This window comes from Saccopteryx bilineata, chromosome 1 (genome assembly GCF_036850765.1).
Source record: "Saccopteryx bilineata isolate mSacBil1 chromosome 1, mSacBil1_pri_phased_curated, whole genome shotgun sequence".
Classification (NCBI taxonomy): Eukaryota; Metazoa; Chordata; class Mammalia; order Chiroptera; family Emballonuridae; genus Saccopteryx; species Saccopteryx bilineata.
In genome coordinates, this window is record NC_089490.1 from 226,476,717 (window position 1) to 226,602,475 (window position 125,759).

Here is a 125,759-nt window from a genome sequence, read left to right on the forward strand (position 1 = left end):
ATTGGCATTGATTCAGCCTCTTTGGTGGAGGTCATCCCACCCTTGTTCTGTGCTCAGACACCCTACCTTCAGGGAAGTACCTATAAGACAATAAGTCCCTTTGACAGCACCAAGTCCTATCAACTGTAACAGACAACCCTTGAGCTCTATAGTGGGGTTCAGTTTGTAACTTCTTTAAACCATGACTTATTTTAATGAACTATTCAAGAAATATTTCAATGGGGGATAATAATACCTTCCTCATGGTATGGTTGTGAAGACTAAACAAATTCCCCTAGAATTTTGGACAGTGTCTAACACATAATATATTCCAATAAACATTAGCTATTGAGTCTTGCTCTCCTAAGATTATTGGCTTTTTCTGTCAAGATGCCTGAAGAATTTTTCTTTATCACCCAAGTTCATGTTCACTAATTTAATTAGAATATATGTATTTTGGTATTTAATATCCTGCATTTCGTTTTCTTCAAATAGAGTTTGTTCTGTTTCGTTGTATATTCAGCCCTCCCTTTCATGCAAATTAACTTGATTATACATTTAAATACATCTTCTGTCCCCTGTGTTGGGTTCTTAAGGGCCATCAGTTATATTTAATCATGGTTTTCTCTCTTCCATATCTATTTCTTTCTCTTACTCATCTACACTCACCATGATTATCTTAAGCCTTTCCTCTACATCAGTATTCAAATTTCAACAGTGTTGATTCCATTTCTTCTTATTTATAATGTACATTTTAGTTCTATAATAATGCTGTCTTATTTGTTTCCTTGAATCTGAAATCTCCCTTTCCACCTCATTTTCTGTTATCTCACCGTTTCATCTGTGAGATAGTGTTTTACTGGCTTCATGAAGAAATTGAGAGGCATTTCCTTCTGTTGCTTGAGTTGTGACTTCTCATTGGGGCTGCTGGTCATTTGCATGCTGTATTTCCCCAACTCTGTAGTATGGGTTTATTGTTGTCATGATTTTTCTTTTCATTTTGCTGCTGCTTAGGGAACTTCATCCATTGGTCTTATTTGTCCCGATAGAGTGTGGGTGACTTCTGGACTCTCTTCCTCTTGTATTTGAGATTACTTTGTTCTCTCTCAGTTTCACTGTGAGGGTTGCGGGAACTGGGAGGGCAGAGGCAGGAAAGCTCAGTGGGCAGGGTGATGGAGGTTCGCACTCTCGGGCTCTGCTCTATCTGCTGTGATTTCAGAGACGTGTCAGAATTTACTCCACAGGGTTGGGTGGCATTCACCATTCCCTGGGCCAGAGCCTTAGGCTTGCATTTTTGCCCACATTTAGTCTGTCGTTCTGAAACTCACTCTGGTCAGAATCAGCCTCCCTGTTCATTCCCTCTGGTTACCCATTTCTCCATAGCTACTTCTACCACCTCAGTGGAGGAAATGGATGCAGATACTTACATGCTTGGCTTCTCTCAGCTTTGTGGGTGTCCCTGAGAATTCGCAGGACTTTGTAGATTCTCCACTGTAGCTTCCAGAGAAGTAGAAACCCAGTTAGGAGCAGAGCCCTGCTAGGTTTCTCTGTCGACTCCAGAATCATGTTTTTTTTCTTGGTTAACATTTATTGTATTAGGTATGCCTATTTTCTTATTTGATTGCTGTTGGTGAATGTCTTTCAGTTATTTTTTACCTCTTTATCCTTTTAGCTATTTTTGAGGTTTGGCACAACAAAGCTCTGAGAACATTTCAATCTGCCCTCTTAGTCCAGAAGTCTTTTATTTGTCATGTGTTAACCTGGCTACCCCATTACAATGGAAATTACATAAGGACAAGGATCTTGTTTGGTTTATCCCAGTGTTCTCAGATCCTAAAATAGTGCTTTGTATGTAGTTGGTGCTCAATAAATATCTAGGATAAATGGATGGATGAATGAAGCAAAACAAATAAAAAACAACAACAAAAAAAACCCAGTTAGCAGGCTATCACCATAGTTTCATGCAGTGATGATGTGCGCCTGGGCAGTGGTGGCAGAAATGGAGAGGAAGAAGTGGATTTGCGACTCACGGAAAGGTGGTGTCAAACCTAGTTTGATAACTCAAGTGGGATGAGGCACCATGAATTAGAAGCAAGGTCTCTCCCTTCAGGTAAATGGAAGACTCTAGGGTTTCCAGCTTGAATAAAATGGGTGACGTCTTTAAGTTCTTCACTGAGAGAGGAAACAGCTCAAGAATAGAAAATGTTGAGCACTTTGGACTCGCTGGGTTTGGTATTGCTGAGCTGCCTTAGCCATGGGCTGATGTTCAGGAGAAAACAGGACTGGCCAGGGTCTGGAGTGTCATCAGCAAAGGTGGAGGTCCATACAACAGGGTTAGAGAATGGGGCAGAGGAGTGAACCACTTACCTACATTTAAGACGGGGGTGGGGTGGGGAGGGTCAGAGGCAACCGCCCCCCGCCCCGCAAACTAACCAAATTCCATTAAGTTCCAGGTTCCAGAAAGTATTTCTAGAAATAGAAACAAAAATGTTATGTAGATATATGTCACATTTATGCCCAATTTGACTTCCTCCAAGGTCTTCCTTCTTCCCTTTTTTGTCCTACTATCTTTTACCCACCAAGTGTTTCCACAATACCCAAAGAAAATGCAGATTTACATAATCTCAAAAAATGTGAAACCACTGCCTTTCACAGCAGGAATGGTTTGCTTCTTTTTTGCATTCACTAAAGTCCATGGTATGAGTCATCTGAGGTTCTGAAAATTCAGCAGGAACTAGGCATTTTAATACCCTAATCAGTGGGCACAGGGGGTAGGTGTAGACAAGCACCAGGCAGGAAATGCTGAGTGTCAGAGAAGGGAAGATCCCGGAAGGTTTACCTACAGTGACATCTCAGAGTCTGGAAACAATGATGTCAGCACAAGTTGTGACTATGAGGTGGAGCCAGCTCTCTTCTTAATTGGAACAGAGACCGAGGGCTGGGGACACCTCCCCTGAGCTCCCAACCTACCCCATCCCCTGCCTGCACCCACCCCTCTACCCTCTATCCTTGAACTTAATTTAAGCTGGAGTGATGACTTCCTGCTGAATCTCTGAGTCTGATCTCTGTGGGTTATGCTTGAGGTCACACTGAGCCATGTGATCCCTGGGTGTCGTCACAGGAATTGAACACTGGGAATTCAGGTTGGAATGGAGTTGCCTTGGACTCCATGGGGCTTTAGTTACTTACTGAATTGCCACATGCAGATCTGAGCCAGGAAGTCTTGCCCCATCAGGCAGGTAGGAGGTCCTGTTACAAATTTTCATCCAGTCAACTAGCTGAGACTTTACTAGTAAACTTTACTGCCAATGGTCATAAATACCAAAATTATAATCATTAATAACATAAATGGCTAATTGTTGCTAAATTAATACTAGGTTTTCTATAGCTAATAATTATTTATTATGTACTTATCACGTGCTAGGCACATGTATACACGTATACACTTGACCTCATTCAGCATAACTACCCCGAAGTGCACATTTTTGTTTTATTACTGAGGGAAGATGTTTACTCATTTGCTCCTACAGTCAAGATGCAGTGTCAATGAAATGGATGCTAAGAATACTGCCCAGTTCCCTTCGCTGGGCCCATCTCCAACGGTATGACCCTTGGCTGCTGATGCCCCACAACTGTCCTTTTCTTCCAGGGAACTACTTTGGCCAAATGGGACCTGGGCTATGGGACCTGCAGCCCATAGCCGATGACTCACTGACACATAGAGGTACAAAAAGGTGGCTGTCTTCTTGTCTCAAGATGGGACAAATTCTGGTGTAATTCTTGCTCTAGAGCTCCTCATGGGATGAGGCTGAAGAAAACAGTCTCCAGTTAAAACTACATCCTTCCTCATCCTCACCCCCTTTCTCTTTTAAGCACTTCTTACATAAATGATGTGTGCCAAACCCCTGTCTCAGGCTCTGTTTCTAGTGACAGTGGGGCAGTGGAATGAGCACAGCTGTAATTTCAGACAGACCTTTTCTAATAAGTACACTGTTGTGGCTGCATGATCTTGAGTAAGTCAATTAACCTCTCTGTGTCCTAGTTTTCTCATCAGTTTTTGAAATAATATTACTAATCCAATCTTTATTCCTTCCTTTTTTCCAGAAACTTTCGCATTAATCTCTGTGTTGGAGATAGAGACTGAAAGGCACAGTTTGGGCCTTGAGAGGTCTGTGTTTTTCTAACGGAAGAATTGGAAATCTCTCATTAGAGGTTAGTGGGACCAGCTTCAGTGTATCCAAGCAGCATTTTGAGGAAAAAAAAAAGAGAGAGAGAGAGAGACAGAATGGAATAAAAAAAAGTTATCAAGGTGCATCAGACTGAATAAAGGTAAGTTCCATGGAGACTTTATTAGAATTTATTATTCTATCTATCCTTAAAACATATCCATTTCTCTGTAGATAGCTGATGGTAGACCTGAGGATGTACTGAATAATGACATAAAATGTATTTCTTGCTGGCCATCAGCTAGAAAAGGTTTGAAATCTGCTTGTCTGTGGAAATTGGAGATAGCAGTGGTGAAGGGGCCATTTCATTTCAAAATTTATTTTGTTGTCATAGTACTTTAAGACTTTTAACAATAAGGAGTTTACACACAACTTTATGTTTGTACACATTTAAGTGACTTGATTAAAAAACCAACAACTTGTCAGACCTGAGAGGTGCTTGAGAATACTTTTCCCTTAAAGGAGGGATAATGAATTACTCTCTTAAACATTTTTTAAAAACCACTGTATTGAGGTATAACTGTCATACAGGAAGCTGATCAGATTTAATGTATACAACTTAAATTTAGAGTTAAGTATTCCTTAAATATGTGCTACTTCTTTTTGAACATTATTCAGCAAATTAAGACACTGGGTTCAATATGGATATGTATAGTTAGATTTTGATTTGTTAAATGTGTATATTTATGCACATATATGTAGAAGAAAGGACTGTAAGGCTGTATGATGAAAGTAAATGTTATCTCTGGATGTGGGATTGTTAGTGATTTTGATTTTCTCTTTGCTTTGTTTGTTTGTTTTAAAATATGTTTTTTAAAAATTATTTTTATTTAGCCTGACCAGGCGGTGGCTCAGTGGATAGAGTGTCAGACTGGGACACGGATGACCCAGGTTCGAAACCCCAAGGTCGCCTGCTTGAGCGCAGGCTCATCTGATTTGAACAAAGCTCACCAGCTTGAACTAGGGGTCACTCAGTCTGCCGTAGCCCCCTGGTCAAGGCACATATGAAAAATCAATCAATGAACAACTAAGGTGCCACAACGAAGAATTTATGCTTCTCATCTCTCTCCCTTCCTGTCTGTCTGTCCTTATCTGTTCCTCTCTCTGTCTCTGTCACCCACAATATAAATAAATAAAGATAATTGATTCTTTAAAAAATTATTTTTATTTATTTATTCATTTTAGAGAAGAGAGAGAGAGAGAGAGAAGGGGCGGCGGAGGAGGAAGCGTTAACTCCCATATGTGCCTTGACCAGGGAAGCCCAGGGTTTTGAACCAGTGACCTCAGCATTCCAGGTCGACGCTTGATCCACTGCATCACCACAGGTCAGGCTTGCTGTTTTTTAAGCTTTCAGCAATATATGTGTATATTGTAGAGTTTTCTGCAATATATTAAAAGAGAATTAAAATAAAATGAACTTTTTCTATATGCTAAACCTTTACATATTACCTCATTTAATCATCACAATTCAAAATAAATATGAAGAGATAAAAAAAAGAAGCGTTTCATTTTTTTATTAAACAAGAACATCAGAAAAGCAAATGACAAGTCAAAGAAAGTTGTTCGATTACACAAATGAATGCAAAACCAACTTTTATTTCATTGGTGAAGATGTACTATACAAAAGGCTGAAAGTACTGGAGTATCTGCACGGTCCCTGATCCCCTAATTTTTGTGAGCAGTTTACTAGGCTTTTTATGGTTAGATATGGGGAAACTGAGGATTTAAAAGATGAAGCAAATTGTCTAGTGCCACAGAGCTATGACATAAAATAACCAGGACTCGAAATCATGGAAGCCTGCACTATTTCAAATTACAACCTGCCTTCCCTAACCTATCCCCAGTTCCATTTACCCTGACCTATTGGTTTTCTCTGGGATGCATGGATGGATGGATAGATGGTTCGGGGTGCCACAAATAGCTCTTGATTGAACTATAGCACTCTTTGTTGACTTTCATTTATGGTGAGGAGTATTTGGCTCTGTATATAAAAGAGTACAATATTTCTAAATAAAGGAACACCATTTATCACACTAATTATCCATAACAATTATTTCAGCAATAACATAAATACTTCATGAATCAAGTTATTCTTTAAAATAATCTTTAATTGCTCATTGTAGGCAATGAGGAAACATGAATTGTTTATTTAATGTTTATAACGCAAGAGAGACAAAGGGACATTTTTTCCTTTGCTAGCAATGAAAGATTTATAGGTAGTCACAGCTAAAGGACTTCAGTAATATCCCTTCTAATACCTTCATTCTCCAGGCGAATTATGAAGCCCCAGTGAGGATGGTATATGTTTAGCTGGTTATTTAATAATTGTTCCATCTTTCACTACAGACAAATCTTCATTGCTCCTTAAGTGGTTCTTATCTAACTTATTAAATAATTCCATAGCTCAATTTCATTGCCTTTAAAAGGGGAATAATAATGGCACCTACCATCGGCACAGCTGTCATAATGAAATTATTAATAAGTGTAAATAGCCTATGTAAGGTGCTTAGAATAGAGACTGAAAACCAGTAAGCACTCAAGCCATTTAAATACCATTATGATTATTATGATGTAGAAGCAAGGAATTGGGAGCTTGTGCTAATCAATTCTTAGTTTAATAACTAAACAAATCTTTTTTCTTTGTTATCTCTATTTATTTAACTATGTAATGTTAACTTTGGAACAGCACTCTGGTTAGAATAAGATTTTCTTGTTTTGCCTAAATGCACACACACAGACACACACACGTATATAAATGTGTATATGTATATCTATTGCTCACAAAAATTAGGGGATATTTCAAAATTAAAATGAAGCAATAAAATATCCCCTAATTTTTGTGAGCAGTGTATGTGTATATTTATGAACTTGAGAGAGAGTATAAAACATTCAATCCATCAAATCCTGATGACTCTACCTTCAAAATGCATCCAGAATCTGCCTCCTCCTCAACAACTCGCCCCTCCCACCTGGTCCCGCCTCTGACCCTCCTGCCTGGGCCTCCTCAGAAACCTCCTAAATGCTCTCCCTACCCTCACTCTTGTCTTTCTAATGCCTCTTCTCCACCAGCAGCCAGAGGGCTCCTTCTAAAATGGGAGTCAGACAATTTCACTTCTCTGTTCAGAACCTTCTATCAGCTTCCTTCCCAGTGCTGGGTAAAACCTCTCCTATCTCTCTGACCTCATTTCCTCCAACTCGCCCTTCACTCATTCTGCCATAATCACAATGGCTGTGTCGTTCCTTGAATGCCCTGGTGTATCCCTCCCTCAGGACCTTTGCTCAAGCTGTCTCCTCTGTCATAATACTCTTCCCCAGGGAGCCCCATGACTCCCCTCCACCATACCTTCCCTGTTTAAATGTATCTTAGCAGGGAAGTCTTTCCTGATCACCTCTATAAATTTCACCTCCCTGCTCCCCCTGCCCCTTACCTTGATTGTTCTCCACATCACTTATCACCACACACACACACACCACACATACCACACACACCACACATACCACACACACCACATATACCACACACACTTGTTTGTTACTCCCTGTTTCCAAAAACCCTGTAAACTCTTCAAGGTCAGGGGCTGTGTCTGTTTTGCTCACTGCTCTATCCATACCATCTAGTATACATCTGACATATAGCTGCTCCATAATGTTTTTGAAATAAATTTTTCTTCTTCCCCTTTTATATATAATTATTTTTAATCATTTAAAGAGAGAAGGCCCATGAGGCCTGGACATAAGCTCTGGGGCTCCAGTGGACACTCTCTTTGTTTAGCTGCTCAGCCTCTGAGCCCCAGATGTCTGTTACCCAGCCTCCCTTTTGGTGGGCACAGATGCATGACTAGGCTCAGCCTCTCAGACACACTCAAAGAAGCAGGGGACTAGAGAAGCCACCTTGGTGGCAGCAGCAGTGGCCAGAGCCAGGCTCTAGGAGTAGCAGGGGCCGCAGTCTAAGCTGTGTTGACAATGCCATGCATGGCACTGAGCTACTTTGGGGCCAAGATTTGGGTTCAGAAGCCTGTATTTTTCCTGCCCATCTCCCAAGTCTGATTTTCTGGCATTTTTGGTGATTTTATAAGCTCAACAATATCCTTTATCATGAATATATCTTCTGCTTATAGAAGCAAAACAGTTTCTGTTGCTTGCCATTAAGAATCCTGATCACTCCAGGACTGTGTTCTGTGACCCCCTTAGCAAGAAGTGCCAGCACCAGTACCAGCAGGGGTAAGGGCATGCAGCGACCATGGAGACAGGAGGGACTTTTTACAAGCCTTCCTAACCTCTTATAATCTGCCTTGCATTGAGGTTAGCAACTTCCACTCTTTGCATTTCACAATTCAAAATCATTTCTTTATTTATATTTATTATTATTTTTAGCGAGAGGTAGGGTGGCAGAAAGGGAGAGAGATGAGAAGCATCAATCCTAGTTATGTCACTTTAGTTGTTCATTGATTGCTTCTCATATGGGTTTTGACCAGGGGGCTCCAGCTGAGCCAGTGACCTTGGGTTCAAGCCAGCGACCTCTGGGCTCAAGCTAGCGACCATGGGATCATGTATCTCAGTGGTTCTCAACCCCCGGGCCGTGGACCAGTACTGGTCTGTTGGCCATTTGGTACCGGTCCGCAGAGAAAGAATAAATAACTTACATTATTTCCGTTTTATTTATATTTAAGTCTGAACGATGTTTTATTTTTAAAAAAATGACTAGATTCGGCCCTGGCCGGTTGGCTCAGTGGTAGAGCGTCGGCCTGGCGTGCAGAAGTCCCGGGTTCGATTCCCGGCCAGGGCACACAGGAGAAGTGCCCATCTGCTTCTCCACCCCTCCCCCTCTCCTTCCTCTCTGTCTCTCTCTTCCCCTCCCGCAGCCGAGGCTCCATTGGAGCAAAGATGGCCCGGGCGCTGGGGATGGCTCCTTGGCCTCTGCCCCAGGCGCTGGAGTGGCTCTGGTCGCAACAGAGGGAGCCCCGGAGGGGCAGAGCATCGCCCCCTGGTGGGCAGAGCATCGCCCCCTGGTGGGCGTGTCAGGTGGATCCCGGTCGGGCGCATGCGGGAGTCTGTCTGACTGTCTCTCCCCGTTTCCAGCTTCAGAAAAATACAAAACAAACAAACAAACAAACAAACAAAAAAACTAAAAAGATGACCAGATTCCCTCTGTTACATCCGTCTAAGACTCACTCTTGACCCTTGTCTCGGTCACGTGATACATTTATTTGTCCCACCCAAAAGGCCGGTCCGTGAAAATATTTTCTGATGTTAAACTGGTCCGTGGCCCAAAAAAGGTTGGGAACCACTGATGTATCTGATCCCATGCTCAATCCAGCGGCCCAGCACTCAAGCTGGTGAGCCTGCACTTAAGCTGGTGACCTCAGGGTTTCGAACCTGCAACCTCAGCGTACCACGTTAATGCTCTATCCAGTGCATAGCAACCAAGGAACTTTGTCATATGTCGCCAAACCGATACCCCAGGCTCTTCTCCTTCACTGCTGAACCCTACCGCAGAATGCTCCAACCACACCAACTGACCACTTTTCCACTTGCTCCTCCACAAGTCATAGCGCTTGCTCACACTGTGTCCCTGCCTAGAAGATCCTTCTTTGCTCTGTGAGTTCCTATGTGACTCTTTATGACCAGGTCTATTATTACCCTCTCCTGAAGTCTTCCCACCTCATCCCCTAGCCCAAGGGAAGCCGCCACTGTGCCCTCCTGGTACTTGAAGTGCTATTATACCATGTACCACACTGAGTTATAATTATTTTTAACTTTGGCTGTGAGTTCTCTGAAGAATTTTCTATCCTTTTTCTATCCTCTTTTATATTCCTCTTCTGGGTCCTTCTCTTTCCCCTCTCCTTGCCTGGAAAACCCAGGGATGGGTTAATGAGTAAATAAACAGCATTCATTACAACACCCAAGGCTGAAACAAGGCACTCAGGGGCCAAACAAGAGCTAATCAGCTGCGTTGGTGGGTATACAGGACAAGCTCTGTAGATACCTGAAGTACTGCTGGAGCGTGGTTTGCAAACACTAGAGATAAAATCTCATGTTCGTTCACTGTGAGGGACAGGAGAGATGGAGGTCTAAGAAACTTCCTCTTTCTGCTGGGGATAGCTGTATATTTTGTGTTAGAACATTACATAGTAACCTTTCCTGAGACTTCATTCTGAAAGACCCAGTACGTAAAGGTTACACTTCCTTTCTGTTCCTACAATACTAAACAATGGTACTGATGGGACAGGTTGGACTCAACTGCCCTCTCTGGCTCTCTTGGACTTGCTCATGAAGACCACTGAAGGCCTACTACATACAGCAAAACCTCAGAGAAAATGTCTTATAAATTTCAAGCAATTTACATGTCCTTAATACTCTTTCTCACCACTGCCTTTTTTTTTTTTTTTTTTTGGTCACAGGGGGAGTAGAGATGTCCCACTAGTCCAGTTATACAGAAAAGAGGACACGGGAGGCATGTAGATAGTGAGGCGGCTTGTCAGCCCTTCACCATTAAGCAACATTTTGTCATAAACAGTCCCAACGAATAGGAGGAGATAGGGGGAAGGGGTATATGTGCTGCAAAACCAAACAGCCAATACCTTCAACTGACAGCCAATGACTCAGTTTAAATTGAAACAGTCTTGCCCCCACATTCCAACATGATTATTTAAATTGGCTAAGTTCACAGTTAGAGATGAAAAGCAGGATTGCATCCTTTCAATCCATCTTTTATCAGTTCACAGTTGTTTCCAGACAATGAAAAATATAGTCTTTATAAAAACCACTGGCTCAGACAATGGCTGAGCAACAGCTTTTGGGTTTCTGCACTGGAGTCAGATTTGTGACAGAGCCATCCCACTGCACAGAATCAGTTGTCTGAATGTTTGAAAAGTCCATTTGAAAGTAGATCATTGTTTCAGTGTCCATATGTATGTAAGTGGAGTTCTGTACAACCATAAGTGTCATATACTTTGCTGTGGGAATATTTACAGTCAGCTTATTTTCCCTTTCTGGCACCTCCTCCAAAATACCCTCTGGATTTTGAAGAGGGAGAAAATTCCACTTGTTGAAAACACTGATCATTCAACCAACATTTGTCAAGTACCTCCTCTACAGCAGGAACTGCAGGTGCCAATGGGAATAAGCATTATTATTCTCTGCCTCAATGAGAAAGAAACAAAAGGAAGCAGGTTACAACATAGTGTGAGTATGTATTAGGAGGGTGTTTGGGAAACCTTTGCTAAGTGGGTAAGCAAACTCTCATCTATTATAATACAGGGAAGCCCCAATATTATGGGGTGTATCCAGGAAGACATTTAACTAGGATTGGGGAGGTAGTGTTGAAATGAACTTTTTCCTCTTGATACCAACATAGAAACATAACATTTGCCATTTGCATTTTGCTGATCCAGATTCTGTAACTTATTAGTAGTGGCAGAGGGCAGCAAGACTCTGTGTGTGTGTTTAAAATAAATAAGGCTATCTTTTTTAAAATAGTGTTTTTGAAAGATTAAGGAATCATAAGTAAATATTTATGTGTAGGACAAGGTATTGGGTGGCTGGGGGAGGGTGGGGTTGTCATAGAAATGATATAGCTGCTCACATAATCTATGGGCAGACACAGAACCTGCCAGCACCTGGGAATGCGTTCTGGGAAGCCAGCAGCAAGCCAGGGGATTCCCTGCCTTTCTTTCTCCATGGCTTGCATGAGGCACCATGGCTTCTTTTGTTTAGACATGTCTGTTCCTCACTAGCCACTCCTTACTACCCTATCTACTCGTTTATACATCCTTTGTTCATTACTCATTTCTCCTTTATTTTTATTTTTTAACTGATTTTAGAGAGAGATTAAGGGAGAGAAACAGTGATTTGCTGTTCCACTTATTTATGCATTCACTTATTATGCATTAATTATTTATGCATTAATTGATTATCATATATGCTCTGACCTGGGATTGAACCTGCAACTTTGAAGTATCAGGACAACAGTCTGAGCTAACCTGCTAAGGCCACTGGTTTCTCCTTTATAGCTCTCACACATGCTTCATGAACTCCAGGTTTACCACATGGCCTTTCTGCTCAGTTCCTATAACAAGGACTCTAAAGTCCCAAGAGAGAAATACAACTGACTGCCTCATGTTTTCATGCCAGGTTCCTTAACCAGCCTGTGGATTAGCTGTCTGTGGGACCCTTGTCCACCTTGGTTTAGTTAGCTGTAGGCCCAGAGTGGTTCTTTGATTCCCAGCATTTCTAATAGGGAATGGGGCAGACATATTTGTTTGGAAGGGAAAGTGGGCTGCAAACAGGCATCTCTTATATAGTTTTACACCTGGATGTGGGCATAGCCATATTGATGTCATTAGATTTCAGAGTTTCTGAAGATAGAGCAAAGACAAACTGCTCAGTAGGACCACAGACCCCTCCACTATCACTGGTGCCATCATCATCACCAGGAAATCAGAACAATATAGGGAGAAGGGGTCTCTGGCTGCTAAAAAAAGGTCATTCTAAAAGCAAGTATTTATTGAGTACCTGTTAAATGTAAGGCTGATCCTCATATCCACTAACTCTTGGATCTTTTTTTAAATTTATTTTTTATTTAAAGAGTTATTTATATTTTATTTATTTTTATTTTTTGTATTTTTCCAAAGTGAGAAGCGGGGGGGGGGGCAGTGGCAGAGAGACAGACTCCTGCATGAGCTCAACCGGGATCCACTTGGCATGCCCACAAGGGGGCAATGCTTGGCCCATCGGGGGCATTGTTCTGCTGCAATTGGAGTCATTCTAGTGCCTGAGGTGGAGGCCATGGAGCCATCCTCAGCACCCAGGCCAACTTTGCTCCAATGGAGCCTTGGCTGCGGAGGGGAAGAGAGAGATAGGAAGGAGAGGGGGAAGGGTGGAGAAGCCAATGGACGCTTCTTTTGTGTGCCCTGGATGGTAATTGCTCTTGGATATTTTTGATATGAGATGCTATGGGGGTGGGAGCCCGCTTTTTAAAAATGTATATTTTTGAAGTGTTTAACTCTGCATTAACTATAGATCTTCATAAGAACACTAGAGCTCAAAACTGAGTACAGAGAATTTCACTTGCCTTTTATTTCTTTTTCTCATTTAATTTCCCAGGCTAGGATATCTAATACAATGTTGAATGAACAAGGCACTATTATTACCTTGTTCCTGATCATGAGGGGCCAGTGTTCAGACTTTCACCATTAAGTATGGTGTTAGTGATAGGTTTCTTCATTGATGTCCTTTAACAAGTTGAAGAAGTTCCCTTCTATGCTAGTTTCATAGCTATGATTTGTTTTTCCTTCTTTTCCAAGTGAGAGGAAGGGAGACAGATAGACTCCCACATGCGCCCAGACTAGGATCCATCCGGCAACTTCTGTCTGGGCCTGACGTTCTGCCCATCTGGGGTCATGCTTACAATGGAGCTATTTCTAACACCTCAGATGGAGGCTCCATGGAGCCATCCTCAGTGCCCAGGGGCCAATGCGCTTGAGGAAAAGAGAGAGAGAGAGAGAGAGAGAGAGAGAGAGAAGGAGAAGGGGGAAGAGGCGGCTGGAAAAGCAGATGATCGTTTCTACTGTGTGCCCTGACAGGGAATTGAACCCGGGACATCCACATGCCGGGCCGATGCTCTACTAGGTGCTCTACCATTGAACTAATCTGCCAGGGCCCTCATAGCTATGATTTAAAATTTTTCATTTTAAAGTAGGAAAGTGAGAACCCTGATAAGTTAGGCAAACTTTCCCTACATTTGTAGATAACTAGTATAAAATATGGGAAAATAGTGATAAACATAGATTCTGATCCAGACTTCCCAGGTTCAAATCCTACCCTTGCCACTTAACTGCTGTGGGTTTTGGGGCAAATTACTCATCATTTTGTGTTCTAATTTCCCCATCAGTAAAATGGGGATAATAATAGTATTTACTTCATTAGGTTGTTAAGAGGATTAAAATGCATAAATATTTATAATATACTTAGAATAGTCCCTGGCTAATAATAAGTGCTATATAATTTTTTTTATGTTCACCTAAAATTCATAAAAAATAACTAGATTCTGCCTGAGGATGTCATCCTGACTTCCAGATATGGGTTTTGCTCCATTTTTTTTTTAACCTAATCCCTGCCATTCTTGGTAGCACAGTTAGAATTTTGGGCTGGTAGAACTATCACCTAATTCTATCTCCAACCCAGGAATCCCTTCTCTATGTGGCACCTGACCAGCTGCTGGCTGCCTTGTGAGCAAAAATTCTTCAGGCTGACTGTACATTCAGTAAGCCTGAATTTCTCAATTCTGGGGAAGGCCAATGATGCCTGTTAGGTGACAATAAGATTTCCCAGGGCTGGGAAACTAAGTTTCTGTGTTCAATGTTTGCACTGCTAGGTCCTCCAGTTGCTTCCACCATGACACCTGACATGGTGTTTGCCTCTCCCAGAATAGTCAGAAATAAACTCTATGGAGTGGGTTTCCCGGACTGGCAGCTCCTCTTTCTTGCCACTAGGGAACTAAATTAGGGGAAAGAATAGGGTTGGCTTTTCTGCCTTAACAGTTACCCAGATCCTGAGTCACCACCTGAATATACACTGGGCTTTTATTGGCCCCATTGGAGATGGGAGAGAATTTTGCTCAATCCTTTCATGGTATGTTTTTAAAAAAAAATTAAAAAGGACTGGAGACCGTGTCTAATTCCCAGGAATTCTTAGCTAGGTGCTCTCTTGATTTTAATCTTTTTTTTTTTTTTTTGTATTTTTCTGAAGCTGGAAACGGGGAGAGACAGTCAGACAGACTCCCACATGTGCCCGACCGGGATCCACCCGGGACGCCCACCAGGGGGCGACGCTCTGCCCCTCCAGGGTGTCGCTCTGTCCCGACCAGAGCCACTCTAGCGCCTGGGGCCGAGGCCAAGGAGCCATCCCCAGCGCCCGGGCCATCTTTGCTCCAATGGAGCCTCGGCTGCGGGAGGGGAAGAGAGAGACAGAGAGGAAGGAGAGGGGGAGGGGTGGAGAAGCAGATGGGCGAATCGAACCCGGTACTTCTGCACGCCAGGCCTACGCTCTACCACTGAGCCAATCAGCCAGGGCCGCTCTCTTGATTTTAGATTGAACATGAGTCTTTTCCTGATTGAGCAGCAGGTGGTAGGTGGTCAATACTTTGCTCAGGTAAACAGTATTGCTACATAAACAAGCAGGAGATGGGTTTGCTACCAGCAAGTCATATTTTCCTTTTATATTCTAGCTCATGGGAACATCAGGACTGATTCAGACTTTAGATTTTTAAATCTCCTGAGCCTGGCAACTCTGTCTTCCCTTTTCACTAAATGCTGTAGTTTAGGATTTAGAGAATTATGCAAAACACACTTGCAGCACCACAGTTTAAATGGGGTAGGATCCCCAGTCCATTAGTATGAGCCAATGCACCTTCACCCTTTTTTGCTGATTTGGGGTGGGGGGAAGGGATGGCTCCTTGAAAATGAGCTACAGGAGCCTGAAGAAGGGGGTCTCAGGCTTTCTTAGTTCCAGGTCTATCTTTTTTTAATATATATCACTTTGAGAATTAAGTGCAAAAATATGCAAATGTCACTTTGCTGTGTGCATTTAGTAACAGATAAATGTTCAACATAACGTAAAGGCCTGTTTATACCACTAGCAATTGCACTGCAAAAACCATCAACAGCTCACAGCCCAACAAGTCTTCCAAAATATTAGTGTGATGCATTTAAAATGTGCAACTTTGCAACAAGCTGCCCGCAAAATCCCTTCTTTGAATTTGCATATTTGTGTACAAGAACACAAACCGTTTAAATGGGATTTAGTCCGTTTTAAATGCTGAAAAAATGGTCTTCATGATTTGCTTTGCTTAAAATGCACACTCAAAACTTTATTAAAAACAGTTTTCAAAAAAGAGTTTCATAAGGCTAGACGTCAAGGCTCTACGGAGGGGTGGAAAATGGATCGTATATCTTTAACCCGCAAAAGTTAAAAGGTTTTTTTTTGTTAGCTAACAATGGAAACTTTTTTTTTTAAGTGTTTCCCTCCCTCGGTCTTGCCAAGCAATAGAAAAAAAAAAAAAAAAAGAAGAAAAGAAAAACTTGTTCCGCTGAGTTCAACCCCAGACAGGCTCACAACTTCCTTCCTGCTTTCCTCCCCCAAACCCCCGCCTTTCACCCTCCTCCGTCCTCCATCGCCCCCCCCCCTCCACTTTTTTTAATCGCACATTGAACAAACACTGAAGTAGCCAGAGCAGACACCGACAAGGGTAGTATCTCCACCGCCGAGAAGGGCGTGCAGGGCCGGCCCCGCGTCGCCGCCGCCGGGATCGCCCGGCCCAGCCCAGGAACATTTTTCTTTCTTTCGCACTCTACTTTTTTTTTTTTTTTTTTCAGTATTCCATAGCTCGTGGAGGACAGCATTTCTGAGTTTTTTAACTTTTAAAGCCCTCTTGTTCCTGGGCCATGTAGTCTGCACGGGACCCGGGAATCTGACAAACTGCAGGTAAGTTTGGCGGCTTTTTAATGGCTCTCGCCTCTGAACCCTCTTTCCCCTCACTCGCAGCTCTGGAGCGAATCTGAGCGTTCTGGGTTCTGAAAAAGCGCAGAAAGGTGGGCTGGGGAGACTGGGAAAAGGGTTTTGATTTGGGAGGGTGGCGCGTTGTCCGGGTGCGGGGAGAGCAGGGAAAGGCGAGTAGTAGGCGTTTCTCCTGCTCGCCTTCCGGGCCGCGGGCTCCGCGCCGCCTTCCCCGGTGCGCTCCAGGCGTCCCCCGGCTCGGGCGGCCCTGCGGCTCGGTGGGCGCGGGGCGAGGCTGCCCAGGATACAGAGAAGCCCTGCAGTTGGTCGCGCTGCCTGGGGTTTTTATCTCCGGCTCCTGAGAGGTTTGCAGAGGTCGGGCTCCCGCGAGGCTGCAGCCACGCACCCCCTGGAGTCCCCCGAGTAGGCGCGGATCCCGAAGCCCGCAGAGACAGCCACGTCCTGGGGCACAGGGCGTGCGCAGGCTAACTGCTATCGCGCGGGGACACAGACACACACACACGTTCCTTGCAGGGGGCGACGGCAGGGGGCAGCGAGTATTGGTTCCGGTACAGGGGATGTACGGCTCTTCGGCCCCGGGAGCGCGCAGGCGCACCCACCCTCACAAAACACTTGTTTGGGGATAGGCGACAAAGCCCGTGCTGAAAAATACGTCGGCTGCGGCCCCGCGGCGCGCCCATACGAGGAACGCAGCCCCAAGGCCAGGGTCAGGAAGGTAAAGGGCAGGCACGCAGGGTACTCCCAGAACTGGGCTCTGGCAGCGGGGATGGGGAGGCAGGTCTCCCTCAGGTTCCCTCTGAGTCGGTCTCAGATGACCAGAGAGGGTGGAGCGGGGGTATCCTGATGTCCAGGGGCGAGGAAGGCCCCGTTTTACCCAATATAACCAATATTTGCTCAGGCCGAAGACCCAGAGAGGGTGGATGGATGTCCTCACTTTCGGAGGCAGCAGCCCTGCACATAGCACAATTAGGGACCAAGTACATAGTTGCACATCGTCCCCTGCCCATCCGCGTGGCTTCGGAGACGAGTCTTAGAATTAGGAATTCGAAGGCACTTCCACACGCATCACAAACTAGGGTGAGAGGTGGGAGCGCACTCGGGAAAGGCACACCTACCACCATGCTGGCCACTGACGTCCCAGGGCTAGTGTCCTCGCGCAATCCCAGGAGGTGAGACGGCCACCGTACTCCGGACAGATCGGGGTTCCCCGAGTTCCGGCGTCCCCTCCCTGTTCCCCACATCCTACTTCTGGGGTCCTGACTTTCCTCTTTGTTTCTCCACAGCGGCGCTGTTGTTTATGGATCTTTGGGAGAGGGCTGAGCCCGCGTTTTTGCCCCTCACCCGCCGACCAGGCCATGCCATTACATCCGCGCGCGGAGCCGTGGCCGCCGGGCCTCCGGGGCTGAGCTGGGACCCACGGGAGGAGGAGGTGCGGGCCGCGGAGCCGGAGCGGGAACCGCGGCGACGGCGGGCAGCGCGGGACCCAGTACTATGGCTGTGTACTGCTATGCACTCAACAGCCTGGTGATCATGAATAGCGCCAACCAGGTGAAGAGCGGCGGCGTCCCGCGGCCCAACAGCAACGAGACAACCCCGCCGCCGGGGAGCGCAGTGTTGAGCCCTGGCAGCGTTTTCAGCCCCGCGAGAGGCTCTTCTTTCCTCTTCCCCCCAACCGAGTCGTTGTCGCCTGAGGAGCCCGGGAGCCCCGGGGGCTGGCGGAGTGGCCGGCGCAGGCTGAATAGCAGCAGCGGCAGTGTCAGTGGCAGCAGCAGCAGCGTGGGCAGCCCGAGTTGGACGGGTCGCGCGAGAGGAGATGGGCAGCAGGTGGTGACCGCTGGGCTCCTCTCTCCTCCAGGGCCGGAGGAGTCCCAGAGGAAACTGCGAATTCTGCAGCGCGAGTTGCAGAACGTGCAGGTGAACCAGAAAGTGGGCATGTTCGAGGCACACATCCAGGCTCAGAACTCTGCCATTCAAGCGCCCCGCAGCCCGCGTCTGGGCAGGGCACGGTCGCCCTCCCCGTGCCCCTTACGTAGCAGCAGTCAGCCCCCAGGAAGGGTCCTGACCCAGAGCGAGGAACGGAGGACCAAGTCCTGGGGGGAGCAATGTTCAGAGGCCAACTCCAGGAGGAGCTCAGGGGCGCCCAGCCCAGGCCTCTGCAAGGACAAGAAGGAAGTGGCACCTTTTCCCTGCCTGGTCTCCCTATCGGGATCAGGGGCTCAGGGTCCAGCCGCTTCGGTGAGAATTGAGAAGGGGGTCCCTGCCAGACCCCGTTGTGGCTCACCCGTAGCAATGGAAGTTGACAGGAGGGTCTCTCCTCTAGGAACTAGGAGCTGCCAGGCGCCCTCATTTGGGCTGGCAGGAGCGAACTTCGTGATGGCCACAGAAGTGGCAACGGGAGCTACATCCACCGGGCCACACCACCCACACGACCCTGCCCTCACTGAGCTATCTGAGAGGCTCCGGGAGCTTGGGGGTGTGCATCCCCAGGCACATCTCTCAGCCCTGGTGGAGGGTCAGGGGCAGTCTCTGGGCAGTGAGACAAGCCCAGGCCCAGACAGGGGCGGGCCGGGCGCTGTAGAGCCTCCTGGGAAGGTGGGTAAAGGAAATCTACCCCGGGGCTCCGGGGAGTCTGAAGTGAGAGAAAGGCCAGAGGAGAGGACTGGGAACGCCCAAAGCTCAGGGCCCTCTGAAGCCCTGCTCTGGTTCAGGCCATTAGGAGACCTGGACTCAGGAGTGCCCGAGGGGACCCAGAGTGGGGCCCCGGTGGTGGAGGAACTGCTGCAGCGCTTGAACAGAGTGGATGAAGGGGCTCCGGCACTGGGCGTTTGTGGGGGCAGCCGCCCAGCACAGCCGGGCCCGGGAAAGGCAGAGGCGAGAATTCCCGCTGGCGGAATGCTGGAGCCATTGCCCTCTTGGGAAGCAGTAAAAGATGCGAAACAACCTCAGTGCCTTCCTGTGGACCGGGTGAGTGTGCAGCCTGAGAGCTCCAGGGCTTGGCTGGGCCCCATGGAGGAAGCCCATCTGGCCTGGACATGTGGCACTGGGGTACAATCCCAGAGGACTTGGGGAAGCCTACCGCAGGACAGAGCCACCCACCCCAGCCCAGAGCTGCTCTCCCCAGATCTGAAGGACAAGTCTTCCCGGAGAGAGGCCTGCAGCCCCAGCAATATACCTGCCGTCATCATTACAGACATGGGTGCCCAGGAGGACGGGGTCTTGGAGGAGGCTCAGGGCAGCCTGCTGGGCAGCCTGCCCCTGAGGAAACTGTCTTCTTCCTCTGCCTCCTCCACTGGCTTCTCCTCCTCCTATGAGGACTCCGAGGAGGATATCTCCAGTGACCCTGAGCGCTGCCTGGACCCCAACTCCGCCTTGCTGCATACCCTGGACCAGCAGAAGCCTAGAGTGGTAAGTCTGGCCCTGAGATTTTTCTAGCACTTGGACTGTTTTCATGCTGTATGTGTCCCCTGTTTTTCTCTTAAGAAAAACAGTTTTGACTTTCTACTGAGTCATGAAGACTCTGACAGGGGCTCTGGGGCAGTCACAGCTTAACTATTCCCTCCAGATGTGTTTGCATGGCAGGTGCTGACCATGCACTTGGTAGCCTGGGCAGTGAACCGAAGTATCTTTAATTGCTGTTTCTTTAATTCCTAATAATATCTTATTAGGAAGATAATATTCATGAATGTTGAATAACCAAAACCTTCCTGATTAATCCCCAGAGGTAGTAAACAGCTCTGCTAAATGTAGCATTTGTCTGATCAGGTGAACTGCTTAAAACTGTGATTCTTCTCTAGGACATTACTGAATTAACTCAGCCTCTATTCTAAGAGGCTAGGAAAATGAGTGATGTGATTCTGTGACAGGACCCTGAAACCTGTAGATGTGGTTGTGTTGGGTCTATTGGGCAAAGAACCACTTAGCCTCATTAAGTCAGAATACTGCAATATTTGTGGGGCTGGCAGAGCTAAGATACAGTTTGATGTGTGAATTAAAATGAAAACCATGCTTTGCACTTTTAATCACAGAATGTTACATTAGGTCGAATTACCTGATACAGGGACCTAGGTGATATGTCTAAGGTAGGCACCACCTAATGGATATGCTTGTTGACTGGTACAGGTACTTTTCAAGTACATTTTCAAGTATCTATTTTGATTCTTTATACTGACATCTTGCTCTCTCTACTGCAGTAGATAGGAGTTTATTTCTGTTGTGGTTAATCTCAGTCCTCGGCTGTTTTCACTCTTAGGATGATCAGAGTGTCTTACGGAAGACGTAAGAGTTAAAACTAACACCTCTGAAAAGGTCTGGACTTTCTCTCAGCTTTTCCAGAGTATGGGGAATTTCCTAGTTCAGCGCGCAAGGGGTTCTTATGCTACCTTGGGGAAAGTCTGCAGTTTATTGTAGTAGGTAGTGTTCTGATTTCATCTTGAATATCCTTTACTATTTGTTACACCTCAATGACTTAAAACACGGCAGCTGAGAACTTTACATTTCTACTCTGCATCCTTGTCTAAGATATTTTGGACCTCAAAGCATGTTTCTCTCACTCCCACTTCAGAAATCAGTCTGGATTTTGAAGACTTAGGCATTTCTTTTCGTGAAACTCTGCTTTCTGTTGATAACTGGGAGGCAGATGTGTGTGCAAAATCTGGTACCAGTCAGCCTGGCATTCTGTGGCCAGGACAGGGTCTCAGACATGGGCACATCACCTTGAGAGGAGGGATGGGTGGAAAGTGCTTCTCACTGAAGATGGGGCCCAGCTTCCTCTGCCTTCTTGCCTACAATTAAAGGCCCAGTGAAGGGGATAGTCCTCTATTCACTCCTCCCACTTGCTTTTTGTTGTTGTTGTTAGAGAGAGGCAGGGAGAGAAAGACAGAGAGACAGGAACATCAAGCTATATTTTTGTATGTGCCTTGACTGGGGGTAGAACCAGCTATCTCTGCACTTAGGGATGCCCATTGCTTTTTAAACCCTGAAGCATCGCTGGCATAGCCAAGGTGCTTTAACTTACTCTCCAACTTTCCATTTGCCCTTTCTAGTGGTGGATTAGCAGCTCCCATTGGCTGGTTCTCAAAAACAGTTTGTGCAGTCATGATGTTTGAAATGGGCTCTTGCCTAAAAGTGAGTTAAAGGGGAGATAATGACAGGTGATCCTTACTTTTTTTTTTAATTTGCCAGCAGGAAACTGGTTGAGAAACCAGAAGGATGAGTGATGTTTCTAAGGTAGCTAACAGGTCCAGAGGTGGAAATGAAAGTCCAGCCTCCCTTCCACATTTAAGCAGGTTTCCAGACCCCTATAGAGCAGCGCCAGGGAAGAGTCCCCTGCCAACTTTTGCCCTCTGAATCCCATGAGGCTGATGGTGAGTGTGTGCGTGTGGAGGGGGGGGTGGAGAGGGTAAGTAACCCACTGGAAATTATGGGACCCTAGGGACATTTGAGCTTTTGGTTGCATGATAAGCTAAGTTTTCTTTTTCTTGTACGGATTTTTATGGTGGAGCCGTATTTGTGACACCGTAACATCTGCCCATTGGGTCAAAAATCCCTTCATTACCTGATATTGATATTTTGTCTAGAGGTGACCAAACATCTTGATTGGCTGGGCTTTTTGGCTGGGCTTCTCAGTGCTTCATAGATAAAACCTGAGCCAGCTCCATCTGGGGCACCACAATGCCTATACCCTGTTCTCCTCTCTGGCCTTTGCTGCTTGTTATACTGCACTCTAGGTGTACACACCCTCAGCCATGCTCACATTCGCTCACACACCTCACAAGTGTTCCTCCTCACACACCCATACACGCTCACACACTGACACACCCTCACCCTCACATTCTCACATTCACTCACACACCTCACGCATGTTCTCCCTAACACACACCTTACACGTGCTTACTACCCTCACGTCCTCACACATGCTCATACATGCTCACACACATGCAGACACACTCATACACACAGGGTTGAAGCTGCATGTTCAGCCTTCCAACCCCAGCTCCTTGGGTTGTGTCGCAGCTCTGCTTTTCCTCAAAGTGAAGTCTTCTCTGTCTGCTGCACACAGGCAGGAATGACTGTGTATAGAGGGAGGTGACAGCCTGGAGAGCCTGCTGCTGGCCTGCTTTGGCAGCTCCCCTGCCTGGGCCCCCTAAGCTCCTCACTGCTGGGAGTCTCAGCCAGTGTTGGGGCATTCAGAGGACCTCCCTATGGTTAAAAACAGTGAAAACCAAGTCGTTTGGAAATGCACTCTGAAAATTACTTCATCATTTAGATTATGCAAATTGGCAAAACCCTTTTTACTGGAAGGGGATGTGGTGAGAAGACCCACTCTCCTCATTTGCTTCCAGGGAAGGGGATAGAAAGACCTCCTCAGAAACATGCTAAGAGCTTCAGCTCTTTTCTGTGTCTTCTGATGAGACTGACAGATAGATCTGTCCTTGAAATAGAATGTCTCAACTTTTTGCACCTGATGTCTGTTTATAAAGGATCGGACACTTGAAATTTGCTCAGAAGTTGTATTACATGCCTTGTGCTCAGTGGCTTAAATTTGGGCACATTTATTTTTCACTGGGATCTAAATAGAAGCAAACTGCGCTAAGCAAGGGTGGTGTTTTTCTCTTTTGTTCTTTAAAATAACTCAAAATTAATCAGCAGTTCTTTACTTTCCTCCATTATTCCAGTTAAGAGTATCTGAGCCACTGAAACACCAGGCTTAAAGTACTATATTAAATTATGTGTGCATATTACTTTAAAAAGTAGATTTTATTGACTATGACAAAGTTGTACTATCAATTATGGGTATGAAAAAAAACCCCTCAAAACAAGACATTGGCCTAGTTACCTGTCAGGTAGAAGAGCGGATATATAAAGAAGTATAATACAAAATCTTTGGTTTCCTGGTGCTTACTACTCTTAAGGGCCATAGGAGTTTTGTTTCTTTTGCTTTTTTTTGTATGGATTAGTTTTGTTGCCTTTTTATTTTTACTTTTCAGTGACAGTTTACATACAGTATTGTATTAGTTTTAGGGGTATAACATAGTGATTAGACATTTACATAATTTATAAAGTGATCACCCGATACATCTAGTACCTATCTTTGTTGTCATTGTTCAATGCAGGCCTAACTCATACATGTGCTAAAAGTTTCAGTTTATAAGGATTTTATGTAGTTTTGAAAAGTATAAAATTTTTGTTTGTGGGCAAACCAAATTAAAATTTAAAAGCCTTGGGGGATTACTTTTGAAAAATACATGGAGTGGTGAGTACTTTTAAGTAGAAAATTCTTTTCTGGATGAGAATGTTGAAGGCCCTGTTGGGTGTGGGAGAAATCTGAATTCAGGTGGACTAGGCAGTTTTCTTGAGACAGGGCCCCCTTCTCTGCCAGGTATGTGGAGAGGATTTTTCTGGCAAGGCCTCAGCATCTTTCTGATATGATAGAACCTTGAGCCATTTTTGTGAGGTTCTGGTTGTTACTCTGACCTGTGTAGGGAGGGACAAGGGAACCAAGAACAAAGGGACCCAAGGACACACTACTGGGCTTCACTCTGGCTCAGTTTCTTTCTGTTCAAATGTGCCCATTGCATGAGATTGACCTAGTGGAGGTCTGTCTAGTTCTCACTCTCTGTGACTGTATATTGTAATTCTAAACATCTGACTTAAAACTTGGTGTATATGACACTTGAAGGTGTCTGGAAGTGTGACAGGATACTTTTGGTGTAGATCTCGAGCATTGAGGCTAAAACTGGGCACATTTAATTTTGTGCTTTAAAAAAAATTTGTTTTTTAAAGATCTTATTTATTGATTTTAGAGAGAGAAGGGGGGGAGAAGCAGGAAGCACCAACTCATTCAGTGTAGTTACTTCCCTTATGTATCTTGACCGAGCAAGCCTGGGGTTTGGAACTGGTGACCTCAACATTCCAGGTCGACGCTTTATCCACTGCACTACCACAGGTCAGTCTAATTTTGTGCTTTTACTTGACGCATTAATTGTCTGTCTTCTCTCTCTTTCCTGGAAGGTTGGTTCTTTGTAATTTCACATTGAAAAAAGCATCATTAAAATAAATCACCAGTATGATATCCAAGATTCTCAATAATTAGACTGATGTTAGAGGCTGTGCTTGTAGGCTGCCAGGACATTAACCTGAAAAGTAAAAAATGCTGTTATCTGAGGGCTTTGTCCTCCTCAGATATTTCAGTTTGGAAGCTGAGGCTTTGCCTACACAGAACTGAAACATTTCAAAAGTCTTTTGTTTTTTATCAAAGATAAAAGTAATTCAACTAGCTGAAAATTCTTTCAAATAAAGGTGTGGGGTATAGAGAACAAGAGAGATTGGTGTTTAGACATTGCAGATACACAGTTCAAGTTCACCTAGCCTTTAGGTTTTATAAGAAAAACATATTAAACCAATCAATTGCTGCTTTGAGAAAATTGTATTTCAGGTGTAAGATAAATCATTTTCAGAACTTTTGTTTCTAAGTACTGCCTTATAGTCACAGATTAGATTAGTTTGGTGTAGTTTATATTCCTAGGAGCATTGATAACATTGTTTAGGCTTATTTTATTTTGTCAGGTTTGACTTTATCTAAAGGTAGACTTTTACAGTATTTAATGGGAACAATTTTATATCTTGGTAGAAAAACTTTGTAGGCTTCAGGTACCTTGTCAGGAACCTGAATGAACTCAGAAATTCTAAATCCTGATAGGGTCATACCTTCAATGTGGAAGGTTCTGTGGATTTTGATAGGAGATGAGACCTTGACGTTGGGGTTATTCATGTTTTGCCCTCAAATCTGTGACCAGTGTGCCTTGCAATGATTTTTTCTCCTGACTAGGTAGAATTGGCACATGCAATTCTCATGAATCAGGGGAGCTCACTGTTTACAAAATCACACCAGACCCAACTGTGAATTCTTTTGAAATACGAAAAGCCCTTTATTTAGCATGCCAACTGCCATATTGTTATCTGAATATTTGGGATTTTGTATGTCCAGTTCTTTGAGCATGGTGGTGTTATAAGTAGTCTTAACATCCTGGTCCCACTTACATCTCAGTACAATCCTGGAAAATGATTCAGCCTCAGCCAGAAAGGTTGGAATGAAATTAAATTTCTCAAAGGCTGGTACACACAGGCTATTGTGGAACCACAGCAGTTTCATGTAGTGTCTTTCATGGAACATTGAGAATATGGCTGGCCTTACCTCCTATCTAGACTGTTTCCTGGTACAGTTTCCTTTTGCTCAGTTGCTCTGTGGGGGATTCTTTTGTTTTTTTAAGTGAAAGAGAGAGAGCGAGCCAGCAACCTTGGGCTCAAGCCAGCGACCATGGGGTCAAATTAATGATCCTACACTCAAGCCAATGACCTCACACTCAAGCTGGTGAACCTATGCTCAAGTCAGTGACCTCAGAGTTTCGAGTGTGGGACCTCAACATCCCACCATATGGTGGTGGTGGGATGTTGAGGTCCCAGCCAGAGCAACTCAGGCTGGGTGAGGGGTTCTTTTAAGGATGGAAATCCAAGAGACATGCAGATGAAGAGCTTGCAGCAGAGTGTACACTGTATACAGGCCTCAAGGGGTAAGGTCAGTGATACTCTTGCTGAGTTTTTACAGGGAAGACCATGCCGATGTTTCCCACTTGAAGGCAGGGCCTTCCAAGCTTTCTCTGATGAGAAGTGACTTGTAATCATCATCATCATCATCATCACCACCATCACTATCATCGTCATCATTTTACTGGTAAACCAACATGCAGGCTGTTGACTAAACTAGTCTGCCGTGTGTTGCTTAACAATTTCATTAAGAAGTCACTGTTAGAGACCCGTGGTGGCACAGTGGATAAAGCGTGGACCTGGAAATGCTGAGGTCGCCGGTTTGAAACCCTGGGCTTGCCTGGTCAAGGCACATATGGGAGTTGATGCTTCTAGCTCCTCCCCCCCTTCTCTCTCTCTGTCTCTCTCTCTCCTCTCTAAAAGAAAAAAAAAAAACAACTCATAAGAAGTCACTGTTAGAAACCCAATCTTTTCCCTCCCTTGAGTTTAATTTTCTTGACTTGATATCACTTAATGGAAATTTATTCAGCAAAAGGCTACCAGTCAATATGTACTACATTTGTTTATTTCCTGAAATTTTTACTTCTATTTTGCACTTAACGAGCTGATAATCTTCATAAGTAACCAAAAAGTAGGAACTACTGACAGAAACAAGCAGAATGAACCTCTACCATTTGTATATGTATATGTACTATGTTTTAATTGGGGATGTGGGGAGAGGACATGTTTTTATTTCCCCATCTCAGAATGTATAAAAGAACTTGGCACTCAACCTGGGGGGGGGGTGAGAATTAATTGATGATTAATTTGTGACTAAAGAGTATCCTCCTTCATGAAGATCGGGGTTATCCTTTTAATCTAGCATTTGACTTTTGTGGTAAGATTCTGGGTGGAAAGGGAAAATCAAGCGATACGGCATCTCAGAGACACTGAGATTATTTCCGCTGACCTGGTGACTAAGGTTTGGGTTTGCTTCACCCAGAAATGATGATATGCATTAACGACGCAGGGTATGGTTTCGTCCTGGCCCAGGAGAGCCCCTCCAAAAGGGTGGTCCATTTGCCCACATTTATAAAGTTGGTCTTCATGCATCAGAGGACAGTGATGAGGTACTTTTGCCTTTGTTTAGAGGAGGCATTGACAAGTTTTTCTTTCCTTGCAGTGGTCAGCAAACTCATTAGTCAACAGAGCCAAATATCAACAGTACAATGATTGAAATTTCTTTTGAGAGCCAAATTTTTTAAACTTAAACTTATATAGGTAGGTACATTCCTTATCGAGGTAGTGCCCGCACGTGGTATTTTGTGGAAGAACCACACTCAAGGGGCCAAAGAACCACATGTGGCTCGCAAGCCGCAGTTTGCCAACCAGGGTAGGGGATTCTCTGCATTCTGCATCCCCCTCCATCCATTTAATCAGAAATAAACTGATTGTATTTGTTTCCAAGAAGAAGCTGTAATACATTTTATATTATGAGCACTTAATATTTTCAGATACTCTGGGGAGTATTCAGCCTACCACAGAGCAGAGGGATTTGGTTCTGTGGTGACTGGCTATCCACAAGTCCACGCTGTAATCTCTCCTGGTGTGCTGGGAGTTGGTAGGGCCCGGGCAATTACAGGAGAGGTCACTGTACCCCCAGGCAGATCCCAGCAAGTGTTTTTCCAATTTCGCTGACATTCTTTCCAGGCTCAGCTCAATTTGTTTTGCCTTTCTCTATGGCAATTGATGACTGAGTTGTAGAGTCTAATTCAGTGGGATCTCCTAAGTGCTTCTTTCACAGTGGGTTATGAGCTGGTGTTTAATTCTCTGTTCTGCATAGCTGTGTACTCTTTTTCCTCTTGCAAGTTAGCTGTCTGAAGAGTGGATTTAATAAAACATGCCTCAGAAAGGACATAGGCTGGGGGTATGGAGAAGAACTCAGGAATATCACTTCTGTAATCCTTATCTAACCTGAATCTATTAGCAGGAAATTGAGAGGGCCTGTGTATGACAATGCTATAAACAGTTTAATCTCTTAACAATGTCAAGTGGAAAATCCAACCGCAGCCAATAGTTGAAGAAATGGCTGGGAGGTTTTGTTGGGACAGCAAATCCCGAGACCCAGATTGCTGAGCCAGGGGTGGGAAACTTGTCTACCGGGTATTAAAACTGGGAGGTTAGGAAGACAGTGTTCGGGTTTGAGAAACTACTTGCTGATAACAAAATTGGCTAATTGTTGGGCACATTTTGAATGCGTTACAATGGAGAGTTGAGTCTCTCTGAAGCCACTGAAATCTTTTCCTCCCCTTTGCCATTATCGTGGTCATCACAGCGTTAAGTACTCATGAGCGTTGAGCATCTGGGTAATTCCAAGTAATTTAGAAGACTCAGGGTCTCCTGTGTGATGGCATACTAGGAGTATGATGAGCTAGGAAGACCAGTGACTCGCAGATTTGGCCTCCATAGGCTTTGGTTTCTTCATCTGTAAAATGGGTATATTGTGGAAGTCTTCCAACTCCATGTGGTCTTTGTGAATTTCAAATGTGATAGTCTTTGTGGAGTAATTTTGAGAGCATGTATTTTGGCACTGGCCGGTTGGCTCAGCGGTAGAGCGTCGGCCTGGCGTGCAGGAGTCCCGGGTTCGATTCCCGGCCAGGGCACACAGGAGAAGCGCCCATCTGCTTCTCCACCCCTCCCCCTCTCCTTCCTCTCTCTCTCTTCCCCTCCCGCAGCTGAGGCTCCATTGGAGCGGAGATGGCCCGGGCGCTGGGGATGGCTCTGTGGCCTCTGCCTCAGGCGCTAGAATGGCTCTGGATGCAACAGAGCGACGCCCCAGAGGGGCAGAACATCGCCCCCTGGTGGGCATGCCGGGTGGATCCCGGCCGGGCGCATGCGGGAGTCTGTCTGACTGCCTCCCTGTTTTCAGCTTCGGAAAAATGAAAAAAAAAAAAAAAAAAAGAGAGAGCACGTATTCTTTCCTGCCTGAATTAATTTTAATTATGAGCACTCTGATGTGGCTTTTAAAACTTTCCAAAAGATAATGGACAAGGACAAGCCCTTGTACTCATGCAAGATAGTTCCACCTCTGTGTTGCTGAAAGAAGTTGGTTAGAACTGTGCCAGAAAGAATCTTTAGGTGCATAGCAGGGTCCGTTCTGATACGGACATTGCAGTGTGGGTGGAAAGTGGGGGTGAGTAGACAGACATTCTGGATCTATTCTGGTTCTACTTCCGCTGCTCAGTATAGCCTCCTCCTGCCTGAGTGACCATCTTGACTAGTGTGGACTGTGAACAAAGCTTCCTGCCCCTGTGGTTTGCTAGCTCGTAGGCGGAAATGCCATTGATGGACAAGAGGGAAGAATGGAGCAAGTGAGCAAGGAGGGAGCTATAAAGCAGAAATCTGATGTTTCTGGAACAGGGTTCTCAGCTCATGAATAATTGAGAGGACACTGCACTTAACCTAGAGCTTTAGTATACTTAATGGGAGTATTGATTTTTCCAGTACCATGTGGTGGTTTTCTCTTCTGTGTCCTGGGAAGTGAAAGAGGAATTCAGCAAAGTCTTGAGCTTTTAAGCAGATATCACATTCAGCAAATATATATTGGGCACTTTTTTTTTTTTTGTATTTTTCTGAAGCTGGAAACGGGGAGAGACAGTCAGACAGACTCCCGCATGCGCCCTACCGGGATCCACCCGGCACGCCCACCAGGGGTGATGCTCTGCCCACCAGGGGGCGATGCTCTGCCCCTCCGGGGCGTCGCTCTGCCGCGACCAGAACCACTCTAGCGCCTGGGGCAGAGGCCAAGGAGCCATCCCCAGCGCCCAGGCCATCTTTGCTCCAATGGAGCCTTGGCTGCGGGAGGGGAAGAGAGAGACAGAGAGGAAGGAGGGGGGGTGGAGAAGCAAATGGGCGCCTCTCCTATGTGCCCTGGCCGGGAATCGAACCCGGGTCCCCCACACGCCAGGCCGACGCTCTACCGCTGAGCCAACCGGCCAGGGCCTGGGCACTTTCTAAGTATGGCTGTGCCCTGGGCTAGATCCAGAAACCTCTGCACAGAGCTGGACCTCTTTTCTGGTGGCCACCCACGTTGCAAAGTGGTCTTGTATCCCAGTGGCTGCCCAAACGGCAGGCATTTATCTATCGCCTCTTGTCTGAACATACCTGTGCCAAAGAGAATGGCTTAATTGATGCTGTCCCTGTCCTTGGGGATCTGCCCTCAAAGCAAAACTGATTTGCAGAACTCGAGAACAAGTTGTATAGCTATTGAACAAGTACATTTATTAAATATGAGTTAATAAATAATGGATTTGTATTGGCCTGTGACATGCAGGAAGCTTCAGTGTGTGTTGTGGAACAGGGAAGAGGAATTAAGTTTGGGCAACAGCCTTTGGAGGAATCTGGGTAAAGGTCTTGAGGAGTTTACTGTTGGAAGTGGGGCAAAGGGATTATTCTGGATCCAGAGATTCCAGGAGTTTGGGAAGAAGGGCAGCTCCCCCCCCTCCTCCAAGTCTTTATGCCCTGCATTGAACTCCGTACAAATTGACAATCAGCTGACAAAGGTTCAGTGCTTGGGCAGCTGCACTGTCAATGTGCTCTTATGAGGCTAAAATGGGGCCACACGAACGCCCCCAACCCCACCCTAATTAACTAGACATGGTCATGACAATGGGAGAGGCACTTCTGTTCACTAGGTGTTTACTGAGCCTGAACCTATTGAAGGGAGGTGAGGAGGAGTAGAGAGCCCTGATGTGGAGTCAGGGACAGTCCTGGGTTTGAGGCTAACCTCTGCCACGCCCTAACTGTGTGACCCTAGGGACATGTCTTACCTTTCTGCCCCTCAGTTTCAACATCCGTAAAATGGGATGGATAAAACCCACTTTAAGGTTGTGAGTCGTAAGTGAGATCACATGTGTGAGGTGCCTAGCACAGCATCTGGACATCCTACGTATTCAATAAATAGCAGCTAAACTACCTGGACGTGAGAGGCAGCCATGCTGTCATTCCTAAGCATGTTAGCTGGGCCTGCAATTTCCACCATTGTCTTTGTTTGGGCGGTTGTGAAGGGTGAAACCTGAGGGATTATAGCATGCTTGTGGCCTTTTTCCCCTTGAAGAAGTAGGGGCTGGGGGCTCTTCAACACTGATTTGTAGGCTATACGAGCTACAGTAGGATTGTTCTGATGAGTGAAGATGAGAGATGATCTGTCTGCTGGAGAGTGGGAGTTGGGGCCAGCCAGACCTGAATTCACACCCTCCCTCTGTCCCAGACCTTAGCAGGGATTCACCTCTCTGAGCCTGCAATGACCCTGGCTCACGGGCTATTGTGAAAATGCAATGAGATCATGTGGCTCAAGTGCCTAGCACAGAACAGGCGTGGTGGAGGGAACCCCCTGTCCTGGCCCCTCTCCCCCAGTTGTTACACTAATTTGCCTCCACTGAGTCACCACACCTCAGTGCAGCTCCTTGTCCATGATGATGACAAAATAGGCAGCACAGTTTATTTTTCCACGGAGGTTTTCTCAGTTGCAGGAGAGGCCTCACTTTGTTACCAGAGCTCAGAACCTGAAATTTAAAAACAATCCACTGTATTCAGCAGCTGTGAGGGGTGTCAGGTTACAATACAACAACCCCCCCCCCCCACCTTTCTATTCTGTTTTGGAGGTAGAAACTGGCTGAGGTCATCCAGGCACGGAAGGCCTAGCTTTTGGGGGCGTGGAAGTCTCTATCCATTTTCTCCCCTGCCGGGACTCCTCTGCTTTCTTGGTGTATCTTTTAGAGCAGGGGTCCCCAAACTTTTTACACAAGGGGCCAGTTCACTGTCCCTCAGACCATTGGAGGGCCGGACTATAAAAAAAACTATGAACAAATCCCTATGCACACTGCACATATCGTATTTTAAAGTAAAAAAAAACAAAACGGGAACAAATATAACATTTAAAATAAAGAACAAGTAAATTTAAATCAACAAACTGACCAGTATTTCAGTGGGAACTATGCTCCTCTCACTGACCACCAATGAAAGAGGTGCCCCTTCCGGAAATGCGGTGGGGGCCAGGTAAATGGCCTCAGGGGGCCGCATGTGGCCCGTGGGCCGTAGTTTGGGGACCCCTGTTTTAGAGTCACCATGGCTCATAAGAGAGGAGGAAATATATGTATCTCACCAGTACTATGTACAGCGGTGGCTCTTGCTGAACACGTGTGTGACTTAAGGGCCTGCATCGCTTCCTTGTGCTGTGTCTGGTGCACATGTTTATTAAAATAGGCTCTTTCTCAGAGTAAAGAGATGCTTTCTTTCACCACACACCCAATGGAGGCCTTGATGCTGTGTGTGTGGGGGTCTCTGCAGCCCACTTTCCCCACCCCACCTCCTCTCTCCAGTGAGCAAAGAAGGCCACTCTTTGCCATTGTCCTGACTGAGCTGCAAGGAGCCCAGGCCAGACTTGGTTTTCTGGACTGTTCCTCAGGGCTGAGGTGGTGGATGATGGTGTAGAGGGAAAACCTGGCCAGGTGGGTGACCCGAAACATACCAGCTCACTTAGGAGTCTTCAGGAAGTCCCAGGGCCCTGTGCAACTGTGTATTCTGACAGGAGGTAGGACCATGTGGTGACAGGTTCCCCCCAGAGCAGCTAGGTTGTTGCTTGGCTAGATATCACCACAGTCTTGGGCACCCTGCCTGACAAACACGGGCTTTTGCTTTGCTAGAGATTTGATGTGGAGATGCCTCTTACCTTCTTGGCTGTGATATGGGGTGGGGAGCCTGCAGTGTCAGTCCTTGGGGTTCTCATCTTTATTGCCTGCCTAGCCTTCCAATGCTCCAAGATTGACATGACGTGTTCAGGCACTGAGAAAAAGTCTCCTTCATGTGACAGTTTGGGGCCATGTGCCCTTTTGGAGGTCTGGATCTCAGACCTGGCCTACCCTACCATCTCCTCCAAGCTCCTTCCAGCCTCTTGTTCTCTGCAAGGGTGGAGGGGGTGACATCTGAGAGGAACAAAACCACCAAAAGAGCTTGTTAGTATGTGACAGCCTTGACTGCAGAGGCAGTCAGAACAGGGAGCGCGCAGGACAGTAATTCCCTTATTGCCCCAACTTGGAAATACACACAGGACGTAATTAGTTTCAATCCCAGGCTAAAGCCACGGGGAACAGCATCTGGATGCTGTTTACATTATGGTAACACACTGTACATTAAATTGGCCTGCTCCCTTGGGGAGCCCCTTCCCACCTAAACTGCAGGCTGCTGGTTCACACCAGGAAGCTGACCAACCAGGTCCACAGGTTCTTCCGGCATCCTTTCTTTGGCATTCTGGACTGGCCTAGCTTTCCTGCCTGTCACCATTGGCCTCAAATACCACATCCCCAGAGGAAGGCAGGAGAGCCTCACCTGGGAGCTGCAGGGGCCCTATGGATGGATGTGAGTCAGCCTAGGGGGGAAGTGACCTGAATGTGCCAGGTGGCAGGTTGCTGGCGATCATTGGCCTGGCCTCCACTTGTGGTTTGTGGACATGCGACACTGACTTTGGAAAGGAGATTTCAAGAACTTCAGAAAATAGTTTGACTCCGTGACCGGTTTGTAGAAGAGAATGTGAATCCTGAATTGAGGTTTTAAAAATACCCTTGCACTCAGGATCAGTATTTCTTAGGAAATTCACTGAGGCTTATGATGTCACCAAAAATTCAGCACACTTAAACTGTGGAGCAGCTGTTAATAAGGCGAGCCCTCTTAGGCTGCACAAGGATACTGACATAATAGCTATGATTTCTGAAGTATCTGACATGTGCCAGGCGTGTGCCATAAATGACTTCATTTCATTTTTGCAAGGTGTGTCTTCTTTTCCTCCTTTTTACTCTGAGCAGACTCAGGGTTAGACAGATGAGGGTGCCAGTCCCAGGAGCACAGCTGGTCAGTGGCCAGGCTGGGATCCCTGCCCCTTGCTCCCTGCCACCCATCACCCATCACCTGGAGAGCAGAGGATGTGCAGCTCTGTGCAGGGGTAGGGTAGGTGGGTGGGTGATGAGAGTCATACGAACTATTTTCTGAAGTTCTTGAAATCTCCTTTCCAAAGTCAGTGTCGCATGTCCACAAACCACAAGTGGAGGCCAGGCCAATGATCGCCAGCAACCTGCCACCTGGCACATTCAGGTCACTTCCCCCCTAGGCTGACTCACATCCATCCATAGGGCCCCTGCAGCTCCCAAGTGAGGCTCTCCTGCCCTCCCCTGGGGATGAGTTTAGTTCTGGGCTCCTGTTGAGGAGGATGGGGGGAGGATTTTACTGAAGGCAGAAGAAAATGGGGGTGCTAAGGAGGGGTCTGAACCACAGCCTTGGAGATGGTCGAGGGAATTAGGGCGGCTTATCGCCTTGGACATATTACTTCTGGGGGAGGAAGGGACGGGTAGCAAGGGAATTGTCTTCACATAGTTGCCCTGGAGTAGCACTTTAGTCTAGTCAGGATCATTTTTCTAATGCAGAACTAAGAGTAGATTCTTTTTCTTCTAAATGAATGGGGCTTTGTACAAAAACACAGACTCAGGAGACAGAACCGCAGGGTAGGGAGCTTCAGGAGCTGCCCGGAGGGCCCCAGGCCTGGCGGAAAGGAAAGCGGAGAGCTAGCTTGCTTCTCACCTAAAAGGACAGCTGAAAAGTTCAAGCTCCTCACCGCTGCAGACAGCTGGGCAGCAAGCCCCTGACAGTGGAGAGAGGAGAGGGCTTCTCGTTGGGCAGGCCCACTCTGGGACTCTGTCTGCCCCTGCCCGCGGGGGTCAGTGCTGCCTGTGGGGTCTCAGCACGTAGAGAGCACAGCTCTGCATGTGTCCAGTTTTCTCAGGCCACTCAGAGAGAGCACCAGGGGCTCTTCATGACTTGGGGCTCGCTGGATATGGTATTTTGCACAGCTGAGACATTCTGGACCCGTTTAAATCACACAGGTAAAAGCCTGCAGTGGGTTTCTATTTCAGATGTAACATTAGCACCTGCATTGGAGTTGACTGCATCAAATTGCATTACCTGCCCACAGACTTCAGTTAAATTAGGAGACGCTGAACAAGCTGAAGGAGAAAGCTTATTCCAAGGGGGCAGGTGGATAGGAGTTCCAGGCTTTCAATAGATGGTTGGTTGTCTCCAGGTTCTTTACCTGCAAGAAGAGACTTTCTCTGCATAGCTTTGGCAGGCAGAGCTGAGACTAAAGGGTGGTGCCTCTGTAGAGGGGAGCACATCAGTGTCACCACATGAAGGCGGCTTCCATGGAAGTGTCACATGGGTCGGTGAGCAACCCATCAGGGGACGAGGTCAGTTATAAGTGCTGTGGCCACCACACTCTCAGGGATTCCTTAATTTGATGTTGGATTACTCAGCCTTGGGCCTGGTCATCTGAGATTCTGATTAAGCTGTCACTTTTAGGAGGGGAGATGTGTGTTGTTTGGCTATTATGAATCAAGCTGCCATGAACATTCATGTACCGGTTTCTGTGTGACCATGAGCTTTTACTTCTTGGTGCTAAACGGCCCGGAGTGCAGTTACTGGGTCCCATGGCCATCGTGTATATATGTTTTTTAAGAAACTGCCAAACTGTTTTCCAGAGTGACTGCACTGTTGTACATCCCCACCAGCAGTGTACGAGTGGTCAGTTGTCGCTTCTCTGCAACTCTTGCTGGTGTTGCTATTTTTTTATTTTAGCCTCTCTGATAGTTATGTAGCACTATCTCCTTGTGGTTTTAATTTGTTCAACCCCAAAGGTATTGAACATCTTTTTATGTACTTACTTGCCGCCTGTGTATCCACTTCAATGAAATGATCTGGCTTAAAAATAATAATCCACAGAGGTGCTGTGAGAACATGGGCAGGGTGTCAAAACATTGGGTGTTAATTTACCCCTACCGCACCTCCCACCTCTCTCTGAGCTTAGCCTCTCTCCGAGAAGGCTTCAGGTGAGGGTAAGTGTTCTTCTCTGAGCTCCCTTCCTGCCCCAGCCCTCTCTGACCCTAACTAGAGTAGTGACCCAGAGCAGCGCCCCCTTGGCGGGGACATGGTGTGTAGGAAGCCCAGGTTGGGATTCCACCCACGTACATCACTCCCCCCCTTCTCTGTCTACACAGGATCCCACCATAGCTGACTCACAGGTGTTGTATTAAAGGAAAGTTGTCTATGGATTTTCGGGCCTGGACATAAACAGAAAAACAAAGGAACAAATGTAGAGTGTCTCCCTGCCGCCTCCCCTGGCCTCCCTCTGGGCCTCCCTGAAAGGCTGTGGCCAGGACCCCCTCTCTGGGGAGGGGGACCCCTTTGCGCTTCTCTCTGTCTCTAGCTGGGCCTGTACTTCAGCTTTAGTTTTGCTACACGGTCACACTGAAGGTCCAAGAAACACTTCCCTTAGGTTAATAATAAAAAAAAAAAAGGTAAAATGTATATAAAATTTTAAAAACTACAAAGACTTGTATCAACTGAAGTAATTTTTCTCTTTAAAACTGAATTGCACCTTCACTCTGGGCTATTTGGCAGTGATTTTTTTGTTTTGTTTTTGCCTCTGTCTGGGGAGGGCAGAGGGGAGGGAAGGGGTCTTGAGTTCCTGGGACTGACTGCTACCAGTTTCAGGACCTGCTGGAGGGTTTGGTGCCTACTGGGAAGCAGGGTTCATGCCATCTGCTTACTCATGTATTTATTTTTGTTTCTCTGCCTGCCAATGTGCATGGGACTCTGCATTGTGTGAAATAAGCATGCTCAGTCTTCATTTCTGTGAGTCATCAGAAGAAAAGCCATGGTTATTTCTTCCTTGGTATAATGAAGTATAATATTTGCAAAATCTCCTTTGGTGCATTTGTACAATGTATCACAAAGAGGGCATTGTTTTCTAAGCCAGCTTAGAGGACTTTTGGGAAAGGGCAGAGGAGTATTACATGGGCACCCCCCTCCCCAATCCTGAGCAGTAGACATAGTCTCGTGAAGGTAGATGGACACAGGCTTTCCACACAGTCCCCGTGGGCTGTGGAAATATGTGAGCACATTTTAACGGTCCTTTGATTGGTCCCCAAACCAAGGATGTTGCTGAATTGTGTGATGGGTTGGTTCAGAATATTCTGCTTTGGTAACTTTTTGAAAACCTAGGTTTGATTCTGGTTTGATTTTGTTCAGTAGAGGTCAAAGGGGGAAAAACACCTCTTGTTACATTCCTGGTTCTGATTAAAATTTGATATTTGTGCTCAATTTGAGGTTGAGTAAATTAAATGTATTAGGGCTATTGGTGAGCAGTACATTTTGATTCAAGTCACTTCTCCAGAAGTCACTGTTATATACATAATATCTATTCCCCATGAACTTGCATTCTTCCAAGATGGTGTGTATGTTGTTCTCATTTATTAAAAATTCTGGTTAACTTAGAGTTACGATACATGCATTTGCAATGAACCAGAAGTAGTAAGATACACTAAAACTATCAGAGGTTTTAATAAATGCAGAAACTCTGTCTTTCTGGGACCAGGCAGAGGGTTTTATCTACGATTTGTAATTAGCTAGCTTTCAGGAAAGGGTGGGCTCCTTACTCATACTGTCCATAAACTTTTATTGTGTGCTGACTGCATGGAACTTATGCTGGCAGGTAGGGGGTCTGTATATAAGTAAAGCTTCATCAGCTTCTAGGAATTTTCATTTCAATAGAGGAGGCAGATGACAATATCTAGAATCTATTACAGATTTATTTATATGGTAGGCATTGAATGAGTTAAGTGACCTGCCTAAAATACGAGTAATGGAAGACTGAGGATGTGAGTCCAGGCATTCTTACTCTAGAATAGCGTTTCTTGACTTTGGCTGTATTGACGTTTTGGGTGAGATTATTTTTTGTTTTGGGGAGGCTGTTCTGTGCACCATAGGATGTTTAGCGGCATCCTTGCCCAGTAGTACCTCCCAAGTTGTAACAACCAAATGACAACCAAAAATGTCTTCAGACATTACTAAATGTCCCCTGAAAGACACAAGTCACCCCTGGTTGAAGGGGCAAGTCGCCTCTGGTTGAAAATCACTGCTCTGGAGCATGTCTCTTAACTGCTACTCACTCACACTGGCTTCCCAGTTAGAAAGTGCTGTAATGCAGTATCTATGTGTTTATGGTTACAAGTCCATCCAAGTCCTGATGGAAGCCAAGAACAGATGCTGTTTGAATAGATTTGGAAGGAATCCTACTTAGGCAGAGAAAGGGGAGAAGGACTCACACTCATAAAACCATGAGAAAACAATGCAGGTTCAAGAGATGTCAATTTGTTATGGGCCCTTCACTTCCCCCTCTTGCTCTGCTCATGCAGCAAGCTGGTCAGTCAAAGGTGTTGTATTGGTCAGGATGGGCTAGGTTATGTTGCAATAACAAATAATCTCACAATCAGCGGTTTGAAACAACAGAGGTTTATTTCTTGCCCATGCTACCTGCCTGATCTGGATTAGGCATGGCTTCTGCTACATGTTGTCCTTATCCTGTCAGCAAGGCTAATGATGCAGCCATTATGCTCCAGCCACTGTCTTCAGCATTGCTGGTCACCGTGGCAGAGGGAATGAGAGTATGGCAAATCACATCCTGGCTTGTAAAGCTTCAGCCTAGACAGTAGCATGAATCACTTCAGCAAAAAATTAATTGACCAAGCAAATCTAAGGTTCTCACCTAACCTTAAGAGGGCATGGGAGTCGAGTCCTCCCACATGCCCAGAAGAACTGGAAATATTTGGGGGGGCACCACACTAATCTCTCCCACAGGTGTCAAAGGCCCACACCTGGGACACACAAGCATGGACAACTCACCATCTCTTTGAAGGTTTCCTAGCTCAGCTTTAAGAATGACCATTTCAAACTCAGGGAGAACTTGATGAGCAAAGAGAAAAATTGGGCTATCAAGGTTTTAAAAAATATGAATTCTCTGAATAAGTCCAAGAGGTCCTTGTGAGTTAGTACCAGGTCATAGGTCTTCATTTTTAGAGTTAGGACATTGAGAATGGGAGAGATTATTCAAGTCACTGTGGCCTGGATACAGTTGACTCTTTTAATGAGGTGGGGGTAGTTGTTCAGGACAATGGTAGGTAGTTAGCTGAACACCCACAATGCTTTCTCTGGCTGTTTCTGTAGTAAACAGACCAGCTTTCAAGCCTGAGCCAACTGTCATGTAGTACCTTGGTGTCCTTTGTGAGCTTTACATTTATGGGGCTGTTCTGAGATATAAAAAAGTGCTAGATGAGAGCAGGAGCCCCTGAAGGCTCTCTGGGGCTAAGCACATTATAAAGCTAAGCACATGCTTTATAAATGCAGGAGCATTTTCCTTGTTAGAAACTCCTTCAGACTGCAGCCCTGGGGTGATGAGATAGAGACAGAGCCCGGCTGCCGTGGATCTAAAATGGGATAAAACCGGAAACCTGTGGGGAGGATGCAGTCCTTGTCACCCCCTGACAGAGGGGACACAGAGGTCTTAGAAAAATAGAAATAAAAATAGCCATCATTGGCCACTTCCCTCCCCAATGAAGGGCTCTTTCCAGACCTGGTTTCCACTGTATTTCTGAACTGTTTCTCACCAGGGTGAGTAAGGAGCCAGGGCAAGGGAGGTGGACAGCAATGGGGTGTTGGGAATTGACTCAAAGGGAGACAGACTTAGTAACAGTCTGGGAACTCGGGGGTAGGGGCATTCCACAGTTGAGAACCCGAAACAGCCAGTGAGGTCCAGAGTCACCTCACCTCCGGGGTCTTGCTGGAACATGTGCGTAGAAGCACGTGTGTGTGCATGTGGGTGTAGGGGTACATGTGCATGTGTGTGGCCCTGAGGGGAGGGCTTCAGTGGAAGGCTGTGCAGATGGGTGAGTGTTACTGACCATCCTGTGGTTTGCTGATAGCTGCCTCAATGGGGTTGTGTGCTTCCTCCTTCTGTTGGGTACTCCAGGGTGCTCCGTGATGCACCCCCCAGCCTGTATTCTTCTTTCCTCACTCTGAGGGCAGCAAGGCTGATGGAGCCCTTCTAGGAGCTTCAGTAGGCTATGCAGAACCAGATAATGTAAGACTGGTATAAGCCTTAGAGCTCATAGACTGAGACAGGCAGGTGGGCCTGAAGGTTACAGGTTGCCTGGTGCAGGGCCAGGGCAAGGTGCTCCCCTTCCAGTCAGTGCTCCCTCCACCATGGCCACTGTTCCTTCCACGCCTTTGTTTTCTCAGCTGGGAAATGGGCAGGCTGCACTCCGAGCAGGAAGTGTTTGCAGATGCACCTGCTCTGGGAATTCATTTCGGAAACAGAGGCCTGTCAACATGGCTCTCATAGCTTCGTTTCATCACCTTCTTTCTCAATTGCCCACATAGTGAGGGCAGGCTGAGACACTTGCTTACCCTTTGCTTGCCCTAGGATTGGGATTGTGCCCACAGTGACCAGGATGGCAGGGGACCAGGCTGCTGTGGACCTCACGAGGACCTGACAGCGCCCAGCAAGAGGCCCTCAACTGCTGGGGACCAGGAAGTAGAGGTCTCTGAGAAGGGATGTTTCCAAGTGAGCCTTGCCCACCCCTCGGCTGGTGGGAAGGAGGTTAAACCCTGCTCTTAACCCCATGCTTTGAGGTCTCCAGAAGACACAGGTGCTATATATAAACCAAGACTATTATCTCACTCTTGCTTCGTTTCCACCCTGGTGGCTTACTGTACACCATGGGGAGAGTTCCTGACACCCTTTTCCCAGACCCAGGGCCAGCTCAGGGACACTTGCTGAGAAACTGAACATTCTCTCCAGGGAGGCCTGTTGCAGGCTTGCATGGAAAGGGCTAGGGGACTATGGGTGTCTAGAAAAGTAACCAGCATGGTCCCCTTCCTGCCATTATACATGGGGCCTCCGGGTTGGAGATGGAAATGGTGGTGTGAGGAATGCCGGGTAATGGCAGACACACTAGCAGGTTCAGCTCCAACCTTGAAGAGACGATGGATAATACTCCTGAGGGATTTCTATTGGTGCACTTGTTGCCTCCGTAACAATTGAGAGGCAGTCCAGGTGTGTATAGGTTTCCATGGTTACGTGAAATTTACCTGTGCAGTTTATCAAATGGGGCATCACTGGCACTTGGAGTAGAACAGTTCTCATTGCTTGTGACTCTCCGACATAGGCCGGTCATTTTGTATCTTGTGGTTCTTGGGCCTATCAGGGAAGGCCAGTATCTGTGCCTGTGATGTCACAAGGTAGGGCATAGTGCCATTCCCACCTCAGGCTGGCCGGGCCACAAAGAGGCAACTCGGTGGCAATGAGCCCCGTCCTCAGACCATGTCCTTAGACCCATGTCCCATGCAGGGGTGGTAATCCCTCTGCATTCTGCTATCCTTAGGGAGACCTGGGGGAAAAGGAGACCTCCCTGCCTTTGACCTGGTGGCTGGCTGGAGGAAATACTCAGTTCCCTTGAGGGGCCAGAGCCATGGAGTGAGGTTCCTGGGTCCTGTGAGGGTCTAGCATAAAATAGCAAATGAGCAACACTACATCAGGCTGAGACAGAGGCTGCAGAAGAAAGAACAGTTTTACATTTCACTGCCTTTCATGGCCCTTCTTCCTGCTGTTTGAACAAGAGGTGTTATGTCTTCACTTTGCACCAGGCCTTGCAGATCTGGCACTGGCCCTGCTCAACACATCTTACCTGCAGTTTCTGAGTTTTCCTTCCCGTTTCCAGAAAGAAAAAAAGAAACTAATTAAAAGAGATCACTGTAAATTTAAGAGATTCCCTGTGTCTTCTCCTTTTTGTTCTGAAAGTCACAGTCACCGGCTGCTCCACCCCAAACTTCATTTCCCACAATGCCTTTTGGGGCAGCATCTTCTATAGGAGGTAGCAAACCAGGGGCCAGAGAGAGACAGAGAGAGGTCATTGGTCTGTCTGTTGCTAGGACTTGACTGAATTTTTTGGCCTGTTGGTGCTGAATCTTAGTCAATGAGCTGTTTCTCCTCAGGCACTTGCTATGTGGCAGTTCTGGGTGCAGGACCCTGCAGGTGCAGCCCTGGCAGGACCCTGCAGGGGTACCAGAAAGCGAAGTTCCAGGAAAGGAGATCCTGTTCCCATGGGCCAACTCCACTAAGGGATTGTTGGTGAGCAGGTAGATAGTGCCACACCAAGCAAATTAAACAGACCTTGTCCCTGGCCTGGGGGACTATGCCATAAGACATGGCCTGCTGGAGAAAGATCATTAGACCATGGTGACTGCAGATAGGGTGAATTTATAGACAGTGGACAGGCCAGGGCCCTGCCTGCGGCCACTTATCACCATTTGTCTGTCGACAAAGTCATGAGAGTTGTTTTGAAGTAAGGTGGGTCAGGGACATATGGTATCTTCTGCATCTAAGAAGTTCTTGTGGGGGGAAGTTGGCTGTCAGGAGCCACTGTTCTCCCTCCCTCCCCAACCTCCTCCCACAGGCTGCTGCATAGTTTCCAGACCTCTCAAGACCACAGGCAAGCCCGCCCCCACCCCTCCATTTTAAGTGTCCGCCACTTCTTGTCTGTTACTATAAAATGCACATCAGACCTCCCTAGACCCATCAGAGACCTTGGGAGGCCAAACACCGGCCACCCTCCTACCTCTGGGCCAGACACACGCACGGCAGTCCAGAGGATGACCTGGGGCAGGGAGGACATCTCTAAGCCCACTGTACGGGCAGAGGCCTTTGTCCCTAGTCTGGCAGAGAGGCAAGACAGCTGGGGGAAGGGCTTGGAAGCCTCACAGAGGGGACATACTTATACTAAAAAGCTGTTTATCATACTTATACAAACTTAACTGGACGTTTTCCAGCAGCCCTGTTTCAGACGGCTGTTTTGTCACAGCCTTGGTGAAATGTGTGAATCCAGCATAGAGAGCGCTGTGGCCAGGAGACCTCTAGAGGTCCCCTATTAAGAGGCCAGATGTCTGGGGCTCTGTGCCCAGTGCTGTCACCTGCCTGCTGTGCCATCTGAGTTTCCATGGGCCTGGGTAGAGCACTTTTATACATAGGGAGGGGAAAACCAGGGCCTGCTCTTCTTCTACCTCCTCTAGGCTCTCTCCCTGGATGGGTACAGTGAGGAGTCCGGGCAGAATCGTACAGCCCAGGGATCGGAGGGCTTGCCAGGCCTCCACCAGATGGCTGTTCAAGCTCCTTCCTCATCAGTGATGATGCCCTCAGCTGTAAGAAACAGAAAACTGCCACTCTTCTGGATTGTACTCTAAAGAAAATGTGTTATTTCACCTGCATTAGTAAGTCCAGAGCAGGCAGCTTTAGTGCAGGGTAGTTCATTGGTGCCTGTGTCCTTTGCATTAACTTGCCCCATCCTCACAGCATGTTGACTGATCTCAGGGTCACAGGATGGTAGGTCCAAGTGTCCTGCATGGACACAGTGATACCCTTTGGAGGAAAAAGAGAGGTGGGTCTTCCTCCTGTCTAAGGCATCTTTCTCAGAAGATACCTAGCAGACGTCCCCTGTGTCTCATTGATCAGACTCTGTCACATGCGCGTGCCTAGGTCAGCCCCTGGCATCAGAGTGACTTAAAAACAATTAGTATTTACTCCTGGAATTGTGCTACGAAGCACACATTTTGCTGAGTTTTTTCAAGGGCGATGTCAACACCCAAACAAGGTCAGGTCTTCTGCTCTGTTCCCGACCTCATCCTACAAAGGATTTGAGACAGTGTTGATTTTTTTATTTTGTTATTTTTTTTAAATTTTTTTATTGTATTGATTTTAATGAGAGAGCAGGAGAGTGACCAGAACATCTATTCCTGTATGTGCCCTGAGTGGGGATCGAATTGGCAACCTCTGTGCTTTGAGGTTATGTTCTAACCAACCGAGCTATCTGGCTAGGGCTGTTCTTTTTGATTTTTTAACACAATCTTAAACATTACAGAGAAAGAAACTAATGAAAACCCTGACCAAACAAATGATTGGACTCATTTACATGTACTTCAGTCTTTGATAAGCTGCCTCATTTTGTTTTACATAATTGTAATCCGATTGTACTTTTCATTTTTATGAATCGACATAGGTCATATGCTTGTCATTTTAAGTGAATGGATAATAACAATAGCAAATAACTTTTATCAAGTACTTATTATCAATCAGACACTGTTCTCAGACTTTTACATGCTTTTCTTAACTCTCATAGCACTCCATTTTCAGCTGAGGAAACTGAGGTACAGAGTATTTAGAAACAGATGGCAGTCTGATTCCTGAGTCTGAACTTTGGACCCCTAATTTCTGCTGTCATGTTTTACTGTAGTTGTTACTACAGTAGCAGGGAGCATTTTTGTAAAAATTACCCTTTATCCTCTCCTTTTGGAAAGTGCTCCCCTCAATGTTATTATCATCAGAACCCAAGAAGAATGTTTGGCTGTGTCATCGTCCCACCTTGCTCTCTGGAAAGACTGAACCAACAACAACAGGGACATCTGTGAAGTCTAAATTCCCCCTATTTTTCTACCACCATAGGGTATTCTTTATAGTTTGATATTGTCTAATTGTCCCTTCAAGTCTCAACATGTAATTCTTCAGTTTTCAAGTGGGATTCTGCATGTGTCCTTGTGAGGAGGACTTTTAATCACTCCTTTGTAAACTGCCTGCTTATACCATGAGGCAAGCGTGGAATTGAATGTAATGGCAGCACCTGCTGATAGCCTTTTTATATAGTAAGCTTTTTATATAGTCCATTGTTACTTACAATATTTTTCTATTCTGTGGCTTTCTTAAAACCGTATTTTATTTTGCAACTTATGTTCTCACTCTAACTTACTAATAGATCCTTTTTATTTCCTTTGTAAAATTGTTAATTGTCCAGCCTGGAAATAGGGACCATCTGGTCCTTGAAGGCAATTATTTTTACTAATTTTTCTTAATGCAAACACCTTTTGTGATGGGTCCTGAGAGGACTGAACTGTGCCTCATCCTATGAAGACTAGGATTTTTAAAAAACCACATTTGGAACACTCAGGAAGCAATTTGGTTACAAATTGGTGCCTGGGTGCTAGCTAGCTGGCCACTGGCCGTGTTCAGCCAACCCCAGCCCTCTGGCCATCTGTACACCTTGACAACAGAGTGGTGACTGGAGACTGACAACACTCCCAGACCCAGAAAGCCAGACAGAGTGGCGGCTGGAGACTTCATGGAATCTTTATAATTATAAAGGGAAAAGGCCTGTTAGCCCATGTGGTGTCCTCCTCCTCCCACGGCCCTGACCAGCTTTAAAAGGTGACATATAATTTGCTCTGTCACCTGGAGTACTCAATTGAGTTTTCTGGGGCTCATCTGCCAAAGCCAGATCAGATCAGTGGTTTTTTTAAAACTCTTTTGGGTCTTGTGGGACTTGGAAAGTGGTTGGAAGTGGTAGACCCTCTCCATGGGGAAATGTACATTTCACAAACCAATTTGGGTGCCCTTTCAGGACATTTACTGCTAGAAGCATATCTCAGCTCTAGTGCACAGCCTGCAGTTTTAGAAGCCAAGGACTTGGTGCTCTCTGAGATCCCTTTCAGCTCAGAAAGCCCCAGTTCTAGTAAGGTTCTGTCTGGTTAAGGAACCCCACAATGAAGTGGAGGAAACAGCTGTCCAGCCCAAAAGGTTTTTTTTTTGTATTTTTCTGAAGCTGGAAACGGGGAGAGACAGTCAGACAGACTTCCGCGTGTGCCCGACCGGGATCCACCCGGCACGCCCACCAGGGGGCGACGCTCTGCCCACCAGGGGGCGATGCTCTACCCCTCCGGGGCGTCACCCTGTTGCAACCAGAGCCACTTCAGCACCTGGGGCAGAGGCCAAGGAGCCATCCCCAGCGCCCGGGCCATCTTTGCTCCAATGGAGCCTTGGCTGCGGGAGGGGAAGAGAGAGACAGAGAGGAAGGAAAGGGGGAGGGGTGGAGAAGCAGATGGGTGCTTCTCCTGTGTGCCCTGGCCGGGAATCGAACCCGGGACTTCTGCACGCCAGGCCAACGCTCTACCACTGAGCCAACCGGCCAGGGTTTTACTATCAGATAGTTTTGTTTTTTATTGTTTGTTATTTTTCTTAGAGTTGAATTCAACTTTGTGATACCATGTTCTTTTTCTTCATCTTATTATTTTTTAAAATTGTATACTGCCTCTGATTGAAATGATTGCAATATTTCCAGTTTTGTGAGTGTGTGTGTGTGTGGGGGGGGTTGTGGAGGGGGGAGGAGGGTTCCAAATGCTTTTTTTACCTTCATGCCACAGGGAAGGTAACTCTGCCCAGATGTTTCTGACAGCTGCCAGCAACTATTAGCTTTTGCCTACTGACCCCTTAGCTTTTAGCAGCTTGGAGCATGAGAAAACGAGCTGGTGGAGTTGATGTTTTATGAGCAAATGAGTGCTTGGGAGTCAGAAAAGAGAGAAAAATGTCCTCTTGTTGATCAGAGTGCTTTTCCAGCACCTCTTGACTTGCTTACATAAGAGGCTTTGCTTCAGTTCCCAGGGAGTTTTCTCATTCTTCCAATGATCTGCCTGAGAGGGAGCGGGAAGGCATGGCTCGGGCCTCAAAGATCCATTTTCGGGGGGGGGGGGGTATCAGGAAAAAGTTCCCAGTGTAATTTGACCTTAGCTGGAGGGGAGATGCCCACAGCCTCCAGCTGTGGAAGCTAGCCCTGTCTGCTCAAATGGGGTGGAGACAGTCATGGGTACAAGTCTTGCTGTGAAGATGGTGAAGGCGTGTGCATGTGTCTGCGTCCACAGGCGCTTCTGAATCTCTGGTTTGACCCAGGAAGTTGACATGGTTGGGGCAGGAGGGGTAAAGTAGAATGGTCAACCCCAATTTTATGTTCCTGGAATCCCTTCCCTCCTGGCCACCAGAATGTTTCTGTAAATCATTAGAGTGATAAAGGAATTAGCTCCTAAATACTATACAACATTTTAGGATGATTTTGCTGTGTGGGAAAGTGACCTGAGTGTGGAAACTTATGCACGCAGTTCTACTATAGGTATAGGTTCTGTTCTTGTTTCTTGCCTATTCTGGAATTCATCTTTGAACATTTAACACTTTTGACCAAACAAGAACTATTTTTAAAAGCACATAACAAAATTTGACCAGTAGCACTCTCTTCCCATTCTTAAGTTTTTGAAGAGTTTGTTTCACAGTGCAAGAGTCTGCCACTTTAAGAAAGTTCATTCCAGCTCATGATTTCAAATGAAGTTGAAGTTGTGTGAAGTCACAGGTTTTCCCATACCAGCTGTGGAGGCAAAAGCTTCTTATTGCTAGACTGGGCACTGCCTTGGTGACTGTTCATCACTTACTTGTTTAAGTAGCCAATCTCTGAGAAAAGCCTGGCTGTAAAGTTGCCAAAATGTTGCACTGCTTTGCTTCCAGCCACTGTAAACTGTCTTTCCCCATGTCATTTTTATCCCCAGTGCTTAGTCGCGGTCTGTTTGTTTTCTCCAGAGTGAGAAAATGCGTTTCCCAGAAAGTCTTCCAGAAGACAATTTTCATTGTTACCAGAGTTTCAATTTTTTCACAGTGACCCAGGAAAGAAACCAGCTGGGTTTTTCTCCAGCCTCATAACATCTTTCCTGTATAAGATGTTTTGCACAGGAAATTTGGCCGGTTATGGTGGGTGTTATGGTGTGGGTAGCCTGGATTATATAATAAATTTTAAAAGGGTGAGTAGTTGTATTACCTTCTTGGCCATGTATAATTAAATTGGATTTGACTTTAATAAGAATAATTTGTGATTGATATTTTATGACATGCTCAACAGATTTTCTGAAGTGCTTGTACTGTTAATGTGCAGTCTCCTCATTAGTTTAGCAGCCTTCTTTTACCGTAGAACAGAGTATGTTGGGTTCAGCCTAAGATTGACTTATCAAAAGTTCTGTGGGGGCTGAACAAACGGTATAAGAACCTTGCATTCTCACTGTTGGAGGTTTAAGTAAATATGAGCTTCAAGTCTGACAGCTCCGGATAGAGAACCAGTATCTACAAGCTCTCCCTGGAGTTGGGCACAGTGTTGTCTGAGAAATGAAGTGGGTTTTCTTTGAGGGGTCGAGGGTAATAAGTCCTTGTACAAAGTTAGTTAATATTGGGGCCAAAGATGGTTCCTGGGAGGTGATAGGGGTGGGGGTGGGGGGAGGCGAGTTGGGGGAGAAGACCCAAGAGCTGACAATTTTGATAATTCAATCAGGCTAAATGCAACTCAACGTACTTTGCAGTATGAAAAACGGCTGCTAAACTAATTAGTATAAACATTGGTTGTGTAGACACTTCAGAAAAAATCTGGTTAGCATGCTGTAAAATGCCAATTACAAATTATTACTAACTCAATAAATTACTATGTCAGGAGGCCTAGACTGTCCTTTTCAGGTCCCACAAAATCCCTACAAAAGAGCTGTTCTACCCAATTAACCAAAGAGAAAACCGAGATTTAGACCAGTTGTCCCAAGACCACGGAGCTGGCAAACAGCACCGGGAGTCTTTCTGCAGTAAGAGGCAGCAGTATTTCCCAATGGGGGGGGGGGGGTGTGTTACAAAGCAAACGCACAAAACAGCATACAGCCCGGTTCCCGGGGAGGTACAACCTTCGCCTCGCCTCCCGAGCACCGCCCCCGTCACGTGACCGCCGCGGAGCACGCCGGGAGGCGGCGCCCCCTCCCGGCCGCGGGTTTCCGCGCGTGGGCGGTGGGCGGGGCGCGCTGGAGGCGTGCTTGCTGGGGTCCGGCCAAGGCCAAGAAGAAACCGCTGGGAGGAAGAGCCCGCTCCCGGAGCTGGCTCCTCTCCGACCTCCCCGGACGACTTCCCGGTTCGGCCCATCAACGTCAGGCGGCGCGAACCCGGCTGGGTCGAGGGCAGGGCGGAGGGACTGCTGCTCTGTTTGTTGATTGTAAACTCGAGTGAGAAGAGAAACCAGGCGGGGATCCCTGAGTCCCGGGTGTTGGCCTTTGCTGGGTTCAGGGAAAGCTCAGCCCTTCACATCTAGGGTGCCAGCACTCGGTTTTCTCATGCTTAGGTGATGGGACTTCGTGTGCCTTCTCGTTTTTCCAGCAGCACCTGCACTTTAAAAAAAAAAAATTAATTTATTTACAGAGACAGAGAGTCAGAGAGAGGGATAGATAGGGACGGAGAGAAGCATCAGTCATTAGTTTTTCATTGCGCATTGCGACACCTTAGTTCATTGATTGCTTTCTCATATGTGCCTTGACCTCGGGCCTTCAGCAGACCGCGTAACCCCTTGCTTGAGCCAGGGACCTTGGGTCCAAGCTGGTGAGGTTTTGCTCAAACCACATGAGCCCGTGCTCAAGCTGGCGACCTCGGGGTCTCGAACCTGCGTCCTCAGGATCCCAGTCCAACGCTCTATCCACTGCGCCACCGCCTGGTCAGGCACCTGCACTTTTTTTCCTGCGCTTACTCGGCCATTCCTCAGAATCACTTTCTCCAGTGAAACGTGCTCACTTAGCCCTTGGCAAGGCAAGTGGAGTCTCAGGATCCTGTCAGACCTCAGTGTTTAAGCTGGTGAAACTCAGGGAGTCATTGGTTTAGATAGTTTACTGTTGTGAAAATAAACCAGGTCCTGCACTTAAACCAGCTCAGATTTGTCCTCGATAGGGTTGGTGTAGATGATCTATTGGAGGAAAAAATGTTTAATAAAAAGAAATAAAATGTTTCAAGCTCCCAGTTTCTTGAACTTGGGGGGAAGCTAGGACAAGGAACAGTTATAGATTAAGTTAAAAAAAAAAAACAAAAACGAGGAGCCAAAGAAACCATTATTGGAATGTAGTATCTCTTGGCTCCTGGTAGGTCAGTGTTCCTTAAATTGACTTCCTTGCTCTTAGCCTGCTGCTCCAGGCTTCCCAGTTGTACTGCCACTCTAGTCTTAGATTGTTCTAGCTGTCAAAGTGGGGAAGGCTCCCTAGTAATTGATCTTCATTAGCACCTACCTGCCCAGTAAAGAGACTTAGAGGAGTTGGATTTCTTGGAACCTAATGATTGAATTCAAGCTATGCTCTTACTGTTTGTGTGTGGTTCTCAGATCATCTTTTTCTAGCTGTGGTGCCAGTTGCTTTCTGCCTTTGTAGCAGAGCAGTTGTGGCCCTGAGAAGAATATAGGCAGTCCAGCAGACGGTAATTCTTTCTGGGAGCCTCACCAGGAAGAAACAGGAGGAACCATCTCTAAATAATTGCCCTGCTCAACAAATATTTGGTGTCATTTTCTTGTCTTTTTCTGTTTCCCTGATATTTTCTCTGATCTTAGGCAAGCACTTCCTTTTCTGATCCCCTCTTTGTGTGTGCATGGGGGTTAGAGGAGGAAGATTTATGATAAAGGAGCAATTGGGGAGCAGGAAATGGCAACTTGGTACCGATTGTTCTGCAGAATCAGAAGGTTTTGGTGCTGATGTGAGGTCAGTTAGGATTCAGTTGGTCCTGACATTGAGCTCTCTCATCACAACCAGGTGTGTTGAGTGCCCAGTCAGCAGCGGGCTTTGGGGAAACTCCCTATTCCCCTTATTCCCTGCATGCTGACAGTTTACTTAGTAGATTTCTGTGTATCTGTGTAGCTTAAAACATGAGGTCCTTGGAGGAAACAGGGAAAGTCAAGTTTTTGAAGTAGGGCTGTTATTAGCAAAATGTTAGAACCTGCTGAGTCTTATAGGAATTCTGCTGGGATTGTGCTTTCTGTACTGTAACTATGACACTTATTTCAAAAGCAGGAGTTCTGGCTTATGCAACAGGGAGTCTCGCCTGCAGTGTACACAGACCCTGCTTACTTCTGATCAGAATGCCAAGAGCATTTGGAATTCTTGCAGAATTTCAAAGAATTGCAGGTGCTATGTGTTGCCAGGTAATGCCCTGTGTAATCTAAAATCCAGAGATGAAGGGAAAGCTACCAACAGTGCCAAACCTAGGTCCAGAAAAAGATACAGGCCTTTACAAGGTAGTGAATTTCTTCTGAAGGTCACAGCATGTCTTCTTGTATTCTGTTCCCCTCTTGCCTGACACCTCTCTGGGCTCTTGTTCCCTTCTGGCCCTGTGTTGGGTAGATGGTGTCCAGCAGTCGGGCAGTATAGCTTGTGGGAAGAAGGGCCAGGCTCTGGAGTCGGAGGTTGGGTTTCAGTCTCAGCTTGGCCAATCACTAATGTCATCTTAGGCAAGATATTTATCTTCGGTGGAGATGCTTCCTGCACTGGGTTTATGGGGGGATGGGGAGATGGAGAGATGGACGTAAAGTGCCTTGTCTGTGTGGTAAGTGGCACTGAGTGTATTTGCTTTTAAATGAATGAGGCCATGCTTGACTGGACGCTATGGGGAATATCTGAGAAACAACTGCTCTCAGAAGCTGACAGTAAAGATGATGATGGTTGATGATCAAGTGCTTAATATGTGCCAGGCATTGTTCTAAGTTGGGTTGGGAACCTATGGCTCGCGAGCCAGATGTGGCTCTTTTGATGACTGCATCTGACTCGCAGACAAATCTTTAATAAAAAAAATAATGTTAAAAATATAAAACATTCTCATGTATTACAATCCATTCATTTCCTACCACTCATGTTCATGGTTGCGGGTGGCTGGAGCCAATCACAGCTGTCCTCCAAGACAACACCAAATTTTTATTGGATAATGTGTAATGTACATGGGTCGTTGTATGGCTTACTCGGAATTACATTTTAAAATATGTGGCGTTCATGGCCCTCTCAGCCAAAAAGTTTCCTGACCCCTGTTCTATGTGCTCAAGTATTTTGGCATATTTAATCCTCATAAATGGCCCTGTGAGGTCAGTGCTCTTAATATGTCTATTTTATGGATGAGGAAACTGAGATACAGAGAGGATAAGTAACTTCTCAAGGTCAGGAAAGATTCTAGTATGTGAACACAGGCAACCTGGTCCTGCAGTCTGGGCTCTTAACTGCTCTGCCCTACCCTGCCTCTCAGCAAAGGCGGTTAGGTCAGGGAATCAATGTTGTCAGCAGCCTGTGGGGGTGCCTGGCGGTGCTGAGACCCTCAGAGGTCATCCTCCAGGCACTCTGCCCTTATGCCTTTGCTCACTTTGTCATAGTGCCACTGTGACCAGGAGGCTGCTGCATTCAGCTTTCCTACTGAACAAACAGTCCACTGAGCTCTTTCCTTTTGGCTGAGATCTTTCCCTCCCTCTTGGCCTGCTAGGCCCTTATTATTAACATGTTAGAAAGCAAAGGCTGTTCTTTATGGGAGATGGTGGGGGTGAGAGGAGGCCCGAGGGCCATGGAGAGTTCAAGGACTGGAGGAAAACTTAAGGCATTGTTCTATGCCCAGTGGCTCTTCCCTGGCTGTTATTGGAGTTCCCAGATGACAGTGGTTTAATATTGGTTTTCCAGCTCTTCCCTGCTCTGCCAGGCTCTCAGCCTTTTTAAATTTTAAGCATATAAGTGTGGTGTGGGCACCAGCCTGACATATGACTAGAGAAGCCAAGCAGATGCATCCTAGGGCTCTCTCTTACTGGAGACCTTTGGTAGATGTGAGTACCAAGTCAGCAGGACAAGATGAGAGGCCAGGTCCAGAGCTGAGCTCTCACTCTGGGACCGAGCCAGGAGGGTGGCTGCTTCTGGAAGTAACTTTGCTTTCCATAACCTCCACTGATGCTGCCTTTCCTCTTTCTTCTTCCTTGGACCTGGGACCCCGGTCAGCAGTGCCTAGCTTTGGGATTGGCCATCCCCAGGAGAGGGTCTTTCTTTTCTATTCTTCTCCAGCTTCTGGGGAATTAGTCTTGACCCACTCACATGTGGGTGAGCACTGTCTGTCCCCTGGGCCTCTGTCTTCTCTCGGCATGGCTTTTTTGGGCCCTGCAGTGAAACTGCACACAGGATGATAAAATGGAATGACACACCCTTTCCAGACTTATGATTCTGAAAGATCACTGCTCCTCCTCTGATTGGCTCAGAGCATCCACATTCACAGAGAGGTTTCTGGTCACACATGCATTCAGCCCCCCTATCCCTGCCCCTCAGCCTTGAGGTCAGCTGTGTTGAGTCCAGAAGTGAGCTGTAACTGCCTTAGGGAGCCGTAAGGAGTCGGAGACCTTTCTCGTCTTTCACCATGGCAAGGATTTCCCAAACATGCAGGTAGGCAGTGCCAGGCAACATGCTAGGTGCTGTGGACACAAAGAACTCCAACAGAGCACCCGCCCTTAAGGAACTGTTGTGTGGTGATTCCCCTTGGCTCCTTGACAGTTACACCCATGACATTTAAGGGACAGAAAACAAGATTTAACTGGTTGGGCAGAGAACCCAAAGCTGCCTTTTAGCTTGCAGTGCTGTCCTGCCTCAGGGCAGTGGCACAGGCCATCTGTCTGGAAAGTGCAGTGCAGGAGAGCCAGCATTTGGGTCTGGTGGCTGTGACAGGGTTTCACAGGAGGGTTTATGCTCTTCTCTGGGACGCTCTACCCCTAGATGGAAAGGCATATCTGTTTTACTGGCTGCTCTTGCTCAGTCCAGCAGGCCCCTTCCCTGGAATGATCTCCAAGGGGTGCTTCAGCTTCTGTGGACATGGAAAATGCATTTCTTTGGGGAATAATATGTAGCAGAGGGCTGGCTACATCATCAAATTCTGTGTTCCCATCAGGGTTTGGTTCTGGCAGTTACTTTCTCCCTTGAGTGTTTGGCTCAGGGAAGGAAGGCGTTGGAACCTGCTGCCCATTTGTCCTAAGTTCTTGGACCTGCACCCACCCCTGTGAGGTCTCCCAAGAGACATCAGCCAACCCTAGCTGAGTGTCCTGGCACGAGGCATGGCCGGTGCCCGAAGTACCAGGCAGTTCTGGGACCTGTGCTGAGGAAGCTGGAGAGCTCTTTCTCTCTCACTGACACCACCTGAAGCAGGGTGCCATTGTTTTCAGGCACAAAGAGAGTCCTGCACCTGCCTTTCAGGCAGTTGGGGTGACATGAAGAGGATATAGTTCCCCGATACCGGGGTTATGTCGACTGCAAGTGCTCATTCATCTAAAAGAGGGAAATTATGGAAATTATGTTTTCTACACTGAGTATTTGTGATTTTTTTTTCAGATTTGCTTTGGTGGAGGAAAGAGAAAGACACTTAACATTTGTTGAATAGTCTCCAGACATTGCGCCATGCCCTTAAACACATCGTGTTGTAAATCATGCCTCCTGACAATTATTCCCTCACCTTTCAGACAAGGAAGGAGATTCAGGAAGGTTAACCAGGTTGCAACAGGCACGTAGCCTGAATCAGTGGATTTCTTTCTGAACCTACCAACTGTCAGTCAGTGCTTGCCCATGCTTTCTGGTTCAGTGAATTATATAGTATTATTCATAATAACACCTCCAAATTAAGGTGAACCAATTTGATCTGGGGGTGCAATGTATGCTTTATTTCCAAAGGCCTGGATGAATGAACTTCAGGGTTGTGTCCTCTTTTTAATTAGTGACACTGTAGCTGTCCTTATAAGAAGCTGGCTTCATTGAGTGTGTGATCCATGCTAGGGATGGTTTCCTGGGAGTGGGGACAAGTTATGGGAACAACCCTGGCCCCCAGTATGGGGCTGCAAGGGGACTCAAGCCTAGGGCAGAGGCTTGGACCACATCTCTGCAGTGTCTCCGCTTTGAGATTCTGTGATCTTAGTAAGTGGATAGAAACTTAGGAAATACAGCCCTCACCGGATGTTCAGGTATCATAGTGTTGTTGTTTTTTTCTCATTGCTAATGTCAGCACTGAAATCTCTGGAGAAAGTTAGTCATTTTAGTTGGTCACTTTGTCTCCAAAGGGACCCAGAGAAATACTAACAGCTCTTCCTCCAACTAGAAAATGTGTCCTTGGGAAAGAGGAGAAAGCACAGGGCCAGGCCTGCCACTGTTTCCTCTCTAAGCCTTGGCCTTGTCAGAGGCAGAGCTGGCTGGCACTCAGGTAAGTAGACTGATTACTAGCTTCATGCCAGCGTTTTCTGTTACAACTAAATACTAGCTACTGGTGAGCACCTTCTATGTGCTGGCCTAATTCTTATTAGGTCTTGTAGCAAAACTATGAGGTAGATACTACTCCCATTTCCCAGATATGGAAATTAAGGCTTAGAGAGTTGAAATAATTGGCCCAAAGCACACAGCTAATAATTGGTGAAGCCAGGATTTTAACCAAGTATTCTGAATTCCAAAGACTCCCAGGAGGGACACTAATGGGTGGATAATGGACTAAGCTGGTACTTGGAGTCAGGTGCAAGAAGGGATAAAGGGAGGAAGAGAGGGGAGGAAGAATGAAGAGACTTAATTCCAGTGCTGCCATGACAACTTTTTAAACTCTGGACATAGGTCAAGATACTTTACCCAGCGTTTGAAAAACCGGGGATGATTTGGACCCCCAGGGGACATTTGGAATGTCTGGAGACATTTTTGTTTGTCACAGCTCTGAGGGGGGTGCTACTGAGATTTTGTGGGTAGAGGCCAGGGATGCTGTTAAACATTCCTCAGTGCACAGAGAAGCAAAGAAGTTCTCTATCTGAAACGTCACTATGGATGAGGTTGAGAAACCCTGATATCTGGGTTTCAACTGCAAAATCAATGTAACGATACCTGGCTCCCTGTTTGGGAAGCTCAAATGAGGTAAGATTTGTGAAAGTACTTGATAAAACTGTAAAGTGCTGTATGGGTGCTCAGTTCAACCATTTATCAGTTATGATTGTGGGCACGTGACACCAGTTAGTAGTGTAGCTATTCACAAATTAAAGAAGTCATTGATTAAAAGGTTGACTAAAATTGGACTGAGGAAAAAATCCTCTGAGGTTCCAATAGAAGCATTCTTCCAGGTTCTTAAGAGTTTATTATCAGTAGCGTCTAGGGTATAGTTGTTCAAACAGCTTCTAAAATATTCACACTCTGATGCAAATATTTATTTTTCTGTTGTTTCATGCAACTTGATGAGGCCTTAAACACATTCCTGGTTTTATTATTATTACTTTTTATTTTTTTAAAAAAATTTTATTCATTTTAGAGAGGAGAGAGTGAGAGAGAGAGAAGGTGGGGGGAGAGCAGGAAGCATCAACTCCCATATATGCCTTGACCAGACAAGCCCAGGGTTTTGAGCCGGTGACCTCAGCGTTCCAGGTCCATGCTTTATCCACTGTACCACTACAGGCCAGGCAACACATCCCTGGTTTTATAGTCTGCCTCAAAAGAAGGAATGAGATGGGTTAGTTGAGACTTTTCCTTAGTAAACCCATATCAACTGTTAGTGATTGCTACTTTTCCCTGCAAACATTCACGGATCACCTGTTCTGTAATTCAGTGCTGTGTTTGCCAGTAGGAAGCTTCCAGAATCCAATTTAGCAAAACATTGGGAAAATATTTACCCATCTGTAGTCCCCTGACCATTCTCAGATTCTCTGTGCTGTCTTAAACGTTACCAGCAATGGTTCTTTCAACACATTGTTGAGTTCCTTCATGGCTGCCTTGAAGACAAGGATAGTGAGCAAGGCGTGCCATGAGAACCCACTGTGGCTGGGCCATCGGATTATTTGAATTCTCTAAAAAGCACCAGTGTGGAGCTTTATAGGTAAACTTGAGTTATCCAGGAATGGGGAATAAGATACAAATCGACTAATTTATGCCTCTCTCTGACCCGTGATGTCAGCACATAATGTTAGAAAGGGGGGCTTGACTCCCGTGAACCGCTGTAGATCAAGACCCTCAAACGGGTATATTTAGGCAGTCATGACCAACATGTTGTGATTAAGTAGACTATAAGAGTATAGAATAGAAGTGTTCAAGTACATTGCACAAAGCAGTGGTAATTGTTTTGTGAAACTGCTGTTCTCAGTTTTATGTGTGTATTTGAGAAAATATTGAGGCATGCTATAAATTTGATTATTTACAAAAGCTCACAATTAAAAAGGTTGGGAGAGCAGCAGGTGGTGGTCTCTACAGACCACATCAGAAGTGGTTCTAATATCTCGGGGCTACTTTCTAAAACAACAACTCTTAGGTGTTGCCTAATTTCTGTGTCATAAAGAGGGTCTCAGAATCCCTTGACTGTTCAGTTTAGGCCAGCCAGGCAGAGGCAGGAGAGGAAGAAGGGGATGATGGAGGGGGCCTGACTACTTCCAGAAGCCCAAGACAGTCCTTAGCTAAGTATCTTCCACACTCTCCTTTTTGGCTTCTAGGTCTCTCCGTTCCCATCAGTAACTAGTCCAGCTTCTGGGAAAGCAGGACTCTATGCTACCTGCATGCAGAAGTGGACCAGAAGGGCTTGTTGTAACAGAGCTTCCTTGAAGGGTTCCTTGTCCCTGGACGAAAGCAGTACCAGAGTTAGGACCAAAGTGCCTTCTTTGTTCCCTGACCAGCCGAGCTCTGTTGCAGTCAGGCCTGAGGCAGCTGGTCAGACATTCCAGCTGAGGAAAGAGCCCCCAGCCTCCAGGAGAAGACTACAAAGCCAGTGGATGTAGGAGCCAGATGTTGAGATTTTGTCTGCTGATTGTTGGTGCTCATTCGGAAAAGAGGAAAAGGACAAATGAAAGACAGTGTTAACATTGACAGAAATACTTACACAAAGCGGTGTTACTTCATGGATAGTTTTTCTTTCCTTCTTTCCTTCTTCCCTCCCTCCCTCCCTCCCTCCCTCCCTCCCTCCCTCCCTCCTCCCTCCCTTTCTCCCTCCCTCCCTCCCTCCCTCCGTCCTTCTTTCCCTCCCTCCTTCCTTCCCTCCCTCCCTCCGTCCTTCTTTCCCTTCCTCCTTCCTTCCCTCCCTCCTTCCTTCCTTCTTTCCCTCCTTCCTTCCTTCCCTCCCTCCTTCCTCCCCTCCTTCCTTCCCTTCCTTCCAGGTTGGCATGTTTCTCAAACCTGAATAATTATTTATGTTATATTTTGGGCAGTTCTACATTTGAAAGATAAAGGTCTTGAACTTGAATGACAGGCTGCTTCCAGCCAGGTGGTGGTGTGGTGTGACTTTGCCACAGTGTCTGGCTCAGAAGACAGCACGCTTATTGCCTGGACACCAGGCTCTCTGGAGGACTTAGGATTTGGAGGCCAAGTTCAGCTCGGCAGCTCTGTGGCTGGCAGGGTGCAGACTCATGCTGGTTGATGTTGAGGATTCCAGGTCTGCAGAACGAGAGTACTTTCTTTAGAAGCTTACCCCTTGAAAAATGGTTTCCACTTTCCTATTTATTTAAAGAGGCTTTTGAACGTATGTTTATGAAATCTTTTCCCACTGTTTCATGGGACTTGGGACATAACAACTGGGATGATGTTCTTTTTACCCGAATGGAAAGTTGGGCTGGGTGGGGCTAGGGAAAACTTGAAGAAGTTAAAGATGGTTGTTTTTTTCTTTTTAAAAGGCATTCTGAGAGGCAGCCTTAGTGTAATGGAAAGAATGTAAACTTTGTGGAGTCAGATGACTTCAAGTTGAATTCTAGCTCTGCTCCTTGGGCTTATTGCTGAATCTTTTCTCCTTTCTAACACTTGACAGTTACAGGTTTGTGAAGGCTCCATGAAAAGTATAAAGATATACTGTACTTCCTTGTGTGTAGTATAGGCCCTTGATAAATACTGATTTCTCCTCAGACCTTGTTCTTGTCTTCCTAGGACTGTTACTTTTCGATACTGGCCGTTGGTCGGTAATCCATTTGGGCTTCAGTAACAGAATGTACCTGGGGGCCCAGAACAGAGAGTACTGTGAGCTGTGGGTGGGCTCTGGCTGGGCCTCCGGGGACCCACTGAAGCCTGCCTTCAAGATCAGGATTGGTGCAGTCTAGTGTTGCTCCCACAGCTCTTCCGTGTTTGCTCTGGTTTGGGGTCATTACCGTTGAACCCATCGAGTACAATGATGCAATAGGGAGAAATGGAGGCAACATAAACAGGTCATATTTGGAAGCAGAGTGCGCCACTGTTGAGATGGCATAACGGACAGCTTGGCATCACGGTGCTATTATTTATCAGGGAAAGTTGAAATGGGGCAGAGAACAATTTCCTGTAAGACATCAGTCTGAGGACTAGCAGTCTCCTTTTATTGTTCCTCCACTAAAACTGTTTGCTCTGCTCTCACTGGGCCAAATGCACTAGCCAGAATACTATTTTGCAAACTGGGAGGCGGGAGTACCTGCTAATTCTAGGTCCTCCCCTTCCTGCTGCTGATTCAAGTCCAGGCTAAAGCTTTCATGTACATTTGGGGGATTTTCTGGGGATTTTAGAATACCTACTCACTGTGTGTGCAGAGCTCTCCCCAGCCATACTTGGCCACTGCCTGCCACCTGCTGCCATATTGGAACCCTCATGCTCCAAGATCGGGAAGACAATAGAAGAAATTGGTCTTACAAACATGTCTGAAGTTAGTTTGAGGAAGAGAGTATGCATCCTTACCTCCAAAGAGAATAAACTAGATTTTTAAAATTTGTGGTGAAATATACATGAAATATACCATTTTAACCATTTTTAAGTATATAGTTCAGTGTCATTATGTACATTCACACTGTTGTGCAGCCGTCATCATTGTTCATCTGCAGAACTTTTCCACCTTCCTAGCTGACAGTCTGTAGCCATTAGACAACAGTTCCCCATTCCCTGGCGGCCACCTTGCTGCTCTCTATTGGGTTGACTAGTAGAGGCACCTCCTATAAGTGGAATTATATAGTATCTATCCATTGGTGGTCGGATTATTTCATTTGGCATTAGCATAGTGTCCTCAAGATTCATCCATGTTGTAGCATGTGTCAGAATTTCCTCTTCAAGGCTGAATAATATTCTACTCTAAGGATATAGCATATTTTGTTCATCATTCATCTGTTGGACACTTGAGTTGCTTCCAAGCTTTTGGCTGTTGTAAGAAACTACTTTTGACATGTTGAGATGAAGGCCTGCTTTCTCTGCCTCCTCGAGAGGTAGACAAATTGAATAGGCAGTATTCTCTGTATGAGTGAAGGAGGTATATGCGAATGTGTTTGAGTGTCCCATCTATGAGCTTATGTAAATAGGGTGTGTAAAAGTCCTGTTGTCTTTTTTAAAGATTTTATTTATTGATTTTACAGAGGGGGGGGGGGGAGAAAGAAGGAAGGGGAGGGGCGGGAAGTATCAACTTACAGTAGTTGCTTCTCATACGTGCCTAGACTGGGCAAGTCTGGGGTTTTGAACCGGCTACCTCAGCATTCCAGATCGATGCTTGCTCCACTGCACCACCACAGGTCAGGAAAAAAAAGTTCTGTTTTGTATCTAGAGAAAGTCACTCTGCCTACCTGGCTTGTCAAAAACCCCTTGATGAAAAGATAGTAAACAAGAGGTACATGTGAGGCCAGTACTGATGTGAGAAGACAGTGGCAGCTCCTCCCCTGGGTCCTGGAACCACCCAGACAAAGCTTCACTGAGCTGAGCAGCCTCTCCCAGCCTCGCTGTGTCTCCTCTACTGGGATGACCTGTTTACTGCAGGGCCCGGGTGGAGGGGGTGGTTGGAGGTCCAGCCCAGGAGCCTGACAGCCTTGGGCCAGAACCAGTCCTGTAATTTCCTGGCTGTGTGACATTGGCTAAGTCACTTAACCTCTCTTAACCTCAGTCTTTGTATTTAAGGGGATTTTTGTGTGTGCGTATAAAATACAACATATCAAAAATTGTTAGTCCAGTACCAGGCTTTTGGTATGCATTAAAAAAAAATCTTTGTTCATTTTTTCTTCCCTTCTCCACCAGATAGTGAACATCTTGCCAGGAGACACCTTGTTTCATACTATCATGGTTCCCAGGGCCTAAACTTTGCCTAACGCAGCGGTGGGTGCCAGGTGAAGGCTTACTAATGTTGCGCTGGACACCGTGTGTGATACAATGGCTGTTCCACAGCCATCAGTTTTCAAAAATGATTTGAGCAAACACAGCACAAGTGGGATGAATGCAGGGCCTCCTAAGGGGACCCTTTGAATGAAATATTATTTATTTGGATGGATAAATTCTGGCTTGTTTGAAAAACAAAAACCTAATCCTGGCCTCATTACTGTTTTGGTCGTTGCCTCCTTGTTGTACGTGGAGTGCTTTTAAAAGATTATTAGTTAGAACTTTAAAAATAGGCCTGTTGTCAGATGTATTGGCAAGAAAACATATCCCAATGACTTCAGGAATTTTCATAAAGCGAAATGTTTCTCCTTGGAGAGGGGCTGTTTTGATCAAGAGTTGCTGAATACCCCGAGGAGGTCGGAGACCTAACTTAGTCCCAAGCTGATGGCATGAAATCAAGATGTCAGTAAAGTGGGGAGGACTTGTGTGTTGGGGGGGGATTGAATGGTTGGTAATGGGAACAAAGAGAGTTCATTTTTTTCTGGTTTGACTTTGGTCAAACCAAAGATAGGCGCCCCCACTCCCACCAAGGGCGCCTATCTTTGGTTTGACCAATGAATTATACCTGCCGCATGGGTAGGTTGTGGCTCAAGCAGAGACAAGGGCCCAAGGGTTGTTGTTGGGGTTCTAAATTCCAGGTGACAACAGTCAGAGGATAAAGTGCTAGCATCAAAGCTCCAGGTGGACTGGACAGTCTTCTCCAGCACAAGGGAAGGTGGCAGCCGCTCTGTGGTCCAGGTGGCCCCTGAGCACCTGTTAATCGTGATGGGTTCCTGCTGTTAGTGGGGTTGCTTTGGCCACTGAGACCTCTTTTCTTCTCTTCTCCTTGTGGCCCTTAGTATTATCTAATGCCAAATATAGCAGAATGTGGGTGGCTCTTCTCTTTGTCAAAATGGATCCGAAACAGATGAGACTGTCCTGGAAGAGCCGGGAATTTACGTTCTGAGTCACCAGGAGTAGCTCTGTACTCTGTAAAGCATGGCACCTGTCACAGACAGGGGCTACAGTTAAAAAGGGGGTGCTCTTCTTTTCTGGGACCCCGAGGGCTGTACATATCTTTTTCACAGTAGTGTCACTCACCTGATCTGTCATTTCAGAGGGACTCGAATTTTTGCTTAATCAGAAGGGTTAAGACTGTCTGAAGGGGTTAAGTCCAGTGTTTTTCCTTCCTTGGTCTTGGGCCAGACTTGGTATTGATTTCCACTTAGGTCTGTTTATCCTAAGGAAAACTTGGGCAGATTGGGAGCTTTCTCCTGTTTCTTATTAAACATAGGAAAGGGTTGTTGCAGAAACTCCCTCAGCTGGTGGTGGCAGATTCCTGGTTCCTGAGAGCAGCTCTTCACCATCCCCAAATGCCTATGGGAGCTGGTAAGCTCCTTGGGGAGGTGCAGGAGTGGTGCTTTGGGACCTCGGTCTTCGTTGTCTTGGGCAGAGAGCCACACATAGGTGGCCCTTCAAAGTGAGGAGCAATTTAGGTTTTGCCCAGGTTAGAGGACCTACTGCCGCTGGCTTCTGTGTGGTCCTGTCTCTGCTAAGCAGGGTCTCAGGATGGGAGGAGACGCTGTGTCTCCAGAGGAGTGGAGCTGGTGGGACTGGGTTTTCAAGGACTCTCCTTGGTTTTGCTGGCCTCGGGTTGGTAAGTTCAGAAGCAGATCTGGTCTCAGAGGTCACTTGCGTTCCCTCTCTGTGTGTGAGTGCACAGTGGAAAAAGCTGTTCCTGGGATGAAAGGCAGAGTGTTTTCCAGGCTGGTCCTTGAGCTGGAGAACAGAAACAAGAGAGTTGGGTGTTGCGTGGGCCCATGGCAGATTGCACATAGATCCCAGGCCCTAGTGGTCCCTTTTTAGGCCCGCTTATTGGTGGTTCATTGTGCACAGCTGGTGAGATCTGATTGCCTCCTGTCTCTGCTAAGGATGAGAGTCATAGACTCGTGATGCTGAGAGAGCTCTCTTCGTTAATAATTCACAGTTCTGTATCTCACAGTCTAAATATTCACAGAATTCTGCTCTATTTCTGCCTTGTCTTCTTGACCAGAGTCTGTTTTGCTCCACTCTGAATTTATTTCAGCCGAGTGTAAGTGATACTATAGGAAGATACCATTTTTAAGGGTTCCTTTTTGCACACTGACTACAGTACTGGAAACCTAAGGCAGCCAATGACTTGTGCCACATCTGCGAGGCGGCAGAGTCCAAGGTTTCAACACAGCCTAGGCTCAGGCACCCCACCCTGCGGCTCGCTGCTCCAGGGGCTTTTGTTGTCGCACACTGTCACAGCCTGATGAGCAGTAACTCTTCCTTCTCTGTGCCCTTCTGCACCTCACACTCTGCTCCAGCCTCCAAGTCAGCATTTAAGCAGCCGCGTGGAGCCCCCGGGGCATGATGGCAAATTCACACTTACTACGCAGGTCACAGGACTATGCTTAGGAAGACTGGTCACACACCCAAGCCCTTTGGGATGCCTTTTTCCAATATCAGACGTAGCTACATATTCCATTTCAAAAAGCAGTCTTGGTTAGACAAGGGGCACGTAGTCAGGGGGCTAGCCTCTTAGCACTGATTCAGAATTGAGGGTACATGGGCTGGTTGTTGTGTTAGGTCTGTGCTGAGGTAGAGGGCCTGTCACACCACAGGCTGGAGGAGGTTCAAGCCTCCACAAGGATGGCAATAGACAGTGTAGGAGCTTTTGTTTTCCCCGGGAGCTTATGGAGGGAAATGGTTTCATTGGGCTGATCTTTTTTAATTTTTCCCGTTTCCCCAAAGCCCGGGTACATTCTCAGCTCCGGTCTATAAAACACATGTGGGGACCCAAGTCCTGTCATGATATTTCTGTGAGCCCAGGGGAACTTTTCCACTTCCTTTGGTAACTAACCATGACCTCCTTTTTAATCAATACCAGACATGCCAGAAATGAAATTCGGCCTGCCCACTGGGTGGCCAGGGAATGGAGACGTTCTTCTGCCTGTCAGAACCTCACTGTTGACTTAAGGTCAGGTGCTTCTGTATCCTTCCCCCTGCCCACCCACCTCTGTCACTTCATTACAGCAGACTAAACTGGTTGGGAAGCTTGCTGGCACGCATGGCTCTCCCCTGGGTTCTCCTGAAGCCCCCTCTGTGTCAGCCTATCTGCCATGCTGGATGAGCTCCTCCCCTTCCTGTAGCAGCTTGCCCTGTTCATCTGGGATAGGGATTTCCATCCTCCCCCAGCCTTCCCCCCACTGCACCCATCATTAGCTTCTGGGATGCTCCCCACTTATCTGCCCAGGAGCAGCCTCTTCCCAAAAACCCCTGTCATCAGCCACTGCACTCAAAGGCAAGTGACTTCATTTCCCCAGATCTAGGGCCTTGTGACCAAGGATAGGGAATTTTTTCCCCTCTTCTACAGTATGTTTGGACTTTTCCTTAGTTCACAACACTGAACTGAACATGTATTACATGCTAAACATTCCAGCTGAGCGAGACCCAGTGCCTGCCCCAGACGGAGGAGCTGGAGGTGTAGCTGGTGATAGTGATGTGCAATCATCCCAGAGCCAGGCGTGCAGGGACAGGGCGGTGGCACAGCCCTGGGGTATGCTGGGAAGCCCCAAATGAGAGCTCTCTGTGAAGGTTTCCCTGAAGCAGGCCAATCGGCCAGGTCTTCCCTGTTGACTTGGACTTCAGTGGCTGGACAGGAAGGGAAGTAAGATTCCAAATAGAAAGATCCAGCAGCCAAGGCACCTGAGAGAAGGTGGCAGGACCAGGAGATGGTGAGTGGGCTGCTGTCACCAGGACTTGGGGCAGTGGTGGGGAAGAGCTGGAGCATGTGTGCCCAGTGTCCTGGCTGTTGAGCTTATCATGAGCTGAATTTTGAAGTGCAGCTCTTGCAGAAAATTAGAATATCCTGTAGGTGACAACAGGACATGTCAAGTTGTAAAAGTGGCATCAGTAAGTCTAGGCAGGGAGAGGTAACTGGTGACAGAGACTTTGGTTGCCTATTTTACTGGGTTGTTTCCACTGAAGGACCATTTCCTTCCTGGCATGGGGAAGGCGACCTCCTTCATTCTCCACCTTGGTCTCAGTGTCTGCTCAGGCTTTAAGGGACACAGAAACCAACAGTTTTTCCTGACCCCATTCTGCTGTCACCATATAGGACCTGAGAATCAGGCTGGTTCTGAGTTCCACATTCTGCTGCCCCAGGAATGAGTACTCCATGGGTGTGAATGGTGGGGGCAGGCGGGGTCCTGTGATGGACAGAACAGCACCGTGGCCTTGGTTCCTCTGGACTCCGAGCCCACCTGTGTGCCTTCCGGGAAGTCATCGAGCCCTCGGCCTGGGTTTCCCTATCTGTAGTTAGATGTGAATGACTGCCTACCTTCTGGGGTCTCCATGAAGAGCAAATGAAATACTGGATAAGAATGTCATTTTAAAAGCGTGAGGCCTGAGAACCTCGCATGCATTGATCTACAGTGTGTCCGTAAAGTCATGGTACACTTTTGACTCGCCACAGGAAAGCAACAAAAGACAATAGAGATACTTACCAGGCAGGGGAGATACCGTGATCACGAAGGTGGTTTTCCCAGGGCAAGGCTTATCCATTGCACTGCGGATGTGCTGACCCCTGCGATTTCCCCAAATGTGGGAAACTCAACTGCATAATTTGTGGTAGTGGGGGACTGCGTTCGCGCTCTCCCCTAAAAAAAAAATACAATAGAAATGTGAAATCTGCACCAAATAAAAGGAAAACCCTCCCAGTTTCTGTAGGATGATGTGGCAGCATGTGCGCATGCACAGATGATGACATAGCACTGTGTATACAGCAGAGCAGCCCACGGCCATGCCAGTCCAGATGTGGACAGTACAGAGGAAAGTTCAGTGTGTTCTGTGGCTCGCTAAATTAGAATCCGTGACCAAAGTGCAACGTGAATATTGGCGTGTTTATAACGAAGTGCCATCACATAGGAATAACATTAGTTGGTGGGATAAGCAGTTGAAGGAAACCAGCAGTTTGGTGGAGAAACCCCGTTCTGGTAGGCCATCAGTCAGTGACAAGTCTGTAGAGGCTATACAGGATAGCTATCTAAGGAGCCCTAAATAATCTGTGCATGAGCCCACATTGCACTGCACTGAATAGGTATGAAACTGGAAGAGTTTTCCTTTTATTTGGTGAAGATTTCACATTTCTATCATCTTTTGTTGCTTTCCTGTGACTGGTCAAAAGTGCACCATGACTTTACGGACACACTGTATATCCCTGTGGCTGGCCTTCCCAAGGGCTGGCTCCTCATTGTGGAGAGAACTTCCTGTCTGAGAAGGGCTCCTAGAGATTCCGGTTCTGGGACAAGACTGACTTTGGGTTTGTATGGACTGCACCCGTGAGTGTCCCAGGTTTAAAAAGAAGTGCTACCTTTTGTCTTCTCCTCCACATGTGGGCATTTCACACAGGCTTTTGAGAGAGGACGGTGGGGTGTCTACCAGCTAGCTGCCCCTCTCCTGGAAACCTTGTGCCAGGCAGGCTGGCCGGAGAGTGCCTGGTAATAGATGAACAAGGGTGCCTCCTGGCATGAGTTCTTTGAGGTGATTCTGCACTTGCTTCCATATTCCCTTCTTGTAACGCTATGCTGGTTGCATCTCATTCCCTTGGTTTTATTCCTAATGGCCCCAACATCGGTGCTTAATGCCAAGGGTAAGAGGCAATTCTCAGTTGGTGAGAACTGGGTTCTGAAAAGGGGCTGTTTTTCTATTAGTTCAAGTTCATTTACTGTTTGTATTGGAAATTTCCCCAAGACCCAGAAAGCCAGATGGCTTGTCAATATGGGGCATGCCTCTGGTATTTGTAGGATAGCCGTGCCCTCTTTGGCTGTATTTAACATTTCCCACTTTGGACCAGCAACTTATAAACTCTCTTTGTAAAATGCCTTGTGTTGCCCTCATTCCTTTAGTTTTTTAATATGAAATTTGGTAAGATAAAACCTTGTGCTTGGCTGGGTCTTCTGAGTTCTCCTTCACCCTGGCATTGGGCAGCAGCTTTGCTATTTCTCAAATGACAATAGGAGAGAGGAGCAGAAAAGAGGGAATGGTGTGTTGTCCAAGCCAGTTTCAGAATTGAGAAGCGAACCAGCCACCTCCCCACTCCGTTCCATTTCACGGCTGGCTTATAGGGGGCCAGGGGACACAGCATGGTGGACAGACATGGGTTTTTATACACAGACATGGATTTATGTCCTGGTTCTGCCTCTGACTGTTCTATGATCTTTTTTTTTTTTTTTTTTTCTTTTTTTTTTTTTTTTTTCATTTTTCTGAAGCTGGAAACAGGGAGAGACAGTCAGACAGACTCCCGCATGCGCCCGACCGGGATCCACCCGGTACGCCCACCAGGGGCGACGCTCTGCCCACCAGGGGGCGATGCTCTGCCCATCCTGGGCGTCGCCATATTGCGACCAGAGCCACTCTAGCGCCTGGGGCAGAGGCCAAGGAGCCATCCCCAGCGCCCGGGCCATCTTTGCTCCAATGGAGCCTCGGCTGCGGGAGGGGAAGAGAGAGACAGAGAGGAAAGTGCGGCGGAGGGGTGGAGAAGCAAATGGGCGCTTCTCCTGTGTGCCCTGGCTGGAAATCGAACACGGGTCCTCCGCACGCTAGGCCGACGCTCTACCGCTGAGCCAACCGGCCAGGGCTTGTTCTATGATCTTGAGCAAGTCAGGGGATCTCCTAGCTTCTGTTTTCTTAACTGGTGAATCAGGGCACTTAGTCTCTGCCATCACCTGCCTCAGGCCTGTTTTGAGCATCATAAAAAAATAACATACGTGATAGAGCTTCATCAGCTCTACAGATGTTGAAGGAGAGGGGATGAAAAGGAGAACTAATCACATTGAAAGTAGGGTCTTTTAGCTGGGCTGCTCAGAGCACACCTCCTCTTCCCTCAGACACTGTCACAGATTCCCAAGGTCTGTCTCTTCTACCCAGGTTTACACACATTTGTACAGAACAGGTGACAGGTTTCATGCTGGCTGCCCCTCTGGGGCCTCCCTCCCCTTAGAGCATCATGGTTTAAAGTAGAAGGGAGAGGGTGGGTAGGTGTGGGTCCTTGGGCAGACAGACCTGTCTTGGGCAGAGCTGCTTGGGGTGACACAATCCAGGGTGACACAATCTGTTCTGATTGCCACCCACCTTGGGAGTTAGAGTTGCGGCCAAATGCATTTGGGCTTTCCCCGTAAATATTACACCTCCTCTTGAGGCTGTACTTGGAATTGGCGAAGGGCCTGGGGGTGTCCTGGAGGCTGCAGCAGCCCCCCCTGCTCCCACACCACTCTTAGCTTCATTTAGCTTCCATGGCTCCTCCCCTAGCAGGTATGAGTCTCGCTCTCCCACAGAGTTCCCTCTGAAGGGGACTGTCAGCCCACAGCATATCTTCTCTTCACTTCTCTTCAGACCTCATGCAAGTTATTCCCAGGCGCAGTTGCTTGTTTGCAGTCATAGGCACCCCATACTGAGGACCTACATGCCAGCAACGTCCTAGTATAGCTGGTTCTTAAAAGAGCCCTGCGAGGGAAGTGTTATCATCATCCCCGTTTTACAGACGAGGAACCTAAAGCTCAGAACCATTAAGTGGTTTGGCCTATGTCAAACAGTAGGCACAAGGCTGGAGCTACGATCCAAATTTCTGTTTGATTGGCTCCAAAACCTTTGCTCCACCACGCCATCTTACCTTTTACTGCCAACCAACAGAAGTCCCTTTGGGCTTTACCTGTTCTCCAGAACCCTGACTAGCTTGCTGAAGGGACTTAACGTTTTTCCAGCTCTCTTAAGCTAATATGACCAACCACCAGCCCAGTGGTTCTCACCTAGGCTGCGTGTTAGAAATGTGGGAGCTGTAGCCAGACAGCATCCCACACCCAATAAGTCAGAACCCCTGGGACTTGGACCCGGGCAGCAATAATAAAGCTCCCAGGTGAGGCTGACGGGAAGCCAACGTTAAGGCCCACTGCACTCGCCCACCTGGCTATCGGCTGGTGCTGCTTTTTTGAGTTACAGAGGTGGGATGGTGGCAGCTGCCTAGGATCCTTCAGAAGGCCAAGAAGTTCTTCAGGCAGCCCTTTTAGGTGGCCCACTGCCATGACTGCCACACTCTTTCCAGATAGCTCTGCGACTGACATTTTATTTAATGGTGTCATTCTGCCTATAAGCTTATAAGCAGCACCCGAACTCCCAGCTTGAGCTTCTCAGAGATAGAAGCTGGAACGCAGGCTTTTGTTTTGAAGGGGGGAAGTGGGGTATTGTCAGGAGGGCTGTGTCTGCAGGGTTGCCAAAACAATGGCCAGCTGGTCCTGCGTTCGCTTACTAGTCCAGTGCCAAGGTTGTGGGCATTTAAATGTTGCAGGTGGGAAGGAGAAAGCACAGATCCAAATCTGCACAATGCAAAAATATGAAAATTGGGTTTTAAAATAAATGACTTCTAATTTTTAAATCAAATATATTACCTTGAATAGGTGTTCCCTGGTTGCTTCTGGCAATTGCAGGAAGGCAGCCCGACATCGGGCAGGCCCGGTTGGATCTGGGCGCTGAAATTGTTCAAGTTTCTACACTTACCAACTCTGCGCCCTTACCAGAGTAGCTGTAAAGATGAAGGAGAATGGATTCAACCTCTCTCACAGTGCCAGGCACAGAGCGTACGCCCAACACATTTGGATTCTCTTCCCTCCCCTGCCCCATTTTAGTGATGGGGATGTCTGTTGCTCTGTCTGTGATAGTAAACTTGCTAGTCAACACAATGGTAAATGAAGTAAATGGTAAATGAGATAAAACTTGTCAAGAACAGAAGGGCTGGTCTAGACGGGAGTGTTACCAACAGGTTTGGAGGAGAGGAACCATCTGGCTTCTCCCTGAGAACCCACAATAGTCCTCTGGGCTGAGAAGTGCCCAGACTTAGATCCTCTCACTAGACCCCTGGGTCTAACATGATGAGAGGAGGTGGATGGTTGTGTTTCTGACCAAGGGGCTCAGCTGAAAGACCTCTGGGGTGAACAGTCTTGTCACCTTTGGTGAATTTGCCAGCTCTCCTGTGCCCAGTGGGCAACAAGGCAAGAGAGCAGTGTGAATCCTTCTGGTGAGAGAAGGCATTTAAAATGTCTCTCATACAACATTTCCCTGGCTCAGTTTCCTCAATCTGACTTTCCTTTGGTTTGAGTTACATCCCAATTAAGCTGCGCCTCTTCTCTGTCACAGATGTCAGCCTCTTTGCAAATGCCCTTGCTGTCCCCTTTTTCTTCCTTCCCAATCTGTGAGATGTTGCTGTCCTTTTAAATAAGAATAGCAGGTAACTTTAATACAGTTAATCACGGTAAAGTCAACTCTCCAGTGCTTCTTTCACCAAATGTTCCTGGACAAGGACCCTAAAACATTCAGCATTCATCTCTTTAAGGGAAGAGTTTCTGTTATTCCTGTCAGTGCTCAGCTGCCCTCAGACTTTCCTACATTCCACCTCTGCCAACAAGGATTTTAGAACCTCGATGCTCCCCTTCATATCCAAAAGAATGCGAATTAAGTTTCAAGAATCCGGGCGCTCTTTGGGGGTCACACTGATTTGGGCCATTGGGTGACGGAATGTGGGTCCCGCACTTGGTCCCGCCCTCCTTGAGCTTATCCCCGCCCTCTTGGCGCTCAGCCCCGCCCACCCCGCTCCGCCCAGCGTCCTGTCTCGAAAGGCGGCGAGAGTCTGGTCCACTTGCATGGTCCCTGGACCCGCAAAACGAGGAGACTCTTACTAGCACTTTTTGGGTTGAAGTTCAGCCCGGAGTTTAGAATTAGGAGGTGGTTGGTCTCCGTAAGCAAGTCAGAGGCTCAGACACAGGGCAGAGGTGTCCATATCAGTAGGAAAACAACAAATTTTGGGAGCTTTTTGCATTTCTCTTTCTCCCCCCCCCACCCTCCCCCCGCATTGCTTTAATGAACTCTTCTCTGGTTTCTCCCTGTTGGAGGGAGGGCAGTTAATATTGGTGAAAAGAGAGATTTCAGCAGACTCTTTCTTAACCCAATCCCCAGCAAAGAATAGTTTAAAGCAGTAACTTCTGTTTATTTGAAACATGTTATACGTCCATTGTAGATAATTGGATAAATCTAGAGAACTGTAAAGAAATGAAAGTCACCTATACGCACCCGTTTGGACTTTTTTTTTCTAAGCATTTTTTAAAAAGTGCTTTCATACTGTCAAAATGCTATTTAAGGATACTCTTTTGGGTTACTCTGATAAAGAAGAAAATTTCCATTCTCTTTATCTGCCTTCTCCCTTAAAAACCACTTCAAAAGGGAAGTGGAATATTAACGCAGGTCAGTCCCCACAATCCAGTTTTTTTTGAGACTATCCCAAGGCCACGGAATTTCAGTGTCGGGTATTATTTTTGAGTTTATGTGGTTAATCCTTCCGTTTTGTGGACTGATACTCAGCAGTGACACGACTTGCTAGGGCTTTCCTAACTAATTAGTGAAAGACTGGAAGCATACGATCCCAGACGTTCTACCTGGAAGTTGAGCTCTTTCCAAAACTCCAGGTGCACTGAATATGACCACTTACTTACAGGTTGGAAATTTAAAATCAAGGTAGGGAAGGGAAGAGAGAAAATAATAGAAAGGGACCATTTCATTTGGAATTTTGATACATTAAATTTTTTTTTTTACAAATGTGAACAAAGTGACATTTTCTAAGACAAAGTAAATGCTGTGCCCACTGGAAGAAAACACCAACAAGGAGATGAGGCACCCAGTTCTTTGAGACATGTGGACCAGTCCTGAAGAAGGTGGCCCCATGAACCCCCTAGCCTAGCTCCTGACAGCTATGGGCTCCCCCTGGCCAGTCACATTCTCCTTTCCTCCACCAGTAGCACTATTGTTGGGGCCTGTCCCCTACTTTACCTGCAGGGAGTATTCATTGACACCTCTGTGTCACTTCCTGGGAAGCATCACTCACCACATAGGAAACCTTCTTCCTTTGAGCAACCTAAAATAAGTCTGTTGTGAACAAGCTTTTCAAGACCCTGTAAGAACCTGACCAAAGCCTTAGCCTGGGCTGGGACTGATAATGATAATGATAATACAAATGAACACCTAGCGAGGGTTTAATGCCATCTCATAGTATCCCATGCCCATTTTATAGATGAGGAAATGGATAAGACACCGACAAGCTTGCCCACAGTCACATAGCTGATAAATGGCGGAGTCAGAATTCACACTTAGCCCTGCTCCAGAGACCACTTTTCTTTTATTTATTTATTTTTATTTATTTATTTTTTTATAAATTTTTATTAATGTTAATGGGGTGACATTAATAATTCAGGGTACATATATTCAAAGAAAACATGTCTAGGTTATCTTATCATTAAATTATGTTGCATACCCCTCACCCAGAGTCAGATTGTCCTCCGTTACCCTCTGTCTAGTTTTCTCTGTGCCCCTCCCCCTCCCCCTAACTCTCTCCCTCCCTCCCTCCTGCGTCCTCCCTCCCCCCACCCCTGGTAACCACCACTCTCTTGTCCATGTCTCTTAGTCTCGTTTTTATGTTCCACCAATGTATGGAATCATGTAGTTCTTGTTTTTTTCTGATTTACTTATTTCACTCCGTATAATGTTATCAAGATCCCACCATTTTGCTGTATATGATCTGATGTCATCATTTCTTATGGCTGAGTAGTATTCCATAGTGTATATGTGCCACATCTTCTTTATCCAGAGACCACTTTTCAAACCACTAGATGAGACTAGTTGGTTTCCTATGGGGGCTTGGCCCGTAGCACTGTGTGGCAGCTCATGGAGGCCGTCTGCACAGGAATTTTAATCTCTTCCTTCTTCAGTGAGAGTCTGGGGTCTTGCACACGAGGCAGGGGCCCTACTTCCTGTGCCCTGTCCTGAGTTTTCACAGCAGCTGATTTTCATTTGGTGTCATTTCGTTGTTCACAGGGCATTTTTGTCCTGTTTAATAACTGTTACTTAGTTTGTTTGTAAAGATTTCCATATGAGTAATGTAAGAAAAATAATCTTGTCAACATCCATGTCATGGTTTGGGTTTGGACAAGTGTGGAGGTGTGGCCAAAGACTTTATTCCAGAACCTGACAAATCTATTTAAATATAGACTCCACCACTGACTGGCTACCTATCTTTTTCTGAATACCTTCATTTGGTATGTTTCATAATATTCACATAATGCCTGTACAAGCTTGATATAGTGAGTGAAATAATACAACAAACGAAATACCTGTATAGATGGAGTAATGCATTACAAGATACCTGCCCCTCATCCCTGTCCCTCTCATTGTTAGCCATGTTCTTCCCCTGGGCACCATACTTGAAAGAAAATGTTGTTTTCTTATCCATAACTAAGGATGACACTCTACTCTGGAGGACTGAGACAGTATATTGTAGGAGCTCTTTAAATAGCTGTTAAGTGGAGGGAACATATGTGCTTTAGGGCTGCGGTAAGTTGCCCTTTGGCCATAGAAGGAGGGGTTCTCCAGCTTCCCCACTCACTCTGTTTCTCACATCTTGCAGCCTCTGGTACAGCCCAGAACCCAGTGGAGTCAGCAGGGGTGACTCCCAACAGGCCTAGAAGGTTCTGTGGGAGCACATTTTCCCCACCTGGAGCCACAGCCAGTGTGGGTCTCAGTCCCCGGCCTTTTGATCCTGAGGCTGGGCTTGTCTAAGGGTCAGGTGAGGTTAGAGAACTGCAGAGGAAGAAGACTACCTTAATCCCCATTCCTCCCTCCCCTCCCCTCCCCTCCCCTCCCCTCCCCTCCCCTCCCCTCCCCTCCCCTCCCCTCCCCTCCCCTCCCCTCCCCTCCCCTCCCCTCCCCTTCTGTTCCCTGTTCCCTCCTTCGCTTGTCTCCTGTGCACACACCTCTTCCTGCTTTCTCTACCTTGACACAAAGGTCTCTCTCCCAAGCCTAGTGGCACCTTGCCGGTGGTGCTAATAATAGAGAAGGGTAGATCTGCCAGGCAGTGAATCAGAAGGCAGTCTGTGCTGTTCACCGGGATCCTGGCAGACTGGCAGAGCCGATTTGGTAAAAAACCCTTTGTGAGCAGAATAAGCCTTTGTGTGTCCTGGGAACTCCTGCTGTCCCTCCCAGAGGGTGACACCCTCCTGGAATGGGGATGGGGGATGCCTTTGGCCTCCAGATCTTAGGAAAGCATTGTTTCAAATAGCTCTAGGCTTCCAAACCAGCCTGGGGCCCAGGAAGGGAGGGTTTGTTGGCATGGCCAAGGACTTCACCAAGGTGCTTGGGAAGAAATGTGAACAGAGAGGAAGGAAGGTGGTGAGTGTGAGGTGCATACGTGTAGTTTTACCTACAAGACAACACGGTACTCCTTATTATTAGTCCTTTTCAAAACAAGAGTAAAAGAAGAAAAGTGCAACATCTTCAGCTTTCCTATTAAAAAAAAATTCGAAAGTCTACTGCCCAACTCAGTGAGTTGTTTTAGAACTTGCTTGGATACAGTTATTTAGAAATTATTGAAGAATTTCTCTGGGCAGCTACCTTAAATTCTTTTAAAATCAAAATAGGATATACATCTATTAAGGGATTAAAGTAAAACACTTTCAGATTTGGGGGTTATTTTCAAGGCACTTTTGCTAGATAATACCTTGCATATGAATGATGATGTTCTGTGGTTTACAGAGCGTTTTCACATCTGTTTTCTCACTTGGTTGTCACAATAACCTTAGGAACCAGGCAGGACATGCCTTGTTATTATGTTATTATCCCTGTTTTACTGATGAGGAAGTCAAAGTTTTGGAATGTTGAGTGGTCTGTTCAAGGTCACACGGGGGGGGGGGGGGGGGTGTCTGGAAAAAGCATCCAAGCTCAGTCTTTTCTTAACTATCCTGTCTCCCACTGAGATGAAACAGCATAATGGTTCCTGAGACCCAAGGTCCCTTTGAACTTAAATTAACTTACCAGTTCTTTATGTTTTGTGTGACCTGCCGATCATTAGTTTTCTGAACTGCCTTATTTTCTTCCTTAGAATTTACATGTCAGATTGAAACCAAGATGGCCGACTTTCACCGTGCCTGACCTCACCTGCTTCTCCACGGGCCATAGTGGCATGGGTTAGCATGGGAGTATCCATGATTTTTCTTTCCACGTTGCTTTAAACATCAGAATTACCTTGCAGGTAATCGTGAGTTAAAAAACTACGCACAAAAGGCATCAGGCAGCAGCCAGATGTTCATTTTAATAAATGGAAAATATGACTCAGAACTGGGGCCAATCTGAACCTCCAGGCAGGCAAATTAAGCCATTGAGAGTGACGTCTTTGTCTCTGGATTGTAGAGAATGTGGGAGCAGGGGGCCTGCGTTCAGATAGTTTCATTTATTTATTCTCACTTCTTCTATTCAGTCTTGTTTATACTCCTCTGCCCAGACTGTATTGAATAGTCTATCCAAATTCTGCAGAAATGTGAACAGAGTTATAAATAAGGCTCAGAAGGGTGAGTTGGGGAAGTACTCAAGTGGAAATGTCGCTGAGGGGATGAATTTGAGGAGCCAGAGGTCAGCGCTCAAGAGAATTTAAGAAAGACTTTAATCTGGTTGATAGTAACAACCTGTGTTTGTAGAGCACATGAGAGTGTCCAGAAAACCTTCATCTTTATGCTGTATTCAGTGGGAGTCTCATAGCAGCCAAGGACATGAGCAGAGCGGTTAATAATATCCCTGTTTTATAGAGGAAGTAGAAATGGAGAGGCAGGAAGATTGAGTAATTTGCCCAAAGTTCCACAGCTAGTAAATGGCAGAGCTGGGACTACTTAGTTCAGTGTTCTTTCCAGTCTGCCATCCAGTCTTCTTCCCCTTCCTCCCCTCCCCTGGGCTCCCCAGGGGTTCCTGGCCATTCATTCCTTTTGCTCAGAGGTAAGGGAAGTGATAACAAGGATTTTTCCAGTGCTTGAGGTGTTGCTGGGAAAAAAGTGGAACTATATCTCTGCCTTGATCTGTGCTTTTGGGTTTGGTGTGATGGGACTGAGTCTCAGACACTCACCTCTGGAGAGTATTTGCACAAGTGTTTCCAAGTGTGGCCGGCTTTTTGCACGCTGTTAGTGGAAAGTAGTAAGAGTTCCATTTTCCTGTTTCAAGCGAGCATTTCCCCCTTGGGGTTAGAGTAACCACTTCCTCCTCGGCACCCAGTGGAAAGTGGTAAACACCAGTTACAGCGAGTATTCCCTTCTGAGCCTCGGTGGGTTCCGTTTTTTTCCCCCTTGTCTTTAGTTGTACACACACACACACACACACACACACACACACACGGTTCTTAAGGATAGGTCCCCTTCCCCTCTGGTTCACAGTTCTCAGAGTACCTCACAGTGGCCCTGGAAACAGAAAACCCACACATAGGTCAGATGCAGTTCTCATGAGGTCCTTTGTCGTTCTGCTTCATTTTGGAGGGACTTGTGTTGGAGTCAACTGAGGAGAAATAGAGAACTGTTAATTACTAGAGGCACTGGATGAGCCTGAGCCAGGGCGTGCGGGTGAACAACATGGTGGCAAATTGGGGTCATTAGGATGGTGAGGAGCAGACTTCGCATGGTTATTCTGACAGGGGTGAAGGGAGCCGAGCAGGACCTGGTGGTTAGGTGATGGGGAAAAGGAGCAAACAGGAATGTTCCCGACGCTGAAAGGGTGTGTGGGGGGGTATAAGGAAAGGTTCAGTAAAGGGGTGAGCAAAGTGTTTAAAGAGAGGCATTCATTTTAGATATTTTATTGGATATTTAAAAAATACTTTAATATATTTTTTTGTTATTGCTGGTTTGGGGTTACAAGAACTATTGAATGTCCCCTCCCCAGTTTTGTTTTGTTTTGGGTTTTTTATTTTTTATTTTTCTGAAGTGAGAAGTGGGGAGGCAGAGAGACACAGACTCCCACATGCACCCAACAGGGATCCACCCAGCATGCCCACTAGCGGGCAATGCTCTGCCCATCTGGGGTGTTGCTCTGTTGCAGCAGGAACCATTCTAGCACCTGAGGCGGAGGCTATGGAGCCATCCTCAGCACCTGGGCCAACCTGGTTCCAATGGAGCCTTAGCTGTGGGAAGGGAAGAAAGATAGAGAGAAAGGAGAGGGGGAAGGGTGGAGAAGCAGATGGGTGCCTCTCCTGTGTGCCCTGGCTGGGAATCAAACCTGGGACTTCCACACACCGGGCCAATGCAGAGCCAATCAGCCAGGGCCACCCAGTTTTTCTTAGCACCCTTGAGACCATGGAATTTCATCACCAGAAAATATTTGTGCAGTGGGAAGTGGGAGAGTTAGAGATGTGAATGGCTGTATAACCTCTCCACTCCCTGCTCCAGCCATGGCTATGACTGAGTCGGGGCAGGGCGGGGGGGGGGGGGGGGGAGTAGAGCCACTCTGTGTGTGTTCGTGCTTTATTAAACAGAACAATAAAAGAGCAAGTCTCTGAGCCTATCTGGCAGAGATCTCTGGGCAGAATAAGCAGGAGCTTCCTGCAACGCTGCCAGAGTTGCAAGACTGTCCAGATATAGAAACTTACATTGCAAACCAGGCTTGTTGTGTTTCCTACCAATTTTATGCAGATACAGGATAGAACTGAAGGCCAAGAAACCTCAATATATGACATATGTCTAGTGTAGCCGGTGTGGATTAGGTATTTGATCTGTGTCTGTAGGCTGCAGAAGACATGTCAAAGGTGTTTCCATACGTCTCGAAAATCGAAGAGAACTTGGGAGGCGGCTGAACTGGTTGCTGATTCACTCAGTGGTTGCTGGCAGAGCTCTCTGGGCAGAATAAGCAGGCGCCTCCTGCAGCTCTGGCAGATTTGTGTTGGCCTTCCTCTAGTCACCCCCACTCCTGGCAAGACAGCACCTACGTGTCTATAACTTGTCCAGTGCATCCCTATCTTCAATGGCAATGTCTGGAAGAATGTCCTTGTCATATACCTACCTGGTACAGTGCAAGGCATATTTTCTGCTCATCAGAAACAGGATGCAGGTTAGGAAGGGGCAGTCCTCTGAGCATGGCAGGTTTTCTTAATTACTAGAATTGGGGTGCAGAAACCAAGTGCAAGCTGTGTTTCTGGAGCCTTCTTTCTGTTTGCCCAAGTTCACACCTCTCAGAGGAGTCCCTGAAGAGAGTGAGGGGCGCGCACCACCTGCTCCAACCTGGAACTCTTCCAGGACCCCATCTCTGGCCAGACTTGCCAGAGGCCGCTCCCCGACCCAGGCCCACCTGCAGGCTCTTCATCTACAGGACCAGAACCAGAACTATCCCGCTGCCCCGTAGTCAGATCCTTGGGAGGCACCTCCTTCCACAGGGATCACACCTCCAGGGTCCAATGGGAATGGGAAGCAACCAAAAGACAGTCATGGTCTGAAGCAAAGGGTTTTGTTTTGTTTAATCCATCTTCCTCCTGGACGATTACAGCAGCCTCAGAAGCAATCTATTTTGGCTTTACCTTTTCTCACGTGCCTTCTATTCCCCAGTCTGCTCTACCCACAGAATGAGGGACCCTTTCATTAGCAAGATCATGACACTCCTGCCTCAAAGTCCTCTAGTGCCCTCCCCTCCTTCACATCAAATCTCAAATCCCAAGTGCAGCCCGAGGGGCTCTGAGTGAGGGGACCTCGCTTCACTCCACACTCCCCCTTTGCTGGAGGGGTTCCAGCACCTCAGCTCTCTGCTCAGCTCTTCACTTCTTGCAGAAAGTCCTTCCCTTGGCCCCGCTGAGTGGCACGCCTGCCTCCCCTGCCCTGGACCACTCCTTTCTCCCCCCCTTGCTGTGTTTTTCTTCAAAACACTTGATGCTCTCTGATGTATTATATATCTATTTATTCATTGTTTACCTCCTTCCACTTAGAACCTAAGCCCCTTCAAGGGCAGGGACTTTACTGTGTTCACTGCAACATCCCTGCATCTAGGACAGTGGCACATTGTGGGTAGTCTGTAAATACTTGCCCATCAGTGAACAAACAAATGAATCCATTAGCAACAGCATGGACTGAGCTGTTGGTTGGGCGTCCTGTTGAGCTTTTAAGTTCTCTCTCTCTCTCTCTCTCTCTCTCTCTCTCTCTCTCTCTCTCTCCTCACAATTGTGATACCTTCTCTGTGGAAGATTTCCCACATTCTCTTCACCACTCCTGTCCTTGAATGTGCTTTTTTGAATATGGGGAAGGCTCCTCCCCTGGACCATCCCTAGCTGCTTGTTATCAAAGTGGTCCTCTGCTAATGTTCCTCAGTTCCTAGAGTTCCATAGGGTCCCTTGGGGGGGACAGGCTCAGTCTTGACCTCAGGGAAGCTACATGGAGAAGAAGGAAGCTGTGTTTCTCTCTCAGAGGAAGGGGCATCTGGAGGGGGCTGTGTTCTCAGATCGGTGCAGGGAGAAGTATTGAAGGTGTAGGGGAAGACACAGTAGCAATTTCTTTGTCTAGCCTGTTACTTTTGTGATCTCTACACATTTTAAATTGTAAAGCACACTTAGCCACATTACAGACATTTTAAAAATGTTATGTTTCATTGTAACCCTACCCTCATAACTAAACATATTCTGTTGATTATTAATTAATTGGTTAATTTATATTGTCTTCAAAAAGGATTCAGGTTGCTTACAAACTTTTATGCATTGCCTTAGAATATAATAAATAGCTAAGAAATCAGAGCAAAGGGTCAAATAGTTTTGTCGAAATTAGTATAAACTTAAAATGCAGAAATGCATACTGATACAGCTATTCTTATAAATTGGTGTATGTTTTCCCAGACTTTGAAACTATGTACATCTTTATAGCCTATCGTGCTTTCCCCCAAATGTTAAAAAATGTTCATTTTTCTTTCTAACTCTTACTCAGGACTGAAGGATCAATCCTAAGGATGTGCCCTTAATTTATTTAACCAGTCCTCTATTGTTGGATGTTGGGTTATTTTCAATGCTATTGTTAAGTAAACAATGGCATAATTGACATCTCTGTGCTTGTAACTTTTTTTGTATTTTAGAGTATTTCCTTAAGTAGATTTCCAGAGGTAAAATAATTTATGAAAGGTTCAGAAATTTTTTTGTGGCCTTTGAAATATATTCCTGGGCTGCTTTCCCCATGTGCATTTGGGATGCTTCCAGCGGCATTTTGGTGGGATTCAAGAGCACTTTTATTGATTATTTTTCTGTTTTGCTAACTTAATAGGGAAATAGTATATTGCTATCTTCATTATGTGTATGTTGAATTACATGTGTGTTGCTAATGACCTATTGGCATCTCAGCCTTATTTTCACCTATTTGAATTCTTTATGTATCAAATGGATTAACCCTCCCACCATAATATATTTTGTAAACTCTCTTTCTCTAGTTTATTTGACTTTTACTTTAATTTGAGGGTTTCTTTACCTTTGATGCTTAAAAATTTTTACAGTTTGTGTAATTAGAGCTCTTGGTAGTTCCCTCCATTATTTCTACCTGTTTACCTAGAGACTCTAGTCCAAATTCATCGGCCTGGCAGTCAAGGCCCTGGTGATTTCCGCTCACCTGTTCTCTGACACCTTCTTATCAGGAGCTACAGCCAGTGGTGTATTTAGCATATGAGTTTTTTAAAACAGTCTTCTCGTCTGTACAACAAAAAATTATTTTCAGTAATAATCAAGAAATAAATCATGGAAATGGCCAAAAAGGAATTGTAGGCAGGGAAACCTTTCTGTTGGATTTTGTGTACGTAATCATGCCATAAAAAACAAACAAGCAACAACAAAAATGATGATGGATGTAATACTTGATAAATGCATTAATGCATGTTTTGGGAAAAGGGGGAAATGATACTTACATATTTGTCTCCAGCTGTAATGAATAGTAACACGATCGTTGCTATTTTTGATCTTGTATAAATTGGTCAGGTTTTATAAAAACTGATCTCATTTGCATATTCATGTTCAGTAGACAGGGACAGATTTGTCTTATCTTTCCTTAGTTGATTATCAGTTTTAACTTTGAAAAGTTTCTTTCAGTTGAAGCAACAGATGGAATAAAACCCATAAACATAAAGATAAATTTGTTAAAAATTCACAAATTTCCCATTTCACGGAAAATCCAGAAATTGTGTTACTGTCCTTATTTGTGTTTCTTTGGAATTGATTCCATGTCTCTGCTGTTGAAAAACTTGAAACAAATCAAAACTCTGAGTGATCTCATAGAATGACAGGATGGAAGTAGCCAGGTTCTGTTTCTTTGTCTTCTTCCTGGGCTACCGGTGTTTATTTCTGGTCTGAAGTTTTATTTCTGGTCTGCTCTTGAAGTTCAGGAACGTGGAGTACCACAGGATTTGGGGACAACAAACCGTACCCGAGTCGGGCTTCGATGATTCTGAATCCTGTGAACTTGCTCTTGAAACAGGTGTAGTCGTGTCTCTGTGTGTCCGGGCCTGACTGTGTAGCTGCAAGTTCTCTGAATTAACTGCCATGTAGAATAGAATATTTTTTAAAGGATGAATCATAAGTGTGCTTGGTGCTACTGTTTCAAATTCCCTGCAGACAGTCTACCCTGTACCCACTGCCCAGCCCTTGGTGCCAAGGTTAACTGAGCTGTTGGTGCTTTTTTGGTTTCTCTGCGTGCGCGCGCGCGCGCGCGCACACACACACACACACACACACACCTACTCATTTTCCTTATCTTTCAAGATTTAGCTGAAATGACAGCTTTCCCCTGAAGCTTCCTTAATGAATTTCCTTTCAAACACCCAGTATTGTGCCTCTCTGAGGTCACGGACATTTTCTACCCTCCATGGTAGTTATTCAGGCCTCTGCTCATCCGCCGTAATGGACTGGGCTTCCCAGGACTTAGCACCGAGCCTGGTCTGTATTATTGTGGGATCGAATAGGTAGAAATGGTCCCAGGTGGTCAAGTGGAAACGGTGGCGGAACGATGTGCGGGGCTACCAGGTTTGGGTGTTCGTGGACACGAGAGATGAGCAGGGACTGTTTCAGTCAGAGAAGGGCCTGGGCCTGGGGCCTGGAGAGCGCAGAGGAGGACTGGTTTGCTCTCAACAAGGATAACCCCTTCTGGAGGGGAGGACTCATGAAAGAAGGTGACACGTTTGTGGAACCAGCATTGGCCTGGGTGGGAGGAGGCCTGGATTCTTCTCTGCCGAACTGTGCCCCGAGCAAGCCTCCTTCCCTGTCAAGGCCTTGTCTGCATGTGGGCCCTGAAAGGGATCTAACTTCAGCTACTTCTTGCTCTGGCGTCCAGAGCATCACTCAGGTGCCTCTGGGCTCTTCCTTTCTGGGCATCCCAAGTCCCGGCAGCCCTACCCCGGTTCTGGGAGGAAAGCAGCCCCAGTGCATGTTGTGTGCAGTCAGGGACAGCATGGAAGGTGTGTGCGACCTGACTCTGGGAGGAGGACAGGAGCCATTTCATGGAAGACCAGGGAGCCAGGTCCTGATTCAGGGGCTCTCTTCATCTGCCTCTGCCCCTGAGGGGCTGGCCCTGTGGTAGGACCTCACATAGAGTGTCAAAGGCTGCAGCCTCTGGTTCTTGACCTCTGGGCATACATGAGGCTTCCCTTCGTAGTTTGGGGGCCCCAGCCTTAAGCCAGACCCCGCAGTTAGGGATTCTGAACGAGGCGCCTTGTCTGCCTTCCCAGCCAGGCTCTGAGTCTTGGGAGGTGGGCTCCCCACTGCTTAGTTTAACAGGTAGTTAATGATGCCTAACCCTGAGAAAGTAAGGTGCTGGTGGCCAGGGATTCAGCCATGAATTAGCCATTTGCTATCCTCAGGGAATTCTCACGCTGGTGGGGTTGGCACTTATGGTGCCACCAGGTCATTTGAATGCGCTCTAGGCAGAGGAATGAATGAATGTGCAAGGTGTGGAGAACAGGACTGCAGAGAGGAAGCAGTTAGCTCTTCTCCTGCTTTGCATAAGCAAGGGAAATGGGGTCGGGGGAATGTGCAAAGAGGAGGTAGTGATAACTGAGCATGCATTTAAAAAATGAAGCCCTGGCCGGTTGGCGTCAACCTGGCGTGCAGGAGTCCCGGGTTCGATTCCCAGCCAGGGCATACAGGGAAGCGCCCATCTGCTTCTCCACCCCTCCCCCTCTCCTTCCTCTCTGTCTCTCTCTTCCCCTCCCACAGCCATGGCTCCATTGGAGCAAAGTTGGCCCGGGCGCTGAGAATGGCTCTGTGGCCTCTGCCTCAGGCGCTAGAATGGCTCTGGTTGCAACAGAGCAACGCTCCAGATGGGCAGAGTGTCACCCCCTGGTGGGCATGCCGGGTGGATCCCGGTCAGGCACATGCGGGAGTCTGTCTGACTGCCTCCCCGTTTCCAACTTCAGAAAAATACAAAAAAAAAAAAAAAAGCCCTGACTGGTTGGCTTAGTGGTAGAACATCGTCCTGGCGTGCAGGAGTCCTGGGTTTGATTCCGGCCAGGGCACACAGGAGAGGCGCCCATCTGCTTCTCCCCCCCCCCTCTTCTTCCTCTCTGTCTCTCTCTTCCCCTCCCGCAGCCAAGGCTCCATTGGAGCAAAGTTGGCCCGGGCGCTGGGGATGGCTCTATGGCCTCTGCCTCAGGCTCTAGAATGGCTCTGGTCGCAACAGAGCGACGCCCCGGATGGGCAGAGCATCGCCCCCTGGTGGGCGTGCCGGGCGGATCCCTGTTGGGCGCATGTGAGAGTCTTTCTGACTGCCTCCCCGTTTCTGGCTTCGAAAAAATACAAAAACAAACAAACAAAAAAAATACCAAAAAAAAATGAAGATGAGTCTTCCGAGTGGGCTAGGGTTGGGGTATCCAGCCAGAGGGAAGGGCATGGAGCACAAAAGAGCGTGAAGTGCTGTTGGCGAATAGGCCACTTTTGCTTCAGCACGTGGGTAAAAGGTGTGGCCCAGCGGGAGCCCTGGAGAATCTGTCTGAAGGAGTATGGTCTTTGTCCTGAAGGTTTTGGGGAGCTGTGGGACATTTAAAGCATGGAGGGACCTTCTGGAATTGGCATGATGAGATGGACATTTTAGAAAGACCTCCAGGGCTGAAGTGTAGAGAGAGGACTGCAGGAGGGCAGCACCCGAGGCAGGATGGCTGTCCTAATCCAGCAGAGACAAGAAGAGCAAAGGGGCTGGAGACAAGGGAGATGCCAGAGTGGTAGATCCGCGCAACTTTGATGATCTGAATGTTCTAGAAGACTGTGCTGTGGTCACCTTAGCTGTCCCCCAAGAGGATATCTCACAGTCACCCACAAAGTTTGTGATCTTTATTAGTTCAGCATGGTCCCCTCAGACTGGTGGGGCAGGGGTTCACCTGTCTGGGTGTCTCTCGAGCCCCTACCAGCCAGGAGACCGCAGGTGGGGTGATGACTGGCAGCGAGGGAGCCCCTGCCCTTTCGGGGGCCTGGTGAGCAGAAAGACAACCTGTGGGTCTGGAGAGCAGTGAGAACTCGCCCCACCACCACCCTCTGAGTTCTGCAGGCTCCGGGGAAGGCGCCCTGAGTGGGTGGCCTGAATCACTGCTGCCTCCCCAGCCTCCTTCCGCAGGCACCAGATCCCACTGGATCATGTGCTCCCATCGCTTCTTGTCACAGCTGCTTGCTCTCTTGATCTTTCCCTGCAGAAAGCCTGAGCCCTCATGCCTCACTTTTGGGAAAACCTGAGGACAGGTAGGGGACTGAGACATTTATCATTTAAGCCCCTCCTTGTCTACAAGAAGCCCATTGGTAGCTAGCCCTCTGGACTCTGTTTCTTTCATTTCTTTCTTGTTTTTGGCAGCCTGTGGGGGAAGAGAGAGGATGACTAAGAGTCTTTGGTGCAAGTCAGCCCTGAGTTCAGTTGGAGCCCGCACTGGGAAATCCTCAGGCCACTGCGCCCTCTGATTCCTCCCTAGCATGCTCAACAGTTTTGAGTTTTATAGCCAAGAGATGTTGGGCTTCCTCCAGCCCAGCTCAGACACCATGTGCGTGTCTCCTGTCCCAGGCTGGGCCATGACTGGCAGTCCCAAAGGTGAAGCGCCCCCAGTTCTGAATTCTGCTCTGGTTGGAGGCAGAAGCCAGTCAGAGCCCATTCTGTTCAGCCTGACCAAGTGACATTCCACTTCTCTGGTGAGCAGGCAATGAAATGGGTCAGGCAGAGCAGGGTGCCATGGTTGGGTGATTCAGAAATCCCGGCTTCTGTTTCAGCCCCTGTAGGTAAGTGACCACAGAGCCATCCCACGTGCTTCTGTTTCCCCACTCCCACCTCTGTGGCTTCTAGTCCAGTCAGAGGCCAGCTTTCTTTGGGCATTTGATCTGATCCTGTAGACCTGAATGATCATGTCTTACCTTGCATCTGTGATGCAATCAGGTGTGCAGAGCACTGCCCTGTGTTTTCCTACCTAACCTACAGTCTTAGAGGCATGGGTGGTGCTATGCCTTCTCTTAACTACTACAGATGGAGAAACGGAAGCTCAGAGAAATAGGTGACTTGTCCACATTTACATGGCCAGAAAGTAGACTACTTAAGACCAGCAGGGGTCCTAAGGCTGTCCTTGGGCCTCTTTTCTCTTTGTCTCTAAACCCAGGGGCTCAGCTCGAATGCTGTCCAGGGCCAGGCAAGTGATAAGGGTGCGCAGGGCTCAGTGATGGGAAAGGAAGGCCCATTTCAAGGTGTACTGTCCAGCTCCAGCCCACGACAGGATGCCACCCGGAAATGCAAGCCCAGTATTTCAAAGAAAGTGGGGTTTTTGGTCAAGATTCCTGATTTATTAAATGTTGACAACTAATTTAGAAAAGAAAAAAAAATTGGAGCCAAAGAAAATAAGTCGGCTGGCTGACCACTGGCTGGAATCGTTGCCCTATATCATCGGGCCACTTGTCATTAACTGGCTTTCCTCTGGGCCTGATTTAGGGTTGAGGGGGAACTTCCAACTGACTTTGGGGAAAGGGAAGAGGAAACAGTTTGAGAAGCTGCCGGTCCGTTCGCACTCTGCTGGCCGAGCACCACGTCACTCGCTCAGCCGCCTATGTTTCCCAGGCAGATCCTTTCCATTTTCCGTCTGGGCCACCCTGAATTCTGGGGTCCTTAGGCAGTTCATCGCCTCGCTTCCTTTTCCAAAGATTGAAAAGACAACTGCTTGAAAAAAAGATTTTCTTCAGGGGGCTCCTGCTTCCCTCCGCGAGCCTGCCTGCGTTCCCATTTGCCAAGCGCCATTTCGTTTTTCCTTGGTGACTTCACTCAGAGACAGATGTGCCCTAATAATAACACTGAGAGTTAAGGGGAAGAGATCAGTCAGCTGGTCCTGTTCCCTAGAAGTGATGTTCTAGTTCCTAAATGTGGGTCGTGCCCAGAGACCTCAGTGGGCTGGGCCCATGAGAAGGCTGTGGTCTCCGTGAGACCTCAGAGCCCCTCTCTCTGGGGCCGAGTCCTGCAAGTCTTTGTTTGCCCAGCAGGGCAGCTCCCATGCCTCATCCAGATGTCAGCTTAGCAGCCTCTCTCTCTCCACAGATTGACAGACAGGGGCCCTCCCTTGACACCTGCCTCTTCCCTGTGTACGGAGGCCTGGACCTCGGTGAGACCTAAACTCTGTCTCCCCTGAGCAGCCCCCCAAGTTGTCTCTCTAGTTCCTTTGGTTCAGGGCCACTGGCTAGAAGGACTCTCCAAGGTCATTAAGCCCGTTCCTCAGCCTCTATCGTTTCAGAATACATTTTTCAGATAACCCACTCGCATATCTCTATGACGTTTCATTTCCCCTAACTCTGTGGCAGGGAGACCAAAGGCGTCTAAGAGAACCAGGAGCATTCTGTGGGCCATGCAGGCAAGAGGCATGGCCAGGACATTGGGTCAGGCTCTGAGGCAGAGGGCAGGACACTACAGATAGAAAACCTGGCTGCCATACACAGATGCCAATGCCGTGTCTGTGGGTTAGTATCTCTGTAAATCTGAGGAAGGAGACAGGGACTGGGGTCCCACTGCAGTTTTATGAAAACCCATCCTGTTTGTATTTATCCTAGAAGCTGCTGAAAAAATACCCCAATATAAAATAAATGTTCATTCATTGTAGCCTAAAGCAAAACGTGAAGGAAATAGTTGTTAGGGGGGGATCCCTGCTTCCAGTGGATGGAAGACCCCCCCCATTGCAGCTGGGTGTGCAGGCTGCCCCAGGGTAGGAGTTGGAACAGGTCCCCGAGATATGTCCCCTGATTGGGACAACACCTGGCTAAGCCCCTTGGTCCCTGTTTGCTTCTCTGGAAATTGGAGTTGAGTCCATAGCCTGCCCCTCAGGGGCCCTGGGAGGCTCTTGCTACACAGAAAAGTGCTAAGTAAGCACTTGGGGCTCCAGTTGACAGAGAGATGCTTAGGGAAGAACGGATGAGTCAATCTGTTTATGAAAATCACACACTGACGCAAACGTCAAGATGACCCGGGGGACAGCCGCGTTCTGAGAGCTGATGAGTCTTGGGGGTTCACTGGTATGTCTTTTTTGGCAGCCTGTTTCCTGTGCCTTCGGCAGTCTCCACGTGAACATCTGTGACTGCAGAGCTGAACGCTCTGGTTAGGAGAGGGAGGCCGGGTGACTCATACAGAATGCTGAACCGTGCCTGGGCCTCCAATGGGCAGGCCTGCAGAGGCTTCCTTGGAAAGCCGCTGGGGGTTCCTGCTTCCCTCCATGAGCCTGCCTGCGTTCCCATTTGCCAAGCGCCATTTCTCCACAGGCAAATCAGTGTCATCTGTCAGAAATCAGAATCACACCAACTCTCTTGCTTGGAAATATTTTCTAAATATAGTAAAATATTTGATATATTGCTTGAAGTTCGTGTGTGGTTTTCAAGCTCTTTCTGAAAAGTCTCCTTGATAGAAATTCCTTATGTGGGAGTTAGCAAAAAAATAAATAAATAAAATAAATCTAGCTTTGGCATTAGTCCAGAGTAACCCCCTTCCCAGATCTCTTCCTAGTGCTTTCTGGGTTCTCAGAAGCTACTTAAAAGGCAGTATTTTATCTGTTAGTATTCTTGGCCCAGAGGAATAAACTTTTAGCAAGCTGGTTGAAGAAATCGTGTTTCTTCTGCTATGTTCTGTTGTACCCGTGGGCTTATTCATTTATAACCAGAAGGTTTTCAGTCTGAGCGAGTGTCTGCTAACACAGGACAGGTTTGTTTCCATGGGCAGGGCTGTGCTTGTGAGAGCTGTGGGGAGAGAAGATGACATTTTAGATTCTTCATCATTTTGCAAAAAACTTCCTTTCAGATTCCTGGCTTTTTAAATGTCATCTTCCAGCATGAGATAAAGAAGCCTGTTTCCACGTGGATCACTGGGGCTGAGCTGCTTGGGTCCTGTTGCCTGGCTGGGTCTCCCGGGGAACAAGCAGAGTGACTTCTTTCAGACCACAGGTCCCTGGGGAAGATGGGGGTGGGCAGGGAGGGACTGCAGGAAACAGAAGTGCCATCAGTGGCACAGACTGGTGGCTTCTGTTCGAGGCTGCCCCCTCCCCCGCTGTCTCTGCCACCCAGCTTTAAAGCGGCTCCTGGGTATTCTGGACTTCCAGAAAGACTCTGCTAAGCAAGCTCCAAGCTCCTCCAGGGTTCGTTTCATGGCAAGAAATAGGACTGCTGTGGGGCGCCCACGTCCTGCTGGCTGTGGCATGCACCTCTGCACTGTCCTCATGAGAAGGTGGGATATGAAGGCCAGGGCTGGGGGCAGAGGAAGAGATCAGACCCTGCTGCTGACATCTGTTGGGCCAGCACAGAGCCCCTCCCTAGTGTTCCACCCCACATACAGGCTTATGCCCTCGGGGCTTAGACACCAGGCTGACGCAGGAGAGGTATGCAGTACTCACCTTTACTGAGTGCTGTCTGTGAAGCAGGGGCCAAACACACAGAATTCAGGCCTGAAAACAACCCTGCAGGTCTGGTGATGTTTCCATTTTACAGACAAGGACACCCAAGTTCAGAGAGGTTTGGCAATTTGCCTGATAACCACCAGCCAGGATCTAATCAGGGTCTGAACCTGGGTTTATCTGGTTATACAGTTACAGGCTACAAATAACAAGAAACCAGGCAGCCTAACAGAGAATAAGGAACTTGGACCCTGCAAGCCAGATAGCCTGGGTTCAAATCCTGGCTTTGCCACTTCCCATCTATTGAACCTTGGGCAAGTTGTTTAATCTCTGTGTGCCTCAATGTCCCCTTGAAAATGGAGTGAGAATGCCTGTGTGATAGGCTGAGATACTCATGTCATACATACATAATCCCTATGAAGCAGTGAGCACTGTGTCTGGTAAGCACTCAGTATGTATTAGCTATTTATTTCCAGTTCTAGGACAGCTCCACTCGCTGCCCGCCTGGCCTTACTCTGACATCTCCAAAAGGGCTGAGAAGGAGGGATCGAAAGCCTTTGCGAAGCTGGAGGAGGTGTGTGGACCTGGGGGTGGGATGGGCCCTTCTCAGGAGTTGGCCTGAGAGGGGCATGAGGATGGCTTGGTGCTCCCAGACCTTCAGTGCCCGTTGTCTGCTGAGCAGTGCAGACCTCCAGTAAATTTCCACGCTCCATAACTTGACTTTTTTTTTTTTTTTTTTTGCATTTTACTGAAGTAAAAATAAAATCTCTGGGGAGGGAAGGGGCCTGGTGTGTGCTGCAGGGGTAGCCCCCCCCCCAGCTGGGCAGAGCCCCGGATGCCCTTTCCCAGAGGAAAGGCTCAGCCTTTTTGTGCTATGAGCTTTGTCCATTAGGAAGCCAGCTGCTAGAGGCCAGCCCCACTCCAGTGGTAGGGCTCTTCCCTGGCCCTACCACTCCCTGTTTCCTGCTATTGTTTGTCCCCCAGCCTCTGGTCCCAGCAGCCTTTGAGGCCCCGGCGGGCTCCTGATGTGTGAGGCTTGTTCGGCCCCTGTGTGCACCGAGGCATTTCCTATGTTTTCTTCTGCTTCCTCTCTCTTGCCTCTTTCCTCCAGACCTCCATTATTTTTAGTTATAAAGAAGATGGAATCCAGGAAGGAGTAACCTCCTAGAGCAGAGGAGGAGTACTTGCTGGGCCCGGCCCGACAGGGAGTGTTAGAAGCATTTCCATTTTGGGTGAAGGATACCTCTTGCCAAAAAAAAGGCTCGTTTGGCAAGAGTGGGCCCCTTTGGTGCCAGCTCCAGTAAAGTTAGGAAGGGGAAGGGGTGGATCTGAAAAGGTCTATAATGGAAGGGCTTTCTTTGCTGGGCTGGCTAACCTGCATGAAAGGGGAGCTCCACACCTTGATGTGTGCATGTCAGGAGGCTCCAGAGGCCAGGCTGCCAACTGTCCGGGATCCTTGGGGACATGGAGAGGACCCCAGGCAGATTGAACGGAAGTTCCCACAAGTGTGCCCCTCCTGCTCCCTGGCGATGTCTCTGGAAAAATTCAGGCTTGAGCGAGTGAGCATAAGTAGCGTGAGCTGCTTTGAGGAGCCGGGATGGTGGCACTCACTCCCTTGAGGTGTGCTGCCCCCCTCCTGGTAGTTTTCTTATCAGTCAGATGGCTGATGTGTTATTATATGCCCACTGTGGTCCAGTCTCGGGGGCATATAGCAGCGTTAGGCCACGTTTCCAGTTCTCCAGAAGCTTTCCCTCTGCTGGGAGACACAATATGGTACAGAAGAAGCACAGAGCACCCACATCCTGTCCTGCTAGGGGAGGATTCCAGGAATGGTCCAAGAAGTTTTATGGGGAGGGGAAGGCCAGCTCAGGTTCCAGCAGGATCAGTGGGAGGGGTAGGTAGGATGTGGCTCCATGAGACGAAGGAGGGAGAACATTGCAGGCAGAGCACCTGCGTGAGCAGAGACCTGGGGGCGGGCCAGGTATAAGGCAAGAAGATGGCCAGCCCTGCTGGATCAGAGAGGGCACCTGAGAGAGCGAGTGTAGGGAATGAGGACAGAAAGGGGTCTGGGGTGTCCCTGTGTTCCCAGTGAGACCTCGCTGCCCCCTGTGGGTAGTCAGGGAGCGCTCAGTGGGGCCCCGCAGCAGCCTGTCTAGCAGGGATCCTAGCTGATGGTAGGGGAGGGAGAGTGGCCATGATGGATGACCCCTATGTGAAGCCTGGATGCATGCTCTTGGCCTAGAAACTGAGCCTCCAGATGCAACAGGAAGAAGGCAGCTAATCAGGAGAGGACAGCTGGGCAGCCACTCAGGATTTTCCTGGCTTTGGCTAGAGTTGCTTCCAGGAGTTGACTGACCAAGGGAGCTCCTCTCAGAAACAGCCAGCCCGGGCTGCCATTGTACAACAGGAGCTAGGGATCCCAACCGGGTCCTACACTCCCAACCTGAAGCGTAGCAGCCCCTTGGATCCGATTAGGAGTGGAGCAGACACGGCACTCACCCTGAGAATACAGAGCGAGTTCCTCTAGCTCCTGCGGTGGCCAAGGCGCTGGGAGGGCCGCATTCCTTGCTCTGCCCTAGACCAGCCATTGATTCCAAGGGAGCTCTTCCCCCATCCCTCCTCGAGTGGGTTTCCAGAAAGACAGATGAAGAAAAGCTGGTGCCCAGCCACGAACTCTGCAAAAGGTGTTCTGAACCACCCAGCTGGTGGGACCATCATGTGATAGGACTGGGAAGGGGTGGAATTAAACATTACTCAAGTCTTTTTCAAAAAGCGTTTTTGCATTGGATTTCTTTAGGGGAGGTTTCTTGTTTGTTAAAGGGGGCAAATGGTTAGCCTTCAAATCCAGACTTATTTTTAGCCGGAGCTACCTGCCCTGCCAAGTCCTTGGGCTTAATTTTTCCGATCCTTGGTGTCTTAGTTTTGAAAGGCCTTCCCTCCTCCCATCCAATCCCACAGCTCACTTTTGGCAACAGCAGGTTTCGCTCTTGGCCCCAGCCAGGTTTCTAACCAGGGCTCCAGGGAGGGAGCTGTTGAGCCAGGGCCCCCTACCTGCCCAGGCCTGCACCCAGCTGCCGTCACTGTCACCGTCACCGGAGGGCTCTGCCAGAGTGCACACAATGGACAAAGCTGGCTGGTCGGGGCCTGGGAAAAGCAAGGCCTTGCCCCAGCGAAGGAAAGAACGCTCACCAGGGAAACCCTAACTGCTGTTTTAGAAAGACCAATAGAAGAAGAAGGAAGGGGGGAGAAAAAGCATTTTATTTTCCAAACTTGGGCAACACAATGACTTTCACTCAGACTCTTGCAAGAGCAGAACCAAGGCACTGATAGAAGGTGAACCTTCCCTGGGCAGGGGCACCTTTTGTCTACTTGCAGTGCTTTGTTGAATGTGCCTTCCCTGAATGTGTGTCACTGAGGCCTTCTGGGAGCCGGTCTTTATTCAGGCCCCCCCCCCCCCCCCCCCCCCCCGTCTGAAAGGTCACTCTTCTGACAAAGCACTTGCTGTTTATCTGTGGCCCATTTTTAAGTGGAGGAGAGGCAGATAGCCCAGGGACAGGGGAGTGAGAATGGGGGCCTAGTTATCTTGTTGGAACAAAACAAGATCCTCCTAATTGGATGGTGCGAACCAGGAAGCTGTGTGACCTTGGGCAACACACTTAACTTCTCTGAGCATGTGTTCTCATTTGCAGAATGGAGATAACAGTTGCAGTGTTGTGAGTGAGGATTACATGAGATTTTAGCACAGTCAAATGCCCAGTGATATGTTAGGTATTTAAAATGGGATTTCTTTGCTTTCCCCCACAAGCCAGGGTTTCTCCATTAACGTGCACACACATGCAGCAAAGCAAAAAATTCTGGTTATATTGTTTAGGAGAGTCACGTGGTCCAGAGGTAATTTCCCTTTTCTGACATTTTAGAGATTTCCTCTCATCTCTTTCACACTTAAATAAAAAATGGAGACATTTTATAATGAAATAAAACTGAAAGTGAGCCAAATGATCAAAATGTTTAACTAGAAAAAGAAGTGCTAGAGAAGAAAGTCACAAATTGGGGGAACAATTTGTCAGGTGGAAAGAGATTAATGAGTATATGTAGACCTCCTTGGTAAAATGAAGTTTGTTCAGCAGTCCCACTATTTTCATCCCAAATACAGCTTCTCAGGGGTGCCTCTGGGCAGAGGGGTTCTTTGAGAAACTCTCCTTTTGGCAATTTTGCTGACCTTCTGACCCAGAAACTGGTGTGAAGACACCTATCTCTGGCCAGCTCCGACTCCCCCTGAGTCATGGAAGTCTCTGCCCTGTGGGCTCCCAGGGGGTTCCCAGCAGCCCTGAGCATCGAGGGGCAGCTTTGTAAGTAATTAATCACACAGCTTGTCTTCTTGCCTCTCGGCAACAATCTGACCCTGTGGCAGTGCCCAGTGGAATCTTGCCTGTCTATGGTGGCTTGGAGGAGAAAACTATTTCAATTAAAAAAAAAAAAAAAAAAAACAAAGAAAAAAAAAACGAGAAAACAGAGGAATCAAAATAAAGTAAGCGTAGAAGGTTGGCCTGTCCCGTGACAGTCACCAGAGCACCTGTATAAGATGTACCATTGCCTCATCAGTTCTCACTGTGACCCGCATGGGGCGGGCAGGGCATTGCCATGGTATCATGCCCAATTTACAGATGAGAACCCTGAGGTGGGGAAGCGGAACCTGGACGGCTCTGCTTCATGGCTCTGGAAACGAATCCCAACGCTATGGGCTGCCCCTCCAGCTCAGAAGCAGGGGATTTCAGACAGAATCCAGACAGGGGGGAGGGGTTCATTGTGGGGGCTGTGGAATAGGGCCGGCCTGGCCAAGTCAGTGGGAAGGAGCTGGAGGAGAGGCCCCATCTGGGGGTGACCATGGGGTTGTGAGCAGCTGTCTTCAGGAGGCCTGCTTCTGTAAGGCAGTCCAGGTGTCGCTGTGGCTGACAGGACAGGAGCACAGGGGCCCTGGTGAGGTGGAATGGAACCCCCACCTGCCTGGAACTTGCTTCAGGAGGCTCTGACCAGAAGCCCGGTGGGCAGACGCAGCCCCTCGCACACCTGTTGTTTGTGGCTTGGCTGACTATGGTGGCCTCTCGGACAACCCAGCAAGGGTTTGCTGCGTGCCTGGTGGGCCAGCTGCTAGGAGGCGTACATTCACTCAGATACAAATGGGTGCAGGTGCGCTGGGGCATTTTGGGAGCACCCAGGAAAGGCAGCTGAAATGGGGTAGGGGTCCCTGAGTCGTGTGCTTCTGTGGCCATTCTTGTGAAAATCTCTGATGGAGATGCTCACACCCTTGGTGGCATCTGAGGGGGTGGGGAGAGGTATAGAGAGCCAGAAGCCTCCCACAGAATCTCACAGGCCTGAGAATGTGTGTGTAGTGAACTGCAGACACTTCCCTGGGTGGATGGGGGTGGAGCACCGGGCCTGCTGCACATCCTGCACTGCGTGAAGCAGTCCTTACAGCAAAGGGACATCTGGCCCGGTGTCACCCCTTTCTCCCCTCACCCTCCACCCCAGACCGCATGGGAAAACACACGTTTGGTATGGAGGGGCAGGCAGAAGACAGAAAGTAGACTCCATAGGGCACTGTGGGCTGAACTGAGGAGAAGGTAGTGCTAGTCCTGGATGGCTCACCATCCCGGGGGGGAGGCTGGACTGGCCCCCTGCTCAGACTACACTGCAGGGATCCCTCACTTCTTCATAGATGAGAAGGAAGCCATGAGGGAGGAGGAAGCCAGAACAGACCATGAAAAACATGGAAAGATGAATGAGGAAAGGCCTAAAGTGGGTGACCATTCTTGTCCCTCCTGCCACGTCTTGTATGGAGCACTGCTGGGATCCCCCAAGGAGAGCTTCCAATGCCTGTGGCCTCCAACCCTCCCCCGCCCCAGCATGAGAAGAGCAACAGAGCAGCCTGTGTCATCAGCAGAGAGCCAGGGGGTCAGAACTCAGAGGGCCCTGTAGGCCCAGGATCACTTGTCTCCACAAAACAGACTGATTCCTGGGTGTGAGAGCTGGACAGTCAGGCAGGCCTTCGAATGGGTCCCACTCTTGGCTCATGCTCTGCCCTCTCCGTCTTGACATTCCTACTGTTGGACAAGGGGCACACATTTTCACTGTGCACCGGGCCCCGTCTATCATGTGGCTGATCAGTAGCTAAAGCATTCTGTAAGCGGTGTGGCTAGAGGCCCCTCCATCCCCAGTCTTGGCTCTGGGTCCCTGCTTCTCCTCCTTCCTCTCCTCCTCCAGTCCTTTCTGCCTGTTTTATGGAAGACAGAGGTCAAACTGGAGGTTGTTATCCCAGTTAGCCCTTTTATTTGTTTAAGGCGGCATTTCCCCACAGCCTAAGCAGGGACGCCCGACTAGGAGAACCAGCCAGAGGATGGCGTTTACCCAGGAGCCATGAGCATCACTCAAGAGGAGGCTTGGAATCTGGTTTAAATAAACACACAGCATACTAGACGCTGCCCAGGCTTCTCCCTGGCCGGTAGGTCGCTCCTGCCCTGAGCCTCCCAAGGGTGCCAGCCCTCCTGGCTGGTCGTGCTGGGTGTGTGGAGAATGGGCGGTAGGGACAGGCTGGCTGGCTCCAGCTGGAGAGGTCTCAACGGGTGTTTGCCTGGTTCTGAAACTCCCTTTCCCCGTGACTGCCACCGCCCCAGGCGTAAAGAGGGCTGGAGTTTTGTTGTGGCAGGGTTTGTTCTCCCACTGCACATCTCTCTCCACATTCTCTGAATATTTTAGCACCTGTCAAGTCAGGTCCCAGGGGAGGGATCTGTCCAGAGCAGCTTCTAAACACCAGAAGTCTCCAGGCCACTCTGGGTCTTCAAGGACCACACACCCCATCTGGCTGTTTTCTGGTTCTTTCCTCCTACATTGCTCCGAGTGAGTTGTGCAGCCTGAGGATCGTAGGAGACCCCCCCCCCTTAGAGAAGGAGGTCACGGCCACTTCAGACATCAGCAGAAATCACTGCCCACCGTGCACTCAGGTAGAAGACAGAGCAAAGCCAAAACTAGTGCTTATTCACCCCAAAGTGCCATCACCTAGGCATGTGTGTGATTGTTTCCTCCAAGCCCATAAACCTGAGGTGCTACCCAAGAAAACCTCTTTCTGGTCTTCCCGTGGGCTTAACCACCCAGCTCAGAATCAAGGTGAATGCTGTGTATCTCCAGCCCACCTGGTGGCCCCTTGCCTGCTCAGCAGTTAATCAGCTTGGTGCTTTCCTTTCCCTTTAAGTGCTCTCAAGAGCATTCCAAGAGCAGAATTCCTACCACTATCTAGAGGTGTTTAGCTGGTCTGATCTGATCCATGGAAGAACCTTGTGTTATTGGGAAGCTGAACCAGACATGGCACCTGCCCAGCCCCAGAATGGAACATACCTGGGGTCTTGGTTGGTCAGCCCCAGAGCATTCCCCAAAGCAGGGAGCACTCACAGATGGAGGCCCTTGCTTGCTGATAGGTGTGGCAATTGGTGAATTGGTTTGAGGTTCCCAGGGTGAGCCTACACATACTGGCAAGGGTGGAGAGTGGAATGAGCTAGGTCTTGGATTCTTCACATTACAGAGAAAACACTTCTACATATCAGGCAGTTTTGCAGATCAGAGATATGGCCATAAAGTGCCTGGTCCAGTGCCTGTCATGTAGTAAGAGCTCCTTAACTGATAAGAGTCCTGAATGCAAACACCAGTCTCTGGGCTGGCGGATGTGTTGCACACCTAGAGAACTGAGCCCTTCTGCCTCCAGTGAGATGGCAATGGGGACCTGTCAGGTATATGGAACTTTGGGGACACTCCAAGAAGGGTCAGCAGAGGGTGACTAGATGCCCCTGTGATTGGGAGGTGATGAAGGAACAGGGTCAGTGAAGTCAATAGGCAACCAGCACTGCCCAGGGAGAGGAGACCCGGTGCCCTTTGTCACACTTTGTTCAAGGCACCCGATGGCTGCTTTAGTATTTAACAGAGCTCAGCCTGAGAAGCGGGCGGCTTGGGACAGTGGTCCGGTTTCAGAGAAGGGACTGAGGCTATTTAGAACCTCCTGGGAGAGAAGAGGTGGAGAGCCAGAGCTTACAGGGATCAACTCTTCTACACAGGATCCTTGCAGATTGTTGAGCTACCTTCCTTTCTTGACTCGTCACCTGTCAGAGCTAGGGGGAGGGAGATACCTGGTGTCCATTTCTGAGGACCATGGCTTCCTCCAGCGAGGGGCTTGGAGGGAGACTCTTAGCCTACGGGCCCTGACTCCAGCCTCGAAAGCAGTTTCTGCCTAGAGTAGGTTTAGTGCCCAAATGGGGGGCCATGGTCTCTGGGGCCAGAAAGGAACTGATGATCTGACATCTCCCTCTGCCCTGTCCTTTGTCTTGGCTCCTGTGGGCTGGAAATGAGGAGAGTGGGTCACTGTGCAGGCTCCTTTCCCAGGCGTGCACCTGGACCTGGACCTGGACCTGGATTGGGAAGTCCTTCTTCTGTTTCATGTTTGGGAGCCATGAGGCACTGCCTGGGTGCTGCTATTTAAAAACCACAGGAAAAACCCCTGCATGCTGCTGCCAGCAGTGAGGTCCCCGGTGCGCAAGCCCGCCTGAGTGGAATATTCCACCCCTTCTGCTGCTCAAGGCAGCCATGGGATGGAGGGCTCTCCATCTCCTCTCCATGCCGGGCTCTCGTGGTCTGGCCATGTGGGGCCCCTTTGCCTGTTGTAGAAATGCTTCCTCGTGGAGGAGACTGGGAAAGGGGAAGCTGAGCAGAAAATGGCCCATTGACTCTGAGTTCAGTGATGTCGGAAGAGTTTTGGATCCCGTGGACTATCAGAGGGAACTCCAGCGCCCCTCTCCTGACTGGATCCCTGGTCTTTCGCCTCTGAAGAGAGGCCCCTGTTGGGTCCATGCCTCCCTCTTCTCATCCAGCCTGTTCTCTCCTGCCTCCCAGGGTCTCAGCTTGCACGTTCAGTGTGTCACCATGGGTCTGTAGAGAGCTGCATCCCGACAGGGCAGGCTGACCCAGCCCAAGGCTTCATGGTCTTTATTCCTTAGTAACTGGTAGCCCCTCCGCTCAGCTCTGGACAGACAGCTCCCGGGATAACCTTAAAGACCCCTCTTCCCTGAACACAGAACTAAGACTTTCACAAACACCCCATAATCAGATGGCTTTACCCTGCTATCAGGGGGATCTGTGTTATCCCCATTTTACAGGTAAGATAATAGCACCTTAAGGAAGGTCACACACTGTTCAAGGTTTGTCAGTGAGGAGGGGACGGAGCCAGGGCTCAGGCCCAGGTGGGCCTGCTGTTGGCACACCACACCCACCTGCTCAGCCTCCTCCTCCATTGCTTCTAGCTCCCATTCTGGCAGATCTGGTCCCTGCTGCTCCAAATCCCTGTCCCAGACCTGTTCCCACAGCCCCCCCCCTTTCTTCTTTCCTCTCCCCAAGTCTTTCCCCAGACTACCTCTGTTGGGTGCAGCCACAGGGCCATCATCAGTCTTTGCATGACCCCTCCCTGGCCTGGGACACCTCTTCCCTGGGTCCTCTGTTGCCACCGGGTCTACAAATGAAATGTGAAGTGACACATTGCAGCAGATGACAGCAACCCTCTCTAGTCCCTCTGAGTGGTCATGGCTGTTGGAAAGTGGGAGGTCATTTCCCAGAGTCCTGGTTAACCAGCTGTCTACCCCTTAGTAGATAGGTGAGGAAACTGAAGCATGAAGAGAGGTTTACTGTTCCCTGATGAGGTGGGATGGGATGGGGTCAGTCCTGGATTGAAGCATTCTGCCTCCCACAACCCCCACCCTCGGACTGCTGAGACCCTTGTCCCTTCTGAGCTTGGTTGCAGGGACGTGACCAGCAGGTGGCAGCCGGCTGTGCACTTTTCCTCTGGACCTACCTTAATGTCTTCCCCATGCACCCAGCAAGCCGCTGCTTTGCTAGTCTGGCGTCAGTACGTTTTTCCATTGTTGCCTCGGTATTGTCTGCCCTGATTGTTTATGCAGCCTTCTGGGCGCTTAGATAAGAAATACCTCGCCTTCCTTAGCCTTCTTTGGTGATCTCCATCAGAAGGATGTAGGAAAAACACCCTTGTCTGTAAAGGCACAGCCCTTGAGTCACATGGCCTGGCAGCACTGCCCTCACTTAAGATAGACTAAGTCTTGGCATTAAGGCGAGGGCTTCTGGGATCAGGGGAAATCGCCAGGTTCGGGGGGAAGCATTCTTCTCCTTAAACAGATTTTAACTTGAAAACTTGATGACAGAAGCAGTGAGTCTCAGCAAAGAGAAAAAAACAAAAGAGGCTGATTTCACCTTGGGCTCCAACAGCCTCCGCAGTCAGCGACGGTGAGGTCTCCTTAGGGCAGTTGCTGGCCGCTGTGGGATGGGGAGTGAGGGGACGCATCTGCAGGGTCCCATGACAGGGCAGGGGCCCCTCCTCACGCCCTTCTGCAGAATTCCTAGTTCCCCTTTCCCAGTATAGAGCCTCATAGCATTGGCTCTGGGTCCGGCAGCTCAGGGTCCGCTTCCTTGTGAAGTTAGAAACCTTCTTGGCTCAGGTTCTCATCTCCCTGTCAGGCGCTTATGTGTCTGGGGTCCTTAATCTTCTTTTTTTTTTTTTTTTTTTTTTTTTTTGTGGGTGGGGGGTAAACCACTCAATCTCCATCTCTGTAGCCTGTTTTTCTTTTTAATTTTTATTTATTGATTTTAGACAGAGAGAGAGAGAGAGAGACACGGAAACATCAATCTGTTTTTGTATGTGCCCTGCCTGGAGACCAAACTGGCAACCTTTGCATATCAGGATGATCCTGTACCAACTGAGCTATCTGGCTAGGGTTTTTTTATTAAAGTTAACTTAGGGATGTCTTTTCTAGAGAAATGTTTATTGCTGGGGCAGAAGGGATTTTTTTTTTAAAGTAGTCATATAGGTGAAGGTTTAAATGCCAGTTTTACCACTTACTTCCCTGAGGCTCGGGTTCTACAAATGGCTGTAACTGCCTTGCATGCTTGTTGGGAAAAGAAGGTACTCGATGAATGTTAGTTCTCCTTTCTGCCCATGGAGCCACACGCCCACGCACACACACACACCCAGAAGGAGAAGCACAGTTAGTGAGGAGGAGAGACTTGCAGGCCTGCTCACCCCATGTGCCTATGGAGGGGGGTGAGGGTGCTGTCCCTGGGAAACTCCCTTTAAGATCACTCTTTAAACCACTTGCAGGCAAGAGCTGTCTCTATTGTTACCATGTCTATAAATGAAATGGGAAATGACACTGCAGTGGGTGTAGTGGCCCTAGTCTTCCTCTGAGTGGCCACGGCTATTGGGATGTAGGAGGTCATTTTCAGAGTCCTAGAGTGTCCATTGGGCCAAGGAGCCTGGAGGACCAGCTGTTTCATCCTCACCAGAGAGATGAAGAAACTAAGCCTCCGAGAAGGGGCACGAAGGAGGGCAGTGTGGGTTTAGCATCATTCTGATATGCAAAGGTTGCCAATTCGATCCCAGACATGGGATGGAGTCAGCCCTGGTTTGAAAGCACTCTTCCCCGCTCCTCCCACCTCCGAAACCTGTAAGACCCTCATTCCCGAAGGTCCCCTTGCTTCTGGGAGTTTTGTTCAGCCTTTGCAGAGCCCCCTCTGACAGAGGTGAGGTCCCATCAAAGGCATCTGTGCTGTGGGCATGGCGCCTCTCTTCCTGAGCTACCCTGCTTTGAATGCATCCTGACTGGAGCAGTTCTCTCTCTAATGTAGAGCTTTTCATTTGCTTGTTTCTAGAGCAAATCATGGAGGAAAATAAAAAACATGGTGCACTGGTCTCCCTTTGTCATGTCCTTCAAGAAGAAGTATCCCTGGATCCAGCTGGCAGGACATGCAGGTAGCACAGTTTCCCTGGGCTTTCCCCTGGGACGTTTGGCTCCCTGGGGAGTTGCCCAGCACATGGGGGCAGGGTGGGGGGTGGGCGCTGGCCCCAGATGCTCCCGGGGTGACCCTGTCAGGAACAGGTTTTCTCTGAGAGGTCACGATGGCAATTGCAGCCACACTTTCAAGATGGGGCTTTAATGCTGTCCTGAAAATGCACGAGGACAGCTGCCACCCCTCCCCAAACACAGTCTGTCTCTTTCTCTGTCTCTTCCAGTTTAACTCAGTAAAAATGGATGAAGTCATAGAACTTAGAGCTTGCCTGCCACTTGACATTTGGACAAAGAGGCAATGCTAGCCCCTTCATTTAGCATCTACTGTATACTCTCATTGCCAGGGGTCACACCATTAATGAAAATGTATCCACCCTGAAGGAACTCGTAGGTGGAAGACAGGGTGGTGTGCTGGGTGCAGGTGGCCAGGGCGCCAGGTCAGCCATGTCATCTCTAGTTCACATATCAGTGACGGAGGAAGGACGCCCGGAGCCAAAGCCCCAGAGCTGTCTAGTCCACATGCGGGGGCTCTTTGGCAGACATCGTCCTGCAGGGGCATTGCAGTGGCTGCCCATGGACTTGGCCTGTATCGCTTCAGGCCAGCACAGGGTCTGACATTTCTTTCAGATCCCCAACCACATTGGCCCGGGGCCAGGTGCTCTTGGGTGTCTCCTGAGACGGAGGTCGCCTTTGTTGCCTGAGAAGCAGGATTGATGAGGGGGTGGGGACGCTAACAGTAACTCAGAGAGGAGTAAAGAAACAGACTTCTCTCCCTTAGCCCAGGTGACCATCCGGCAGGGTGCACTGGGGTCCCTCCATCTTCAGAGGAGGAGCCTGGGGTCAGGGGAGCTGGAAACCAGCTGAACTGCACTCAGTGTGTGGGGGGCCTGGACTTGTACCCACTCCTCTTAAAGTGCTCGGTTTACAGTGGAGACCTGGACCCACCCCTGCAGCATCCCTGAGGGGCACAGGCACTGTTACCGAAGGGACAGGCCTGGGAGGGAGAGGGTCAGAGTGGGGCGGACCTCAGCCAGCCGGGGACCAAAGGGTCCTCTCACCTTGCTGTGCAGGGAGTTTCAAGGCGGCTGCCAATGGCCGGATCCTGAAGAAGCACTGTGAGTCGGAGCAGCGCTGCCTGGACCGGCTGATGGGCGACGTGCTGAAACCCTACGTGCCGGCCTACCACGGTGACGTGGTCAAGGATGGCGAGCGCTACAACCAGATGGACGACCTGCTGGCCGATTTCGACTCACCTTGTGTGATGGACTGCAAGATGGGCATCAGGTGAGCCGGGCTCTCGGAGCACTCGCTTTGAACCACGCTTAGCCGTGTGGCAGTTACCGGTATTGTGCCCAAGGCTTCACAGGGGCTGGGCATCCTGGGCCGACTCTGAGGCCTCGTGTGTGCAAGGGCAGGCCTGGGGGTCTGGGTGGACTACGAGGCCCGCCATGCCCACCCCAGCCATCTCACATTATGTGAAGCGGGGACAGGGACCCTGGCTTTGCCCCTGAGGGCCCCCTTCCTTCTCTGGTGAATTATGGTGAGGCAGGAGCCAGTAGCTAGTGTAGCCTGGTTCAGTGCTGAGTGTCCTCAGGAAGAGGGCAGAGGGACTACCCATCCAGTTGGGGCTGGTTGCTGGGGGTAGAAGGTGATAGCTTCCTGTCACCTCAACTTCGAAGGGGACACTGGAGCAAAGACTCCTGTCTTCCACCGCACCCTACCCGGTGCCGGCGAGATGGGTAGAGCTGGCTAGTGGAACTTGTCGGTTTGCCAGAAAAGACATGAGCCTGTGTCAGGGTGCAGTGGAGGGGGATGAGCCTGTGTCAGGGTGCAGTGGAGGGGGGAGCCCAGGAGCTGAGAGTCCCTGACCACTCTTACCAGCTGGTCCGCACTGGAGACTGGGGCTGAGGGTGGCCCCAGCTCGGCTCCAGGGCCTGTGGTAAAGCACGTTGGCTGGAAGGGGTGTTTTGGATCCCCTGCCCAAGACTCAGGCTGACTCTGACGTCTGCCCAGAGATGTAGCAGGACAGGACCCAGGAGGAACGGAGGTGAAGGTGACCTGACAGGAGGAGCCAGGGTGTGAGACAAGCAGAACTGGAGGCCCTGAGACCCCACCTCCCTCAGCTCGGGCCCTGTTTTGGCTGTATGGTTTCTCATCCCCTCCCCAACTTTCCATCCCAGGAGTCACCATGTGGCTCCCTCCCCAACTGGGCCTGCGGTGGTCAAGTCACCCGGGGAGGTCACTTTCATGGTGTCCAGTGTGCTGGGCTCACCTGGGAGAGCCACCTGGCTGTAGGTGCCTGGACAGAATGACCAGACACTGGGCTCCCCCAGCCCCTGTGACCAGGTAGGCCAGGTTTTAAGAAGCAGAGCTCAGAATAGGAGCTTGTTTGCTTTGGATGGTTTAAGCAGTTTTCTTTCTTATAAAAGGAGATTGAGAAAGAAGAAGGTGAGAGAGAGAGCGCGCGCGCGAGCGTGCGCGCAAAGGTGGGGGGGAGGGAGAGAGGAGCCAGGAGGCCAAGCCCACCAGGTTTCTTCCTCTCTGCTCTCCTCCTGGGAACTGTGTCCTAAATTCTGACCCTGCAGGCTGACACTGTGCTCCCTGGCACTGCCCCAGGGCAGAGACGGGGGATGGAGATTCAGGTCCCACTGTCTGCTCTTACACTGTCCCTGCCTCTGTCTAGGGCCCTCACCAGCTCTAGCCCACAGGGAGGAGACAGAATGTCCCTCCAGCCACCACTCGGCCACTGCTCTTCCCCAGAGTCTTATTTCTGTCCCAGGAAGCGGCCGCCCCCAGAGGGTGCACGAGGATGTGCCCTCTCAAGGGGAAGCATAAATAATCTGGTTGATGTTCACTCAGACCATGGCCAAAAAAGTACACCCTGTGGGAAGAACACGTAGTCAGTCAGTCCTGCAAGGCTGCCCGGAGAATCCATCTGTTCCCTGGGAAGCTGGTGGGGACAGGAGCCCCCTGTGCCCCTGCCTCCTGTAGCTTCTGCCCCACTGCACCCCAGGGCTCTCAGGAGGGAGCCAGAGTGGACCAACGAGGCCGTGACACATTTCATTAGTCCTGGGCAGTGGCTGGAGGCCGAAGGAGTGGGTCAGAGAGGACCCCTCGTGGAGAGGAAGGGGTAGGCCTCCTGGAACCAGTCCACCCCCACGATTCCCCCTTCTTGGCCTCATGGATGAGCCCTCTGTCCCCAACACTAGGTGCTTGCTCCTCAGGGTCTCCCTAGGACTGAGCTTTGGCATCAGAGGGTAAGGGACCCATCATGGCCACACAGCCCTTCCCCCAGGGCCTCACAGAGCTCAGGCCTTCACCTGCAAATCTGCCTGGACGCCACCCTGCTTTTGCCAAGGGGCCTCTGTGGGCCCTGCGTCCAAGCCAGGGCTGTGGCGTTTTCCAGCTGCTTTGACCCAGAACCCTTGGTCACACAGCAGTCCACAGTCAGCCCCAGAGCGTCACCGGTGCTTGGCAGGGGGAGGCGGGAGCCCAGGGTTACCACAGACAGTGAGTCCCAGACATGAGAGATTGAGACTTGTCACAGAGCAGTGGTGGAAGGGCTGACAGGCAAACCTGGCCTCCAGCCCAGAGGGAGTCTGTAGTGTCCTACTCTAGAGACATTCGGGACTCAGGTTCCACATGGATGTATGTTCACGTTACTCTGGGGAGATTTCTTAGATGTGACCTTGTAAATCTGTGATGTGACCTGCCACTAAGTCAGAAGTGTCTTCCTGACATTCGGACAAGGGTCTAGGGGTGGAGACCAGCACTGTCGCCAGCACCTCTGTCCTGTTTGAAGCTGTAGATGGCTTTGGTGTGTCACTGTTGGCTCTCCAGCCCCCGCCCCACCCCCTCACCTGCCCCACCATGTGAGATGGAGGTTTGACCTTTCTGGCTGGAGAGAGGCAGGCGACAGGGCAGTGTAAATTGCTCCCTGCTAGACCCCCGGCCCCACTGTCCAGCTGGTGCCTCTTGTGGGCACCTCTGCACAACCCTTTCCCCTCCTGGAGGCTGGGTAACTCTGCCCAGACTGAGCTACAGGGACCCTTTTTTGGAAAAAGCCCCGCTTGAAAAGGGATTTGACATCAAGGCCTGCTTCCTGTTTAGGGAGCTACTGTGAGCTCTTTGCAGAAGCGGGGCCGCCCCCCAGCCTGCGGCCCCTCACCAGCCACTGCACACACAGACCCACTCTCATGGTTCTGCGCAGACGCATCTTGCCTCGCAGTCTGCCCTGAAGCTCATCCTCGCTGACCGGCTCCACACGCGCTGTGGTGTGAGCACACATGTGGGCATGAGCTGTGTGCAAGTGCAAGCCATGGGCCAGCAGTGCTCCTTACACTCTCTGTCACCCCTGGAAGGTCCTAAATGACCAAGTTTACACCCAAGGATTTGGGTTTCTGCTTACATCAGTTCATATAGTGGTTTCTGAAAATGTATCTTTTAGAGAAATCATAAATTTGACATTCAGTCTGTTCTGGATCCCAAACCAGCTCGAAGGTGTTGGGGAAAGTATGGAGCAAGGCCCCAGGGACTGACAGCAGAATAGGGATCCAGCCTGTGGTCACAGCAGGCCGCCTCTGGGCAGCTCCCACCCACGGACGGCCAGGGGATAAAACTTCCCTCTCCCGCAAGTCACACTGCACATTTCTGTCTCATGAAAGGTCACAGGCTGCAGCTAAGTCTGCTGTGTGGCAATGGAGGAGGGGAGTTTAGAACGGGGCAGGAAAAGGGCCACAAGGGTGAAGAGATGCACATAGTGGGGTAAGGGAGATAGCTAAAGCCAAGGCCACTTAAATCCTGTACATGGTCCCTGCTCCTGTTACCCCACCAGTGTCCAGAGAACCCCCTCCAGGTCTGCTGGCAGGCCCAGCTAGCTTGCAGAGGGCAAGCTAGCGAGCCATTTAGGTGGACACATTTTCTGGCATTTTGGGCGGGGGCTTGGGTGTGAGGAGGCTCAGGCTGGGCATAGGTCTGGTGTCCATGAGCAGGATGAGCCAGGGGCATCTCTGCACTGGAACAGAGATCACAGAGCCCCAGCCTTTCCCTCCTGTCCTGGCTTCTCCTCCAGGACAGTGGCCCCGTGAGAGGCCCCCTTCTGGCCTGACCTTTGCACTCAAGATTCCCCCTCTTTGGAGAGAGCCAGAGACATTTAGAGGCCTGCTCAGCCGCTTAGGCGGCCTGAGATGGGGAGAGGCATGGGGCAGGGGAACAGAAGGAGCTCTCCCACCCACGCAGATGCTGGCTTGGAAACACTTGCTTTGTGGAAGGGTCCCAGGCAGTTGAGCAGAGACAGCTGCGGCCCTGAATGGACCCTGCCTTTGAACCACTGATGCCCTGCGGTCAGCTTCATCAGGCATGCTCAGGCTGGGTAGGCACATACCTGACTCCTGACCAAGAAGAACAGGAGTGGAGTGAATGGACAGCTTCATTTGCAGACCACTAAGCAAGCCTGACAGCCTAAGGCGCTCCTCCTCCAAGGGGAACCTTGTAGGGGCCAACAGGAGGGAAGGGGGCAGGTAAGCTAGGAGGGCTGGTCTCACATGCCGCCTCCCCCCCCCTGCCCCGTGCAGGACCTACCTGGAGGAGGAGCTCACCAAGGCCCGGAAGAAACCCAGCCTTCGGAAGGACATGTACCAGAAGATGATCGAGGTGGATCCCGAGGCCCCCACCGAGGAGGAGAAAGCCCAGCGGGCTGTGACCAAGCCGCGGTACATGCAGTGGAGAGAGACCATCAGCTCCACAGCCACGCTCGGCTTTAGGATTGAGGGCATCAAGGTGAGTCTAGCCAGGTGCCCCCCCCCAGCTACCTGGGCCGCCCAGCTCCCAGGTATAAAAGGGAAAGGGGCTTGGGCCCCACCAGCATCTACCCCAGGGGTCTCAGGACCCTGAAGAGGCTGCAAGCTGTTTCTGTGCACAGGCCAAGGGTGTGGGCAGCCAGGGACAGACATTTGGAGAAATTGTCCTATTTCTCAGTCTGGGGATGGGTTGGGTGGTCTTTTAGTGGGCTGGGGCCTTGGAGGAGGTGTGGCTTCTAGTTCTGCCAGCTCTCAGTCCCCTGCTGCCCTTAGTCCAGACCCCACTGGACATGGAGAACCCAGCCAGGAGCCAGGTTATAGGATTCAAGTGTGTGTAGCTGGCCCATTCTGCCCATGACCTGAAAACCAGAGACTGGAAGTGAGGTGCAGGCCAGGGAGGGAGCACACTGGTCACCTTTGACATCCAAGCCATGACCCTCCCTCTGCCCAGGCAGGCAGGACCAAGCTGTGTTCCTCCATATCCCCAGTGGCTCTGGCGAGGCTGCCCCATAGCCTTTCCCCAACTGCAGGCCCACGCCGTTCTCTCTTCTTCCTCCCTAGAAGGGTCTAGGAATGCACTCCCTAGCTCCACCTCCCTTGCTGTGGGATCTGAAGACCCAGCTCAGACACGCACTCACCCCCAACTGCAGGGCTGTGGGGGGTTGGGCCCCTCGAGGTCTCAGGCAGCCACCTCCAAAGCAGGTGGTGGTCCCTGCAGCGTTCTTGGGTTTCTGTTGCCTATTGATTCATTCTTGGTCCTCACTGTCCAGCCATAGATCAGGGTCCGGCAGTTGGGATCCCTGACTCAGGCATGCCAAAGCCAGGGCAGGCTCCGCAGCCTCGTTCATAGGGCATTTAGGTGTGAGGTTCTGCAGTTTGTGATGGTGCCTTGCGATGGATGGTGTTGAGCCTGGGGAAGTGTCTGCCTTCCCTGGGACAGCTGCTCTTTGAGCTCTGGGCTAAGAAAGCCATTTGCCCCCTTCCCTGTCTTCCAAAACCAGCTTTTGTGTGTTTATATCCAGCCATCAGACTGGACACAAACGGCATGCTCCTCCTCCTCCTCCTCCTCATGCTCATTTCTTTTATCTACTTGAAACAATCCACTTTCCTTCATGTCTCCCTCTCAGGCTAGGTGGCCTCCTCTCTGTCCCTTGTCCAGCTGCAGTAACAGCCAGCAGCCCCTCTCCTCAGACTGACGGCCACCAGCTCTGAAGGCAGCTACTGTCTTCACCGGCAGTCCCCCTGCCTCTGCCCACCTTGGTCCAGGGAATGCCCCGCAGAGGCCCCGCGGGAAAGGCTCTGTCGAGATGTGAAGTCCACCCCACATCCGCCCTCTGTCCCCCCATAGCCAGGGCCCTGCCTGCGTTTTCAAAGGTAGCAAGGGGCTTTCACTAACCTCCAGCCTGGTGGTGCACAGGCCTAAGTGTAGGGCCATCCTTTCTCACCCTTTGTCCCAAAGAACTGATTTCCTCTGAGAGGAGGAAGCTCCAGGTGCTGCCCTGGAACAGACATGGCGTGGGCTCAGGAAATGGGGCCATCTCACCCGCTGGGTAGACACCAGAGATCAGAGCAGTATTAGTTGGCTTTCAGGGATCCTATGATTAAAAAAATCTTAAATTACACAGGAAATCAAGCTGAACTTGAGATAAGGTGTGCTTCTCTCCCTTGGGATGGTGGAGGGTGCCCCTGGACAGCAGGGGCATAGTGGCAGTCAAGTTCTCTCTAGGGGAACCCAAGGGCTGTTCATCTCCTTCCAGCCCTGCTGCTTCCGTGCAGGAGGGTCTGCTCCCATGGCCTTACCCCTCCATTCATGGCCCAAGTGGCCCTCACACCTCTGAACCTTTCCTAAAGCTCTTCACTCTGCCTGGGACACGGGACCCACCCTCCAAGTCCCATTACAGGCTGCCCTCTGCCGTGCCACTCGATGAACCACCCTATGCCTGGTTGTGTGGGTGCCAGCCTACAGGTGGACACTACACTGCCCAATGGTCAGAGCGGCTTTCTCAGACCCCCAGGTGGATTAGCAGAGGCCCCTCTGCTGACCCCTCCTGGATTCTCCTTCTCAGAAAGAAGACGGCTCCGTGAACCGGGACTTCAAGAAGACCAAAACGCGGGAGCAGGTCATGGAGGCCTTCAGAGAATTCACTAAAGGAAACCAGAACATCCTGGTGAGTCAGGGCACCCCTGAAAGGTCTCAGGCAGTGTGACTGTGCCCACTCTGGGGAGTGCTGCCCAGCCGCAGCAGCAGAGGCCACAGTGCCCACATACAACCCTGGCTCCAAACTTCTGTTTGGAAGGTGAAGAGGAAGGTGATGTGGTTGTCTGCCCCATTCTGTGGGTAAACTGGGAAGCTCGGTGAGCACTCACCCACTCTTTCCCTTAGCTGGCACTGTCCCAGCTCCCGAAAGCATTTTCCATCCTCTTTAAGCAATCCTTTCCATCACGGGTTGCCTTAGCACCCGCTGTCCGCCAAGGATTGTGCCAGGTGCTCATCCAGTCCGAACAGCAGCCTCTGGGGTGGGTGGACATTCTTGTCCCCATTCCACAGGGAAGGAAACTGAGGTCAAGAACACACAGCAAGGACAGGACGGAGCCGAGGATTTGCCCAGATGGCTGGCAGCCTGCTGCTCCCTGCATCCCCTGGTGCCCTCAGGCCTGGCCAGGCCTCTCCCAGGCTGTTAGGCTGAGAGAGTGTCCAGGGCAGGGGTAGGGGTAACAGTACCTTTCCTGGGAAGAACCTACCAGCTGTCACTCAGCTTGGAGGTGTGGATAGCAAAAGTTCATGACAAAGTGACTTCCTGCAGCAGCATGCTGACAGGACAGGTGCTCTGACCATGGGGATCAGGACCCTAGCCCTCCAGTGGAGGCAGGGTGTGTCGTGCTTCTGTACCCCAGAGGCCAGGCACCCTGTGACAGAGACATGGGCACTGAGAGGCACCTTCTCTTGAACTGGCTGCCAGGGCTGCCGAGCACGGTAGGGGAGGATCAGACACCTGTCTCCAAGGAGACTCGGCACAGACTGGAACGGGGCCTCTCCCTCCCTCCTTTTCCACTGGGGAGGCATCCGTGGCTCCCAGCGCATGCTGAGCCTTCAGTCGTGGGGCACGCACCCAACCCTGCCCCAGCCTGAGCCTCTGGGTGCTGGCTCGCCAGCTCCTCGGCAAAGCCTGCTCAGAGCACATGTTTCCTGTGCCCCGATGAGAGGGTTTTTTCTTGGTGCTGAGCCCAGCTGGCCCTGATACAGTTGGGCGCTAAGGGACCATGTATTTCTGCATTCCCCGGGCTTCCCCAGCGGTCCCCAGGGGAGGCAGGCACCCTCAGGGCCAGCACAGTCAGCCCGGGTGTGGAGGGCTCTGGAGAGGCCTCTGGCAGAGGTATTTGTGGTTCTCCTGCTCACTCTGCCCTTTCAAAAGTCAGGGCACTCAAATTTGTATTCAGGAAGACACCATGGCAGCTGGACTCCTAGGGGGCTGCCAGCCTGTACACTGCATTCCAGAATGGACTTAACCCTCATGTAAGGAGCTCCCAGAGGTGGCCGGGTGCTCAGGACGCCCTCCCCATCCCCAGCTCCTGGAGCAGTGCAGACTGGAGAAAGCCCGGGACCAGGATCCTGGCCGCCAGCCACCTCTGGGCCTCTGTTGCTTCACTTGTAGATAAGGAAGTTGGTCCCTCTGCCTGACACTCAGTGACTCTAATGAGCCAAATAGGGCTTAAAATCCACCCCCTCCTCCAGTCCCAAGTGTTTAAAAATCTGGTCATCTTACTATGCCCAGATCGCCTATCGGGACCGGCTGAAGGACATTCGGGCCACCCTGGAAGTATCTCCCTTCTTCAAGTGCCATGAGGTAGGTGTTGGGGCGTTGCCATCTTGGTTTGGCTGTGACCTTTGGGCCTGCTGCCTGAGTTGTGTGCATGCCTTTCTCGTTAATAGACCTGCTTGCTCCAAAAGTCCTGGGTGCCATCCAGGATCAAGCCACTTACCTCGTGCAGGAACTGCGTCGTAACATCTGTCCCAGGAGATCTGGGGTCATGCCCTCCTTCTCCCTCCCAGCCGCTGTGGCTCATCCATTCCAGGTGGCTATGGCAGGACTTCTGGTCTACATGCCCAAGGGTCTTATGGTAGAAGCTCTCTCTGAGGTGCTAGAATAGCCACATAATCTCCACTGCCACCCTGAGACCTGCAGGCGGGTCTTCAGGGACCACTGCCAGAGCAGGGCCTGGATGTTCTGCCTGTTCCTGCCTTTGTCTGCAAGGCCAGCAGGCAGCAGACAAGGAACCGAGACACCTGCGAGAGGATTTGGGAATTGTCAGCAGATTCCCTGGAGGGGTTTCTAAGCTCCTGACATCAGGGAGTCCAGGACCCCTAGCCCCATGTGTGTGCACATGTGTGCACAGTTGCACAGACATACACGTGTGCACACACGTGTACACACACTGCTGCAGCCCTCTCAGCAGAAACACCACTCCCCCAGGAATGTTCTTGGGCACCCTTTTCTCTCCTTGGCCTCGCTGAGCCCAGCTGTCCTCGGGTCCTCGGCTCCTCCTGGGACCCCTGTCTTCCCAGCCTGACACAAGGTCTTGGTGCAGCCTGCTGAGCCTCCCTTTGCTCCCTCCTGCCTGCTCCCTCTGGAGGACAGCCTGCCCGGGGCCTGGCCTGGAAGGACTTCAGGCCACAGAGCCTCCTGTGACCTCCTGCACTGGGCAGAAGGACCCCACTGCTGCCCACATGGCAGCCACAGGCTTAGTGTCACACCTTTGCTCTCCTTTCTTAACACCTGTGCTGTTATTTCTTGAAACTTGTTTTTCTCCAGACTCTTCTGGAGTCTCACTAGGAAACCTCAGGTCCAGAAAGAGGCCAGATTAGCTGGGCTTTCTGTTATTTCTCACCTGGGACGAAGTCCCTTCTCTGTGCCCAGAGAGCCTGCCCAGAGCCCTAGGAGCTATTATGACCCCCTCAGCCCCTCTCCACACCCCTTATCTCCTTCTGGCCCCATGCAGGTGACTCAGGTGAGGGTTTGGTGGCTGTTTCCTATCTGGGAAAGCACCTTACCCTGTACAGTTGCTCTGACCTGCCCAGAGCACGAGAGCCCTTTGGTGCCTGCTGCCCGGGAGAGACCACAGACAGGGTCCAGCTTCGGAGACCCCTCCAGGCCTGTCTGCTCGGATTTGCCAGGGGTTATCCTGTGGGATGGGTGCGGGATCTGGACCTGCCTGCCCACACCAGGGCGGTTGTTGTTCTGGAATCTGGTGTGTCCGTCCCCCCCACCCCCCTGACCTGTGTGCACTCTCTGCGGCTCTGCTGCACAGGTGAGAAAGGGGGCAGAGTTGCCAGCTCTGGGCGTCCTGATTGACCTGTCCCCATTTCATTCAGGTCTCTTAGGGACCCGGGTTGCAGTGGGGAGAGCAGGACGGGGTGAACCCTTACAGCCCGGCTCACCTCCTTGCCCCTCTGCAGGTCATTGGCAGCTCGCTCCTCTTCATCCACGACAAGAAAGAGCAGGCCAAGGTGTGGATGATCGACTTTGGGAAAACCACACCCCTGCCCGAGGGCCAGACACTGCTGCACGATGTCCCCTGGCAGGAAGGGAACCGGGAGGATGGCTACCTCTCGGGCCTGAACAACCTCATCGACATCCTGACAGAAATGTGCCCGGGCCCTGGTGCCCCTGTAGCCTGAGGCTGCCCTGTGCCCACCTCACCGTGTCCCTGGCCCATTTTCTCCCCCTTCCCTTCTCTGCTCCTTCATTTTTCTTTCATGTCTTCCTGGGTGCAAGCCCCAGAACTGACCCTCCTAAACTGCACTACCAGACACTTTTTAGAAGAGGAGATGAGATTTCCCAGTTATTTTCCTAAGTGAAGGGCTTTGGCGCCAGGGCCCCCCCCTTCTCTCTGTAAATAAGATCTCCTTCTAGAAGAGTAATGCCCAAACAGGCTCAGCTGCCTGCAGGGAAGGCCAGTTGGGTTCAGATCTGGATGAAGGCTCAGGTGGCCCTGGGGTCCAGCCCCCAGCCTCTGGGTGGCTAACTGTGGGGGCCTGCTGCCCCCTGGTGGCTAGTGTCATTAGTGCCACTGCCCAGCACAGCCTGTTTCTGCCCTATCCTCCCCGCCTGGCACGGGCTGTACCAGCCTATGCTTCAGCAGGTGCCTAGTGCCAAGCTTTCTCATGGTTGGGACACATAATCACGGGGAGCCACATGTCAGCCATGAGTAAACCCCTTTTGATTAGCAGCCCTGGTGGTTCAGAGATGTGTGGTGGCCTTCGTAGGTATGGTCTGGTATTGAAATCCTCCAGCTTTGGGCCAGACCCAGGAGAAGGCCAGAGCCGACTTAGCTGCGCTCTCTGATGTTGACCTCCCTGTTGGAAGCAGGAGCTGTGACTGCCATCTGTGATTATCGCCCACGAATTCAGAGGGCCTCTGCAAACCTGAGTTTCCAGGCCTGCAGCCCGACCCCAGGGCCACTTGTGCCCCCCACACCCTGGAGACCTTGCTGTGATGGTTGGCCAGGGCACAGGCAGCCCCCAGAAGACAGACAGAACCTACATAGGACAGTCCTCTCATGTACCTCACCTCTCACACCTCCCTGGTGACACTCGGTTGCCTTGTCTATGCACCAGGGGTTCTTTAATGAGGTCCAGAGTCCCCAGTAGTTGCAGGCAGGGCTTCAGGCCAGCACTGGGCAGGGAGGAAGCTGGCTTGCTGGCATTGGATTTCCCCCCTGAAATAAGGACCATGCTCCCCAATATGGTGCAGGCAGCTTCTGGGGTACGAGATGGGCAGCAGGGGGTGTTCTAGGAGTCTGTAGGTGGCTTGGAGATTTGGGAGGAACCAATTATAAGCCTTATTCTAATTGTAAAGCAAGAAGGTCTATATTATGGAGCAGAACATAAAATTTGCATGACCTTTAAAGACAATTCCAGTTATGGCCATTTTGAGCTGCTTGCCCACCTCGTTCTCTCCCTTGGTTTGAGGAGAGTTGGGGACCAGGCCAGCAGACACTGGGGCCAGCTGCTCTTCAGGGAGCTGCTTCCGGGACACGGTGGAGACTGAGTGCTAGGGGTGTGCTCCTGGAAGGACCAATCCAAAGGGAGGGCTTCCTGGGTCACCTGCCTGTCACCCAGGGTCTCTGAGGGAACTGTCAGCTCGCCCACTTGACACGGTTCCCCTTTCATGCTGGGTGAGTGACAGTTGACGAGGGTGGAGGGTGGGACACAAGGATGTATAAGTTCAGATTATAAAAAAGGAAATCACTTTTCAACTTCCTGGCTCTTGTTCAAAAACAGTGGTGAACTCCTGTGTGGGCTGACTTGCTAAAGGTCACACCCCTGCCCCAGCAGCGGGGGAGACCTCGTGACAGCGTGTGATCCTGGAAGGCAGGAGCACCCGTGCTGTGCTCACTTGTGGGTTAGAGGGACCCCAGTGGTCTATGGGAGGGGACATTGTTAATTTAGACTTCCAGGTTCTACAACTATGGGCTGACCAAAATTTACCCTCCTCCTATCTATGAAAAACATTTGCTAAGGCAAGTTAATGCTATGAACAAATTACACAGGACCAGCTTCACCTACTTCAGAGAACAAACAAGCACTTTAAGCAGGCAGGAGTGTTTGCAAACGATGTGCTAGTAAGCAAATTATTTGTTTATTAAAGGAGACCCATGGGGCCTCTTATGGGCAACTCTTTGCTTTGGGTTACATTTATATGTGAAAGTGTCATCTTTTTAGGGTTATTCTATTACTTAGGGGTTCGGGTTTTTGTATTTACTGTGCTAGTTCCTTTTTCCACACCTACTCTCAACCATTCGATCTCCTACCCTCTTGTAAGGATCCTGGAATGGAATTTTCCAGAACCCCAGCCCAGGCTGTGTAAAGGGCCTTCCCCACCCAGCCCCAGTCCAGCAGGGACTCCTGGGGTCCTAGCCATGCTGGTGCCAGGAGGGTGAGCACCCTTCCTGCCCTGCCCTGGTACTCCCCACCCCAGCATTCTTGGTGTTCAGTAATGCTTAGCCTTCCAGGAAAGTTTCTCAACTGCTTGTCCCAGACTTGCCTTTAGTGTCATGTAAGAAGTTTTTAAGTTATATTTATTTTGTTGGGTTTTTTAATTGCACAAAACACTAAGACTGAGAGGCTGGATTCTGTTTCTCCTTCGAAGCTCTGCCTTCTTTCTGAGCTTCTTCCCTGTTCGGCAGAAAGAGCCTGGATACAGCCCTGGTGCCCTCCCCCCGCCCCCGCCCCCCAATGGACTCTGTCCTCTGTTAGCTGTATTTAGCCTTGAGTTTCTTTGCATCCATCTGGTCAACCCTTGTGTGTACATAAGCCAGGCCCCTTCTCAGGAAGAGGCAGAGTGTTCACCCCAAGCCAGTGCCTTTTCTCCAGAGGAGAGGATCCCCTAGAGGGTCCCCTGTCCTCTGCACCCCTCTCCCCGTGACAACTTGGAGAAAACTGAACTGTTACAAACCCACGCATGGTGCCTGTCGGGCCACAGATGCTCTGTACCTTCCTGAATAAAGGCCTTGGAGACCACAGTGCCGTCTGCAGTGTGGTCCTTCTACCCCGAGCCCTGGAGAAGCAGCAGGGGGTGGGGGGGCTGTTTGGAAGCTGGAGGATTGAGTTGGGCCTATGATGACACCACCCCCCCAGTAGTGGGGTCAGATTGGATAACATTTTAATCAGCAAACAATTTGAAACACTCTTCAAAAGCTAGACTTTTGTACCTTCTCCACAAAACCTTTATATAGTAGCTCAGGGACATTGAACAGCCATGAAGAAGTGCCTCCCCTCCTCCCAGGTGGGGGAGGCCCTGCAGCCTTTTGGGGGCTCACACCTGTAGTCCCTTTTTATCTCCATATTAACTCGATAAAGAATGCTGTGCCATTTCCATTCTACGGATGGGCAAACAGGTTTTGAAAGATCCAACACCTTGACCTGGGTAACAAGGAAGCAGGGATTGGGATCCAGAAATCGCCAGGTTTCCAAACCAATTCTGTCTTCCTACCTGAGGAGCGTGGTGAGGGCACAGAACTTGTGTTGCCTATGCCCTGGTCCCAGGCACCAGGCACTGGGCTTGGCACCAAGCAGTCACAGTGAGTGCTTGGCACCCTAATGAATGGCATCTGGCTGGGCTGGTGAGGAAGATGGCTGAAAGCAGGAACACCTGCCACACGTCAAGGACTTAGTGCCATCCACCACCCACTTCAGGCCGCTCTCAGCGATGTGCTGCTAGGGGCTTCATTTGCAGAATTCTCTAATTGGGGGTGGGTGAATCCTAAATCGTTTTTGAAAAGCCATAGAAAAGCCAAAAGGCCTTTGCACCTTCTGTCCCTTCTGCCTGTGATGCACTCCCCAGGTCATCATGTGGTAACTATGGCAACTTCAGATTCTCCCATCTGTATCTTATTCCTGTCAGTGCCCCAGCGACAGGCTCTGTGAGCTCCCACCAACATCCACTCTGTTTCATCCTGGGATCCACCAGGCTTGTGCCTATGTAACCTGAAGTCCGGGGACTTAAGCCCCATGGTACAGACCTCACACCTTGGCAGATAAGAACAGGTTTGATAGGTCTTTCCTTATTTACCTCCCTCCTTGCAGTTGGGCGCAGCCTGTCTGTCCTTCCAGAGGATGGTCCCATGAGATGGAGCAGCCAGCTGCACTTAGTGGGCCCCCCTCGACCAACTGTCCTTGGGTCAGGGCTCCCTGACCTTGTCCACGTAGGGTTGCACTCTAACAAAGCAGCAGAAAAAAGCTTCCCCTCAGACTGTGTTCACTGGAGAACCCGGACAGAGACACGTCATTTAGGTCTTGGCTCAGATGTTCTCACCTTAGAAAGGTCTCTATCCCTCAGCTAAAGCAAGGCTACCCCAGCCACTGTCTCCTCCAGGGTCACAAGCGTTCACAGCCATCTGCGGCACTGGGGTCTGTCTCCTCCATTGAGATGTTCCCCTGCTTGATCCTGTAACTTGTTTCTTTAGCATCCAACAGTGCCACGCATGAGACAGATGCTTAGTAAGTGCTGTTGGGCCGGGTGGCTGAGCGCCCCTGGCGACTACGGCAGTTGGGGTGCATGGATGCCCCTTCTTAAGCAGAAGAACAACTCTCAGTTGGTGCGGGTCCCTGGCCTCTTGGTCCTCTCCTCCATGACCTCATCCTACGGCTGTCCCTTTTCTGTGTCTCACTGTAGTCCTTGTCATTACCAAGGACTGCCCAGGGGAGGTGCTTCCCTATGAGGCTTCAGCTGGATGAGCCTCACTCCCTTTCACCTCACACTCCCTTCCTCCGTGGTCACCCCAGGGGCTTTGTGATCACCCCTCACCACGTGCTGCCCTGTGGTCATTAAACATGGCCCCTTGTGTTCACCCAGGCTTCTCCACCCACCCTCCTCTGCCCACTCCCCAGGCTGACTGACAATGTTCCAATCCTTCAACATCTCTGCTCCCCTCTTTTTTCCTCCCTAAACCACCCACTTAGAACTAGGGACCACCTGTTTTGTTGTTGTTGTTTTTTATTTTTCTGAAGTGAGAAGCAGGAAGGCAGAGAAACAGACTCCCACATGTGCCCGACCGGGATCCACCCGGCATGCCCACTAGGGGGCGATGCTCTGCCCGTCTGGGGTGTTGCCCTGTTGCAATCAGAGCCATTCTTGAGCCTGAGGCGGAGGCCATGGAGCCGTCCTCAGCGCCCGGGCCAACTTTGCTCCAGTGGAGCTTTGGCTGCGGGAGGGGAAGAGAGAGACAGAGAGGAAGGAGAGGGGGAGGGGTGGAGAAGCAGATGGGCGCTTCTCCTGTGTGCCCTGACTGGGAATCGAACCTGGGACTTCCACACGCCGAGCCAACGCTCTACCACCAAGCCAACCAGCCAGGGCCCCCCACCTGTTTTTAAACAGAATGTTATTGGAAACAACCATGCCCATTTCTTTATGCACTGTCTATTGCTGCTTTCTACTAAAACTGCAGAGTTGAGTTCGCCAGAGACTGCTAGCTGCAAAGCCTAAAATGTTTACTGTCTGGGCCTTTATAGAAAAGTCCTCCAATATCTACCCCAGAATGATGGCGACTGCTGATGATGATTACTACCTGTCAAGCACCATACCAGGTGATTTAAGGTTAATGAGTTTAATCCTAATAGAAACTCCCATCAGGTGAGCTTTCCTAACCCCATTGGTCTGTAAGAAAGCAGAGGCACCAGAGGGTGAGTAACTTATCTAAAATCACAGAATCAAAGCTCAGGATTTTTCCCGACCCCACATGACTGAGTTTTCCAAGAGCAGGGTTGGTCCCAGCTGTGTCACAGGATTGCTGGGACAGCTTACTGTCAAGCCATGAGTCTTGGTTTTGGTCACTGTAAACATGACCAGGCCCTGGGAATGTTGATCCCAAGTGTAGCCCTCTCCTGGGGGTGGGGGCTGAGCTGTAAAACCTAGACCTTGACTCTGGTCCCCAAGACCAACAGACTGCCTGGAGGAGTCAGGGTGGGGTGGGGTGAGGTGGGGTGGGGACCCTGGATGAGAGCTTTCTGACACTAGTCCTGTTTGTTCTAGGTTCTGGGTGACCCTCAGGGAAGTGCAGCCCACGCAGCCCTCTGTTCCCTCAGAGCACTGTGATACACAGACATGCAGTCATTGTTGCCCCTCCCCCCACCTATCCCACAACAGACTGCAGAACCAAGTTCATTTGCCAACTCACGGGCTGGCTCACATGCCCCCCCCCCCCCCGAAAAACAGAAGACGCATCCTCCTTGTTCACACCCAGAAACAGCATGCGTGTCATTTTTCTCTCTACTGTGGCAGCTGTGGCCTGCTCCTGGCATTTAGTACATGCACCCCCTTAGTGCATGCAGGCTTGAGGTGAAAAATTCAACAGAGAAATGAGGAAGGGAACAGCAAATGGCCAGGGAGAAGAGGACTTTCACACTCATGAAATGTGAGGTAAGGGCTTGTAGGGTTAAAAAAACTAGTTTGATATAATGCTAACAATAATAATATAAAAAAGGGAAGTGCTCCCTGGAGTAGGTGTGGCATAATGAGATACCACAGACTGGGTGGCTTAAGCAACAGAAATGAATTTGTCTCAGGTCTGGAGGCCGATAGTCCAAGATCAAGCGCTGGCAGGTTTGGTTTCTGGTGAGACCTTCCTGGCTTGCAGATGGCCACCTTATCGTTGTGTCCTCCCCGGCAGAGAGAACTGTGGTGTCCCTCCCTCTTCTTCTGAGGGCAGCAGCCCTATCCAGTTGGGGCTGCATCATTATGACCTCACTTTTATCAGGTCCTCATAGCCCCAGCTCCAAACACCGCACGCTAGGGGTTAGGGCTTCAACATACGAATTTGGGTAGGAGGACACAAGAACTCAGCCCCTAAGAGTGCCCCCTCTTGCTAACTAGCATCGCGGACTGTTTCCAACTCCACCTTCTGTCCTGCACCTTCCAAGCTTGTGAATGTGAATGAGTAAAGCAGTTTTGGGGTGTGGAGGGGAGGTGGGGTGCGATGCTAATTTCTGTGGTTTTTAATGTGGCAACATGTATTTGGGTTATTTTTAAAATAGTTTCTGCAAATCATGGGCAAACAGTATCAGAGAGACAATTTGCTGTTTCCAGCAGCCCTATTTTTTGTTTTCTGGGTTTTTTCCAATGGGAAAAAAATGCCCAGTTTTAGTCATGCTTTCTGAGAACACATGCTGGAGTGAAATCAAGAGTTAGGGGACCCCACCAGGGGAGGCTGCCCCCTTCTGGACAGTTAGGTGCATTACAGAGTTGGTCAGAAGTTTGTTTAATTTACAGGTCTGGAAGCCACATTGCTCAGGGAGCCTCCACCTCTGTCCCCCAGGAATGCCCAGGGGAAAAAAGAAAGTTCCTTTCTTTTTGTGACTTGATCCAACCTAGCTACCTCTTTGGCCTGACAATCTGTTGATATAATGAATTGCACTGATTAATTTTCAAACTGGGATCCAGTCTCACCCCTTATGTGGTTTGAATACAGAGGAGCACCAGGAAACTCTTTGGTCTGAAGGAAACATTCCATGTCTCCACTGTGGTCACGGTTCTATAGCTGCATGTGTTTGACAAATTGTACACAGGACTGTGTGTAGAACTACAAGTGAGTTTTACTACATGGAAATCACTCCTCAGAAAACCTAACTAAAAAATCAGTTGACCTCCAATATGAATTTAAAAAGCCTGGAACATAGAGCAGAGAAAATTCACCCACAGTCCCTGTTGGTGTCCTGGACTGATTATTTCTACCTCTCTTCCTGTGCACCACCACCGTTCACCCTTTGTCTTCTCTGTGTCGGCCCTGGAAGGCATTGTGTGTGTGTTATCTTATTAAGCCTTAAACACGGTTAGCATTTACAGAAACCAAGTGTCGCGGTTGGTTCTATGTGTCAACCTGGTGTTGTTGCGCAGGTACTTGATACACATGACTAAAACCCATTTCCATGGGATAGGCCAGACTGATTTGCCGGCTCCCTGTCCTGGGAAATCTGCAGGCTGGGCCCCCCAGGCCAGTGAGCTGCAATGTTTCCAGTCACCCCCAACCCCCGCCCCGTGACCTAAGACCCTAGGACTCCGGGCTGCCATATGGCCACAATGAACAATATCTCACAGAACACAGGAAAGAACAAAGCATATAAGTGAAATGTTTTTGTTGAAATTGCAAGTTATTTTGGAAATCCTTATCAGGCCACCAAAGCGTCACCACCCCTTCCTGCCACTTGGCTGTTCATCTTCTCCTAAATGTTTGCTTTCTTTCTGTCTGGCTTCTTTTGGGTCCAAATTAAAATCTTGAAGCTCCCAGGCCTGGTGGCTTATTTGCATGGCTAACTAAGTAACCAACCCAGATAGGAAGGAAGCCAATGGAAACAAAGTCTGCTTCTATGCTAGGTGCAGAGAGAATTCTGCATAAAATAGCTTCCATTTTAGGTAGGAGGTGGGCAGGGGCAGCCAATATGCAGGTGCACTTTATATCAATTAGCAACTTGATGCTTCTAATTGCACGTTTCCCCTGCAGTGAATTCACCTGGAACAGAGCCTAGGTAACACGAGGAAAATAAAAATATTATAGGAAGTGGTGCTATTTAGGGGAGAGTTTTGTGCCTGAGAAACCAGGTTCCCTCTGTGAAGAGACTTGGATCACTGGCATTGCTTTGTGGAGAACTTCTCAGGCAAGACAGTGGGACCTTGGCTGAGGGTCAAGAATCCAAGAATTCCCAGGGACTTCAGAATGCCAACATTGGACTCAGTTTTCACAAGGGCTCAGAAAGGAGAGACTTAAATGTAGGTATTTATTGAGACTTCAGGCTCCGTTTCCCTAAAATGGCCCCTTATGAGCCCACTAAGTCCCAACAAGCCTGAGGTGCCTCACCAAGTGCCCCTGAAGGCTCTGCCTCACCTGGGGCTTCTACACCTATAATCGGGTTGATGGGAAAAGGGTACATATATGTTAACCTTTTCTGGAATGTTTCATATTTTAAAACAAAACAGTTTTAATTGAAATCATTGTGCACGTATACAGCTACATTTCTTTAAATACTGTTCTCCCATACTGTTTGAGACAGGAGAGGTCAGGGAGAGTGGGAAGGTGGGAGCGGGGCTGAAAGGAACAAAAACGTGTCATGTGTAAGTGCCAAAGCCATCACTCATCACATGTGGAATACAATTACATATGTGCCCAGGCCTGGTGTGCACTCATGTGTGTACATGTGCACATGTCTGTGTGTGTGTGTAGCTGTCATAGACGTAAAGATCTTGACTGCCAGGCACATTATAGAAGCTCTGCCGATGGTGGCTATTGTTGGTGGGAAGAACAGTGAAGTCAGAATAAGTCAGAGGGGGCTTTGGGAGCAAATATTTAGTGGAGATTTTTTCTCGTATTCATGAGGGAAGCTCATCTTGAACAAGTTTGTGGAAAGAAAGAAACAGAGGGATGAAAGGAGCAACCCTGCTTTGTGGGGGGGAGGGGTCTGTGATTGCAGGCACTGCCAGAATCACATGGTTGAAGTAGGAGGAGGAGCTAGCCCCTGGAACAGGGTGAAGAGCGGAGCAAACAAACAAGATCACGGTCTTATCTCATCCTGGTGGCCTTGAGCTGGGCCTGGGGAGCCAGGGAACATTTGATGGGGGACCAGGCTGCATTCCACTTGGGGAGAGAGAGCAGGTGCAGACTCTGGGCCACCACCATGCTGGGGGATAGAAGCCTCAAAGCAACAACACTGATTTCTTTGCAATAAAATCCATACCTCGCCTGACCAGGCAGTGGCACAGTGGATAGAGCATCAGATTGGGACACATAGGACCTAGTTTCGAAACCCCGAGGTCGCTGGCTTGAGCAAGGGGTCACACACTCTGCTGTAACCTCCCAGTCAAGACCTATATGAGAAAGCAATCAATGAACAACTAAGGTGCCGCAACAAAAAATTGATGCTTCTCATCTCTCTCCTTTCCTGTCTGTTTGTCCCTCTCTCTGACTCTGTCATAAAATAAAATTCATACCTCTCTTCAACCTCTTCAAAAGGTTCTGGATGTGTTTCAAGCTTCCCAAAGGTCAACAGTAGAGGCGAATCCTCTTCCCTGACTTGTGGGCTCCCCTCCCATCCTGGAACTTCTGGAGATGAGGACAACTTCTGAGTGTTTAGAAAATGCTAATTTCTCCCACCGCTGACATTCCAAGTTTTAAAAGATTTTTTGCTTTCTAGAGTTGTTCATTTTTTTTAAACGTAGCTATTTTGGGTGAAAATATAAATACCCACTGCTCAGACTTCAGACGCAGCTGCAGGCCCCTGCCCTAGTAACTCTCCACAGAGCCAGTCCCTTCTGGGGGTCTGAACGCAGCATCGGAGGGCGGAGAAGACTTAAACCAGGGGCCATGCAGGTCTCCAGGTTTATCACAAGGACATTCAGGCTACAGGCCACAGGAGTCACTGCAAAGCTGTGCTTCCCAGAGACCTGAACATGGGTAAGCACCAGAAGAATCCAAGGCACCTCAGCCCGGGATATGCCACTCCCCTAAGGCATGAATGTGTTCCTCATTCACATGACCAGCCATTGCTGTCTCCTCTTTTTCTTTCTTTCTTTCTTTTTTTTTTTTGAGGTACCCCATTCTCCTTCTGTTATTGGCCCAGTGACCATCTCAGTAATTCCTGGTTCTTGTCACTGTGAAAAGATCTCACTGACTCAGCTGGCAGCCATCCCCCATTCCAGAAGCTTTCTATTTCAGCATCTCATGGAGCTCTGGCCAGCCAGGATTAAGGGACAAGTCACGTGGCCGCAGGAGAGGAGCCATGCAGACAGGACACGCCACCCTGTTCAAGGAGCTGCCCAGGCCTGTGGCTTCCCCAGCAGACCCGTCCTCCCTCCCTCCCTTCTGTCCTCTCTCTTCCCTCGCTTTGGTCCGTCTTCTTGTCCATTGGCTGGCTCAGGTTGAGGAGAGGAGATCTCAGTGTATCTGAAGGCTCCTTCCCCTCACGTGGCAGGACTGTGGAGTAATGCTATCTTCCCCTCCCATTGTGCTTCCTGCCAGCCTCTCTGCAGCTGGACACCTCTGCAGAAAGAATTCTGTGGCATAATCTGAGCACAGGAAGTATTTGGAAGACACACAAAAATCAAGAAATACACCTTGGGGTGTCTGGGCGACCTTGAGAGTGCCTTGGGTCATTATGCTGCCTTGGGCTTTGAGTCCTGGCTTTAGCAGTGATTCAAGTCAACCCTGGGCACAGACATCATTTCTGGGGCTTTGAAAGGGTCACTGTGGGTGAGCCTGGAATCTCCCTGAAAGGTGGTACTTTGAAGCGATTCACTCTGTTGGCCAGTGGTCACACCAGGGCTCTTGAGCTGGCAGCATCTCTCAATAGACAGACCAGAACACCACCAGTACTAAGGCCAGGATGGCCAGTGCCTCAGTGTTCGGGGCTGAATGAGGAAATGATAAGAGGCAGAGCCTTTGCTTGGAACGTGAGACTTGCTCCCCACAGCACCCGGGGCTGAATACAACACTGCAGACATGGCCTCGTTCTAGAGCCCGGCCTGCTGCTCCCAGTGCACCCAAAATCAAAGGATCTGTCCTGTCAACCACATCACGGTACTGATAACACTGAGTGGCCCCATCAGATATCTCCCTGGGTAAGAGCAAAAGTGTGGAGTGTTCTTAATCTCAAGCACTGCCCTTTCATTTAACTATTAGATTTAGTGATTAGATTTCATCTTGTGAGATTGCCCCTGCCTGTCAAAAGCTTTTTGAATTCTGTTTTGTTCTAATATATTTAGTTCCCTTCATCCACAACGTTGATACGCTCTCCAGGTCTTTGCCCAGCTATTAAAGAAGTTGGCTGGGCCGTGAACTGTACCCCGCCAATTCCCTCCAGCCAGTCCCTTGTTATAGCTGAACAGCTAGTTATAAGTTCTCCTAATCACCCTTCCACAGGAGACTTCGACAAATGTGTACCTCTCACACATTTGCCTCTTCAACCCGTCCGGCAATCAAGACAAGGAAATGAGTTTCATCTGTACGCTTATTCTTAGATTTTTATTTATTTATTTATTCATTTTTTATGAGAGAGAGAGGGAGAGATAGAGAACAGGGGGAGGAGCAGGAAGCATCAACTCCCATATGTGCTTTGACCAGGCAAGCTCAGGGTTTTGAACCGGCAACCTCAGCATTCCAGGTCGATGCTTTATCCACTGCGCCACCACAGGTCAGGCTGTACACTTATTCTTGATAAACTCAGCCTGGGTCCCGATGCTCAATGTAATGTGCAAATATCCGGTCACAAATGGGTCAGATCAGCAAAGATGTGGCCCTTGGACGATGCCCAGGATGGGCAGAGCATCGCCCCCTGGTGGGCAGAGCGTCGCCCCTGCCAGTCGGGCGCATGCGGGAGTCTGTCTGACTGTCTCTCCCTGTTTCCAGCTTCAGAAAAATGAAAAAAAAAAGAAAAAAAAAAAGAAAAGAAAAAAAGATGTGGCCCTTTGAAGAGTAATTGTATCTGCCTCTCAGGAGAAGGGGAATGTGGATAAGAAGGTTAGAAGGAACGCAAGGCCCACCATGGGGGAAGGGCAACCTTATCATCGAAAGGACAGCAAGAGCAAATGCCGCTGAGAAGGGAGGAAGGCATTTAGGAACCCATCAGAGAGCTGTTCAAGTATGAAAATGAGAGGACACAGAGATTTGAGAAGCCACGAAAAAAGGTCACATGAATGTTTATTACATAGAAAAGAGGGAAAGGAAAAAAAGGTTTCCAAAGCTACATTTCCAATATTAAAAAAAAACAACAAACCGCACACACAAACTTGGAATACCAGAGACGTCATGCTTTATATATGTATAATAGGAATGTGTGTGTATATATAAATATGTACATAGAGATATATACAAAGGTTTTTATTGTCATACATGGTATTTTTCATTACACATACAGTAGTGGTGCTTAAGTTATGAGTTTCAAAGCTGGCAGAATGTTGAAGAAGTTGGAACCCTGCTGAGTGCCTCTGGGGCACTGTGGAGACCCCAGCAGCAGGGGGCAGGTCTGCCAGGGCCTTGGTCCTGAGGGTTCTGGGAAAGCCAAGCTGTAGGCAGGCCTGGGCCCAGGCTGCAAGGATTGGACCAGGGCAAGTCTGAAAGCTTCCCCCGGTCCCTGTCATTAGAGGTCTCTTCCTCACTTGGAACCAAAAGGGCTCCTGTCACTGGGATGGGCTGGAAAACCCCCTTTGCTGGATTAGGTCCTGGGAAAAGCTGAGGGGTGGGGGAGTGAGGGTCAGCTTCCAGTGGATCTGGGTAGAACTGAGTCGAGAGAGCCCAGGGAGATCAGAGAGCACATTTTGTCAGAGAACAATAGAAATGTACAGCCATCAATGGAACAGAAAAGAGAGACCCAAACCAAACAAAGCCAGTCACATTATCAAAACACCGCAGTTCACAACACAACACGCATCCATATAAGCACACAACCAGTCTGCTTTTTAAGTAGGTTGTTTAAAAACAAAAACAAAACACTAGAACCATGTACAACAGCATGGGACTTAGCCTGTGAACAGGACCAGCCAAGTGTTCCCACAGGGTGCCCAGGCCTGTGACAGCCACTGTCACCCTCTCCCTGCTTGGAACATGAATCCAGCATGAACCCAGAAAGCGGCGTGGACGTAACCCCGGTGCCCCCTCTCTCCTCACTGGTTCTTATGCTGGAGCAGGTGGGAGGGTTATGGGAGCAGAAACGGGCCTCAGGTGAGAGGCCTGTCTGAACTATGGGAGGAGCCCAGAAAACAAACTCTGTCAGCTGTTCTCTGGGCAGACTCACCTCCCAGCGGAGGCCAAGCTGGAGTGTAGGAGGGTGTAGGGGAGGGTAGGGGAGGGTAGAGGAGTGTGGGGGGTATAGGGGGTGTAGGGGAGTGAAGGGGAGTGTAGGGAGTATAGGGGAGGGGAGGGGCTGT

At 48.9% G+C, this 125,759-nt stretch overlaps 1 protein-coding gene and 1 non-coding gene across 5 annotated transcripts; both read left to right on the forward strand.

Annotated features, from left to right (window-relative positions):
- Window positions 1-16,404: 16,404 nt before the first annotated feature.
- On the forward strand, window positions 16,405-114,876 carry ITPKB (inositol-trisphosphate 3-kinase B). 4 transcript variants are annotated; one of them, XM_066237124.1, is made up of 8 exons: window positions 16,405-16,688; window positions 18,005-20,126; window positions 100,419-100,518; window positions 101,626-101,839; window positions 106,129-106,333; window positions 108,420-108,521; window positions 110,127-110,198; window positions 111,809-114,876. In XM_066237124.1, the coding sequence occupies exons 2-8, from the start codon at window positions 18,213-18,215 to the stop codon at window positions 112,028-112,030; spliced, it is 2,829 nt and encodes a 942-aa protein (XP_066093221.1). In that variant the 5' UTR covers window positions 16,405-16,688; window positions 18,005-18,212; the 3' UTR covers window positions 112,031-114,876. The 4 variants fall into 4 exon arrangements, with proteins under 4 accessions (XP_066093221.1, XP_066093246.1, XP_066093230.1 ...); XM_066237149.1 differs by lacking the exon at window positions 16,405-16,688 and adding an exon at window positions 16,705-17,075; XM_066237133.1 differs by lacking the exon at window positions 16,405-16,688 and adding an exon at window positions 17,115-17,436.
- On the forward strand, window positions 65,451-65,614 carry LOC136321366 (U1 spliceosomal RNA). The gene has a single exon (XR_010728624.1). It is a non-coding gene; the product is annotated as a U1 spliceosomal RNA (small nuclear RNA).
- Window positions 114,877-125,759: the final 10,883 nt, after the last annotated feature.

Coding starts and splice junctions, on each gene's coding strand:
- ITPKB (XM_066237124.1), top strand. CDS start 18,213: ATGGCTGTGTACTGCTATGCACTCAACAGCCTGGTGATCATGAATAGC. Junction 100,519..101,625: donor CCAGCTGGCAGGACATGCAG/GTAGCACAGTTT, acceptor CTTGCTGTGCAG/GGAGTTTCAAGGCGGCTGCC. Junction 110,199..111,808: donor CCTTCTTCAAGTGCCATGAG/GTAGGTGTTGGG, acceptor GCCCCTCTGCAG/GTCATTGGCAGCTCGCTCCT.